The 144,179-nt window shown below is 38.4% G+C and overlaps 2 protein-coding genes and 2 pseudogenes across 2 annotated transcripts; 2 read left to right on the forward strand and 2 right to left on the reverse strand.

Annotated features, from left to right (window-relative positions):
- Positions 1-1,216: 1,216 nt before the first annotated feature.
- LOC144251901 (cytochrome P450 3A9-like) lies at positions 1,217-33,066 on the forward strand. The gene is made up of 13 exons (XM_077794556.1): positions 1,217-1,287; positions 10,074-10,167; positions 12,914-12,966; positions 14,567-14,666; positions 18,710-18,823; positions 19,265-19,353; positions 20,716-20,864; positions 25,745-25,872; positions 27,010-27,076; positions 29,836-29,996; positions 30,222-30,448; positions 32,486-32,648; positions 32,977-33,066. The coding sequence occupies exons 1-13, from the start codon at positions 1,217-1,219 to the stop codon at positions 33,064-33,066; spliced, it is 1,506 nt and encodes a 501-aa protein (XP_077650682.1).
- Positions 33,067-33,846: 780 nt separating this feature from the next.
- LOC113177270 (olfactory receptor 2AE1-like) lies at positions 33,847-34,785 on the reverse strand. Its single transcript, XM_077794558.1, has one exon. The coding sequence runs from the start codon at positions 34,783-34,785 to the stop codon at positions 33,847-33,849; it is 939 nt and encodes a 312-aa protein (XP_077650684.1).
- Positions 34,786-56,020: 21,235 nt separating this feature from the next.
- On the reverse strand, positions 56,021-85,412 carry LOC113177274 (cytochrome P450 3A9-like; annotated as a pseudogene).
- A 43,043-nt stretch (positions 85,413-128,455) lies between these two features.
- On the forward strand, positions 128,456-129,393 carry LOC113177271 (olfactory receptor 2AE1-like; annotated as a pseudogene).
- The last annotated feature ends 14,786 nt before the right edge of the window (positions 129,394-144,179 follow it).

The raw sequence follows: 144,179 nt of genomic DNA on the forward strand, positions 1-144,179 counted from the left end.
ATCTCTTAATGGTGGCACAGGAAGTAGCTTGGATTGACATTACTCAGAGCATCCATCAGTGTCATCTTGTTCATCCCCGTATTTTTAGGGGACTTCTGGCCATCAGGGTACTGGCACACAGCCTGAATGTGCTGGGAAGGTGGCTGTGGCCCAAACAAGCCAAATCATCTTTCTGTATTAATAAACCAGAAAGATGAAGTGGTCAGCAAAGACACACAGGGAAAGAACCTGCAGAGGCCCAGCAATCTCACCTGACTCAATGACCAAACGTCCCAGATACCAGCTCTTTGTAAAGAACTCTGCTAGGGACTAGGGGCATAATAGTGGATAGTACAGAGATCCCGCTCCAGAGAATTTCACATTCTGGAAAGTTAAACAAAGGTGGAATCCAACAATGTTGTAGGACATAAAGAGAACAACAAAAAGAGAAATGTGTTCCAGGGAAAATAGATGTTGTCCAGGGGAGGAAGTGGCTCCGTGTGAAGAGGTGGTGTTGAAGGCTTTACCAGATGAAGTTTTTTCTGAGCTGGGTTTTGAAGGATGATTAATAGTCTTCTGGGCTGGGGCTGTGACTCAGTGGTAGAGGGCTTGCCTAGGGTGTAAGGCCCTGGGTTTGATTCTCAGCACTGCATAGAAATAAATAAGGAAAGAAAGAAAGAAGGAAAAACGGTCCATCAACAACAACAAAAATATTTTAAAAAGTCTTCTCTGAGCAAGAGGGCATTGCAAGCAGAGGAAAGTGCACGAGTAGTTATTTAGATATAACTTTTTTTTTGGTGGAATTCAAGGATTTTGTAATGAGAAAACCCAAGGAGACAAAAACTGATTAGAGGACATTTAATTCCAATGTTTCACTTGAGTTTCTGATAAGAAGCAATAACCTTTGGGCGTAATGATAACTCTGATCCAATTTTTTATTAATAATTTTTACAAACCTGAGCTCAAAGATAAAAATGGACATGTCTCATGACTCACTGCCAATTGCCAAGGTGGAGGAGGCATCTGGCTTCTGCAATAGGGGGTGGGGCACAGGTGGTTTTTTCTACTGGCTGTACACCCAGCTCCACTTCCTTTCCAAGCATACAAATATGCCAGACTGACTTCATTGACTCACAGCTGCTCACAGAAGGCAAGCTTGGCACCTTCGCCAGTGAAAAGATAGCTCACATAGCTGGAAGTCAAACTCAGAGGAGAAAATTTTGGAAGGAAAGTAGTGATGGGTCTGATCCCAAACTTTTCCATGGAAACCTGGGCTCTCCTGGGAATCAGCCTGGTGCTCCTCTACCTGTGAGTAACTGTCCCAGTTCCTCTCCTCTTGAAACTTCCCATTTCTGTGACTAGGAGTTTTAGTGATATCATTTGATTTGGAGGATGAACTTCTGATTGAGTCTCAGTTTGTACCTAGATTAATCAGCCGGAGTTCTGTAGAGGCAGATTACAAACAACTGGCCACCTTCTGAAAAGTGATGCACCCTTTGCAAACTTTCAGAATTCTGGGAGTAAAGAGGAGTCTTCATAAGTTTCTGTGTCATTGTTTATCTTTTGTGTTCTATGTGCAGTACAAGAGATGTGTAGAAGGCTTGTATCCTGTGGAACAGGTGGTTCCTGCTTCTCCTCCCACGTCCCAGCACCATTTGTAAAATGCACCAAATGCACCCCAGGTGCTACCACAGGCTCAGACGAGTTCTTCCCTCTGTTCTCTTCCCTTTCACAGGAACAGCCCTCCCTCCAAAAACTCAATTCCTTAGCCCTGAAATATGCATCTACTGATGAATGATGAAACTACTGAGCAAAGACTTGGGACAAATTTTGAACTTTTTTCTTTAGGTTATCATCAGTGTAGAGATTTGTTTCTTTCTTGATTTGAAATCTAATGGCAGCTTGAAGAGACAGAAGTTAACAAGCCAATTTTGTATTTTAAACATTTTCCCACGATATTCCAGTACAGGAGCATGAATAAAATAATGTAGTAGAAGAATTCCTTTAAATAGTGGGATTCCTGGGCTGGGGTTGTGGCTCAGTGGGAGAGAGCTCATCTGGCATGTGTGAGGCACTGGGTTTGATCTTCAGCACCACATAAAAATAAATAAATAAAATAAAGGTATTGTGTCTGCCAACAACTAAAAAAAATATTAAAAAATTAGTGGGATTCCTGTTTTCATGGATCAGGTAAAAAGAGCAGTTATTTCTGACTGAGGGTAGAAGACATTGCCCCAAGGAGACCTTTGAGTTCTACCTTAAATCCACTTTTATGAGAGTTGGCATTCATAATGATGTGAAAATAGGAAATATAAACCTGGTTGTAACAATTGAAGTAAAGGGTGGTATTCAGGCTTTTGTTGCATCTATTTTCCCTCCAGTGGCATTTTAAAATTAATGGAAATGTTTTAATTTCATTCTGTTCAATAGTACAATTTTTTTTGAGGTAAGTTCCTCACGTTCCTTCTGAAGGTCAAAATAGGACTCTAGGATTTTGTATTTGTAAAAACCAATCTGTTTAAAAATGACCCATCTTTTTTGAACAATTGAAGGAATATTAATCTAATACATACATCCATGACGTAGATTGCACATGTCTTTAAATATACCTTCCCAGCTGGTTATTCTTATTCAACAGTTTCCCCATATGCCAGTGTTCTTAATCTCTTACAGCAGATGAGTAAAAGAGAATATGGATGAGGGATGCAATAAAAGGCATCCAGATAGGAGTTATGAAAAAGTGGGAGAATATTCCTCTCTGCTGAGGGAAGAAGGCCCAGAGTGGGGACAGCCCCCACTGGAGGCCACTAGAGAGGCCAACATGATGGTAACAAGTCATCTTCCTGAACTGACACCAGTGAGTGAAATGACCTAGAAGAAATTTAGGCTGAATTGCTCAGGAATTTTTAAGTTCATGTTTGGGGACTTATATCAGATATTCACTGTAGCATTCGGAGCCTAATGATGGAATTAGCTGCTCTGAGCTAAGTATTGTGATTTTGGAGTCTCTCAGGGAATGTGAGAGAGGAGATGATGAGCAGATGTGATTAGGGCCATTGGAGTTTTTGTTGTTATTTAGGGAGGGCCTACCTGTTACCTGCCTGGCTTCATGGCTCCCATTCTTGATCAGTGATCATGAGCCACTATATACACACAGTCACAATCGCTTGATCTGGATTTCTCTTCCACTTTATAGATATGGGACATATTCACATGGATATTTTAAGAAGCTGGGAATTCCTGGGCCAACACCTCTGCCTTTTTTGGGAACTATTCTTTTTTTTAAATTGGTTGTTCAAAACATTGCAAAGCTCTTGACATATCATGTTTCATACATTAGATTCAAGTTGGTTATGAACTCCCATTTTTACCCCAAATACAGATTGCAGAATCACATCTGTTACACGTCCACATTTTTACACAATGCCCTATTAGTAACTGTTGTATTCTGCTACATTTCCTATCCTCTACTATCCCCCCTCCCCTCCCCTCCCATCTTCTCTCTCTACCCCATCTACTGTATTTCATTTCTCTCCTTGTTTATTTTCCCGTTCCCCTCACAACCTCTTATGTGTAATTTTGTATTACAATGAGGGTCTCCCTCCATTACCATGCAATTTTCCTTTTCTCTCCCTTTCCCTCCCACCTAGTGTATCTGTTTAATGTTGATCTTTTCTTCCTGCTCTTCCTCCCTGCTCTGTTCTTAGTTGTTCTCATTATATCAAAGAAGACATTTGGCATTTGTTTTTTAGGGATTGGCTAGCTTCACTAAGCATAATCTGCTCTAGTGCCATCCATTTCCCTGCAAATTCCATGATTTTGTCATTTTTTAGTGCTGCATAATATTCCATGGTGTATAGATGCCACATTTTTTTTTATCCATTCATCTATTGAAGGGCATCTGGGTTGGTTCCACAGTCTAGCAATTGTGAATTGTGCTGCTATGAACATCGATGTGGCAGTATCCCTGTAGTAAGCTCTTTTAAGGTCTTCAGGGAATAGTCCTAGAAGGGCAATAGCTGGGTCAAATGGTGGTTCCATTCCCAGCTTTCCCAGGAATCTCCATACTGCTTTCCAAATTGGCCTCACCAGTTTGCAGTCCCACCAGCAATGTACAAGAGTACCCTTTTCCCCACATCCTCACCAGCACTTGTTGTTGTTTGACTTCATAATGGCTGCCAGTCTTACTGGAGTGAGATGGTATCTTAGGGTGGTTTTGATTTGCATTTCTCTGACTGCTAGAGATGGTGAGCATTTTTTCATGTACTTGTTGATTGATTGTATGTCCTCCTGTGAGAAGTGTCTGTTCAGGTCTTTGGCCCATTTGTTGATTGGGTTATTTGTTTTCTTATTGTTTAATTTTTTGAGTTCTTTGTATACTCTGGATATTAGGGCTCTATCTGAAGTGTGAGGAGTAAAAATTTGTTCCCATGATGTAGGCTCCCTATTTACCTCTCTTATTGTTTCTCTTGCTGAGAAAAAACTTTTCAGTTTAAGTAAGTCCCATTTATTGATTCTTGTTATTAACTCTTGTGCTATGGGTGTCCTATTAAGGAATTTGGAACCCGACACCACAATATGTAGATCGGAGCCAACTTTTTCTTCTATCAGACGCAGACTCTCTGATTTGATATCTAGCTCCTTGATCCACTTTGAGTTAACTTTTGTGCATGGCGAGAGGAGGGGATTCAGTTTCATTTTGTTGCAAATGGATTTCCAGTTTTCCCAGCACCATTTGTTGAAGATGCTATCCTTCCTCCATTGCATGCTTTTAGCCCCTTTATCAAATATAAGATAGTTGTAGCTTTGTGGATTAGTCTCTGTGTCCTCTATTCTGTACCATTGGTCCACCCACCTGTTTTGGTACCAGTACCATGCTGTCTTTGTTACTATTGCTCTGTAATATAGTTTGAAATTTGGTATCGCTATACCGCCTGATTCACGCTTCCTGCTTAGAATTGCTTTTGCTATTCTGGGTCTTTTATTTTTCCACATGAATTTCATGATTTCTTTATCTATTTCTATAAGAAATGCCATTGGGATTTTGATTGGGATTGCATTAAACTTATAGAGAACTTTTGGTAATATCGCCATTTTGATGATGTTAGTTCTGCCTATCCATGAACAGTTTATATTTTTCCATCTTCTAAGATCTTCTTCTACTTCTCTTTTTAGGGTTTTGTAGTTTTCATTGTATAAATCTTTCACCTCTTTTGTTAGGTTGATTCCCAAGTATTTTATTTTTTTTTGAGGATATTGTGAATGGAGTGGTTTTCCTCATTTCCATTTCAGAAGTTTTGTTGCTGATATACAGAAATGCCTTTGATTTATGCGTGTTGATTTTATATCCTGCCACTTTGCTGAATTCATTTATTAGTTCTAGTAGTTTCTTTGTAGACCCTTTTGGGTCTTCTGGGTATAGAATCATGTCATATGCAAATAGTGATAATTTAAGTTCTTCTTTTCCTATTTTTATGCCTTTAATTTCTTTTGTCTGTCTAATTGCTCTGGCCAGTGTTTCGAGAACTATATTGAACAGAAGTGGTGATAGAGGGCATCCCTGTCTTGTTCCAGATTTTAGGGGGAATGCCTTCAATTTTTCTCCATTGAGAATGATGCTAGCCTGAGGCTTGGCATAAATAACTTTTATAATGTCGAGGTAAGTTCCTGTTATCCCTAGTTTTTCTAGTGTTTTGAACATAAAGGAATGCTGTACTTTGTCGAATGCTTTTTCTGTGTCTATCGAGATGATCATATGGTTCTTATCTTTAAGTCTATTGATGTGGTGAATAACATTTATTGATTTCCATATATTGAACCATCCTTGCATCCCAGGGATGAATCCTACTTGATCATGGTGTACAATTTTTTTGATGTGCCTTTGTATCCGATTCGCCAGAATTTTATTGAGGATTTTTGCATCTAGGTTCATCAGAATATTGGTCTGTAGTTTTCTTTCTTTGAGGTGTCTTTGTCTGATTTCGGAATCAGGGTGATGTTGGCCTCATAGAATGAATTTGGCTGAGCTCCCTCTTTTTCTATTTCCTGAAATAACTTGAAAAGTATTGGTATTAATTCTTCTTTAAAGGTTTTGTAAAACTCCGCTGTATACCCATCCGGTCCTGGGCTTTTCTTGGTTGGAAGTCTTTTGATTGCTTTTTCTATTTCATCTATTGATATTGGTCTGTTTAAGTTGTGGGTATCCTCCTGACTCAGTCTGGGCAAATCATATGACTTAAGGAATTTATCGATGTCTTCACTATCCTCTATTTTATTGGAATATAGGTTTTCAAAATAATTTCTAATTGTCTTCTGTATTTCTGTAGTGTCTGTTGTAATATTGCCTTTTTCATCCCATATGTTAGTAATTTGAGTTCTCTCTCTTCTTCTCTTCGTTAGCATGGCTAGGGGTCTGTCGATCTTATTTATTTTTTAAAGAACCAACTTTTAGTTTTGTTAATTTTTTCAATAGTTTCTTTTGTTTCAATTTCTTTGATTTCCGCTGATTTTAATTATTTCTTGCCTTCTGCTACATTTGCTGTTGTTTTGCTCTTCCTTTTCTAGGTCTTTGAGATGGAGTGTGAGCTCATTTATTTGTTGGTTTTTCCTTTTATTGAGGTATGACCTCCAGGCAATGAATTTCCCTCTTAAAACTGCTTTCATTTTGTCCCATAGATTCCGATATGTTTTGTCTGTATTTTCATTTATCTCTAGGAATTTTTTGATTTCCTCCTTTATGTCTTCTGTAACCCATTGATCATTCAGTAACATATTGTTCATTTTCCATGTGATGTAGGATTTTTCCTTCCTTCTTTTATCATTGATTTCCATTTTCATTGCATTATGATCAGATAAAATGCATGGTATTATCTCCACCCCTGTATATTTACTGAGGGATGCCCTATGGCATAATATATGGTCTATTTTTGAGAAGGATCCATGTGCTGTTGAAAAAAAAGTATAGCCACTTGATGTTGGATGATATATTCTATATATGTCAGTTAAGTCTAGGTTGTTGATTGTGATATTGAGTTCTATAGTTTCTTTATTCAACTTTTGTTTGGAAGATCTGTCCAATGGTGAGAGAGGTGTGTTGAAGTCACCCATAATTATTGTGTTGTGGTCTATTTGATTCTTGAACTTGAGGAGAATTTGTTTCATGAATGTCGCAGCACCATTATTTGGTGCATAAATATTGATAATTGTTATGTCTTGTTGGTGAATGGTTCCTTTTAACAGTATATAATGTCCTTCCTTATCCCTTTTGATTAATTTAGTCTTGAAATCGATTTTATTCGATATGAGGATGGCCACTCCTGCCTGCTTACGAGGACCGTGTGCTTGGTATATTTTTTCCCAACCTTTTACCTTCAGCCTGTGTATGTCTTTTCCAATCAGATGTGTCTCCTGGAGGCAGCATATTGTTGGGTTTGTTTTCTTAATCCATGTTTCCAGCCTATGTCGCTTTATTGGAGAGTTTAAGCCATTAACGTTTAGAGTTACTATTGATGTATGGTTTGTACTTCCAGCCATGTTTGATTATTTATCTTCTTTTAGTTTGTTTCTCCAAGATTAGCTTTCCCCCCGCCCTCTGACTTTATAGAGGCACTTCCCACTGATGGTTTTGGTCATTGTTTTTCATTTCTTCCTCATGTAATGTTTTGCTCAAGATGCTTTGCAATGCTGGTTTTCTGGCTACGGATTCTTTTAGCTTTTGTTTATCCTGGAAGATTTTTATTTTGCTGTCATACCTGAAGCTTAATTTTGCTGGATACAAAATTCTTGGTTGGCATCCATTGTCTTTCAGTGTTTGAAATACATTGTTCCAGGATCTTCTCGCTTTCTGCATCTGTGATAAAAAATCCGTTGTTAACCTTATTGGTTTACCCCTAAATGTAATCTGCCTCTTTTCTCTTGTAGCTTTTAATATTTTCTCTTTGTTCTGTATGTTGGATATCTTCATAACAATGTGTCTTGGCGTTGGTCTACTGTGATTTTGTGTGCTCGGTGTCCTGTATGCATCTACAATTTGTATATCTGTTTCCTTTTTTATTTCTGGAAAGTTTTCTGTAAGTATTTCATTCAGCAGGTTACTCATTCCCTTGGTATGAATCTCTGTGCCTTCTTCTATCCCGATGACTTGTAAGTTTGGGTTTTTTATGTTATCCCAAATCTCTTGGATGTTTTTCTCGTGATTTTTTACCAGCCTGAGTTGGCTAGACTCCTTTCAAGATGATATATTTTGTCTTCATTATCTGACATTCTGGCTTCTACTTGCTCCACTCTGTTGGTGATACTCTCGATTGAGTTTTTAATTTGGTTTATCATTTCCTTCATTTCTAGAATTATTGTTTGATTTTTTAAAATAATCTCTATCTCCTGATAAAGATGCTTAACTTCTTCTTTTATCTGTTTATGTAATTCATTTTCAATGTGATCTTTAGGGTTCTTTTCCATCTGTCTAAGGTGTTCCTTGAGTTCTTTATATGGCCATTTTTCTGATGACTCTAGGTCCTCCTGAATATTTAGGCTGTCCTTCATTGTTTGTACTCCTTTTCTTCCTTGCTTTTTTTTGCTCATGTTACTTCTTGTTCTGTTTGACTGTTGAGTTACTGTTTACTCTTATAGATTTATTTGATGCTTGGGAGGAGAGATATTAGAAGGGAAGGGAAGAAGTCACTAAAGAGAATGAGTGTAGGCAGGTAGAATTCAGGAAAGTGGAAGTAAGAAAATTGAAAAGAAATGAAAAGACAGAAGAAAAAAAGTGAAAAGAAAGACAGAAAAAACGAAAAAATAAAAATTTAAAACAAAAAACAACAACAACAAAAAATTATAGTGATAATAAAAAATGGAAGTTAAAGTTTAAAAAATAATAGTAACCATAATAGAATAAAAAGAATTAAAAAATTGAAACCATTAATAAGAAAGTTAAAGAACAACAACTACGTCAACAACACAAAGTAAAAATAAAATAAAAAAGTACTAATAATGATCATTAAAAAAATAATAATAAATGCAGTCATAGAGCTCGATTAACTTCTCTTCCAGTAGGTGGAGCTATGCCCACTCTGCCAGGCTTCTCTTCTTAATAGGTGGGAACCAATCACTGTGTCTCAGCTCTTCTTTCCAGACTGTGCAGGTCTCCAATCCTGAGTGCCTAGGGCCTTCTCTTGTGGTTCCTCAATCCAGGCCCCGCTCACCTGTGACGCTTACCACAATACTGGCTACATGCTGGGTCTGCTGCTCCTGGGAGCTCTGTTTTCATGGATGCCTGGCCACACCCTTTCTGTTTGTCTCCCTCAGACCATAAGTTTGTATGGCTTGGGGCTGAGGGCCCCCAGTGAACTTGTTTGCCCTCAGGTAGCAACTCCCCTGGTAGCTGGTGCAAGCAATAGCCAGGAGTTCTGCGCTGCAGGTCCCACCTCCCTCCTGATTCCCTGGGTCCGGCTATGGTGCTCAGTTGGCTTTTACCTCTGTGAGTTCAGGTGGGCCGACTAGTTATTTCAGTGGGATTGTTAGTGCTGAGACATGAGAAGCATGCGAACCAGAGAGAATATTAAAAAAAAAAAAGAGGGGGTGTACTGAGCTTTCTTTGTCTCAGGTACTTACAATCCGCTGCTGATTACGCATTCAGCTTCTCTGCTGGGAGCGAAGTGAAAGAGGCAGCAGATGGGCGCAAAGCACCCACGGCTCTGAGCAGAAAAGCGTCTTTCTTTCAATCTCTTTGTTTTTTCTGCTGCTTGGCAAGGTGGTCCGCTACAGATTAAAGGTGATAGGAGCTCTAACAAGCTGCGTGAAATCTCAATTAAAGCCGCTGCTCAGAGCCCCACACTCAGCACTTCAGCAACCCCCGTACGCAGCGGCCATCTTCTACCAGACTCAAGTTTTTTACCTAATCATTGTGCCTCTTGTGGCAGGAAGTTATCTCTAAGTGGTGTTGGAAAACAGAATGTGCCATTGGAGTTTTTGTTGTTATGTAACACCTACATGTTACCTCCCTCATTGCCTGGTCCAGTTTCTGAGTCAGAGACTGGTCAGGCCCTTATCTATAGAATGACAATCAGGGTGCCCTGGCTTTCTATTTCACTTTATAGATATGGAACCTATTCTCATGGGCTATTTAAGAAGCTGGGAATACCTGGGCCAACACCTCTGCCTTTATTTGGAACTCTTCTGCACTACCGCAAGGTGAGTGTGCTTGAGCTCCCTCTATTTTTTCTCCTGAGTACAAATGCCAGTTTAGTGCCATCAGTAAAAATGTCCATCTTCAGGAGAAATTTAGTAGTTTTTATCCTTTGAGAAACAATGTTCAGGCCCCTCCTGGAGCATGGCCAGGTTTTCCCTGGAGCTCTGATGTCAGCTCTTCAAGAGCCTCAGTGGAACAGCTCGTATCTCTGGTACATCTGCATTTGATCTTCACGATGTTGTTCAGACTTTGAATTCATCATAAAAAAGATGTTTAACTTGCTGGGTGCACATTTCCAGGACGATTAGTATTTGAGCAAAAAGTCTGTGAAAGAGGGCATGGTAAACACCTTCAAACACTCCTATTCTTTGCAAGATCTCATGAGTCCCTTTGTAAATAAAAAATCCTCATTAATGTCATTGAAACTACAGTTTCTGAAGTAACCCAAGCATTCATAAGTCAATAATTTGCACATACTTAATTTCTGAATGTGCAAATACCCTGTGGTTATTTCCATGGCTTCACCCAAGTTTTACTTCCTGTGACATATTTGGAGGATTTACCAGATGAAATGACAGCATTCTGCATTTCTTCTTATCATTCAAAGATAGCACCCTAGCAGTGAGTCTTAGCAATGAATAAGTATGAATGGGATGAGGTAGCCCTTGTCTATGGATTTCACATAATTAAACACAAGCTGTGTATTGTTTTTCAACAAAGGCAGTATCACATATAAAATGAGCAGTAATCACATGATTTACAAAAATTAAAATTTAAGTTAACTGAATGGAATGTAACATGTTCCACAAGAAATGTGAATTTTCATCAAGCCTTTGTCATTAACCCATTTAGATATCTGACTCAGGGCCTGACTACTGACAGAAATTCATGAGCTCAAAACCAGAGGCCAGAAAAATAGGCTACACTCTGCTCAGATTATCTCTTCCAAACACTGAGGCTTATTTATCACACTCTAATTCTATAATTCTGAGCAGAATTATAGACCCCCCTGACAATTATAGACCCCCTGACCCCCTGAGAATTCCATTCTGCTATTCCTGCTGAAAAGGCATTATTTCCTATTCACGCTTTCCAGATCAACAGTATACTAGACAGGCTGTAAGATCCACATAATTGGGGGTCTCCCTGTGCATCATGAAAACATCATCCCTGAAACATAGCAATAGGAAGATTTCTTTTTAAGTGTTAGAAGAAAAAACTTAGAGCAAGTCCTTAATTTGTTGACTCCCATGGGTAGGAGTGGCATCTCTCCATCTTTTCCACGTTGAGCTGGAAAAACGGAAGGTGACTCCATTTTGACAATCCTTACTTATTCTTTCTCACTCCACAACATGCATGAGAATCACTGTTATGGTGGTGGTATCCCTCAGAAGCTCATGTGTGAGGCAATGTAAAAAAGTTCAGAAATAAAGTGATTGAATTGTGAAAGCCTTAATCTACTCTACACTATTTCCTCAGTAAGGATTAACTGGGGGCAACTGTAAGCAGGTAGGGTGTTGATGGAAGAGGTGGGTCACTGAGGGCCTGGCTTCAGGGCATACATTTTGTCCCTGGTTAGTGGAGTTTCTGTCTGCTTCCTGGTGCCACGTCCTGAGCTGCTTTATTCCTTCACACTCTTCTGCCATGTTATTCTGCCTCACCACAGACCACAGCAACAGAGGAAGCGATGTATGAACTGAGACCTCTGAAAATGTGAGCCCAGTAAATCTTAGTTTTCTACATGGTTCTTGTCAGGGTCACAGTAGTGAAATAACCAGCTAAACTACTCACATCAATAAGGTCAACTTAGAGGTGACTGGTGCCTTGAACTTCCTCATTTCCCCAGTATTCTAGGGAGATTCATGAGAGAAATGAAAAAAGATCTGGGGAAAAATGAGTGAAGTGGCCTTGAGAATGTCCCTGGGAAACTCACTCACTTTCTCTCAGCTTTGATTTTTTTCACATTCAGGTGGAGGGAATGATTCAAAGTTGGCAGGATTTCAAAACAGTCCATGCACATGAGAAAATGATACAGAAAACTAGACTTGCTTCATATTCATACTCAAGGATAACTAGTGAAACTGTGGCACACAGCTGTAGTCCCAACCACTCTGGAGGCTGAGGCAGGAGAATCACAAATTCAAGGTCATTGTAGGAAACATGGCAATACCTTGTCTAAAAAAAAAAAAAAAAGAGGATAATTTCTTCAATATGTACAATGCTTCAAGAAAATTCAAGATGGACTCTAAATTCCCCTTTCTAATATGCCGCAGTCTGGCTGGGCACAAATTAACCGAGCCGCCACAAAGTCTTGTAGGTTCAAACAGCAACTCTTTATGCCAGAACTCTCACCCGCACTCTACACACACTTCCTGGAAACACACTCCCTCCACTGGCCTGAACTCCAAAGAAGTGAGTGCCTAAAGCAACAGGATCCGCCCTAATCCCAGCAGGATCCGCCCTAATCCTGGAGCCACCCTAATCCCAGAGCAGGGTCACCTTTCAACCATTCCCTCTAGCAAAATGCCAGGCCTCATTCCGACTAAACTGTGGCTCTGAACACTAATATCCCATTTATTTTCTCTTCTTTGCCTTTGGATGTCTTAGAATAAGAGCTTCCCTCTAACTGCCAGTGATGGACCATATTCCAGTCTGATTTCAAGGGATTGGAATCATTGGTTCCTGAATTAGAAGCAGGGTTCAATATTTTCAAAATAACAATATAAATTCTCTTGTTTCTCCACCCAGGGTTTTTGGCAGTATGATGTCCAATGTCATGAAAAGTATGGGAAAATGTGGGGGTGAGTATTTTGGAAACTTCCCTTTGGTCGACTTGTTGGATGAGGCACTCCAGGGCAAGAGGACAATGCCTGTCTAGAGCTATTACTGGGAATTAATTATCATAAAGCTTTTAGAGGCTCCTCCTCCTGCCAAGGGTCCCATATTTCACCAGGTGTCAAGGTTCAAAGCCAAGAATGTCATACTTCTGACTTTTCTCAGTCTCTGATGACCCAAAAACTCTTGGCCTCACCTTCTCTCCAGTGCCCAGCCTCTACCCCCTTTTCCATTTTTTTCTTCATTAGGAGCCTTTAATACTGCATAGGAGGCATTAAGTCAGACCTTCCTAAAATGTTCACCATGCATGGCTTAATCTCCTTTCAAGATTGCCACATTGAATAAAAGTGACCTTTATATAAATTTTGGGGTTATTATGTACTTTTGAAAGAAAAGCTGAGAGAGAGTTGAATAGATTGGGAAATGATTTGACCTCTGCTTTCTTTTATTTTAACTTTCTCTGCAAGTGTAAAGTCTTGGGGATTTCATTTGTTTTTCCCTGTCAATTAGGAGTTTTCAATAGAAGTGTACACAGGGATTTCTCTGCCTACCTCATTTTACTGACTTTGAAGAATGGATGGTCAGTACATTTTAAACCACTGTGTTTCCATGACCTTGTGTACTTCATAATCTGCTAGGGTAACATCAGCTAATTTCAGCAGCCATTTTCTTAATAATGCTTGGTGAAGGCAGCTCCAGAGGTATTATTGTAGTTCTTGTGTTCTATAAGCAAGTGGGAGATGGCTTTGCCTCTTCCTCCCTCTTCATCTTCTCTCATCAAGTCCTAAAAACTGAAGAGCTGGCCCTATAATCCTGCCTAACTGGCATGGCTCATAAAAGCCATTTTTTGAGTGGAAAGAGCATACAGGACTGAGTCCCACTGATACAACCCCAGCTGTCTCTTGCATCTTAAGCACTTGTAAGAACTTAATAATTTACTTGTCTACTTTTCTCTAATTTAATATCCTTTCACATCAGAAGAAACAATTAAAGCATAAAAAGAGAACCTTCAGAAGTGGATAAAATCTTTGCCTCCTGCACTTAATTTATGGTGTTAATATTCACAATATACAAACAACCCAATAAGCTTAACACCAAAAAATCAAATAACCCAATCAATAAATGGGCAAAAGAACTGAGCAGACCCTTCTCAAAAGAAGAAATACAAACGATCAATTAATATATAAAAAACGTTCAACATATCTAGCAATTAGAGAAGTGCAGATTAAAACTGCACTGATTATGAAATATTTTTAAATACAAAAATTATTGGAGAATGAGATAGAAAACATGTACGCACCATTTAGACATCTCCGACCAGGCTCTTCTTATAAAGATTTTTTTTCATCTTTAAATATCTCTTCCCTGCTTCAGTTACATGACCTTTATTTTATATGGCCAGAATCTTGTTGTGTGTCATCACCTACCTTGAACTTGTATCTAGTGTCACTGTGCATTCTAGAGTCAGGCATATGGATTATGGAATATCAGTTTGGATTCCTGGGTGTTGCTCCAACTGAAAAATATGGCTTAGTAGGTTTAATGAGCTCTTCTTTCCCACCACAGATTGTATGATGGTCCACAGCCTGTGTTGGTTATTACGGATCCAGAGATGATCAAAACAGTTCTGGTGAAAGAACATTATTCTGTTTTTACAAATCATCCGGTAAGCATTTTTTTAAATTTCTTTCTCTTTTTTTTAATTGATTTTTTAAAAAATAAATGACAGCAGAATGCATTACAATTCTTATTACACATATGTAACACAATTTTTCATATCTATGGTTGTATATGGTTGTATGTTGACACCAATTCATGTCTTCATACATGTACTTTGGATAATGATGTGTATCACATTGCATCATTTTTGCTAACCCCTCCCCTTTCCTTTCCCTGCAACCCCTCTGCCCTATCTAGAGTTCATCCATTCCTCCCATGCTCCCCTTCCCCAACCCACTATGAATCAGCTTCCTTATATCAGAGAAAACATTCGAGCATTTGTTTTTTTTTTTTTTTTTTTTTTTTTTTTTGGGATTGGTTAACTTCACTTAGCATTATCTTCTCCAGTGCTATCCATTTACCTACAAATGCCATGATTTCATTCTCTTTTATTGTGGAGTAAAATTCCATTGTGTATATATTCCCACCCTTTTTTTTATCCTTTCATCCACTGAAGAGCATCTAGGTTGGTTCTACAGTTTAGCTATTGTGAATTGTGCTGCTATAAACACTGATGTGGCTGTGTCCTGTAGTATGCTGATTTTAAGTCCTTTGGGTATAGACCAAGGAGAGGGATAGCTGGGTCAAATGGTGGTTCCATTTCAAGATTTCCAAGGAATCTCCATACTACTTTCCATATTGGCTGCACCAATTTGCAATCCCACCAACAATGTATGACTGTGCCTTTTTCTCCCAACATTCATTGTTGTTTATCTTCATAATAATTGCCATTCTGACTGGAGTGACATGATAGTGGTTTTGATTTGCATTTCTCTGATTACTAGAGATGAATAGTTTTTCATATATTTGTTGATTGAGTGTATGTCATTTTCTGTGAAGTGTATGCTCAGGTCATTTTAAAAAATACAAATATATATTGATTAAATTTGTGTCTTGGAGTAATCACAGCTTCACAGAAATTTGCTCCAAAACTGTTCAGGTAGGTTTCATATAACTTTTCTTCTGTTTTTTCCAATTGACATGCTTTGAATATCATATTACTTATCTCTGAATGTAGTCTATTCCTGTTACTAGAGTAACCAGAAATTGACATTGATACAATCCACAGAACTTATTTAGATTTCATCAGTTTTATGTGCCTGTGTATGTGTGTGCCTATGTACAATTGGGCAAAATTGCTGCTGTGGATAAATCCATATAATCATCAGCTTTCTTGGGATATAGTGATCCCCAAGGCTCCCTCTTGCTAGTCTTTTAAAGTCCTGATGGTCACTTGTCTTTTCCTCTTAACAGGGTCTCCATAAGAACAAGTATTGTCTTTTATGGGGGAGGCTAATACATGAAAAGCTTTGCCTCTGACTTCTATGTTGTTCTTGTTTCTCTCCTAAAAGTTATAGACTTTACAATTTACATAAAAACCTATGATCTATGTCATGCTCATTGTAAAACACGGTGAGGGTTCATTTGTTGTTGTTGTCTTGTTTTGTTGGCCTGTGACAGTCCAGTTGTTTCAGTACCATCTTTAGAAAGACTGTCCTCCCTCTGATCATTCTGTTTTCACCATTGTCAAGCATCCATTTGGGCTGATAGGGTGTGTCTATTTCTCACTCTGTTTTATTTTAGTTGTGCCTGTGCTCTTCTCTCCATTGTGTTTTTTCTTGCAATGAGTCTCATTACCATTTTAAGTACCTACCTTGGGGGATGGTGACTATGTTAATAAAGCAAAGGAAAAAATATGTTATCATCCTGGGGCCAGGGTTGTGTGGCTCAGTGGTAAAGTGCTTGCCTAACATGTGTAAAGTGCTGGGTTCAGTCCCCTGCACCACATAAAAAAAAAAAAACAAATAAAATAAAGATATTGTGTCCGTCTACAACTATATATATTTTAACCAAGAAGTTACCATCTTAACTTTTCTTTTTTTCCATTTTTAAAATTTACTTTTTTAAATTTTTTAAAATTTTTTTTATTGTTGGTTGTTCAAAACATTACATAGTTATTGACATATCATATTTCACACTTTGATTCAAGTGGGTTATGAACTCCCATTTTTACCCTGTATACAGATTGCAGAATCACATCAGTTACACTTCCATGCATGCATTTGCCCCTTAGTTCAAAACGATGTGACACCTCATCTGGGGGAGTCCCTAGTATTATTATCAGAACAGGGCAGACTAGTGGCCTCTCTCAGTGGGTTTTATTGTAATGACCTGGTCTTTGCCTCTGGCTTATTGGTTTTTCTGATGACTTCATAGCCTCAGAATGCTGAGCTGACTTCTCAAACTCCTGTCTCCTGGTGTGTTAAGTTAGCATTAGAGACTATCATACTGTTTAACTCCTAATTTTCTCTTATGTTTGTTAACCTGCTAAGACTGACTCAATTTGTCTGTTTCACTCCCACTTTATTTATTTATTCTATTTATTTATTTATTTATTTATTTATTTATTTATTTAGAGAGAGTTTTTTTTAATATTCGGCAGACACAACATCTTTGTTTGTATGTGGTGCTGAGGATTGAACCTAGGCCGTACGCATGCAAGGCGAGCGCGCTATCGCTTGAGCCACATCCCCAGCCCTCCCACTTTATTTATGTTGGTCCTTTAATTTTTCATACAAGTTCAGAATAAGCTTGTCTGCAAAAACCCACTTGGTGAGATTTTGATAAGAATTCAATCAAATCTATAGAATAATTTGGAGAATATCTGTATCATTTCTGGATTGAATCTTTCAATCCATGTTATGCTTCTCCATTTCTTGAGATTTTCTTTAATATCTTTGATCAACATTTTATAGTTTTCAACATAGCAATCCTGTACTTTTTTTTATATCTGTTCCTAATGTGTTTCATTTTCTTTGGAGTGACAGTGAATAGTATTGTATTTTTAATGTTTTTTTTCACATTTCCCTTGTTGTTATATAGAAATGTAGCTTGTTTTTGCATGTTAATACTGTATCTTACACCTTGGTGAACCTATTTAATACTTCTAGAAGTTTTAAAATATTCTTTGAGATTTTCCACATTGGTAATTTTGTCCCCTGAAGACAGGGTCACTTCAGGTTCTTTCATTTCCAATTTACATGCCTTTTAAAAAACATTGTCCCATTGCTCCAGTAAGGATTTACAGTATGGTAATATTGGATAAGAATGATAAAAGTAGAAAACATTAAATTGTTACTGATCTTAGGAGAATAGATTCACCATTTCACCAGTAAATGTTATGTTAGCTGAAGGTCTTTGTTGTTGGTGTTGGGTTTTTTAGTATATAGAGTCTCTTTCAGATTGAAGAAGTTTTTTTTTTCTTCCTAGTGTTTTGAGCTTTCATCATGAATGAGCACTGGATGTATACCTTTATAAATAAAACACAGTGTTGGAAGCTGAATGACAGCTTCGAGCAGGTTGGATTGACAGGCCAGTCTCAAGCTGGGAAACATAATTATCTTTCCTTTTCCTTCTGTCCCTCCATGTGTGTGTAGTGGGGGATGATTCAAAAAAAGTACTTCCATATAATTGCATTATTTTTTCAGAATTGAGAAGAAGTTCCTAATCTTTTAAGTTATTAGCTACTATTTTTAAGTGGCTATATCCTGGCATCCCTTGCAAGATATTCATGCTGTACATATATGGAAAAGCATAACTGGTCTGGGCAACCTAGTTTTCCAAGGTTATCTGGATGACTGTCATCAATCAGTTTTTTCCTGTGCTGCCTGTATAGGATGCCCTAGGTCATAATGCTCTCTGTCCCCTGGGAGAACAGTTTACCTACCATGAGGGGCCTTTGTATTTACACAGCAGCTGTAATATAAATACTGAACACACATCTGGTGGCTGGGTACCCCCTCTACCCTCACAAGAGAAGAGGAATTTGGGATAAAAGTTTATGGAGCATCTAGCACAGGGCCTGCCCCCTAGTAGACACTCAGTAAATAACTGATTAAAAAAACTGATGCCTATTTAACAAGTTCTCTACAATGTGGAGACTTCCAAAACATACCTCATACAAAATGTCTTTTTCTTTGTGAACTTCAGGTAGTTTTGCCATTGGGATTTGTGCAAAAAGCTCTCTTTGCAGCAAGGGATGAAGAGTGGAAGAGACTTCGAGTCTTGCTGTCGCCAGTGTTCTCCAGTGGGAAACTCAAGGAGGTAATAAACTAAGAGGACTTTAGTTAGAATCTTAAATAAGGATTTGGGGATGGGACATACGTGAGAATATCATCGTTTTCCAAAGAATATTCCACTAAGTTTGAAATTCCTAATTAAAAAAAAACTAAAAGTAAATATCAGAAAGATCAATAGAGTAGAAGGAAGGGATCAGAGGGAAGGAAGAGAGGAGAGAAAGGGGAAGTATTGGGAGTTAGAACAAATTATTTTTCCATGCTTTTATAATTATTTCAAAAGGAAACATTGTTATGTATAAATAAAAAGAACTAATTAAAAATTTCAAATCACCTTTTGTCTTTATGTCCTAGAAGAGATATTATTTGATTCATTATAAACATCTCATACTTTATAATCCTGGGAAAACCAGAGCCTCGGGGACTCGATTCTCCTCTAACTGTGGGTGGAGTTGTGTTTTGTGCTTAGATGATCCCCATCATTAACCAAAATGGAGACGCATTGGTGAAGTACCTGAGCCAGGAAGTGAAGAAAGGCGAGCCTGTCACTGTGAAAGAGTAAGTAGCAGGCAGCTCTGGGGTTCTGAGCTGTTTTAAGACCTTCCAGCAGCCTGCCAGGGAACTGAAATTACCACTGTTGAGCTACTCCCCTGACCAGACAAAAGTAAGTGTGTGCTGTCACAACCACAATGGGCCACCCAAGGAGGAGAGGCTCCTAGGATGAGGCAGGGTGCTGGGACATCTGTGTACAAAAACAGAATTAGTTTATCTGCTTGATCATCAATGTGGATATTATGTAAGTCAAAACACATGTTTTACAATGAAGAACATGATCACTCAGAAGTTGAGGGTAGAGCCTAGGGAATGTTGGATGGGGGGAAGTTTCTGGTACCTATTGAGCAGGGATAGAAAGATATAACACAGGGCTAGGGTTGTAGCTCAGTGGCAGAACACTTGCCTAGCATGTGTAAGGCACTGAGTTTGATCCTCAGCACCACATAAAAATAAACTGATAAAATAAAGGCATGCTGTCCTCTACAACTAAAACAAATTATTTTAAAAAATTTTAAAAAGAAAGATACAATGCAGGTTATGGAACAACAAATCTCTTCATGGTTGCACTGAGAATATCAGCAAAATACAAAATATGAAATATTCTCACCACTTCTTTCTCCAGTCTCAACAGAGATAAGGTCCTGAAAGGATATGGATTACAACTACCATATCATTTGTTGTATAAAATGGGTTATTTTGACCCATGAACAACCACTGATACTGTCTTGGGAAATCTGAGAGAATATGTTCCCCAAGTTGTGAGCTCATCCAAGTACATTTTGAGGAAATTTTCAATGTTTTAAATGAGGATATTCTTACTCATTCCCTTTTGCGAGATTCTGCCCTTGGGGCCACTTTGGGTCTTGGAGTGCAGGACCTCTCAGGAGCTGTAGCAGTGGGTGCAGAGAAGGGGGGACAATGTTTCTGCCTCTCAGAACAGGGTGTTGCTGTTATGTGATGTGCTAGAGAGGAATCAGCTCTGGGTACAGACTGTGCTAGGCAGGACCTAGGTCAAGGTCACCTATCTTGGATCCCCTACCAGGAGTCAATTATAACGCCCTGGTCCTGCTGAAGCTCCATATGTAATCATCTTTTATCATCTACACTCCACTCACTGATGTAATTTATCTGATTATGGGTGTCTGTCTCTCTGTGACTGAACTCCTTGAGCTCACTACCCTAGTGTCCCTAACTCCCTGGCACAGGGGCAGCTGCCTCATGCCATTTGATAGGAGCATGGACTAGTCATTTGATCAACAGATATTTCTGACAGTGTGTGAATGTGCTCATATCACTTCTTCCAGCATGTGTAGTAGGAGAGTACAGCAGTTCAGATTAAAATTTTACATTTCTTTCTCTACTCAGAATTTTGGGGAGCTACAACATGGACGTGATCATTAGCACATCTTTTGGAGTTAATGTCAATTCCCTCAACAATCCACAAGATCCATTTGTGAATAAAGCCAAGAAGGTCCTTGGTTCAGATGTCTTCCGTCCAATTTTTCTTATAATTAGTATGTGGATCACTGTTTCTTTTTTTCTTTTAAAATAACAACTTCATTAAGATATTATTTACATACTATATGATTCCTTAAAATGTAAAATTCCATAATTTTTAGCATGATAAATGATATGTGCAGCCCTCACCATTGTTAAAACTCAGAAAACTCATTATCTTTTAACCGTCAGCTTTCAAAGTCATTTACCCTAAACAAACACTACTGTATTTTCTATTTCTTTAGCTTTGCATATGATGTATACATTATAAAAATGGTGACATGGAATATGTGGTCTTTTGTGATGTAAGGTGATATCATTTAGCATTTTGTTTCCAAGTGAAATATATATCAGTACTGCATGTTTATGGCCAAATAATATTCCATTGTATAGATATACTACAATTTAGTTATCCTTTCATCAGTTGATAGACATTTATGTTATTTTGACCTTTTGGCTATTATGAATGGTGCCGTTATGAACATTAGTGTGAAACTTGTTTGTGAACTCTAGTTTTCAATTTCATCTGAGTGTATACTCAGGAGTGAAATTGCTGCCTTACAAAGTACTTCTGTCAGCGTTTTCCATAATAGCTGTACCATTTAATATTCTTACCCAAAGTGTATGAGGGTTCCAATTACTTCACTTATTTTCTAACACTTCCTGTTTCCATCTCTTCTTTTAGACATTGTAGTGTATGTGAGATGGCAAGTTATGTGGTTTTGATTTGCATTTTCCTGTTGGTTACTGATAACAAGCAATGTTAATCACTTTTTATTTGTTCTTTTTAGATATGCATGACATATTTATAAAAACATAAAGTATACCTTATTCTAATTAGGATGCCAGGCTTGTGGAGGTACATGATGTGGAAATTCACTATGAGGTGTTCATCTATGTACATAGGAAAGATAATTCAGATTCATTATTTTAAAGAATGTGTATCCATATCTTTTGCCCACAATTACCTGAAGTATTTGTCTTTTTGTTTTGAGGCTTAAGAATTTTACTGGTGTGAGTCTGTACCATGTACAACCAGAGGAAGGAAATCTTGTGCTCCATTTGTGTACAATGTGTCAAAATGTATTCTACTGTCATGTATAACTAATTGGAACAAATTAAAAATAAAAGAAAAAAGAATTTTTAAATAATTTAATTGAAAAAATATGTCTTCATATATTCCTTACACAGTTTCTTATCAGATTATGATTTGCAACATGTTTTTCCTATTCTATAGATATCTTTTTACTTTCTTGATAGTGTCCTTTGAAGCACCAAGTTTTTAGTTTTTTGCAGTTTATTCCTATCATGGGAGGTATTACATATCCCAACCATTAAAATGAATGAGCTGGATTTCAAAATCTTCAAATGTATTAATCTCAAAGCTGTAGTGTTCACAAAAGAAAAGCAATTGACAGTAGATGCATGCAATTTGATGCCATTTATATAAATGTTAGAAACTCAACAGGTCTTGGAAACTTAACATTTAAATGATATATGATTTATGTCATTTCCTTTTATTGTTTGTGCTTCAATTATCAAATATAAGAATTGATTGAAACCGTATGGACTTACATACTTTTTTGTTTACTACTAAAAATTGTAGTTTAGCTCTGATATTAAGGTTGCCCAACCATTTTAATTTAAGTTTTACATTCAGGGCCAGGTGAGGACAACAGGTTATTCTATTGCATGTGGCTATGTAGTTGTTCCAGCACCATTTTTTGAAGAGTGTCTGCCCCGTTCAATGGCCAGGGCACCTTTCTCAAAATTCCATGGGCCATAGACATGTGGGTTAATTTCTGGACTCTAAATCCTATTCCATTTATCTATATGTTTACCCATCTTGTAGGACCACATTTTATTTTTGCTTTGGAGTAGGTTTTGAAATCAAGAAATGTGAGTCCTACAACTTTAATCTCATTTTTCAACATCATTTTAGCTATTCTGTGTCCCTTTGAATTCTATGTGAATTTTAAATCAACTTGCCAATTCCTCAGAAGAAGCCAGCTAAGATTCTGTTACAAAGTTCGTTAGGATCTGCAAATCAATTTCAATACTATTGCCATTTGGACAATATTAAGTTTTCTGATCCACAAACCTGAGATGTTTTTCCTAGTCATGTAGATCCTCTTTCTTTTATTTCAACACTATTTTGTAGTTATTATTGTGCTTGTCTTGCACCTTTGTTAAATTGATTCCTATGTATTTTATTCTTTTTAATGTCATTGAATATAGAATTATTTTTTAATTTCTTAGTTTTTCTTTTGGTTGCTTATCACAGTGTAGAGAAATGCAGTTTATTTTTGTGTACTGATCTTATATCATGAAATGCTGGTGAACATGTTATTACTTACAGTACTCCAAGAGAAGTGGTGAGAGAGGGATGCTGGTCATGTTCTTGATTTGGGGTGAAACTATTAAATTATTAAGCTACAAGTTTTCATAGATATCCTTTATCAGGTTTACAAAATTTCATCCTAGTCCTAATTTGCTGAGGGTTTTATCACAAAAGAATGATTTTGAGGATTATTTTTCCAGGGGGAAGGTTGGTTTTGATTTTTATCAAATGTTTTTTTCTGCATCAATTGAAACAATCCTCTGTGTTGACTTTTTATTTCATGGATTTGGTGTATTACACAACCATTTCCTGTGTTGTCTTTGCTTGGTGTTAGTATTAGGGTAATTTTGGCCTTTTAGAGTATATTCAGAAATGCTCTTTTAATTTTGGAAGTGTTTGTGAATAATTGGTATTAGTTCTTTATTTTCTAGAATCTACTATTAAAACAATCCAGATCTAGGCTTGCATTTGTGAATAATTTTCTATTACTAATGCAATCATGTTACATTTTACAAGTTTATTCAGGTTGTATATTTACTTCTCAATCAATTTCTGAAGTTTGTGTCTTTTAGGATTTTCTGCACAAATATATGTGAATAATCAGATTGTTAGAATTCTTTCATAATCCCTCTCCAATGTTAGTAATAAATTCTCCTTTCATTTCTCTTGCTATTCATTTCTGTTTAATATTTATTTTATTTTTAATTAACATGTATGAGTTATGCAAATAAATGGGGTTCCGTGTGATGTCTCAATATATATACACAGCATACACAAATGAAATAGAGCCTTTCTTTATCCACCTTCTGCCATAGCCCTTTCCAACCTTTAATAATCACTATTATACATTCAGGTCAAATAATTTTACCTTCCACATATGAGAAAGAACATGTGGTACTTGTACTGATGTGTCTAGTTCATAAGCTGAATGTCCTCTAATTCCATCCACTTTTAGCTACAAAATTCAGGATTTCATTCTTCTTTATGGATGAATGTTCCATTGGGCATATATGTATGTGTGGGTATATATATTTTTTATTATAATATATATTATAAATACATAAATTTTATATTATAATATATAATAAATATATATCACTTTCTTTATCCATGCATTGATGGATACCTAGATTTAATGCACATCTCAGGTATTCAGAATAATATAGAAATAAATCTGGATGTACAGATGTTCCAATCATTTAGATAAAAAATAGATTAATATAAAATATGTTTTTTATATCTATAGAGTATTACATTTATAAATGATATATATTTCCATAATATAACAAATTTTATAAAACATAATGACCAAACACCCAAGTAATCCAGTTTAAAAATAGGAAAATGCTCCAAATAGTTATTTCTCAAAAAAAAAAAAATACAAATGACTTAAAAATACATGAAAAAACTATTCAATATCACTTGGTGTCAGGGAAATGCAAATCAATACTACAATAAGACATCATCTCACCCTGGTTAGAATGACCATTATCAAAAAAGAAAGAATGAATGAAAAAATAACAAATGCTGGTTAGATGTGGAGAAAAAGTTCTCTTACATATTGTAGGTAGAAATGTACACCACTCTGGAAAAGAGTGTGAAGGACCCCCAAATAAATAAAAGTAGATATACCTTCTGATCCAGATGCCCACTTCTAGTACATATTGAGAGGAAATATCATCATATGAAACTGTTATCCCTTTGTATTTCTTGGTCAATCTGGCTAATGGTTTGGCGATTTTTATGATATTTTCAAAGGGGTAAGGTGACTTATAGACACCTTTTGTTTTTGTCAATTTTATTTCTTTTCTATTTCATTTGTTTCAACTTGGGTTTTTATGATTTTCTTTCTTATGCTTGCCTTTTGTTTAATTTCCTCTTTTCACCATTTTATGATTTAACTTAGACTATTGACTTGAGAACTCTCTTTTATAAAACCTATACATCTGTAGCTGTATGTTTATGAGCGCTGCTTTTGCTACTTCTCCTAAGTGTGATATAACATGTCTTCACCTTAATTCACCTAAAAACAACTTCTAGTTGCCTTTGGATACCATCTTTCATGCTTGACAGTTGTATCTGGAAGTTTTATGGTTAATTTGCTTTTTTGTCTGAGTTTCCTGATTTTCCATCTGTTATGGATTTCTGGTTTCATTTCTTGACAGCTGAGGAACATAGGCCAAATTGTACCTATCCTGCCTACTTTTCCTTGAATGCATAATTAATTATAGCACAGACTATGAACTGGTTTACCCAGAGACCCTATTCCAATACACAAAAGGGTAAGGGGCCAGGGAATTTAATCCTCTTCCTTTGCTCAGTCCAGTGGCATTGATGGGGCCACTGATCTCCTGCTATGGTGACTGAAACCCATGTATGAAGTGCCCTTGCTCAGCCATGAACCAGACACCAGGTACTGGCCACAGAGGGAATGGCTTCTGGTTGAGAAAACTGATGATTTTTCTCTTCTGTATTTTTTAGAAAATAATCAATGCTCCTGGGATGTTGCCTTTTCATCAAGGTTTCTCTTTATTTTTTCTTTCACTTTCTTTCTAGTGATATTTCCATTCCTTAGACCAGTGTTTCAAGCATTAAATGTCTACAGGTTTTCAAAAAGTGCTCTGGATTTTTTTAAAAATGCTGTAATGAGGATGAAACAAAAACGCCTAGAAAATAAAGAAAAGGTAAAACCTGGTGGTGGTGACATGACAATGTTCGCTTTCTGATCATTTATTTGCTGTGTACATCTGACTTGTGCATATACAAATGTACATGTAATTTTGTAAGTGGTGCTGGGGATTGAATCCAAGGTCTCATATATGCTAGGCAAATACTGAATCACTGAGCTTCATTCCCCAGAACCTCTCTGTACATTTTTTAAAGTTGATGGAATACATTACGATTTGCACTGGAGAATTTTTACATTTTGGTTAGAATGAAGATCAAATTTAAAAAAGGCAAACTGATAATGAGTAAGATTGACAATGTTTGATACAATAATAGACATGATGTTATGTCTTGAAAGAAATATCATTCAAATAAAAACCTTATCATTTCCCTCCCATTCAGTCAACTGTCAAAATAAAAATCCTATTTCAAAATGATTTTACTGTTAAAAAGTATTCCCCAAATCTTAGACTGGTGAACAATCATTACAATTCCAAGCCCTTTACATCTTAGTTGGCACATTCTTCAAAGGAAGGTCCTATTGGGCACCTGGTGAAGTATGTGTATGTTAAATCTGAGTCTTTTCCTGTCCACAATCAGGCCGTGCTCTTCAGTGACCATCAAGGTGATATGCTAACCCAGCTTTGCCTTCTGCTTTGCCTGGAGGTCAGCACAAGAATGTCTCCAGGTCAGGGAGGCAGGACAGCCATTCCCAAGTGTGACTGAAGATTGAATCATGTACCTAATGGGTGGAGAATTTGATGATATACAAACAAAAGCTAGTAATCATCTTTGAAACTACCAAGTGTATTCAGTGTGGCCATTGAATAAGAATTAAGGCAAAATAAAAGAATTTAAGTCCAGGACCACTTTCTGGGCAAGCAGGTGTGACAGGAGAAGGAGACAAACCCAGCATTAGGGAGAGAAAAGACCAACAGATATTGGACACCATAGCTGGATTTCTCTCAGGAAAATATCCTGTTTTCCATGGTTTATACATGCATGTTTTGTTCACTTGTGGGTTGTGCAACACTACCCAGACTTCTGGACTTAAAGGAGCCATATTCTAAGAAGGGAGGTGAAATGCTACATTCCAGATTTACTTCTGACTTTATGACTGATTTAGTCATTTCCATTTCCATTTCTGCTTCCAGCACCGCATTGATTTTCTCCAGTTAATGATTGATTCCCAGAATTCCCAAGACAAGGAGCCCTACCAAGGTAACCAAGAATGTTTCATGGTCCATTGACAGGGAAATTCAAATAAGCAAATTATCCTGAAAATATACACGTTTTCTAGAGAAAATAGATTTCCACCAAATTGCAGGAAGATACACATTTGGATATTGCAAATGGTGCCCACATGTACTGTCTAGAATCATACAGGTGTAACAAGGCTCAAAAATTGAAGGGAAACTAGGAGATAGCATTTCAGTCATGAAGTTAGTCTGTTATCTTTTTACCATTGACATCAGAACAAATGCTGATTCGCAGCCTCATTCAGATGCACTGAATCAGAACCTCTACCTGGATATTTGCATTTGTACATCCAATCAGGAGGTTCACTGTCCCAGTAGTGGTGAGGGTCAATGGTAGTACTGGGTGAAAATGTGTTCACTAGCTTCATCTGATATTAAGATTAACTTTTCCCATGTAATTCATAAGAATGTTGTGGGGGAAACCTCCTATACTGTGTAAACATCCTATTCCTCAGCATACTTTCACCAACTAGTTTTATCATACATGGATGATTTTTGATAGAAAGCATTTGAATTATGATGTTTACAAACTGCTGTCTTTATCATTCTATCATCTACCGTACATTTATGAGTTGGTATTAGATTGTAAGAGAGTTCCATTCTTATTTATGTCAGTATGATGTTATATACTATGTATTTATTCTCTTGCTATCATTTTTTATTTTGATGGTCAAATTCTCTTGGCCTTAAGTCTTTTAACAACTTCTCCCTTCTCCTTCTGTTCCTCCTCCCTCTCCTCTTCCTCATCTTATATTTTGATTGTTAAAATTGAATATATTTTATAGCAGTTTTAGTTTCATAACAAAACTGAGAAGAAGGCATAGAGATTGCCCATATCCATTTTTTTCTCTAAATTCATATGTTTCCCCCATTACAAACGTCCCTCACCAAAATGATATATTTGCCATAATCAATGAACCATCACAGATAAGTCACCTTACCCCTAAGTTCATAGGTGAACATAAGGGTTCTTGAGTTTGTACATTCTATCAGTTTTGATACCTATATAAGGATATATATCCACATTGTAGAAACATACACAGTATTGCATGTTTTCTCAGATTGTTTTGGGAGAACATTCTTGCTTTCTGGTGCAAGAAACTCTAGGTTCCTTGTCTATTTTCTCTGATCAGGCCTGGAATCACCCATTTTTTCTAGAAGCCCTGGCTCCTTTAAGTGAGAGACGGTATTAGAACCCAAAATCTGCAAGTGTAATGTGACCATTACTACTGTAGTTTCTTCTAGAACTTTTCTCTGAACAGAGATATGAAAATAAAATATATTAGTGAAGACTGAGCAATATAAATATTTCTATGTGAGTCCATATACATAGTTGAAACAGTAATACTCTCCCTGATTCCACTACAACTTTCCGTGGTGAATGAAGTACTAAATATACATATTGTTCATACAGTAAGCACTGGACACGTGGCCACGGAGCTTTTGGCATGTAGGTAATGTTACTGAAGAAGTGTACTTTCTATTGTTATTTAGATTTAATTCATTAAAATTTAAATTTAGATAGACGCATATGGTTAATGGCTACCAGATTGTACTGAACAGTTGTAACTTAAGTTTATAATCCAATTTCATTTCATTATCATTGGGTTTATGCCAGTAGTGGGGAAAACTCGATTTGATTTTTCCCACAATAGCATCATAGAAAGCTTCTGTAAGCTAGAATTCCATGTAGATGTTTCTCACACTCATTTTGCATTATTTTTTGTTATGAATTACATGGTTGGAATGTATACCATGTTTCTTTCAGGTATTCGAGTATCAGCAAATCCTAATCATTTCTCCAATCAATGAGATGAATACTTGAATGTGACTTTTCAGGAGAAAAGTCAAGAGAAACAACACTTTCTATCACAAAGGCTGTTTGATGATTATGAAGTTCAGCAAATAGAGGGGATGTGTACTAGGAAAGATGACATTCAGCCCAAGATTGATAAGCAATGTTAATTCCACTCACTGAACCCCATCTTCCTATGGCTTCTGCCTAATGCCCTGTATCAACACATTCTTTCATGTGTGATTTTAATACCACTCATTAGACTCTGGTTAATCACTACTCTTCTGGGGTTATTTTCTCTGTATACTTTCTACACACCCTGAGATCATTCATTTTGAAGACTGGTGCCCCAGGTCTTCTATTACCTGATGATTCTTAGGCTAGTTTGTGAACAGAGTTGACCACATCTCATGAAAGTTCAGATTTCAATTTGGTAGCTCTAGAGCGAAACTTGAAACTCTGTGTTTCTAATAAGCTCCTTGAAGCTGTTGATGCTGCTGGTCCATGGACCACAGTTTGTGTAGAAAAATTTCTCTGTGGCTTAGTATAGTGTGTCAATCATGGCCTTTATTTTCCCTGCAAAGATGCCAGTATTGCAAATGCTTTCAAGGTTCTTCAACCTACATTTTAGATATAGTAAGTTTATTTTTTTCCCAGGGGAAGAGTGCTACCCACTATTTATAGCTAAACAACTTTCATGTTATGCAAGGCACATTTGAAAAATACTGTTTGTTTGACATCCATACTGTCCCTTGAAATCACCCAGTTGTGTTCATGGTGAGGGGGTGGCAGAATGAGGAACATTATGAATTGCTCTTCCAGTTTTTCCTCATGGGATTTTGGATCATCATTCTGATTTATGTTCATGTAAACGGTAACGTGTGCATGGACCTGCTTAGACTAAATTGTCTTTCCTCTCCTTTTAGGTCTATCTGATCTGGAGATTGCAGCCCAGTCTATTATCTTTATCTTGGCTGGCTATGAAACCACTAGCAGCACTCTTTCATTTATAATGTATCTACTGGCCACCCACCCTGATGTCCAGAAGAAGCTTCAGCAGGAGATTGATGAGACTTTGCCCAATAAGGTGAGTGAATGGCACCTGGAGGGGAGAGGAGAGGTAAAATCTCTGGGCATCTCAGTGTGCCATTGGGCAGTTCTAAAATTATGATGGTTATTAAATGCTTTGTAAATGCTATGGTATTTTACCAATATGAGTTATTTGAGGAGCTCTGAAAACATCAGTGTACTGTGTCAACAGAGTTTTAAGTCATTTCCAAATCTTAATTTACAAAAATTTCTTTCTTGCCAGGCACCTGTTACATACGATGTACTATTTGAGATGAAGTATCTGGACATGGTGGTGAAGGAAACTCTCAGATTATATCCAATTATTGAGAGAATTGAGAGAGTCTGTAAAAAAGATGTTGAACTCAATCGGGTGCTCATTCCCAAAGGAACAAACGTGGCTATACCAATATATTGTCTTCATCAAAACTCCACGTACTGGCCAGAACCTGAAAAGTTCTACCCTGAAAGGTACAGGGCTCCTCAGAAAGGAAATCCACCCTTAAGAGGCTGTTTCACACATATTCTGAGGTCTTTTAGTGCAGATGGCATACATGTGATTTTAAAATTTTCTTGTTTTAAGAAAATTTTAAGAAGTCTTTTACAAAGTGGTAATTGTTTTAGAAAACAAACATTAGAAAAAATAAATGACTATAGCCATTTAAGGCCCTAGAATATCAAGATAAGACCTATCTATTATTAATGTGATAAATGTCAGTATGGACATTTTTATATAAATGTGTAGTTTTTAAGGACTGAAATGTTATCACATTTCATTTGATGTTGAACTGTTTTTTTATTTTATTTAACAGTAATCTGTGAACCTTTCTGCCACTTGAGCACTCTCTTATTTTAGGTGCTTATCTTTTTTAATCGTTTTAGGGTTTCTGTCCTGTTCACTTTAGCTCCTTGAATTTTCTACCAGCTTTAGGAAGCACTTCTATCTTCCACTTGATTAAACATTGCTTCCTGGTTCCTCCAGCACAATTGTTAAATACAAGTTAAGGCCTGAGAATTCCCCATCCCCAGATGGTTCAAGCAGCCTCACTGAGGATGGAGAGAGCTCAGATCCTCTGAGTCTTGTCTCTGGAGTGTTCTGGGCCAGCTTCTCATACTCTCCACAGTTGATGACTCTTTCAAAGCCAAGTAACCTGCCCCCAAGACACCTGAGATATTCATCCTTAAATAAGTCTTGTCCTTGGTCTTCTGAAAATTTGGATCCAACCTCACAGTTTGCACTCTGGAAAGAGTTACTGTTTTCCTGTTGTTGTGCTGAAGACCAAAATAGAGAAAGTTTTCAGGGTAGTGTCTGGGGGGTCAGGTGGCATGGGAACAAGACTTCTCTTGGCCCCTAACTTTACACTTCTTGATTAGAGTGACCTTGTCTTGTTGGTAATGAGTTCCTCAGTGCCAGTTTCCTCCAATTTCAGCACTTCCAACTTTTGAACTTCACAGATACAAAATCAGAGATCACACGTCTCTTTGATTCACTGAGGCCTGATAAGATACTAAGTGCTTAAGGTGCATCAGGGACTAGACCAGGATGAGGAAAATTACAAAGATGTATGGTATGGAGGACTCTTGACATACACACAAGCATAATCTACAGACAGTAGTTTGGAAAACGCTTTCAATGCTTCTGCATCTGCTCATCATCTGCCCAAACAACTATCAACCAACCTCATCAGACCCTCCACACACCACACACCCTCCAATAGATTCCATGTTACTTTGAATCACAATCACCTATAAATTTGCCAAAATGTTCTCAAATATATAAGAATACATTAAAAAACCATCACAATGTCATTATCACTTTCTCCAAATCAACACTTTCTCCTTAAAGTAATCAAATAACTAGGGCTCAATTTGAATAAAACCTGGGTTCAACATTCCAGGAATTATTTGTAACCTGATGAGACAGACTCAGAAGACAATGATAATATTCTATGGGGAGAGAGGCAGAGACAGAAGGAGAAGGAGAAAAAAAGATGAATGAGAAGGAGGTAGAGGAAGAGAGGAATTGGGGAAAAGAAGGGAGAGAGGAAGGAAGGGAGACAAGAAGATCCAGAAAAAAAGGAGTATAGAGAAGAGAGTTAATTATAGTGGGAGCATTTTCTCCTCCTTCATCAATAAAAATATGAAATGCAGGAGTGGGAGTTAAGGCAGGAACACACTTTTCTTCATTTATATGCTCATTTTCTAATTTTTTCAGAGTGTGTATGGATCACAATCCTGAATATAATTTCAGTACTTAAAGACATATTTTCTTTTAAATAGCATTCATCACATCTTAACAAGACAGAGAGCTCCTCTAGTGTAAGGAGAATGAAAAAGTTCTGTAGGTTTCAATTCTTATAAGCATAGTCACAGCAGGATTTCAGTGATCATTCCACAAAAGAATCCTGTGTTTTGCTGCTTGTGAATGTTTGGGAGACAACCCCAATTATGTAGGTTTCATAGATTTATGTCTCAATAACTTGTTTTCATCTACTATTGTGGAATCAGGTTCAGTAAGAAGAACAAGGACAGCATCAATCCTTACGTATACATGCCCTTTGGAAATGGACCCAGAAACTGCATTGGCATGAGGTTTGCTCTCATGAGCATGAAACTTGCTCTCATCAGATTACTGCAGAACTTCTCCTTCCATCCTTGCAAGGAAACACAGGTCAGGACACTTTATGAAAAAGTAAGGTCTTGTGGGTAGTTACATTTAGTTGAGGAACCTATTTAAAGAAAAGTATCTGCTCATCCAAAGACTCTCTTTTGAGACACTTGTGCGATGTTAGGCTTCTTCAGTTTTGGAGCTCTATATCTCTGGCTTTATAAAAACAAGAGATTAAAGATCAGGTAGGTAAGGAATCCAAGACACAAGAGGCTGAAAGTAGTTTTTACATGTTTGTATAGCTTTATTGTCTGAAATGTACCTTTTCCAATTCTTTCTGTTGTTCGGGTTTCATTTACTACATCTAAATATACTTGCTTAATGTTTGCAGATTCCTCTGAAATTAAGGAAGACACCATTTCTTCAACCAGAAAAACCCATTGTTCTAAAGGTTGTGTCAAGAGATGAGCCTGGAAAGTAGAGTCTAAATCTCCCTGAAAATCTCTGCTCTGTTCTTCAAAGAAGATGTACATCAGAACAAAAGACATATTGATTTTCTCTGTGAATAAAAATTGATATTGAAGTTGGATTTATGGGTGGATGATGCTCTTGAGTTACTAAGGAGGCTGGACCTTTGCTGGGCTTGTTCAGTGTCTGTGCACAGTATTATGTGTTGTGTGATGGAAAGGAGGTGACCATCTGTGTGCCAGATATGAAGACTCAGCCTCTCTGGTTTTTTGGGGATTCTATCCACCCACCTCTGCACCCTCACCTCTTCATATCTGCCCTTATAGATTCTTAAACACTGATTCAGTAACTCAAAAGATCTGACTACAAATATTTTATCATCAACTTTTTCTTTCAAAACATGCTTTATTTCACAGGTTTCTAACATTAATCAACAAATTCTAATTTTATACTCCCTAAATAGTCTTTGCTGTCATGATTTACATATGTATTATCAATAAAAATAATGATAGAAAAGGTCTTTATATATTTATCTTAATATTTTTAGAGTATCACTGAATTTCATATGTCTACTTTAAATGGGATTTGTAAAGGTTTTTCCATAATGCTCTGAAGGATTATAGACACATACACAATGCTACTTGAATTCCTGCATCTCAGTTAAAATAGTGAAGGTATACGTAAACCACTTTATTCTTGGGATAGTCAAAGTACATCATGGATCTGGATTCTTGAAAATTCTTAGAGGTTTACCCATAATAACACTCTATACTTGGGCCAACTACAGGTGTAGTCATTGGGTGATAATACCTCTCCTCAACACTCTCCTCAGAGCCTTAGCTACATCCTTATTCCAGAGAGTATAAATCAGAGGATTCAGTGTGGGAGTAATGATGCTATAGAACACAGAACCAACTTTGTCTTGCAGTGGAGTGCGCTGGGACCTGGGCCTCATGTATGAGAAGATGCAGGCACCAAACCAGAGAGAGACCACAATGAAGTAAGAGCTACAAGTGGCAAAAGCATTTCTTTTACTCCCAGCTGAACGCATCTCTATGACACTGTGCAGGATGAAGCCATAGGATGTAGAAACCAGGATGATGGGGAGGAGGAGAAGCACGATGCTACAGATATACACTGTGGTCTCATAGACGGTGACATCACCACATACCAACTTCACAACAGCTGGATACTCACAGTAGAAGTGGTACATTTTCCGAGATCCACAGAAGGGAAAGTGCATCAAGATGACTGTGTGAATTAGGGAGTTCAGAGATGCCCCCAACCATGAGGTGAGGGCCATCATCAGTGCCACCTTCCTGCTCATGAGCACAGTGTAATGCAGAGGATGACAGATGGCAACATACCTGTCACAGGACATGAGAGCTAGCAGAAGACACTCAGCACCACCCAGAGACAAATAGAGGAAGTGCTGGGTGGCACAGCCCAGGAAGGAGATGGACTTGCTGCCAGACAGGTAGTTGGTAGCCATCTTGGAGATGGTTGTGCAGATGTGCATCAGGTCCATGAGGGAGAGCTGGCTGAGCAGGAAGTACATGGGGGTGTGAAGCCCACGATCCACACAGATGAGGAGGATGGTGAGGGTGTTGCCACTCAGCGCAACAAGGTAGACCACCATGGTCAGGCAGAAAAGGAAAAGGTGGGTTGGGGAGTCATTGAAGAGCCCTTCAAGGATGAAGTCTGCCAGAGACGTCTGATTCCTCAGCCACATGGTCCCTTCAAAGTCCCTGGGGAAACAGGGAGTGGAGACAAAGTGTGGTGCCAGAAATATGGGATCCTGTGTACAGGGTGATAAGCTCTCTTGATCCCAGAAAACATTAGTGAAGAGTTTTTTCTCTATTTGTAAGTATCCAGAAACTGAAATTATTGAAATTCATTTTTTTTCAAAACAAGACAAACCTAAAATTTGTCATCACGATCATGGTCATTTGAAATTCCAAGACTCTATTAAGGGCCAGAATTTATGACTATTCTTACTAAATATAGGCCTATGTGTGTGTAATCATGTGTATGATTTGTGTTAGTGTGTGTCTGTGTTTGTATGGTTGTTGGATGATGTTTCCTATTTTACCAGGCAGGTTCTAACAAGAGCAGCTGAACCACTAAGATGTTTCTAGTTATGCATGTAATTGTTATTGGTTGTGTTCCAGAACTTTGGCCTTATTTCTTTGTGGAAGCTGGTTAAGGAGTTGGTATACTGCTGTCATGTTTAAGTCTGATGTGGAAACTTAAAGTCTACAGGACAAACAGTAGAAAGGGAAGACAGTACAAAGCAGGGCAGACAAGAGACAGACGAAATCCCAAAGCATGAGCTGTGACCTCACAAGAGAAAACAAAAAGAGTCAGTCTGTTTGCCTATAGAATTAGGCACTAAGGTTCTTCTTTTTGTATTGGCTCTTTTGAATTCTACAAAATATTAGGGTTTCTTTTGACATAATTAAAAAGCATAAAATAGGCCTCAATTCAGTCCCCATACTTCCCCTTTCCCTCTCCTCCCTTCCTCTGATCCCTTCCCTCTGCTCTTCTGATCTGCTATTTATTTATGTTTTTTTTTAATAGTTACTTGGTTATACATAAAGATGAGATCCATATGGTATGTTCATACAGGCACATTGGAAATTTAGGTCAGATTTCTAATGAAGCTGAATGCACACCCCTAGCCCAGAATTCCAAGAGCCTAAAGGAGAATCCTGGGAAAGATAGAGCAACTGCAGGCCCAGCCACTGCTCCCTACCAGTGAGGTGTGAGCCAGCAGACCAGCAAAAATGTATTAGTACTACAGGATGGCTGCTTCCCTTCTGCCCTCTAATCTCCCAGGAAGCTCCTCTTGAGACCCACCTTAAACAGAAACGATGGATTAGAGGGAATTTGGTGAGATGTAGTTCATCCTAGAAAACGTCACACATCGCAAAGTCACTGCAGTCCATCTTCTGCCCTTTTGGTACACATGAACACCTCCATCAGTCAGGTTAACCTCCAAATACAAAAATGATACCTGTGTAACTAAATAGAATACATCCAGCATGAAGGCAAACACGATAACCCTTTCTCCAGAAGAAAATCCAAAGTTCTTTATTTTGCCTAGGGGAGACATTCATTCCTCTGATACATGCGTTCCCTTTAATATCCTGGAACTTCAAAATTTTCTGGATAATATATATGAAAAATATTCTTATGGAAACCACCCATGGGATAGAGATTCTTATTCAAAAAAGGGTTAACCAGTAGTTTGGATATCAGCGCCTGTTTCCTCACTCAGTCCTGGCATCTGCCCAATATATCCATGAACAAACTGGACATGGCATCAGGGGCAAAGTTTATCCCTGGATTCATCATGATAAACTTACACTCACCGAGGCCAATCTGTCTGAAGCCACTGCTGAATACCCATGGCTAACAGCAAAGACCATCGTGAGTTCCCAACATCGCACCATTCCCTGAGGTGATCAGCCAGCCACTGCATAGCACATTGATGACATTGGACCACATTCAACATGAATGGGACATTCCTTTTTTTTTCTGGACTGGACACTCACCCTTGGTATGGATTTTCCTTCTCTCCTGAAATGCTTCTGCCAGAACTACCATCTCTGGACTCACAGAATGCTTTATTCACCATAAGGGTATTCCATGCAGCATTGCTTCCAGACAAGGAGCTCGATTCACAGCAAACAAGTGTGTAATGTGGCCTGTGTTCATGGGATTTGTTATACTTAACATAGGTCCTCCATCTTCCTGAAACACAGAACCTGATAGAATGGTAAAATACCCTTGGAAGACTCTGCCTCAAGCAACACCTAGGTGGCAACACCTCTCATTGCTGGAGCAATGTCCTCCAGGATGTGATACATGCTCAAGGTCTGCATCTAATTTATGGTACTGCTTCTCCCACAGCAAGAATTCATAGGATCAGACCACCAAGAATTCAATGGATAGAAATGAGAGTGTGTTCTCTCCCTATAAGATTGATGCCTATGAACCACTATCATTTCTGTTGTGCTGCTTTAGAAAACTCTTAGCCACAAAGGGAGAGATTCTTCCACCCAGACACAAAGTGATTCCATTTTCTTATGGAAACAAGAAAGAAAAACTCATTACTACCACCCACTGAATAGAGATTCTTATGCAAAAAAGGGTTAACCTGAACTTTGGATATCAGCCCCTGTTTCCTCACTCAGTCCTGGCATCTGCCCAATAGATCCGTGAACAAACGGGACATGGCATCAAGGGTAAAATTTATCCCTGAGAGTTGAGGGAGCTACTTAAGGATGCTCATTATAGCTGAATCAACAGGTGAAGAAGAAGGTCACTCTGTGGCATGGAGTGATTGATTCTGACTAGGAAGGGAAACTGAGTTGCTACTACATAATACAGAGAGGAAGAGCAAGTGTGACATAGGACATTTTCTCGGTGCCTCTTCAAACTCCCAGGTCCTGTGATGGAGGGCAATAGGAAACTAAAGCCCAAGTCAGGTCACACTGATAAGGGCTCAGATACTTCAGAGATGAAGGTTTGGGTCACCCAACTGACCAGGAACAATGACCAGCTGTGAACCAAGGCAGTATGGACTGTGGAGTGAAATAGGATAGTTATAAACACCAATAATGACCATGTGGACAACTCTCAGGAACACACACTGCCATTTTTTTGCATTTCTTCTTAATGCTGATAAGAATTTGTATATTTATATTACACAAATTAACTGTTTATTTCATTGTCGTCCTCCTATCAAACATGAGGTGTGGATAATACCTAAAATCATATCTCAGTGTTTAAATAACTGGATATAAATGAAGGAGTATGACTCAGTAGAAACAGAATATATTTCACACAAAATGCAAAATAAAGGATTTTTCTCCCTTAATGAGGAAAGGGTTGCTTATTTTATATAATCTACTTTGGAAAAGATGATGATCTCTTAGGTTATACATAGAATAGTCATATCAGATTAGGTAGAAGGATATTTTATGTTTTCTTTATTTGAATAATGAGCAAAATTTTTAAAAAATGCCTGAGTGCTGTGTTGACACACAAAAAAGCAACCATACCTATATCCTGCGTAGATTTGTGAGTCAAAAGGCCAAAAAATGCTGACAAAACTAGGTTTTTCACATTGATTCAGCCACACTTGCCAATCTGCCCTCTCTCCAGTTCTCCCACAAACACTAATCAGAATGAGAAGTTGATCTCCATGGGGAAATTAGACTCAAAAAAGTCATAAACTAAGTAGAGCCTTCTATGACTTCTTGTGTCTTACCTCCTAAATATCTTCCTATGCTTCACATATTCTTAATCACTGATGTACATTAACAGGAAAGAACCACCACCATTGAAGGAAGGTGATCATGACAATTATAGGAGTGAATACCAGTAATTACAAATAATTATGTGAGTATAAAAAATAAACTTCAAAAATAAAAGCAAAAAACACAGAACTTAATGCATTCTGATCAAATTTCAACTCCGCCAGTAAAAACGAGCTCACATTTATGTTTCTTCTGTCCTAGGGTCGCTCTAGGATTATAATGACAGTCATGTCACACTGTTACTTCCTGATCAGCTTCTGTGGACTAAGAGAACAATTTCAACCCTGATGCCCCTGATTACTCCAACCCAGTCAACATGATCTGCATACTTCTTTTCTACCTAATTATAGATACACATCTCTTTCTCTTTCTTCATTAGTTTCTGAATATCTCTATGAACCTCCTTGGTATAAGTTTTCCATGATCTGGCTCTATTCTCTCTTCCTTCCTTAGGCAACCCATTCTTACTTATACCCCTTAAATTATGTTTTTCTCTATCTTCTCAGGAAGCATCCTCCTGTGCTGATGAAATGTCACCATTGATTAAAGGATAATCTCACAATGCCCTAGTTTCTGATAAAGGCTTCTGAACACCTCAAGCCCCAACACTATCTTACCTGCAATTTTCTCTGCAGAGATTTGTGCACAGAAGTGAAATGGATTGAGAAGAACAGTCCTCCCAGCCACACATTGGCTATTGGTCTTCCACAAAAGTACTTGCTGAAGTACTCCTCAGACTCCTCCTCTAACCCTGGAAGCTGCATCTTCTAGCAGAATATCAAGAGAATATTTGTCCAGCTCACTCATCATGGTTTGCACTAATTACCCTAGGATGGAGCATCACACAAACAATAGAACATGGTGTTCTGGGAGCCTCTCAAAATCTGTGTTCATTATTTTGAGCCCTGTCAGACAGATTAAGTAAAACTGAACACATTTAGCCCCTACTAGTTGGGACTTGGTGTGGTGCATATGTTTCCTCTTGACTCTGAACTTATATTTGAACTTCCTTCCATTACCAGATCGGGAGCCTGGGAAATAGAAATGGCCATTCATGTTACCTGAGTAAGGTACTAAACATAATATCAGGTTAATCCTCAATGCTCCCAGAGTCCAACAAAAAACCTCTTTACAGTCTCTGTGGTTTTGATCACTATAGCACCCTCGTCATAGATTTACCCTCATTCCCTAGTAGTAACATACAAGTATGTGTATGTTATGCAGTTACTAAGCTCCTTCCATACCACAGAGATGTTTCCTCAACAGTAATCAAAAGGGGTCAGAAGAGGCCAGATTGGCCTGACCTGAGCCAGTCATGAGGAAAGAGGAGCATACTCCATGAGGGATGAAACATCCCCCTGGTCCTCAGGACCTCTGATGTCAGCAGAGGTGAATAGAAATCTGAAGACCTGATGGCATCAGGGATTCCCACTCAGAAGACACACCAGATGTCTTCTGGGCACCATTACCCAAGATACCAATTAGTCTGTGCAGTGTGCACTGAAGTGAGTATCCCATGGTGCTGTACTTGAAGTTTGTTTGCAGGGGTGGGGGAACTGGGTAATTGGGGAATCTGGTTCTGAAGATAACATGGGAATACTCTCTCTAGGGTCTAGTTAATAAGATAGAGTAACTGTTCCTACAGTCCCTGATTTGTTCTGTTTATTACAGAACCCAGGTCTCTGTAGCCCCTTTCCATGCTACTCTTTTGAGAAGACAGTCTGAGTGTCTTCTTGCCCAGTGGCCACCTTTCTGTTTTTCTCACATGTGTCATATTATAGAAATGGCAGCAGGTAATTTCCACATTCAGTCTTGTTGGTGCTTCAATTCTAAGGACCACACAAAATAGCTTGTCAGGAGAGATAGAAAGAACAGTGCATTTCCCTACATTTCATTTACTCCCATGTTTTATTAACTCACTGCCCTCCTCTCATCATGAGCATATTTGAGCTATTCTTGTTTCTCTTTTCTCAACTCAGATATTAAAATGCCTTGCTTCACTGAGTTTATCTTAACTCTATATCATGGCTTGTTGTTTAAGTAGAGGAAATGTATTATCACTTGCTTCAAAACCTACAGGCTATTACTTGTATCTTGTACTTTCCTTATGACAGAATATAGTTTTAATTTAGGCAGTCTTGGCATTTATATGATTTATTCATTGTTTGAGAAATATTTTATGAGTGCCTGGTGGGTTCCAAGAACTGTACTGATTATATAGTGATTAACAAGCATGAGGGGTCTTTTTCCTCCTTAGAATTACAGACACAACTATGTCAACTTGGGTTAAGGATTTGTAATACAAGTGACATATGACAGAAGGTGTTGAATCTTTTTTTTTTCTTTTTAGTTATGTCTAACATTAGGATTCATTTTGACATAATTACAAAGCATGGATATAATTTGTCCCAATTCAGTCCGTAGTATTTCCCTTTCCCTTCCTTCCTCCCTCTCCCTTTTATTTCTTCTACTCTACTGATCTTTCTGCTATTTACTTTCAGGGTTTTTAAATAGAAACATGTGGATATACATTATGGTGAGATTCCTTGTGGAATATCCATGTATGTGGTATTTTACATATATTCCTATATGTGAAACTTAGTTCAGATTCACTCTGCTGTTCTTCCCTTATCATGTACAATCTCCCCCTTCTCATTCCACCTTATCTAGTCCACTTATCTTACTTCTATTTTGATAGAATCCCCCAGTTTCCTTTAATCTTTTTCTCTCTCTTCTTTTTTTTATGTTGGACTAAAGACAAAGAAAGAAAGAAAGAGAAAGAGAATGAGAGGGAGAATGAAAGAGAGCAAAAGTGAGATAAGAAAGAGAGAACAAGAGAGGGGGACCTGGCAAGAGAGACATTTTGTAGCCAAACCTAATGGGCTCTCTGGGTCTACAAGCTGCCTTGTTGGCATACAGTGATTGTATCACTGTAGTTGCTAAGGGTGTCATCTTCTGCCTTCAGGCAGATCAGGCAGGGGCCAGATGTGGGTTTCCATTATAACAGATGGGTGAAAGTCGAGTGTTCAACCTTGAGTGGGGTTGAGTGTTCAGACTTGAGGCAAACAAGTGAAGCTAACATTTGTTCAGCCTTCTCCGCAACTAACAATAACTGATGCCTGTTACTGTTTTACAGAGGTAATACTTCATGAACACACAACCTAAGTTAATTTGAGATATTAAGCCATCATCTGTAGACAGATAATAATTAAAAGGGATTAAACTAACGGTAAAGGGGCTAAAGTTATGGCTCAGCAGTAGAGTGCTAGCCTTGCATGTGTGAGTCACTGGGTTCAATCCTCAACATTAAATAAGTTAATAAGTGAAATAAAAATATTGTATTATGTAAAAATAACTTTAAGTTATAAACATTAAAGTTAAAACAGAGTATTCTCAGTTTAAGACTGATATAACTGACGTGCTAGATGCTTAGGGTCAAACTTAAAAATTAAGGTTAAAATAAAGGGGACAAGAAAACCAATATTTGGCTCTTGCCCTCTGAGTCAGCCTGAACCCAGGATAGGAGGAAGAGCTTTGCAACTCTGGGCCACATAACATCCTGATAAGGGAGATTAATGAGTACTGGAGAACAGAAAGCCAATGAGTATACATGCTGCAAATGAGGAGGGTCATTAAAAAGGGGAGACATGCCTGATGCTTCCAAGGGAAGCCACATGGTCAGCAAGACCTTGACCCATCCTAATGCAGATGGCACTAACAGAGCTGAAATGTGGCTCACAATTTCCCCAAGAGTGTCCTCCAAGAAAACTCAGCTGACTCTTACCAAGAGGTAGGAAAAAGTTCTGTTTGACCAGCTTGGTCTTAAACACCTAGCAAAAACAGTTAAAAACCAAAGCACAGCCATTCCTGGGCATTTAAAATAAACAACAGTTATTTTAATGTAACTTAAAATGTACACTTGTGTATTCACCCCCCAAAAAAAATAAGTAAGACTGGAGGCAACAAAAGAAAAAAATTTAGGTAAGAATGCCTGATAATAAAAATTGCCAGAGCCAGAAGTTTTTAGTCAGATTAAGGCCTACATATTTCCCTAACCTCATACACAAGTAGACATAATCAGTGTTCGATAGTATAATTATCTACCCCTAAGTAACAAAGAAATCTCTACTGAATGTAGAGGTCATGCCAATAAAGATATTTTACAAAAATCAGATGACATTAACTAACTTAACTAAATGTTGTGTCTACATTCCTGATAATTCTGACAATGTTAAAGATTTATGTCCAGAAAAAGGGCCTTATTAGGCTTTGTTAGGCCTTGTTATGGGGACAATTTCTCAGGTCTTCTACCTCCTAGTAAGCAATAATTAATTTCTGTCATTTTCATAATATTCATGAAAAGATTTCAGATGCTACACCTGCTATTTTGCATTAATCTTATTTCAGTACTCATGTCTTTTTGTTTCTCTCCGAGAAGTACCCACCCCCAGGTGAATTTACAATCTGTTCTTCCTGAACCAGATTTTTACCATGGACTCCTTGACCCTCTCAGTTTCCACAAAGGGACTCCAAACTGCTTGGTCACTCTGCATTGCCCCCTCTCAGCTCGAAGCAGCAAGAATGGTCATCGCCCTTTTCCCTTACAGCAGTAGTAAGTCCCCAATATTAGAGAAAAAATTATGATCAGTATAGATGTTCGCCAATATGTCTAGTTCAGGAAGATGTACCTGGGGAACTACCCCCAAGATCACCCTGGGTGATCTCCCAGAAAGAGACACTTGCTTCCACAACCCAAATTATATGTGGGACAACTCCCTGTTCACCAAAAATTGTGCTTCCCGGCTTCCACTTCAAACTCCTTGTCTAAATCTCAAAACTGTCAATACTCTGAAGTATGTAACCTACTATTTTCAGGGAGAAAAAGGAAAAGAAACTGGGCTTATTAAAAGGCCAGGGCCCACTGATTTATCAACATAGACAGGCTGCCCCCATTTTAGTTCCCCTCCTGGCTGGTATGGAAATAGCTGGATCAGTATACTGCTTTGGGAACTGCAGCTCTTATCACAGGCTCTAAAAATTTTAAGTCCCTCAGCCATCAAATAGATAGAGATTTAGGAGAACTAAAAATGTCAATCTCCAAACGAGAGTTTTCACTAGACTCTCTGACAGAAATAGTATTACAAACAGATGGGGTCTAGATCCTCTCTTTCTAAAACACGTAGGACTTTGTATGGCCCTAGGAAAAAAGTGTTGTTTTTATGCAACCATTCTGGGGAAATAAAAAACAGTTTGGTGCTAGTGAGAAAGAAAAAAAAAATACATAAGAAGCTTCAGGCAATTAGTTCCAAAACCTATTATCATGGTCTCCTTGGCTGACTACCATCATCTCAGACATAGTTGGGCCCCTAGTCCTTCTCCTGATTGGGACTACTATTGGGCCCTGCCTCTTAAACTAGTGTGTAGCTGAGGTCCGAATTTTGGTCTTGTGAGCCTAGTATGGTCCCTTAGACACAGAAGGATGAAAAAGAAACTGAGTTCTAATGATGTGCAAGATTGATATCAAATCTACTAAAACCAGTGGGGAATGTGATAGCAAAAACTAATGTGACTCCATTTTGTTTTGTGACTCCATTCTGTAAAACAACCATGCCAAGTAGAAGGGTCATGACTGGGTCAAGATGTTCTTTTCCTTTTGCTATTGAAACCTTTAAGAATATGGAAGTACCTAATGGGACATTGTTTCTGTATCTAGGGTAACGGGGCTCTGATTCTGTAACTGGGGTGACTGGGATCACTGTGATCGGTTAGGCTTCCCTACACTTGACTGCACTCTCCTGCTTCTGTAACCTGGCTTGCTTGCATTTGCTAGACTCCTGAATATACCTTTTGAGATTTTCAGGCTTATAAGGAGTACCCTTGCAATTGTTCAGGGCTGATCGGGGGAACAGCTTTATGTTCTCATCTGTGGCCACTAGTGTGCTTCAATAAAGGGTTGATGCAATTATATGCGAGTGGTATGGAAGTCAATTTATGAAGCCCTGGGACGAAGCTTTAACTATAACAATATAATCAAATTAAATTACATCACTTCTAGATGGTATAGATTCGTTCTTTCATGCTGGAGTGTAGAGTGAAATAAAAAAGAAAAGCCCAATTGGGTTAGGGGTATTTGTCACCCCAAATATAGATTTCATATTGGGGGTAAATAAGTCTCTTTACTGATGCTAATCTCCCAGAGGGAGGAAAGATCATACAAATGAAAAGAATCAAACCTTCTTAAAATTTCTGTCAGGTATTTTCTGTTCTAGACACTCACCATTTAGACATTTCTGTGAATTTCAGGGTGGGAGAATGGAATTTTAGGAGGGAAGGATGTGCTAGGAGAGGTTCACAGAAAAGAGGGAATTGTTCAGTCAGCCTCTCAGGGAGTCTGAGGGGCTATGGTGCATTGTACAAATGGTTCTACAGCCAGGAGGTCATAGGAATCACTATATGAACGGGTACAGTTCTCCAGAATGTCTTTTTGCAGAAAACCCAGAAGATGGAGAGATAAAACCCAAGGAACCTGGTTTGCCCCAGAATTCCCAAAGCTTGAAAGGGTGAGATTCCCACTACATGTGATAAGAACTTATGCATGAGCTATATATGGTGAATTCTGGTTCATCGCTCTACGTGCAAACTCTGATCCAATCAGATTACCCCTGGGGACACACCTCCTCATGAATCCCCAAACCCATAGTAAAATAGATTTCAGGACAGGGAGAAGCTCAAGCAGTCTGCCTAAAATCAATAGAAAATTCTTAAGTGTTTATAGCAATTTCAATTCCATCATCTATTTTGATCTTCCAAATAGTTAAGGAAAACAGGAACCTGATTAGGCCACCAACTCCAGGCTCCTGGAGGAGAAAAGGCTGGACAGTGACTCACAGATAGAAAAGCATAAGGCTGATATCCAGGAGGACCCGGGTCTCTATGGAAGAATTTGGGGTCAGATTCTTCACCACTTTACTTCATCAGTTTTGAATTCTGTATCTTTCAGCAATATGGGCTGCCCTTTGCAGAACTGTGCCTGCAGAGTGCCCCTTCAAAAGCTACGATTCAGTGAGGCCAGTTTGTGCTGGGGAAGGAGGTGAGGCCAGAAATGAATTCAGTGGAAAGGCCACCTTTGCATCTCCTGGAATTGGAGGGGTCAAGTGTCCTCTTTGCAGTTGGCAAAGAATCATGCACTCTCCTACTTTGACCTTTGTTTGAAAACAGGGACTTACAGATACTTCCTTGGGTAAAGACAATGACTCTGGGGCCTGCAGCTGTACAATGAGTAACTAAAAGCAGGATAAAGGTTGGCATTCTGCCTTCATTTAATATCCTTTACTAACTTAATATTTGTGACTTCTCAGCTCTGCACATAGACATGTTAATAATTTAAGGAGTGCTCATATAAAAACTAGCAATAGATTACAAATTTATCTAACCTATCTTATCCCCCTTGAAGATTGAGGCAAGATTGAAGGGACATTCAACTATCAGCTTTTATAAAAATTTTCTTTTTAGTTGTACATGAACAAAACACCTTTGTTTAATTCATTTTTTTTATGCAGTGCTGAGAGTCAGACCCAGTGCCTCACACATGCCAGTCAAGTGATCAACCATTGAGCCAGAACCCCAGCTCCTCTAGTGTCAGCTTTTACAGTATCTTGTTTCAGAACTCCAGGGTGGTTCTAAGTAGTCTTCAGTCATTGTTCATTTACTTCCAGTTAAGTTAGACCCTTGTAGACAGATAAACACAGGAGTTTATTCCTTCAACATGAGCAATCATCCATTGGGACCTACACTGCTCCTTTTAGGATTCCAGGTCTGGTAGATAAACATCTAGAACAATAAATAAAATTTATTCCTTTCAAGTGATAAGGAGTTCTCAGGAGCCACCTAACAGTGCTAGAAGTGAGATAGTGATCCTTCAGACCTCAGTTTGGACAAGACTGCTTCACAATGCATACCTCTTCCCCACTGTTCCAATTCTGCTTCTATTTAAACCTTCAGGTCATTCCAGCACCCAGAAGATATGACTTAAAACATGGATTCCCTTGTCTTTCTGGTGTGGCCACACTGACTAAAGTTCTTTTCTTGATTTTTGCAATTACTCTTTGGATTTTCTGAGGAGTGTGTGATGTGTGGACAGACCTGTATTTTGTACCTGGCATGGAACTCCTGTAATTCTTTCAATTCTTATTTTGTGGAAAATCAAGAAATCACTGCATAATCAATAATGCCAAAGGTTATGTTATATTATGAGAAACTCACATGAAGCCACTGGCATTAAATATCCTTATATGTTCCTGGATCCTAGCTGCTTGTCTTTTTGTTGTTGTTGTTGTTGTTGTTATAAGTGGACACAACATCATTATTTAACTTTTCTGTGATGCTGAGGATCAATCCCAGTGTCTCATGCATGGTAGTTAAGCGTTCTACCTCTGAGCACAACCCCAGTCATGAGACCTTTGTCAACACAAGCTCCATCTATATATCTTTGCCCACACAGGTTCCTCTGCCTAGAATATTTTTGTGCCTCATAAAAGACCCCTGCTGAGCCTCCAAAAGCCAGCTCTTATAGCACCTATTTTGGTAGAGTCTTTCCTTACTAATCTCAAAGAGTAGGACAACTTATTCCTTGTCTCTTTTCCTCAGGACTCTAGATTTATGCAGGAAAATCAAGAGTTCAAAATCAGCTTCAGAAATGCAGTGATCCTCTAAGCATCATATATATATAAATATATGAATGGTTGTAGAAAGAACTGGTCATTACCCTATGTGCATATATGGTTACATGACTGGTGTATGTCTCCATCATATACAACCAGAATAATAAGAAGTTATACTCCATTTTTGTATAATGTCTCAAAATGCATTCTACTGTCATGTACAAATAATTAGAACAAATAGTGAAGTGTTGGTTATATGGCTCAGTGATTAAGCACCCCTGGATTCAATCCCCAGTACCAAAATAAATAAACAAATAAATAAAAAATAAATGAATAAAGGCTGCACCTCAGTGGAGAGACTCCTCTGGGTTCAATTCCCAATTCAAAACAAAACAAAAACAATCCTCACAAACCAAGAAATGAACAAACCACCACCATCACCACCATCAACAGCATTTATTCCTCAGAAGCAACTTCTGTGATCTGCACTCACTTCCATTGTTGTCCTCTCTACTCTTCTAGCACATTGCTTGTTTCCACCAGTGTTTTTCTGAACCAGATGTTAAGTTTCTCAAGGACCAAGACTGGGTATTATCCACCATTGTAGCCAGATCTCTAGCAGAAGGTTTTACCACTGGCATCAAGAAAAGTTGGCTGAGTTGAATTGGGTGAGATTGTTGTGGTTGTGCATGATCCTTTCTCGGGAATCTTTGGTGACCACTCCATCTTCCTGCTTTGTTAATATACCAAGAAGAGTTGGCTCTGTGTCAGTCACCTTCACTATACTTTCAGGCCATTCTGTATTAATTCTGTTGGGAACATAGCCTCTCAAGGAGAGATGGGACACAGACAAGATGGAGCTGATGGTCCCACCAGTGTGTATTCATGTTGCTGTGCAGTTCCTGAGGGAATATTGCAGTATACAGCAAGTTACCCAAATTTTTGACAAAAAAAGAGATTCATGCTTTCTGGAAAGTCTGCATGTCCCAAACCAATGGATGTTAAAGAGGGGAAAATAAAAACAGCGGCCTGCATGGACACATAGACCTCCAAACCCCTTGGTGCAATGCCAGAGCAGATACAAGGTCTAGGAACACCAAAATATGATTTGAGCTTTTCCTTTGTGATAAGTCAGAATATATGGCCTCATGATTTTTGTGAATAGATGATTAATTAAATGGGTAGACGTTGAGTCTGGACAGCTAAGAGAGGAACAGCTCTGTAACAGGTGTCATTACTGCCTGTGAGCCCCCATCACTTTAGTGATGAAAGACATCCCCTGTTTGCTTGGAAATAACACGAGTTCATTATCTAATGTCACCATATGATGGACTATCTATCTAATTGGAACATTATTTAATATTCTGTGTCTACTTGGTCTAAGGAATAAAGAATTAGGTGATAAATCTTCAAAATGATTTCTTAAAAATCAACAGAAAGATTAGAAATTTAAGCAGCACAAGCAGGTCATTCTTCTTTTATCTGTTCTTAGTGTTAACCTTCTGTATAAACTTATAACCACCCCAGACAACTCTTCCCATCCCTCTGGTCTGTAAATCCCCAGGGATTCCTGACACTGGCCTGAAAATGTGGGCTTCTCACTGGCAAAATATGATAAGATTTGAATGCATGTAAAACAACATTCATTCAACAAGGAAAGTTTGGCGTATTATTTCATGACTATAAACAATTTAATTAGTCCACTCAAACCCCAAAACTTTTTATTTTCTTTTGGAAACACATTTCTATGGAAACTATATGTTTCAATGTTATAAAAGCATGTGCTTTTCTGAGATGATGTTATGACTAAATCCAAGATGACTTTCCACCTGCTCTGCTTACATGAGGAACAGCTCACACATGTTAAAATGGACATAATGGAGTTTTACTCAGCCATAAAGAATAATGAAATTATGTCATCTGATAGGAAATGCATGGAACCACAGAACATCAGGATAAGGGAAATAAACCAGATTCAGACAGACAAGTGTTGAATGTTTTCTGTCATATGCAGAAGCTATACCAAACTAAGAAATAAAAAGGGGAGTGGAATCCCATGAAAGTGAAAGGGAGAACAGTGGGGCAGAGAAAGGGGATTGAGGGGAAGGGAGGAGCAATGGGAAAAAGGGAGAAAAAATAAAATAAAATTGGCCAAATTATGCTATGTCCATAAATGCATGTATTACATACATTGAATTTCACCTTTATGTACATCTACAAACACTAATTTAAAAAGCTATAAATAAATAGAACACCAATAGATTAAATGAAGTGGAACAAGAGAAAGGGGAGAGTAGGGATAGTTGATGCACTGGGGACAAAAGTGAAGCAATTTATATTTTATTTTTGTATGTTTACATCAAAACAAACTCCACTATTATATATAAAACACACAAATAGAATAATTAAAAACTGACTTCAATATCAATAGGCTAATCTGTGCTTAGGACTAAAATATATTATGTTCCAGGTCTTAACCAATGCATTGGCTCATTCATTGATTGGATTATTTGTTTTTTGTTTTTAAGGTTTTTTGTGTTCTTTATATATCCTAGATATTAATGCTCTATCAATGTGTATGTGGTTATAAATTTGCTCCCATTCTATAGGCTCTCCATTCACCTCATTGATAAGAAGCTTTTCAGTTTGAATCCATCCCATTTATTCATTCTTGATTTTATTTCTTGGACTATAGGAGTCTTATTAAGGAATCCAGGGCCTAATCCAACACGATGAAGATTTGAACCTACTTTTGTCTATTAGGTGCAGTGTCTCTAGTTTAATTCTTAGGTCCTTGATCCACTTTGATTTGAGTTTTGTGCATTGTGAGAGACAGGGGTTTAATTTCATTTTGTTCCATGTTGATTTCCAGTTACCCTTGCCCCATTTTTTAAAAAGGCTATCTTTTTTCCAATATAATTTTTGGCTCCTTCGTCTAGTATGAGATAACTACATCTATATGGGTTTGTCTCTGTGTCCTCTTTTCTGTACCATTGGTGCCAATAGCATGCTGTTTTGGTTACTATTGCTCTATAGTTTAGTTTACGTTCTGGTATAATGATGCCACCTGCCTCACTCTTCTTGGTATAGTTTGCTTTATGTATTCTTGGTCTCTTATTTTTCCAGATGAGTTTCATGATTGCTTTTTTATTTTTATGAGGAATGTCATTGGAATTTTGATTGGGATTGCATGAAGTATGTATAGTGCTTTTGGCAGTATAATCATTTTTAAAATATTAATTCTGCCTGTCCAGGAGCATGGGTGCATCTTCCATCTTCTGAGGTTTTCTTTAATTTCTTTAGTGTTCTGTAGTTTTATTTTAGAGGTCTTTCACCTCTTTCATTAAGTCGATTCCCAAGTATTTTATTTATTTATTTATTTTGAGGATATTGTAAAAGGGGTGATTTTCCTTGTTTCTTTTTTAGATGATTTGTCACTGATATAAAGAAATGTCTTTGATTTATGGGTATTGATTTTACATCCTGATACTTTGCTGAATTCATTCATTAGTTCTAGAATTTTTCTGGTGGAATTTTTTGGATCTTCTAGGCATACAATCATGTTGTTGGAAAACAGTGATAGTTTGAGTTTTTCTGTTCTTATCCATATCCATTTAATTTCTTTCATCTATCTAATTTCTTTGGCTAGATTTTCAAAAACTATGTTAAATAGAAGTGGCAAAAGAAGGCATCCCTGTCTTCTTACAGCTTTTAGAGGGAATGCATTCAATTTTTCTCCATTTAGAATGATGTTAGCCTGTGGCTTAGCATAGATAACTTTTACAGTATTGAAAATATTCCTGTTATCCCTAGTTTTTCTAGTGTTTCTAACATAAAGGCGTGATGTATTTTGTATTTTCTGCATCTATTGAGATGATCATATGATATTGATGTAATAAATTACATTTTATAATGAATAAAGTCTATTGATGTGATTAGTATGACCTTCATAGTGTCCCAGAGATTTCGATATGTTGCGTCACTCTACTCATTTACCTCTAAGAATTTAAAAAATTATTTTAGATTTTTTGAGTAGTTGTACATGGACATCATGTCTATTTTACTTATTTTCATAAGCAGTTCTAAGAATCAAACCCAGAGCCTTACATATGCTAGGTAAGCACTCTGCCACTGAGCCACAACCTCTAATAATTTTTAATCTCCTCTTTGATGTCTTTCACAACCCATTGTTCATTCAATAGCATAATATTTACTCTCCAGGTTTTGGAGTATCTTTTATTTTTTATTTTATCATTGATTTCTAATTTTATTCCATTATAATCTGATAGAATGCAGGGTAGTATCTCTACTTCTTTGTATTTGCTAAGAGTTGCTTTGTGGCATAATACATGGTCTATTTCAGAGAGGAATCTATGTGCTGGTGAGAAGAAAGTGTATTCACTCATTGGTGGATGAAATATTCTCTATATGTCTGTTAAGTCTAAGTTATTGATAGTATTATTGAGTTCTATAATTTCTTTGTTTAGCTTTTGTTTGGAAGATCTATCCAGTGGTGAAATAGGCATGTTAAAGTCATCCAGAAATATATACTTTACTGTGGTCTATTTGACTCTTGAAGTTGAGAAGAGTGTGATTGATGAGCATAGATGCTCTATTGCTTGGGGCATACATATTTATAATTTTATGTCTTATTGATGTATGGTTTCCTTAAGTAGTATGAAAAGCTCTTCTTTTTCCCTTTTGATTAACTTTGGCTTGAAGTCTATTTGATATGAGGGTGGAAACCCTTACTTGTTTCCATAGTCCATGTGCGTGTGTTTTTTCCCAACCTTTCACCTTTGGTCTGTGGATGCTTTTTTCCTATGAGATGAGCCTCTTGAATGCAGCATATTGTTGGTTTTTTAAAAAATTAAACCTGCCAGTCTATGTCTTTTATTTGGTGAGTTCAGGACATTAATATTGAGGGTTACTATTCAGACATGATTTGTATTCCCAGTCATTTTTGTTTATTTTTGATATTTATATTGACTTGGTTTCTCTTTTGGCTGATTTTTCCTTTAGTGTAATCACTCCCTTAGCTGATTTTCATTGTTGTTTTTCATTTTCTTCTCATTGTCTATTTTCCCAAGATGTTCCGTACTGCAGTCCTTCTAGTTGTAAATTCTTTTATCTTAAGTTTGTCATGGAAGGTTTTTTATTTCATCATCAAATCTAAAGCTTTTTTTTCTGAATATGATTTTTGGTTGGCATACATTTTCTTTCATAGCTTGGTACATATTTTTTCAGGATATTCTAGCTTTGAGGTTCTGGATTGAAAAATCTGCAGAGATCCTAATTTTTTTCATATATGTGATCTCATTCCTTTCTCTGTGGCTTTTAAATTTTTATCCTTACTCTGTATGCTAGACCTTTTCATTATAATGTAACTTGGTGTAGATTTGTTTTAATTTTATACATTTGGTTTCCTATAGGCCTCTTGTATTTGATTTTGCAATTTATTCTTCATGCGTGGGAAATTTTGTTATATTATTTCATTGAAGAGATTGTGCATTCCTTTGGTTTGAATCTTTGTGCCTTCCTCTAACCCAATAAATCTTATATTTGGTCTTTTGATGTTATCCCATAATTATTTGGTGTTCTGTTTATGCTTTCTTAACATCTTCACTGTGTGCTGAAGTTAATTTCAAGATTGTATATTTTGTCTTTATTTTCTGACATTTTTCTTCCAAGTGATCTAATCTGCGCTTTATGCTTTCTGTTGGGTTTTTGTTTGTTTGTTTTCTTGTTGATTGTTTCCTTGATTTCTGATTTTATTTTCAAAATCTCTCTTTCTTGAAGTACTCTTTAGCTATCTGTATTTGCCCCCTTATCTCTTTGTTGGTGTAATCAATGGTTGCCTGTGTTTTCTCATTTAGGTCATTCTTTACTTTGTAGGTCATTTTAATTATGTATATTCTTAATTCCTTCTCTGACATTTCATCAACTGCACTTTCCATGAATTCTATTATTGTAGTATCTTGGTGTGTTTTTTCATGTCGTCTATGTGTCTTACTTTATTGCAGTGCAAATCTGAGTTATTACAGTTTCTACCCTATAATCTTATAGTGACCCTGAAGATTACTTGTACCTCACCTTGGTTTTGGACTTCTAGCCCCCAGTCAATGCCCCATGATAAATGCTACTGCAAATAAATGAGGTGGTGGCAATAGTGGAGATAACTCAAGATAGCTGTGAAGTTGTGTCAAAATGGATGCAACTACTTTCAGAGATGGGGCTAAAAAAGTGGGCCTTACAGTGACTTTGGGCTGCCGGTTCTGAGATGCAGCTGCCTCCAATCCCTACCTATTGTCCCAAGGTGGAGGCTATTGCATGGGGAGGGCCATGGAGATGCTTACAGGGGCCCAAGATGGAGGTGGGATAGGCCTGGGTACACCTGGGACACCTTCCTCCCTTTTTTGAATGTGTTCTTGCATTTTGCACAAAAAGGTGTTAAAGGTTCAGTTTGGACTTTCCCAATTTTTAACCTGGAATCAGTCTTTTATCTAACTAACCCTGTTTCCTATAGTGAAATATGGTATTTTAATTCAAGGATCTGATCACCAAGACTGATCCATTGGTCCTTGCTATTAAAATGTCACTTTTACCCAGTCCCATTAGTGCAGACAAGTATGAATTTAAATTTCTGCAAACACCCAAACACACACACACACACACACACACACACACACACACACTAGTTTATTTTTCTATCTAGAAAAGCATGAATTCACAGTGATACATTCCATTTCAGTCCTCCTTCACAGGTCTAATTCCAGTTTTCTTTCCTGAACCAGAGAGTCACTTTACCAACATTTCCTATGAAAACTGGATTTCATTGTCCTTGATGTATTTACTTCTTTAAACAATCTCTCTTTATACAGCTAAATTCCATTCATCCTATTCTAAAACCACATGCCCTCCTTAGCTCACCGAGGTGTTTTTTACCCTATTCTGTCAACGAGTGTTTATGACAGGCTACCTCTGTCTGTGGAGCCCATCTTAGGTTGCTTGGGCTCCCATACTCAGGCAGGCTGTCCATTCTGAGGACTCCTTCCCAATTGTATCTCATATCTGACTTGAAGCCACCATTTATTCCCCCTTTACCACAAAGTGTGCCCTCACATTGCTGGACTGCATCTAATGGCATTAGGAGTGAATTATTCAGGAAGGGAAAGAGAAGTAAAGGGAAGGAAGATATGGGGCAGGAATAAGATGAAAAAAATCCTGTGTAGCTTTTGATACCAGTTGAATCTGAGGAGTCCTGCTATAAAAATGATTGACTATCAGCCATTTTCTAATTCAATGCTTATTGTGCTTGTTATCACGTTGGGAATTGAAGATGGACTACAAATATGATTTTTGCTTTCCAGAATCAATAAGGGAGATAGGATGGGAATATGAAATCTAAACTAGAGATACAGTAATAACTACCTCAGTAGAGTGTTACAAATTATGTGCTTCAAAAATTGCAGAAGGACACTATAAATATACTTTTCCAGCAATGCAAAAATTCACAGTTGGTTAACTCTATCTTACTATTTAATTTGAATTTCTGAAAAAGCTCCATGTATTCAGTGATTATGAGGATCAAAAGATTGAGTTTTGACTTTCACTGATTCAGTACTATATATCCCCTTAAATGGGCATAGAGGCTTCAGATAAATTTTATAAGGATATTTTTATTGACTTTCTCATTATAAAACTTATCGTAACATATTTCAAAGAACACATCATATATCAATGTCACTAAAAAAGCCACCACAACCACCCTCATTTTCATTAAAAGTTGTTGACAAATTTGGTGATAATTGTTGATTCTCTGATCAGAGATCAGGAGGAGTTGCCAGTAGTAACTGGCAGTGAGAGAAGAGAGACCATTAGACCCAGAATGGGTGAGTGGCACTGAGATTGGCACATACTTTCCATCACAAATTAGATAATATTCCTCTGCACAGACCCTGAGAAAGGTCAGCAAAGGTCCAGCATCTCTTATCATTCATCAATTGAGGAATATAGAGTCTATCTTCATTTTGAGTTTTTTTCATAAAATAAATTTTTGTTCTCTGATGTTCTGGTTCCCAGGCTCTGAGGACAACAATGCACAAATCCTTAGGGAAATTCAGGCTCCACTTATTGGCCCATCTCTGCACACAGCCTTCAGTACAGTCATGCTTTACAAACATGAAAACTACTTTTAGTATCATGTATCTTGAACTCCTCCTACTCCTTCTCTAACGTGTCATGATGGGATAGTAAAATTATTAATTTATGTGGAAAATTATTTCATGAATATCTCTTATACGAGGCCTGAGACAAAATGAGATTGACTTATTCACTTTATTGATAAAATTGTAAATAAAGGACTGGAGTTGTGGCTTAGTGGTAGAGCATTTCCCTAGCATGTGAGGCACTGGGTTCTATTCTCAGCACCACATATAAATACATAAGGTCCATAAACTAAACAAAAAGTGATTTTAAGAAAATTGTAAATTAAAAAAAGTTTCAAAAATTTAAAATAGATTCCTACACATTAAGGCAAACTTTTAGAGAACTGCATAAAGTTAATTTTGTGCCTGCTGAAACTTAACAAAGAACCCTGAGGAGGTTTTATTCACTTCAATGTCATAAGCAGTCTTCAACTTCCAAAGGGTCTGTTCACTTATTCCAGTTGAACTCAATCTGTAGAATGATGGAAGTGGTCTTAATTCCTTAAGACCATTATGCTTTGCTTTGCTCTTTGGGAATCTCCTCTTGGCTTCTAAGCCCAGTGGAAATGGGGGAACTTCTGAGCCCTTCAGTGTTTTGACTAAATCCTCATGCCATTTCCAGAATCACTCCACAGGGCTGGGGGGATCTCCAACAGAGTACTCTTTTGCTCTCAGTAAGAAGCAAATTATTGTTTAGATTGAGAAGACCAGCCTGGAGAAGACAGAGCTTGCAGAAAGTATCTGCCCCATTCCTGGTGTGTCAGAGAACTCGTTTATATCAGCCAATTGGCCCTGAAACCATCTCTACCCTCCTCTCTCATGTAGATGGCACACTGAGAAGGAAAAGTTGCATATTAAACCCACAAGTCCTGGAAGTGAACCACTATCAATAGGGAGGTTGTGTAAGTTCCAGTGAGGAGAGCTTCACTCAAACATCATAATCCTGAGGTAACCACACCTTATGACTGTGCACAGGGTGCCTCCAGGAGACTTAAAGCTGAATTTACTCTATGCTCAAGTTCACAGTCCACACATACACATGTCACACTAATCTGCATTGAGCCCATATGTTTTTTATACTTGGGTCTTCATAAAGCCATAGACTTAGAGCCCCCACAGTGAAGAACTCTAAAATCTCAAAGATGATGCAAAAGAGACTCATTGGACTATAGATCTAAGAATTAAGTTATGAATGAGCATATGTTTTTCTGTGACTAGGTCCCTCTGTTTGGAAAAACATCTTCAAGTAAAACATTTACATGAAAATCTACTGACCTGTGTTTCCTTACAAGGTTGAAAGGAGAAGTTCTGCATTAATCTGACAAGAGCAAGTTTCATGTTCATGAGAGCAAACCTCATGCCAATGCAATTTCGGGGGCCATTTCCAAAGGGCATGTACACATAAGGATCGATGCTGTCCTGGTTCTTCTTACTGAACCTGTTTCCACAATAGATGACAAGTCAACAAAACATTAAAACCACAACAGTTACTTGTTTTACAATGTCCCTTAGACACTCCCAAGCAATGGTGTAAAGGATGCCTTTCTGGGCTGATTTTTATTGAAATCCAGCTGTGGTTTTGCTATGAGAATTATTAAGCTACGGAATTTTTCCACCTACCCTCCTCCCTTAACCTATAGGATCTTTCAGTCATTTTGAGATGAGATTAATGCTGTTTAAAAGGAATCATGGTAAAATTGAGATAGTAAAGGAAACAACACAAACAAAAAATATAAGACATATAAAACATAAACACATAAAATGAAATGATATAGCAGTTATGTCAGTTTTGGCACATTCCATAAAATTTGAAAGCACACACACACACACACACACACACACATACACACACACACACACACACACACACACACACATGCATACACACAAACACAGTCATGGTGCCATATCTGAGGAGGATTAGTTTCAGCATCAGGCCACGACAAAATCTTGGGTGATGATGTCTCTTATAAAAATAATGAGGAAATATTTGTATACCCTAAGCACATACTGAAATATATTTTAAATCATCTCTGGATTGCATATAATAACTAATAAAATGTACATACTCTATAAACACTTATTGTATTAGACAGTTTATAGGGAAACAAGAAAAATGTTTATATTTAGTTGAAATCATAGATGCAAAACCTGTACATACAGAGTGTCATCAAGTGATAATGGAGAATTTACCATTTATTGTTAAACATTTGTTCAAAATAAAATAAATATCATACAATCTAGTTTTGCAAAAAGTCTATATTTATACAGAAATATGTTTCTGAGAACATAATCACATTATTAACTTGTGATTATTTAAAGAATTTGAGATACTGGATGGATATAGCATCCTTTTTATTCCTTGTCACAAATTTATAGCATTTTGCAAGAAAATGTCATGTTTGTAACATGAAAACAGCTTAAAATAAAAAGACATACATGAAAATGATTGCACAGTTACCTGTATGTCACCTATGCTAATAGATACAATGATATGCTTGAATCAGCCTAGCCCAGTTTGTTCCCTTTCCCGGGGTCCCTGTACCTTTCAGGGCGGAACTCCTCAGGCTCTGGCTAATACTTTGGGTCTTGATGAAGAACAAAGATTGGTATCATCACCAGTGTCCCCTTACTAATAAATACTCCATTGATTTCAATATCTTTCTTACAGATTCTGTCAATTCTGACACCAATTGGGTACAACCTGAGAGTTTCATTTACTACCATGTCCAGGTACTCCATCTGCATCAGGGTATCATAGATAACAGGTGCCTGAAGGGAAAAAATGCAATTTTGGGGAATTAAGGTTTGAAACTAACTTTAAACTCAGTCCATGCTGTATTATTAAAGTGTTAGAAGATCCCAAAATATACTCAGAATGGTGAAGGAGAGTAGTGCTTACAATTGACTAAGCATTGTAATAACAATCATGCCCATTTGACAACCATGTCCATGGCCCATTGAGAAGTGCAGAGCAGTTATGTACATAAGAGACCTTTGGGACAATCCCAAATTCAGTGTGTAATATTCTCAGCAGCATCATGTACTACTTTTTCTCATGTGAGGAAAAGTGACTAATAGCACCAAAAAGAGAATATGACAATTACACTCAGGCAAAATATGTGAAAGACACTGTCACCTTTCACTAGAAAACTCATGTATGTATTTCAAATAAATAGAACATAGAAAAAAGGAAATAACCATTCTACATCAGGTTTAGTTGAATAATCCTGCTTTGGTTATATATATATATATATATATATATATATATATATATATATATATATATATAATAGAGATAACACTACATCATGTAAAAATGTGGGAGAAACTGGTAACTTCCACCCTAATATCATCAAAAGAAGGCTAAGTTTGGATGGCACCATGTCACACAATTTCAGTTCCAGAGAACATTCTAAGGAGGACAAGAAGCCACTCTCAGCCCCACCCTCTCTTGCTGGACCATTCTCCTTGTTGTTCTTCATGGCTTCATTGTGAGCTCTGAAGAAGAGGCTTTGTGCCCACTTCTCTGCCAAACCAGGCATGCCAGCCCCAGAGACCAGGTTTCTTCATATCCAATAGACTCTGTTTAGGAAGAGGTGTGAGGACAGCAGGCACAACATGTAGCTAATGCCTGTGTGTCACTGGAGAGGACACAAGGTAGAAGTAAAGAGTTTGTCTCAGGAGACAGAAAACCTGACTCATCCCGTGACTTCTTCTCTCTAATACATGACTAGAGTGTGAATATGTGTGGAGCAGAGCAGAGTTGGCCTGCCCACCAAGCCCAGGATCACTCAGCAGACAGCAGGGCAGGAGCTCATGCCACAGCTCAGCAGAGACAATGATCTGGACACTTGAGTGACACATGCTTACACTTCCTAGGTATCATCATGGTAACTGGTAATGGGTACAATTGAAATTTCATTCTTTTCAAAATTCCTTGTAGTTTTGTGAATAACATTTTCCCCAAAATGCTGTTTTCTTCTTCATTTGTTTCTTCAGAGCCTTTCCAAATAGAGCTGGTAAAAAGAATCAGTGACTATATTTTGGGTAAAGCCTCCTAGGAAGTGATGAGGAGGCAGTCTTGTTGAGGCTCTGCCTCTCTCCTCCCTCTCCAGGTACCATCTTCTCACCTTATTGGGCAAAGCCGCATCAATCTCCTGCTGCAGTTTGGTCTGGGCATCAGGATGGGTGGCCAGTTCATACAAAATGAAGGAATGAGCACTGCTAGTGGTCTCATAGCCAGCAAAAATGAAGATAATTGATTGGGCCACAAGCTCCAGATCAGACAGGGCTAATGGAAGAAGAAACACAATTTAGGTAAATCCAGAAAATCACAACATCAGGGTATAGGGCTGGGGATGTGGCTCAAGTGGTAGCGCGCTTGCCTGGCATGCATGCGGCCCGGGTTCGATCCTCAGCACCACATACAAACAAAGATGTTGTGTCTGCCAAAAAGCTGAAAAATAAATATTAAAAAATTCTCTCTCTCTCTCTCTCTTTAAAAAAAAACATCAGGGTATAGATGAAGAGAAATCCCATTAAAACCCACAGATCACCAGGCAGGACCATGGAAAAGCAGTTCAGGGTCATTCTCAGAGTGGTTTTCAGTCTAGTGTCTATCTGAAAGGGAGACAATGGAAAACTTTTTTTAATCCAGTTTTCTGAGGTCTACACCACACTTGGACTTGGCTACTAACTGTGCCATTCTCAGCACCACCAAAGATAGGTAATTTCAAGAGATACCATTTCTATCTAAGATACACAGTATGATCAATATGTCCCTTAGATTATCATGAATCTACTTTGTGTAAGTACAAAAGTGGATGATATTCTTGTGGAGGACAATTTTAATTATTCTAGGTAACATATAGCCTGAAATACTAATTTGATTGTTTCTAATACTAAGGTTTCAGTGTGTGGGAAATTGAAAAATCTTTAATCTAAGCATGTTGGAGGAAATGTACGGAAATATTGGGCAGTAAAAGGACTGTTGCTACTGAAAGCCTGGTTCATAGACAAGCAGCATCAATAGCATTTGGGAAATTATTAGAAACACAGAATCTCAAACCCATCCTAAAACTACCAAGTCAAAATATGAACTTACATTTTATGAACTTCCATAAAATGTGATGATTCTATTCTATTGAAAACTGTCAATAGAGCGGCAGTGGGCATCACATGTGGCGAAAAAGTGGGTCAGTTTTAGTAAAACACAACACTTATTCAGGCACGACTGAATTTCACCTTCCTTAGTACATTCTCTCTTTCTGCTCTACATCATGCACACCAAACAAATCTTCTCATAGAAGCTTACCTCTATGTTGATTTTTCTCTTGACAGAAGCTAAACACAATCATGAAATTAACTCATGTATCTTGGAATGCATCAGGACATTTAGATACCTGGGGCCCTGAAATTACATGGTCCCTATGCCAAACATGCAATTCAAGATAAAAACAGAATACACAAAACAAGTGTTTGAAAGGTATACAGAGTTCAGATTTACTGATTTTTTTTTCTATGATGTTTTTCTATGATGATGTCATGAGAGCATCTAATTATGAAATCTTTTATCCCAGTGAGTTTGAACCCCATGAAGTAGTACTATAAAGTCAATGTTTGGGCCAGGTGCTGTGGCACACACCTGTAATCCCAGTGGGAGGCTGAGGCAAGATATTCACGAGTCCTCAGCAACAACAAGGTGCTATATAACTCAATGAGACTCTGTCTCTAAATAAAATACAAAGTAGGGCTGAAGATGTGGCTCAGTGGTTGAGTACCCCTGAGTTCAATCCCTGGTACCCCACTCCCCAACGCAAAAAAAAAAAAAATTCAAGGTTTGAAGTTGGATGTTTGCATTTGTAGCTACCAACCATATGTGAATGTTTAAATTTTAATTAACTAAAGTCAATACACTTCAGTTCCTCAGTGGCACTAGCCACATGTCAAATGGTCAGTAGGCACATGTGTTTGATGGTTATTATATTGAAACAGTTAAAATATAGACTGTTTCCATCATCACAGAAAGCTGAATAGAACTAGGTAGATACATATAGGATAGATGAATGGATGGATGGATGGATGGATGGATGGATGGATGGATGGATGGATGGATATACACATGTGAACACAAAAATATGTACACTGGAGGGGCTGGAGTTATGGCTCAGTGGTAGAGTGCTCACCTCGCATGTGCAAGGCCCTGGGTTTGATTCTCAGCATCACATAAAAATAAATAAATAAAAAGAACATAATGTGTCCGTCTAAAACCCAAAAATGAATATTAAAAAAATTATGTACACTGGGGCTAGATTTGTGGCTCAGTGGTAAAGCACTCACCTAGCACACGTGAGGCACTGGGTTTGATCCTCAGCACCACATAAAAATAAAATAAAATATTGTGTACACCTACTACTAAAAAATAAAGATATTTAAAAAAATATGTACACTGGCAGGCTGTAGTAAGCCCAGCCCTCATCTCTAGAATTAATTGTTCAACATTCAGTAATTGTTTCATATGATTGTCAAGACAATGGGTACCAAAAATTAGAAGTGAAATGGGATCCATTGAAAAATCACCGATTCCAAAGCTGTCAGGAGAAACAGAGCAGAAACCTGGAATATCTTAAATCATAAAGCAAGAAAATACTTGGAAAATAAATGAAAAGGGCACAGAATATTCTGTATGTTCCTATAATGTAAATACATGTCAGAGAATGTACAAGACCAAGAGCAAACTCTAAGGAAATTTGTGGACTTTGAATGATAGAAGTGTGTCAATACAGGTTCCTGAACTGTGACAAATATAACTCTCTTGTGGTGGATATTAAGAGTGAAGCAGTGTATTCAAGACTACATGGAGAACCTCTATGTTTTCAGTTCAATATTGTTATGGATGTATAATTTCTCAGAATAAACAGAGGCTACTTTTTAAACAATCACAAGGAAAGGTGACAGAATAATAGAGAACTCAAGAGCCTACATGAAAGGGATTCCAGTGGACAAATAAGGGAGAAATTGAGCATCAAATAAAAATATTAAGAAAATAAGTTGAATAAAAATACCATGTGAGTGAAAGAAATACTATTTATATCAGCTTCAACATTGAATATGGCTCTAGGTGTCTTTCCAGAAAGTTCCTCAGGCTACTGTACATAATATCCAAGCATGGCCTTTCTGCAACTTGGTAGAAATGCTCTTCTTCCTGGGAAACCTGCTGAACATTTCAAGAACAACTCTTCCCACTGAGTTTCCCCATCAGTAGACAAGGTAGCAACCTTGGTTACCTTTATGAGACTCCACATCTTTGGAATTCTGAGAATTTATCATAAGCTGAAGAAAATCCACCCAATGCTAGAAACAGAGTGATTTCAAAGATAGAAGGTTAAGTATGAAGTCAGAAATAAATTAAGAGTGCAGAACTTATCTACCCTTCTGGGACTATGACTTCTTTAAGTACAGAAGTCCAGCTGGAGTTTCCTAAGCCATCAGTGAAGAAAAGTATCCATCTACAAACTTTGGAGATTAGGACGTTTCCCTGAGTGAAAACTGGCTGTGGTGTCCAACAGCTACTGGTCTTTGCTCTCCCTGCTTGTGAGCTCTGTGGATTCTGAACACAGCCTCCTGGCCAGAGAGTGGTTGGCTTTGTCTCCTGTTACATTTGTTTTCTCAGGGAGAAGTCCTTGACTGCAATATTTTGTTTTACTGCCTTAATTCTTCACCAAAGATGCCACAGATTAATCTCCTGCCATTTATAGAGCTTATCATTAGATTTTGGGCAAGCTTCTTGAAAGATCCCACCATGCTTGAAGCTATGAACTTGTACTGACACCTGGAGGGTCCATCCTGGCTCCCTGGCCTGCACACATCCTTGTGCTGGCCTTCATACATGAAACAAACCTTCACCTAAAGAACCCATGCCTGCTCCATTAGGGGCCAGACAGTACCTGCTACGCTGAGGATGCCTTCTGTGGAGAATTTGTAAAGTGAGAGGTTTGGAAATGCAATGATTCTTTGTCAATATAAAATCTGATAAAATTAAAGCACCAGGAAAAAATATTATGTTGAAATTTTATCTATTGAAGAGAAGGGATAAAATAAAATTTTTTTCCTCTAATTAAAAAATCATTTCAACTGATATATAAAAACATTAAGCTATACACATATTAACAAGGTACCTGATTACTTTGATATATATGCTGTTTGATGTTTATGTCAGTTTAGACACATCTTTAATTGCATTTATCATTTTCTGATAATGGATATTTCCAAAATCTATTTGGCTCAATTAATAGGAACAATTTTAAAATAGTGCAGCAATAAACATGGGAATACATATCTCTCTTTGACATACTGATTTCACTTTTTGTGGCTAGATAACCAGTAGTGAGATTGCTGGATCATATGATGGGCCTGTATTTGATTTCTGAGGGCCCTCCAGACAATTTTCCATAAAGGCTGTTCTAATTTACATTCCACTCAACAATGTACAAGGACTCATTTTTAGAGTATTTGGGACTTTTTCTATCAGCAATATTTTTGCCTTGACAAACTAAATTCCATGCCCATCATTTAATTGTAAATGTTTTCTCTTTGGTTCACTATTTTTCCAATATTTAAAATATATGATTTTATTTATTTTAATCTTTTTATTAGTTCTTTTTAGTTATGTATGAGAGTAGAGTCCATTTTGATGTTATTATAAAAGCTTGGAATACATCTTACTCTAAGTTCCCTCTCTGATTCATTCTTGTAACTCAATTACCAGATGCTAAATTCTTTATTCTCCCCAAATGAAAACCATCTACTATTCTCAACTAAGAGTTCTTCATCTACCTTTTAAAAATATGCAAAGAAGTATGGAAGTCAAACACCCACAGGCAAATAAGTTATCAAAAATTAACCTCCTCTGTAACCACCACCGGATTTTACCTGTTGTTTCTCTTGAAGGCGACTTTCTTTCATTCTGTTTATAGCTTTCTTTAAAACATTTGTGACATCCTTTGGAAATAGAGATATTCATTGCCTCATAAATCAGAGTAAGGAATGGAAAGATTGCTGAAGGGGAAAGAAAAAACAAAGGACACTTCAGTGAAAAATGTAAAATTTACCTGGAGCAATTACATCTTTTCTACCAATCAGAAAAGTGGAAGTCATAAGGGTTCCTAAAGAGGAACTGTTCCTGTTAGGACCACTGATTGGGCTCCAGGCCCCTGGCTGAGCAAGAGGAGGTCATATATAGGGCCAGCATCATAGCAGTGATATCAGTGGCCCCTTGTGCCTGTGTGGAGTGACCAAAGGAGCAAGATGAAAACCCTGACCCCTTTCCTCTTCATGTACTTGAATAGAGTGTCTTTGGATAATACTAGGCTTTAGTCTGGGACTGTGGTTAATCATGCTCTTCAAGAAAGAGCAGTCAGGATGGGATAAAGAGAATCCACCAGAGGAGGAATCCAGAAGGCATTATTAGAAAAAAAATTGGGAAACTCAATGTATGGGAAAATTGATCAATATTCACCTAAATAAACAGTGGATGAAAAAAGAAATATAAAGTGATATAGATAAAGTACAGAATGGAAAAAAGAAGGAATAATATATTAAACTTATGGACAGAAGAAAAAGCCATTATTGTGTAGCAGAAAATTGTTATGTATTAAATAAAAACAAAGATCGCAAATGAACAAACTTCACACAATAAATCATGAAAAAAAAGAGAACAAATTAAACGTAAAGAAAACAGAAGGAAGAAAATATTAAGGACCAAAGTGAAAGCTAATCAAAGAGAAAATAATGTCAATAGAAGAAATGAATAAAAACAAAAGCAATTATTTGAAAAATATCAGCAATGTTGCCACAGTAATAGCTAGACTGAGCCAGAAGTAAAGACTACAGTTACTAGTATTCAAAATGAAAAATAGGAAATACTGACATTATAAACATAGAAAGAAGTATAAAGATATTTTAACAATCAGATTATCACAACAACTATACAAATTACATAACTTAAATGAAATGGACAAATTCCTAGAAAAACACAAACAACAGAATCTGACAGAAAAAATAATAGACGATATACATAGACATACAACACATGATGAGATTAAAATAGAAATTAAGAACTTTTCTACAAAGAGCAGCTCAGGTCCAGATGTTCCATGGACAATTCCACCAAATATTCAAAGAACTAATACCAATTCTTTACTTCTTCACAAAATTTCATAGAAATATCTAGTATTTTCTAATATAGAATACAGTGAACACTTGTAAAAGATCCTAAAATGCCCATGTTAACCTAATCATAAGACTTAACCAAAGATAACACAGGACAACTACACACTGACATATCTTATAATTATGGATGCAAAATCTCAACTAGTATTAGCAAATTAAAACCAGTATCATATAAAAAGAATTATATACAACAAAAAAATCAGATTTGGAGGTCAGAAAAAATGGTGTATCAGCAGAACTCACAATAACCCAGCAGTCCCTGGAGACTGAATTAAAACAACAGTTCTGTGGGGAGATGGGAAGACTGTGGGGAAATGATAGCAAGCAACTCAGAAAACTAGCAATCAGGCAAAATCCAAAAATATCAACTTTTAGAATACAAAGAGAATTAATTCATGGGATAGATGGCAGCAGTTCTGGGTGTGCATTGGTTCCATGGGGGAGAGGAAGCTCCTCCCCAATGGGCCCAAATTACTCCCACCCAGTTTAAGATGAATGGTGCTGCTGTCCAACAAAATCATCATCTGAGAAGAAAATAAGCTCATCAGAGCTAGCTCAACAGAGAGACCAGGCACTCTCCAGCAGAGAGTAAAAGTGGGGAAGTGGCATCAGCTAAAGACATTCTCTGTTAGTACTTCCTGGGAGGGAGACTAGGAATCCCTGCCATTTACCCTTGCTTTTCATGTTTCACTCATTTTTCACTTTTTGCTCCTTTTTGTATTGTTTCTGGTATATTTTCTTTTTGAATACCAAGAAAAATGGCCACCTAATCCTTATCTTTTACTGTATTGGCGGGTGTCCAGATCATGCATCAATCTGGACACAGGAGTGGGACTACAACACAGAAAAGGAGAAGCTTTGTGGGGAAAGCTGCAGCTGTCTGACAGTCTGCAGAGTAAAATGTAAAGGGCACTTTGATTTGAAATTGGCAGTCTGACCATGGCTGCAGGAGATGGAAATAGGACAGATCAGGGTCAGGTTGAAAACCCTGGGCCTGTGATAGCATCCCACAGCACCTGTGCCACCTCCCCAAGCTCCAGAGGGTCTGAGGGATGGAGGGAAACATTTCACACACACAACCCAGCACAGGGACTCAGGCTTTCTGAAGGAGGGGTGTGAGACACCCACATCCTGTGCTGATTCTCTTTGTTTTCTAGAAGTTGACCAACAACCCTACCACACTCACATTCCTACCCCAGTCATAAGAACAAAGCCATTTTTAAACTGAAGTCTGCTCTGAATCATACAATACTCCCACAGCAGATGCTGCCAGGCAGAGGGGTCAGAGCTCAGCACACAGACTCCTCCATCAAGTTTGGCCAGCTTGGGCCAGAGCTGAAAAAAGACAAACAGCATGACATTGGTGTCACATAAAACCCTTTATAACTGGGAGATTCTAAAATCAAAACCCCACAAACCAATGTCTGCAAATTTAAAGCTTCAACAGGAATAAAACTGAAGCTCTATGAGTGGTCTTGCATTCACTATTGGAGATAAACTCCCAGTGTCTTCTCATTATGTATTTTTAGAATTCATATAATTTTATTTATTTTTTGAATGAAATGGATCCCATGTCAATTCTGCTTCTCTTTCACCTCCACTCCATTCTCCTGTGCTTCATTGTTTTTTCTCTCCTCCCTCTCCCAATTTTTCTTTATTTTTCTTTTTATTTTCTTTATGCTTTATCCTTCTAATACAGTTTGCCATACTATATTGCTAATGCTTAAGCTTTTCCACCTACTCTATGCTACTCCTCACTTACTTTTCTCTTTGGTTAATAGAGTTGCAGAGCTCATTACTAATAAATGCTATAGTATATGTTGATACATGATTTGCTATTAAGTTATTACTGTTACTGACACTGATTTTCTGAAAGTGGTACTTGTTCTTGAGCCCAAGACTGATTACATTGATTAGATGTGTTAAAGTTAAGATATATCTTCATATCGGGGCTTAAAATGATGAAATAAATATTCATTAAACTTCCCCACATACATGAGCAAAAGGAATCCATCTCAACATATACACAAATACAGAACCTCAGCAAACAGGCTGTCATCCTGTCTCCAAAAGCTTATTATCCTCCAATAGTAAATTCACAGATATTGCAGTTGATGAAATCCCAAGCAAATAATTTTAAAAGTTGATTGTTAACATTATCAATAAACTAAGACATGATCTAAGGAATGAACTCTGGGTGAGAACACAGGATGTGAAAGATATTCTGAAAAGACCAAACAAATTTGAGAAATAAAAATCTCAATAAATCAAATAAAAATTTAGCTGAATTCTTGCAAATATATTAGGTCACCTGGAAGATAAAACTTCACACTTGAAACATATAAACCTCAGTCAGCATTAAGGGAAACAAGAGGAAACCATGATCAGAATATCCATGAGCTCTGGGGTGACATAAAGGGGGCACATAATTCACCACAGTGAATTTCATCTTTTTTTTTATTTTTTTTATTTTATTTTTTTTATTGTTGGTCATTCAAAACATTACATAGTTCTTAATACATCATATTTCACAGTTTGATTCAAGTGGGTTATGAACTCCCAATTTTACCCCGTATACAGATTGCTGTATCACATCAGTAACCCTTCCATTGATTGATATATTGCCTTTCTAGTGTCTGATGTATTCTGCTGTCTGTCCTATTCTCTACTATCCCCCCTCCCCTCCCCTCCCCTCCCCTTTTCTCTCTCTACCCCTTCTACTGTAAATCATTTCTTCCATTTGTATTATCTTGTCTTACCCCTCCTTTCCTCTTATATGTCATTTTGTATAACCCTGAGGATCGCCTTCCATTACCATGCGATTTCCCTTCTCACTTCCTTTCCCTCCCACCTCTCAACCCTGTTAATGTAAATCTTCGTCACAAGCTCTTCGTCCCTACCCTGTCCTTGTTTCCTCCCCTTATATCAAAGGAGTCATTTGGTATTTGTTTTTTAAAGATTGACTAGCTTCACTTAGCATAATCTGCTCTAATGCCATCCATTTCCCTCCAAATTCTATGATTTTGTCATTTTTTAATGCAGAGTAATACTCCATTGTGTATAAATGCCACATTTTTTTTATCCATTCATCTATTGAAGGGCATCTAGGCTGATTCCACAATCTTGCTATCCTGAATTGTGCTGCTATGAACATCGATGTAGCAGTGTCCCTGTAGCATGCTCTTATTAGGTCTTTGGGGAATAGACCGAGAAGGGGAATAGCTGGGTCAAATGGTGGTTCCATTCCCAGCTTTCCAAGAAATCTCCATACTGCTTTCCAAATTGGCTGCACCAATTTGCAGTCCCACCAGCAATGAACAAGAGTGCCCTTTTCCCCGCATCCTCTCCAGCACTTATTGTTGTTTGACTTCCTAATGGCTGCCAATCTTACTGGAGTGAGATGGTATCTTAGGGTGGTTTTGATTTGCATTTCTCTGACTGCTAGCGATGGTGAGCATTTTTTCATGTACTTATTGATTGATTGTATGTCCTCATCTGAGAAGTGTCTGTTCAGGTCCTTGGCCCATTTATTGATTGGGTTATTTGTTATCTTATTGTCTAATTTTTTGAGTTCTTTATATATTCTGGTTATTAGGGCTCTATCTGAAGTGTGTGGAGTAAAGATTTGTTCCCAGGATGTAGGCTCCCTGTTTATATCTCTTATTGTTTCTTTTGCTGAGAAAAAACTTTTTAGTTTGAGTAAGTCCCATTTGTTGATTCTAGTTGTTAACTCTTGCGCTATGGGTGTCCTATTGAGGAATTTGGAGCCTGATCCCACAGTATGTAGATCATAGCCAACTTTTTCTTCTATCAGATGCCGTGTCTCTGATTTAATATCAAGCTCCTTGATCCATTTTGAGTTAACTTTTGTGCACGGCGAGAGATAGGGATTCAGATTCATTTTGATGCAGATGGATTTCCAGTTTTCCCAGCACCATTTGTTGAAGATGCTATCCTTCCTCCATTGCATGCTTTTAGCACTTTATCAAATATAAGATAGTTGTAGTTTTGTGGATTGGTTACTGTGTCCTCTATTCTGTACCATTGGTCCACCCGCCTGTTTTGGTACCAGTACCATGCTGTTTTTGTTACTATTGCTCTGTAGTATAGTTTGAAGTCTGGTATCGCTATACCGCCTGATTCACACTTCCTGCTTAGTATTGTTTTTGCTATTCTGGGTCTTTTATTGTTCCATATGAATTTCATGATTCTTTTATCTATTTCTACAAGAAATGCTGTTGGGATTTTGATTGGCATTGCATTGAACTTATAGAGAACTTTTGGTAATATCACCATTTTGATGATGTTAGTTCTGCCTATCCATGAGCAGGGTATATTTTTCCATCTTCTAAGGTCTTCTTCTATATCTTTCTTTAAGGTTCTGTAATTTTCATTGTATAAATCTTTCACCTCTTTTGTTAGGTTGATTCCCAAGTATTTTATTTTTTGGGGGGATATTGTGAATGGAGTAGTTGTCCTCATTTCCGTTTCAGAGGGTTTGTCGCTGATATACAGGAATGCCTTTGATTTATGCGTGTTGATCTTATATCCTGCCACTTTGCTGAATTCATTTATTGGCTCTAATAGCTTCTTTGTAGACCCTTTTGGGTCTGCTAGGTATAGAATCATATCATCTGCAAATAGTGATAATTTAAGTTCTTCTTTTCCTATTTTTATGCCTTTAATTTCTTTCGTCTGTCTAATTGCTCTGGCCAGTGTTTCAAGGACTATGTTGAACAGAAGTGGTGAGAGAGGGCATCTCTGTCTTGTACCAGATCTTAGAGGGAATGCCTTCAATTTTTCTCCATTCAGAATGATGCTGGCCTGTGGCTTATCATAGATTGCTTTTACAATGTTGAGGTATGATCCAGTTATCCCTAATTTTTCTAGAGTTTTGAACATAAAGGGATGCTGTACTTTGTCGAATGCTTTTTCTGCATCTATCGAGATGATCATATGGTTCTTATTTTTAAGTCTATTGATGTGGTGAATAACATTAATTGATTTCCGTATATTGAACCAGCCTTGCATCCCATGGATGAATCCTACTTGATCATGGTGTATAATTTTTTTGATATGTATCTGAATCCGATTCGCCAGAATTTTATTGAGGATTTTTGCGTCAAGGTTCATTAGAGATATTGGTCTGTAGTTTTCTTTCTTTGAAGTGTCTTTGTCTGGTTTCGGAATCAGGGTGATGTTGGCTTCGTAGAATGAATTTGGAAGTTTTCCCTCTTTTTCTATTTCCTGAAATAGCTTGAAAAGTATTGGTGTTAGTTCCTCTTTAAAGGTTTTGTAAAACTCTGCTGTATACCCATCCGGTCCTGGGCTTTTCTTAGTTGGTAATCTTTTGATGGTTTCTTCTATTTCCTCTATTGTTATTGGTCTGTTTAGGTTGTCTATATCCTCCTGACTCAATCTGGGCAGATCATAAGACTTAAGGAATTTATCTATGCCTTCACTATCTTCTATTTTATTGGAGTATAAGGATTCAAAATAATTTCTAATTATCTTCTGTATTTCTGAAGTGTCTGTTGTGATATTGCCTTTTTCATCCCGTATGCTAGTAATTTGGGTTCTCTCTCTTCTTCTCTTCGTTAGCATGGCTAAGGGTCTGTCAATTTTATTTATTTTTTCAAAGAACCAACTTTTAGTTTTGTCAATTTTTTCAATTGTTTCTTTTGTTTCCATTTCATTAATTTCAGCTCTGATTTTAATTATTTCTTGCCTTCTACTTCTTTTGCTATTGTTTTGCTCTTCTTTTTCTAGGATTTTGAGATGAAGTATGAGATCATTTATTTGTTGGTTTTTTCTTTTTTTGAGGAATGAACTCCAAGCAATGAATTTTCCTCTTAGAACTGCTTTCAATGTGTCCCATAGATTCCGATATGTTGTGTCTGTGTTTTCATTTGACTCTAGGAAGTTTTTAATTTCCTCCTTGATGTCTTCTAAAACCCATTGATCATTCAGCAACCTATTGTTCATTCTCCAAGTGATGCTTGATTTTTCCTTCCTTCTTTTATCATTGATTTTCAGTTTCATTCCATTATGATCAGATAAGATGCATGGTATTATCTCTACCCCTTTATATTGTCTAAGAGTTGCCCTGTGACATAATATATGGTCTATTTTTGAGAAGGTTCCATGTGCTGCTGAGAAAAAAGTGTAACTACTTGATGTTGGGTGGTATAGTCTATATATGTCAATTAAGTCTAGGTTGTTGATTGTGTTGTTGAGTTCTATAGTTTCCTTATTTAACTTTTGTTTGGTAGATCTGTGGAGTGGTGAGAGAGGTGAGTTGAAGTCTCCCATGATTATTGTATGGTGGTCTATTAGAGTCTTGAACTTGAGAAGAATTTGCTTGATGAACACAGCTGCACCATTATTTGGGGCATATATATTTATGATTGTTATGTCTTGTTGGTGTATGGTTCCCTTGAGCAGTATGAAGTGTCCTTCTTTATCCCTTTTGATTAACTTTGGCTTGAAATCTATTTTATTGGATATGAGTATGGACACTCCTGCTTGTTTCCGCAGTCCATATGAGTGGTATGTTTTTTCCCAACCTTTCACCTTCAGTCTATGAATATCTTTTCCTATCAGATGCGTCTCCTGTAGGCAGCATATTGTTGGGTCTTGTTTTGTGATCCATTCTACTAGCCTGTGTCTCTTAATTGGTGAGTTTAAGCCATTAACATTTAGGGTTATTATTGAGATATGGTTTGTTCTTCCAGCCATATTTGTTTATTAATGCTATTAAACCTGATTTGTTTTCCCCCCTTTACTGTCCTACCTCCCACTGTTGGTTTTCATTATTGTTTTCCATTTCCTCTTCCTGTAGTGTTTTGCCAAGGATTTTTTGAAGAGATGGTTTTCTAGCTGCAAATTCTTTTAACTTTTGTTTATCATGGAATGTTTTAATTTCATCGTCCATCCTGAAGCTTAATTTCGCCGGATACACGATTCTTGGTTGGAACCCAATTTCTTTTAGCGTTTGAAATATGTTATTCCAGGATCTTCTAGCTTTTAGAGTCTGTGTTGAGAGATCAGCTGTTATTCTGATTGGTTTACCCCTAAATGTAATCTGCTTCCTTTCTCTTGTAGCTTTTAAAATTCTCTCCTTATTCTGTATGTTTGACATCTTCATTATAATGTGTCTAGGTGTGGATCTCTTATGATTTTGCACATTCGGCGTCCTGTAGGCTTCTAAGATTTGGGATTCTGTCTCATTCTTCAAGTCTGGGAAGTTTTCACTGAACTTATTATTTCACTGAACAGATTGTTTATTCCTTTGGTTTGGAGCTCTGTGCCTTCCTGTATCCCAATGACTCTTAAGTTTGGTCTTTTGATATTATCCCATAGTTCTTGGATGTTCTGCTCATGGTTTCTTAGCAGACTTGCTGAGCTGTCTATGTTCTTTTCCAGTTGAAATACTTTGTCTTCATTGTCTGATGTTCTCTCTTCTAGGTGATCTACTCTGCTGGTAGTATTCTCAATTGAGTTTTTAAGTTGGTTTATTGTTTCCTGCATTTCTAGGATTTCTATTTGTTTGTTTTTTATTACCTCTATCTCCCTGTGAAATTGATCTTTTACTTCCTGGATTTGTTTGTCAATGTGGTCTTTCATTATCTGATTTTGCTGTCTCATGTCTTCCTTGAGACTCCAGATCATCTGAAGCATGTATATCCTGACCTCTCTATCTGACATTCCATCTGTTGCACCTATTACCTCTTCTAAAGTTGAGTTGACCTGCATTGCCTGTGGTCCTTTCTTTCCTTGTCTTTTCATACTGCTGGCGTTTCTTTCTGCTTGGTGAAACTGTTGTGTTTTTGAAATTTTCCCTCTATTTATTTATATTGCTCTTGTATGGTTGAAAGATCACCTTGCAGGGCAGGTAGTGGCTGTGATCCTCCTCCAATTTGTGTGATACGTCTGTTACACTGGCAGGCCCTAGGTCTGCTCTTCTGGTCGGTCAAAGGTCCGCTTACCCAGCAGGCACGAGGGGCACCTCTGTCACTCCGCAGGTTGCTGGGCCTGACCTCCCGATGGGTCGAAGGTTCGCTTAGCTTGCAGGCACTGGGGGAGGGGCCGGTTCCACCCCTCAGCAGGCCGCTCGGCCCGATCTGCCAGTGGTCACAGCCCCGCCTACCTTGTAGACACTGGGGGAGGGGACGGGCCTGCCCTTCAGCAAGCCGCCGGCCCTGTCCTACTTGTGGGTCCTGACTGCGTTCCCTGCAGGCGTGCGTAGCTGTTCTCTCACTTGGCAGGTTGCTGGACCTGACCCTCCCGTGGGTTGCAGGTTCGCCTAGCTTTCAGGCATTGAATTTCATCTTTTTGCATATCCATAATGCATTGATTAAAAAGAATGATAAATAAATAGAATAAAGACCAGTAGACTAAAGGAAAGGGAACAGGTTAGAGGGAGAGGAGAGGGACAGGGGAAGTACTAGAGACTGAATTAAAGCAAATTATATTCCATTCTTGTATAATCATGTCAGAATGAAGCTCAATATTATGTGTAATTATAATGCACTGGTCAAAAATTAAAACCACTGAAGTAGCAAAGAATAGGAGGAAATTTCTTCAACATCATTAATGTCATCTATGAAAATCCCAAACAGCATATGGTCAAGAAAAAACTAAAAGCATTTTCTTTAAAATAAGGAATAAGACAAAGTTGTCCACTGTCACCACTCTTAGTCAATATATCAACTGAAATCTTTGAGCAATGAGGTCAAAGAATGAAATAAAACGAATAGGAAAAAGAGAAGTCAAGTTGTTATTCTTTATAAAAGATGTGATCTTAAAATTCAAAGACAAAAAAACTGACAGAAGAATTGTAGTGTTGATAAGAAATAATCCCATGTGTCTATGGTTCAAAGAATTTTGAGAAAGGTGCCATGACAGTGAAAAATGGAAAAACCACTCTTTTCAATAAATGCTTTTGGTTCATTTGGACAGAGACATGCAAAAGATTAAAGTTGGGCCCTGAATTAATACTGTAAAAAACATCCAACTAAAAATGGACTGAAGATGTAAATATAAAATTAAACCAACTCTTAGGAAAAAAGCAAGAAATTAAACCTTTACAATTTTAGATCTGGAGTCTAAGATTGTGAAGCCAAAAGAAGGGAATAAAAACACAAAAATTTGGGCTGAGGATATGGCTCAAGCAGTAGCGCGCTTGCCTGGCGTGCATGTGGACTGGGTTCGATCCTCATCACCACATACAAACAAAGATGTTGTGTCCGCCAAAAACTAAAAAATATATATTAAAAAATTCTCTCTCTCTCTCTCTATAAAAAATTATATGTTATAAATATAAAAAGATGGTACTTCCAAATATACAATCAAAAAGTCAAACCAGACCTGTAGATGAGGAGAAAAAAATTGCAAAACACATCACATCAGGAGTCTGTATCCAGAATAAAGAAATCTTACAACTCGCCTACAAACAGAAATACAATTGTGACTTGAAAAGACCTTTATAGAAAGAAGACATAAAAATAGCTCAACTTGTTCAACATATTAGTTTATAAAAATTAAAATGAAACCCACAATGAGATGCCACAATACACCCAGGAGGATAGCTAGAAACAAAACAATGGGAAAAAGTAAGTGTTGGAAAGGATAGAGAGAAACAGCAGCACTTGTGCATTCCAGGTGGGAACTTGAGATGGGTATGGCTTTTGTGGAAAACATACTGACAGTTACTTTATTAGGTAAACATTAAATTGCTATACAGGGCAGCACTCCCTAGTAAATACATATACCCCCAAACAATGGAACATCTACATTCATCAAACTCTTCTCAATTTCAAGAGTAAAATAGACCACAACACAATGATACTGGATGACTTTAACCAGTATAGATATAATAGCTCTTCCAAACAAAGGCTAAACAAAGAAACTATAGAACTCAATAATGCAACCAATAACTTGGACTTAATAGACAAATAGAGAATATTTCACCCATTAAGGAGTAAATACACTTTCTTCTCAAGTGCACATGGATTCTTCTCTAAAATATACCATATATTATGCCACAAAGCAAATCTTAGCAAATACAAACAAACAGAGATAGTAATCTGCATTCTATCAGATAATGGAATTAAATTAGAAATCAATGATAAAATGAAAAATAGAAGGTACTCCAACACCTGGAAACTAAAAAATAATGCTATTGAATGAGCAAGAGATAGAAGAAGATATCAGAGAGGAGATTTAAAAATTCTTAAAGGTAAAGGAGAACACTGATACAACATATAGAAATCTCTGAGACACTATGAAGGCAGTACTAAGAAGAAAGTTCATTGCATGGAGTTCATTCCTTAAAAGAAGAAAAGTCACCAAATAAATGACCTAACATTACATCTCAAAGCCCCCCCAGAACAAGAACAAATCAAAACCCAAAGTAGTAGAAGACAGGAAATAATTAAAATTGGAGCTGAAATCAATGAAATTGAAACAAAAGAAACAACTGAAAAAATTGAGAAAACAAAAAGTTGGTTCTTTGAAAAAAAAATTTATAAATGCTTAGCCACACTAACAAAGAGAAAGAGAGAGAGAGAGAAATCTTAAATTACTAAAATCTGTGATGAAAAAGGAAATATCATGATGGACACTTCTGAAATACAGAAGATAATTAGAAGCTATTTTGAAAATTTATACTCCAATTAAATAGAAAATATCACAGACATCAATAAATTTCTAGAGTCATGATCTACCCAAACTGAATCAGGATCACATTCACAGGTTAAAAAGATCAATTTCAAGCAAGGAAACAAAAGACACCATCAAAAGGCTACATACAAAGAAGACCCCCGACCAGACAGATTCTCACAAGTCCTTCAAAAAAGACCTAATACCAATATTCCTCAAATTATTCCATGAAATAGTAAAAGAGGGAACACTTCCAAACTCATTCTATGAGGCCATTATCACCCTGATTCCCAAAATAGCCAAAGACACATCAACAAAAGAAAATTTCAGACCATTATCTCTAATGAACATAGATATAAGCATTCTCAATTAAATTCTGGCAAATCCCATACTACCAGAAGTGTTTTACACACTTAATGCAATCCCTATTAAAATCTCAGTGACATTCTTCATAGAAATAGAAAAAGCCATGGTAAAATGGGTTTCGAAAAATAAGAGACCCAGAATATCTAAAGCAATCCTTAGCAAGAAAAGTGAAGCAGGAGGCATCACAATACCAGAACTTAAACTATACTACAGAGCTATAGTAATAAAAAGGCATGGTATCTGCACCAAAATAAACTTGTTGACCAATGGTACAGAATAGAGGACACAGAGACAAACCGACATGAATATGTTTATATCATACCAGATAAAGGTGACACAAGCATTCACTGGAGAAAAGAGCCTATTCAATAAATGGTGCTGGCAAAATTGGAAATCCATATTGGCACCAAAACAGATTCGTAGATCAATGGTACAGAACAAAAGATATAGAGACAAACCTACAAGAATACAGTTATTTCATACTAGACAAAGGTGCCAAAAACATTCATTGGAAAAAAAAAGATGGTTGTTTCAACAAATGATGCAGGGAAAACTGGAAATCCATATGTAGGAAAATGAAATTAAGCCGCTCTCTCTCATCATGCACAAAACTTAATTCATTATGAATGAAGCACCTAGGAATTAGGCCAGAGACCTTGCACTTAATAGAAGAAAAAGTAGGCCAAAATTTTGATTATCTTGGATTAAATTCTGACTTCCTTAACAAGACTCCTAAAGTGAAAGAAATAAAATCAAGAATCAATAAATGGGATAGATTCAAACTAAAAAGCTTCTCAACAAAAGAAACGATAAGGTGAAGAGAGAGCCTAAAGAATGGGAGCAATTTTTTACAGCATACACATCATATAGAGCACTAATCTCCAGGATATATAAAGAACTGAAAAAATTAACACCAAGGAAACAAATAACCCAATCAATAAATAGCATATGTAACTGAACAGACACTTCTCAGAAGAAGCTATACAATTGGTCAACAAATATATGAAGAAAGGTTTAACTTCTCTAGTAAATACAGAAATGCAAATCAAAACTCCTCTCAAGATTTCATCTCACTTCTCTCAGAATGGCAGTTTTGAAGAATATAAGCAAAAATGTATATTGGTGAGTATGTGGGAGAAAAGGCATACTCTTACATTGCTGGTGGGAATGCAAATTGATGCAACCAATATGGAAAGCAGTATGGAGATTCCTCAGAAAAGTTGGAATGGAACCACCATTTGACCCAGCTATCCCACTCTTCAATTTATATCCAAAGGACTTAAAATCAGCATACCACAGGGACACAGCCACATCAATGTTTATAGAAGCTGAATTCACAATAGCTAAACTGTGTAACCAACTTGGATGCCCTTCAGTAGATGAATGAATAAAGAAACTATGGTGCATATACACAATGACATATTATTCAGCATTAAAAAAGAATAAAATAATGAAATTTTCAGATAAATGGATGGATTTGGAGAATACAATGCTCAGTGAAGTAACCCAATCCCCCAAAAATCTAAGGCCAAATATTTTCTCCCATAATTGGTTGCTGATCCGTAATGGGGTGGTCATTGGAGGAATGGAGGAACTTCGGAGAGGGCAAAGGAAAGAAAAGGGAAGGGAAGGGTTATGGGTATAGGAATGATGGTGTAATAATATGGACATCATTACCCTAGGTACATGTATGATGACACAAATGGTGTGAATCTACTTTATGTAAAAGTACAGAAATGGAAACTTGCACTCCATTTGTGTATTATGTAGTGAAATGCATTCTGCTGTCATGCATAACTAATTAGAACAAATAAATAAATAATTTCTTTTAAAAAAGGAATGAAGTACTGACACATGCTTCAGGATGGAAGAATTTGAAAACATAATGATAAATGAAAGAAGTAAGACATGACTTTTAGGATTCCATTAATAGAAAATTCACAGTATCAGCAAATCTATAGAGTCAGAAAATAGATTCATGGTTGCTTAGGCTTGGGGAATAAGAGTTAATATGAATGATAGCCTTCTTCTGAGTTGATAAATGGTCACTAGTGATGGCTGCATATATCTTTGTACTGAAAACCATTTAATTGTATAAGTTAAGTAGGGTAATCCAAAGGTATATTAATTATGTATCAATAATACTCTTATTTAAAAAGAGAATGAATGAATAACATGGTAGTTCACATACTTATTGAGAAGAGCAAAGTGTCAAAGAAATCAAGTCATAAGAGTCTCTTGACTTTCTCCACAAAGGGATCTTGTGGGTTGTTGAGCGAATCACTCCAAATGATGTAGCAGTGATCACATCCATGCTGTAGGCCCCAAAGATGCTGAATAGAGAAAGATTTAGAAAGTTAAAACAGTGCCTCTTCCCAATCCTTCCACTACACATGCAGCAAGGAGTAGGAGTAAGTTCATGTGCCCAAGCAAGACAAGCAGAGAGCCACACACTGTCAACAGTTATCTGCTGGACCATCAGATGAGTCTATGATCCCTTCACACTGACCAAGAGGTCTTTATGAGTTTCAAATGTGGTACTGCCCTTGTGCTAGGAGTCATGGGGACGTGAGGTGACTTAGACTCACCTCTGAACTCAAGAAGTTCACCCACACAGGGATAAGATCCATAATCAGACAAACTACAGTAGCACAAATAGAATGCAGATGATGACAGTTGTATACAAACTGAGCTTCAGCAGGACAAGGGTGGAATAACTGAGTCTTCTTAGAGGGCTCAAAAAGGTGACTGTGACCTTGACAGTATTTTGTCTTCTAGTATATCCAAAGTCATAAATAGCAGCCAAACAAACCTTGGTTGATACAGGAAAGGTCCTTTCTCCCCCAGATGCCCTGTCTCCTCCTGGGAATAGCCCTTTCTTAGTTTGGAGTTTTGACTCCAAACTTGCTTTTGTCTGCTCATTGTACAAGCTCAACATTTGGAATTCGGTTCTGTGGCAGGCAGTTGGAGGGGCTCCTGGTGGAGCTTGGAATGCCCGAGCTGCCCTGCTACTTACTCTTTCAAGTTGATCAACTTGCCCTTCTCTGATTCCAGTCTCATGTTTTTCACCAGCACATCTCCATACTGGTTAATGATGGGGAACATCTACGCACAAAACACAAAATCACCCATAGTTAAGTGAGAGACTCAGTCCCCAAGGTTATGGTTTTCCCAGGATAAAGAAGTATGAGACATTTATAATGAATCTTACTATATCTCTTCTAAAACATAAAGACAAAAGAACATGTTTAGGAAGTTCAAATTCAGAGAACTATCCCTTTAAAGGGACTACTATCTATCTCATTTTCTACCTATCCCCAGGTTTATTCTCTAAGTTTTCAATGAAGAGCCCTCCTTACCTCCTTGAGTTTTCCACTGGTGAAGGTTGGAGATAGCAGTGTTCTTATTTTCTTCCACTCTTTATCCTCAGACAAGGAGATGGCTTTTTTCATAAATCCCATTGGACCAAGATTCTAGCACCCAAAGGAAAAGAGATTTTATCCTACATAAATGTTGAGGTCTCCACAGTTGCAAAAGTTGTTAATTAAGTATCATTTATTAAAAAAATATTTAGTGACTGCCTACTAGGTAGCTGGCCCTATGTCAGACACTCAATAATATTTATTCCAAGTGACATAACCTCCTGAGGGTTTGAAAGAGATACCCAGGTACCTCACACCGCTTTTAGACTTTATATTCCAACCTTTGTTTAGATGCAAAATTTCCACTTGGTTGGAAACTTTTTCCAGGGGAATAGACAGGAAGAAGATCTAAGAAGACATAGTACAAACTCCAGGGCTATGCAGAGCAGAAATGGGTTGGTGACAGATACCAGATGTTCTTGGTCAACTGTATGTTACCTAAGATCAGTTCTGTCTTTACATGCATTTACAGCATAAGTGTCTTGATAAAAGGGTGCCTAGGTATGATAATTTTAAAAATAATAATATTTGAAACTTAAAGGATTTCGAATATAAGTGTAATACAGGAAAAAAACACAAGTTTTTAATGGAAGTTGTTTCAGTATTTTCTAAAAGGGCAGAGGAGAAAAGGAAGATAATTCTATTTTTCACCTGGGTGCTAGACTTCCAAAGTAAAACCCTTGAAATTTAGTTCTGTCACCTAAAATATATTTTTGTGTTAAAATGTATGTTTCCATCCAGGCACAGTGGTGCATGCCTGAAATCCCAGCAGCTCAGGAATCTGAGACAGGAGGATCACAAGTTCAAAGCCAGCCTCAGCAGTGTTGAGGTGCTAAGCAACTCAGTGAGACCCTGTCTCTAAATAAAGTACAACATAGGACCAGGAATTTGGCTCAGTGGTCTAGTGTCCCTGAGTTCAATCCCCAGTACCCCACTACTACCAAAAAATGTATGCTTCAAGCACTCATTCAATGTAAACATTTAGGGGATTAGGAGCAGAGGGAAGCTTCTTCAATTTGACAGAGATTATATAAAAAACAATTTTCAGCTAACAATGTACATACTGGTGGCAAACTGAATGCTTTCTCCCAAGCATCAGGAAATAATTCAACAATGTCTTCTCAGTCATACACAGAAACACAAGTAAGAACGTTCATCTGAGTGTAGATTAGTGATATATACATGTTGGGAAGGGGTATGTAAAGGCAAGTAAGTAGAGGCTGGATTTGAGTAATGTGCAATATATGCATGTATTGAAGATCGCAGCAAATCCAATTATCATGCACAATTATCATATATTAATCAAAGTTTTTAAATTTTGGTTTGAACCCCAGGTCTTGTGCCTGAAAGGCAAGCATTCTACCAACTGAGCTATATCCCTAGCCCTCAAAGTTTTTAAAAAGTGAAGATAGAGATTGTATGGGAATCCACACACACACAGCCTCATCTAAAATTGGGGTGAACTTTGGAAGATTAAAGTCTATATCCTTCAAAAGAAATGTTCACTCTCATAGCTGTTATTCCACCTCACACTGGAACTCCCAGCTGATGTCAGAGGAAAAGAAAAACAAATAAATAAAAGAAATACAGATAGGATTTTCCCTATTTATAGGTGCAATTTTTGTCCAATGTGGTCAACACACAAGAAATCAGGTACATTTCTAAGGTTAATGAAAATTGGTGAAAACACATTAAAAACACAATCTAAATCTACACAAATTTAGGCATGTGATACATTTGGACAGAGCTGCACACTCATTCATATAGGCACACAAAATGGAAAAATGAAAATAAAAAGCCTAGATTGTATTAATTTCCTGTTAATATAGGAACAAGAACTTAATAAATTTATAGTCATGTAAGAAATTATCATTGGGTAAAACAGAATAAATTATACATGAAACTGCCTGGTAATTGTTTTTGGCAAGGAATGCCCTCTGAATTTGTAAATATCTCAGGATAAAAATTGAGTTAATAAATTAAATAAATAAATAAATAAATAAATAAAAAATGTTACTTTGGATTAGACAAAGGGGAACAAAGGGAAGGGTGAGGGGATCGGAATAGGAAAGACTGTAGAATTAATCAGACACAACTTTCCTATGTTCATATGTGAATACACAACTAGTGAAAATCCACATTATGCACAAACACAAGGATGGATGTTGTACTTCATGTATGTATAATATGTCAAAATACATTCTAGAGTCATGTATAACTAAAAAGAACAAATAAAAACTTAAAAATATAAATAAATGTTATAATGTTGAAAAGTGAGTGCTTACCCGTCGGTTGGTGAAGACAGAATAACATTCTTTGATGAGCACTGTTTTGATAATGCTGGGCTCTGCAGTAGCCAAAACAGGTTGTGAACCATGAAACAGGCTGTGTTGGGAAAGCAAAGCTAATTAAATCGAACAGGCCAGATTCTGCAGCAGGAATCCAGACTTTGATCCTGATGTTACCTATTCTACCTGCCTACTCCTACAATACATAGCAACATAAAGTTCTAGTTGGGGATTCTTAATAGCATAAAGGGTAATGTAGGTAAAGTAGGTATGAAGAGAAACTTAGAGACAAAATACACCTTCTAAGAGATCATAATTAGAAATAGCATTGGAACACTGGTTAAATCTAGATGGTGAATACAATAGTTATGCCTATGGTACTTTCCATAACTTATTTATTTGTTTATTTATTTACTTGTTTAGTTATTTTTTTAATTACAGGTGGACAGAAGCCTTTATTTGTCTATTTTTATGTGGTGATAAGGGATAAAACCCAGTGCCTCATTGTTCTATGCAAGCGCTCTGCCACTGAGCTACAGCCTCAGCCCATAGTCTCCACAACTTTTTACATGGAAAAATATAGGTTTGTGAAAAATTGAAGGCAGATAATTGACTAACATCTCACAAGTACTAAGTTTTGCAAGTGGTAGCTGAAACGGGGCCTTTGGAGATCCAGTGGGGCATGTTGTGTCCTTGGATCACATGGTATCTATGGGCCATGTCAACTGAGCAGAACACTCTGGCCAGCCCTGTGGCTTTCTGGGGATTGATGAGAGAAGATGGAGATGAAAAGTCAAAGTCTTCTACCACTATTTTTAGTGTAGAGCAAAATGATTATACCTCATCTATGGCTCCCACCAAACCCCCACCAGCTCTGAAAGGGAATAGTTGCTATAGTTAACTGAGGCCACCCTCCAATATAAACCCTATCAATCCACCAGGGAACTCACTGGTGGAACTACATCCTATGTCTGGTCTTAACATCAAATGGATGAAGGAGAGGAAGAAATGCTTCATTGAATAGTCAACACTGAAAACTTAAAAAATGGCATATGAGCAACAATAATTATGACAATTAAAAAGAAGAAAGTAAAGGAAATGAAAAAAAGCTTAGCAGAAATGGTTTCCCATCTGCTTTAGAGTACCTCCCAGCCTTTTGTTCAAAAGCATACATTGAATCTGAAATTTAAATAAGGGAATTTTGTCTTTAAATTAAAAGGAAATCAGTGGACAAAAGAGATGATGGCATAGATTTATAAGTCCATGATTTTTTCTTAAAAAAAGTTCTCAAATAATACATTTTATTCATCTAAAGGATTAAAAAAGAAAGAAAAATGGGGAAGATAGGAATAGCCAGACATTGGACACAAAGTAAGGCTGGAGACTCTAGGTCATCAAAAGTAGGAGAAAAGCCAAAACATGCAACATTCTCAACCTAAGTCAGACTGTAGACCCAGACTCCTGGTGACATGCAGGATCACTGGCAGGCAATCCTCCAAGAACTTTGCAGCACAGAGGGTTGCATCCCAAAAGTTCTGGGCTGAGGTTGTCCTCATGCATTGGGGTGCCACATCATAACAAGTCTACCAAAGAGAAATTTCCAGAATACTCACCCCCATGTTTTTCCATACTTTTTATAACATTCTCTGTCAAAATTAGACACAACCTAGGAAGAAGAACAAAATGAAATTACATTATTGTTGCAAATGTACTGACATTGCATCAAATGACCCAAATCCCATGAATTCGGGCTTGATGTTCCTAACAGGTGGTTAGAGAGAAGCTCTTATTCAGAAGCTTCTGAGGAGAAAAGAGAAAATATGCAATATTTGAAATAAAACATGTAAAGTCACTTGAATTTTCTCTAAGTATTATACATAATCTACCAATTACCCTTATCAATGAATACAACATGCTTCTCTTCTGCATTATTTCTTTGTCTGCTTGTGTTGTCTTAGAAATACTGGGACCTTCTGAATTATCACCTCCATAGGCATGTGAGGAATCCCAGGGTGAGGGAAAATGAGTGCATCCCAGGACCATGCATGATCTTTTCTCTCCTCATCAAGTATGATTTTAATTTATCTCATGTTTTCTGGTAGAATTCTGGTAGAATTAGGGAGTAAAGATGCCAGCAAACTCTTTTAGCCTAGGAGATTTATGTTGTCACAATCATGTTGTTGAGTAAGTAAGTGACATAGTGAGCAAATAAAAGTGAATTTGCCTTCCTGTTTTGGGGCTTAACTTGGAAGAGGGGAGATGCTACCTCTCTGCACATAGTACACAGATAGTTAGACACTGGCTGTGAGTTTTCATCATAGAAACTAAGCAATTAATCTTCCTCATGCTAAGTTTCATGTGTAATATTTTAACTGTGCAAATAAAGCATCCCAGAGGTATGAGTGTATCTTCCTAGAATCTGCCCTGAGGAAAAAAAGAAAACACTGTGAGGATGCTCATAGTCTGAACAGAAAGTCCACAGCTTACACTGTTGATGTGCCAGAGTCCTGAGCTCATTAACAGAAGTGAACCTGACACTATGAGGAGTTGTAAACAGAGCCCCAGGGTAAACCTGACTGAACTTTGGATGGTCCCTCACACAGTTTCTGAAGCTTGAAATCTCAAAACTTCTTTCATGGAGCTAAATTTCTACTGATGAAACTAAGCAGGTATTTGCAACCAAAAGAGGCAAAACAGGGAGCTCAAATGACACTCACCTGGCGATAATTAAGAAGAGTTCTTAAAAAAGGCAGAGGTTTTGGCCCTGGAATTCCCAGCTTCTTAAAATATCCATGTGAATACGTCCCATATCTATAAAGTGGAAGAGAAATCCAGGTCAAGGGATTGTGACTGTGTGTACATAGTGGCTCATGAGTCACTGATTCAAGAATGGGAACAGTGAAGCCAGGCAGGTAACATGTAGGCCCTAAATAACAACAAAAACTCCAATGGCCCTAATTACATCTGCTCATCATCTCCTCTCTCACATTCCCTGAGAGAACACAAGTCATAATAATTAGCTCAAAGCAGCTGATTATTGTTAAGTTCCATATTTAGGCTCCAAATGCTACAGTTAATATTTGATATAAGTCCCCAAACATGAGTTTGAAAACTCCTGAGTCATTCAGATTAGATTTCTTCCAGGTCACTTCACTCACTGGTGTCAGTTTAGGAAGTTGACTTGATGCCATCATGTTGGCCCTCTAGTGGCCTCCAGTGGGGGCCATCCCCATTCTGGGACTTCTTAACTGAGCAGACAGGAGTATTCTCCCACTTTTTCATAACTCCCATCTGGATGCCTTTTATTGCATCTCTGGTCCACATTTTCCTTACTCATCTGCTGTAAGAGATTAAGAACACTGGCATATGGGGAAACTGTTGAGTAAGAATAACCAGCTGGGAAGGTATATTTAAAGACACGTGCAATCTACATCATGGATGTATGTATTAGATTAATATTCCTTCAATTTTTCAAAAAAGATGAAGTCATGTTTAAACAGGTTGGTTTTCACAAATACAGAATCCAAGGGTCCTATTTTGACCTTCAGAAGAAATGTGAGGAACTTACCTCAAAGAAATTGTATTATTGAGCAGAATAAAATTAAAACATTTTCATTAATTTTAAAATGCCACTGGAGGGAAAATAGATGCAACAAAAGCCTGAATACTACCCTTTACTTTAATTGTTACAACCAGGTTTATATTTTCTATTTTCACATCATTATGAATACCTAGTCTTGTAAAAGTGGATTTAAGATAGAAGTCAAAGGTCTCCTTGGGGCAATGTCTTCTACCTCAGTCAGAAATAACTGTTCTCTTCCCCTGCTCCTTGAAACCAGGAATCCCACAATTTTAAAAAATATTTTTATAGTTGTAGGCGGACACAATACATTTTATTTATTTATTTATTTTTTTGTGGTGCTGAGGATTGAACCCAGTGCCTCACATATGCCAGATGAGCTCTCTACCAGTGAGCCACAACCCCAAACCAGGATTCCAACTATTTAAAGGAATTCTTCTACTAGATGGTTTTATTCATGCTCCTGTACTGGAATTTCATAAGCAAATATTTAAAATACAAAATGAGCTTGGAAACTTCTGTCTCTTGAAGCTGTCATTAGATTTCAATTCAAGGGAGAAACAAATCTCTACACTGATGCTAACTTAAGGCATAAAACTTCCAAATTTCTCCCAGGTCTTTGCTCAATAGTTTTATTATTCAGAAGTACTTGCATATTGCAGAGTGGAGGATTTGATTTTTTAGAGGGAGGGCTGTTCCAGTGAAAGGGAAGAGAACAGAGGGAAGAACTGAATCTGAGCCTGTGGTAGCACCTGGGATGCACTTGGTGTATTTTACAAATGGTGCTGGGACATGGGAAAAAGGAGCAGGAACCACCTGTTCCACAGGAGAGAAGCTCCTACACATCGCTTGTAGTGCACATAGAACACAAAAGATAAACAATGACACAGAAACTTGTGAAGACCCCTCTATACCCCCAGAATTCTGAAAGTTTGCAAAGTGTGCATCACTTTCTTTCCAGATATGTGATCTAGAAATGCCAAGCTTGCCTTCTGTGAGCAGGTGTGATTCAATGAAGTCATACTGGCATATTTATATGCTGGAAAAGGAGGTGGGGCTGAGTGTTCAACCAATAGAAAAAACTATTGGTGCTCTAGCCACTATTGAAGAAGCCAGGTGCCCTCTCCACCTTGGCAGTTGGCAGTGAGACATGGGGACATGCCTATTTTGATCTTTGAGTTCAGATTTTATAACAAATTATCTATAAAAACTTCAATGGTGCTGGGGTTGTGGCTCAGTGGTAGAGTGCTCATGAGGCACTGGGTTCAAACTTCAGCACCATATAAAAATGAAATAAAGATATTATGCCTACCTACAATTAAAAAATAAATATTTTTTTTTAAAAAAACTTTGATCAGTGTTATCATTATGCCCAAAGGTTATTGCTTCTTATCATAAACTCAAGTGAAACATTAGAATTAAATGTCCTCTACTCCATTTTTTTTTTCTGCGTGGATGTTCTCATTACAAAATCCTTGAATTCTACCCAAAAAGGTTATATCTAAATAACTGCTCATGCACTTTCCTCTGCTTACAATGCCCTCATGCCCCATAAAAGACTTTTTAAAAAATATTTTTTAGTTGTTGCTGAAAATTTTATTTATTTATTTATTTATTTATTTATATGCAGTGCTGAGAATCAAACCCAGGCCCTCACACATGCTAGGCAAGCCCTCTACCACTGAGTCACAGCCCAAGCCCAGAAGACTATTAATCATCCTTCAAAACCCAGCTCAGTCAAAACTTCATCTGGTAGAGGCTTTCAACACCACCTCTTCACATGGAGCCACTTCCTCCCCTGGACAACTTCTAGTATCCCTGGAACACATTTCTCTTGTTGTTGTTCTCTTAACTGACCTACAACATTGTTGGATTCCACCTTTGTTTAACTTTCCAGAATGTGAACTTCTCTGGATCAGGATCTCTGTACTATCCACTATTATGCCCCTAGTCCCTAGCAGAGCTCTTTACAAAGAGCTGGTATCTGGGACGTTTGGTCATTGAGTCAGGTGAGACTGCTGAGTCTCTGCAAGTTCTTTCCCTGTGTGTCTTTGCTGACCACTTCATCTTCCTTGTTTATTAATACAGAAAGATGATTTGTCTTGTTTGGGCCACAGCCACCTTCCCAGCACATTAGGCTACTTTCTGTGTAGCCAGTAAGTGATCCCTGCAGTAGCCAGTAAGTATATTTTATAGAAAAAATAGCCTCTGTCTCTGAAAATAATGCATGTCCATGATCAATGGGTGTGAAAGGAAGAAGAGAACAGCATCCTGCATGGCCAGGTGAACCACAAATATCTACCCACCCATATCATGGCAGATATCACCACAGAGAGCACATCCAGCACCAGAACTCCAAAAAGATGATCCTAGATTTCTCATTAACCAAGAGGTGTCTGAGCAGGTGGCTTCCTGCTTTTTGGTCAATAGGTGGTTGTGGGTGGAGAGCAGACCTTGGGAGCTGGTTTAGGAGAAGTCTTGTAAGAACAATTGTCACTTGTGAGACTCTCAATAGATTCCAGATGTGAGTGATGCCAGGTATGAGCGTTTGAAAATTATATCAGCTCATTATCTCAACTCTGATTCAAATTTTTTTTCTGATTAGCTTGAGAAGTGGAGGATTAGGTAACAAAGTCTCCAAGTTCTCAAACATAACAGAATAATAAGACATTCAACTCTTGTGTGCTTCCTTCTCTTTTTCTTCTTACTCTGCACCAACTGGTACTCATCCTTCACCAACTCTTCCCACATCTCTGACATGCATTCAAAGAAGGAGAGATTACAGTGTCATTTGATAACTATTGACAATTAACAGCCTTGAAACAGACTGAATTTGGAGGCACCCCACTGAAATTGGGAATGACTTCCTCATGCTAAGAGTTGAAGCTGGAGGACCTTGGGGCTTCCACCTCCCACCCTGACAGGCACCAAAGAAAATGGAAATGGGGATTTCCTTCCTTCTGGGACAACACAGACTAACTAAATCTGCATCTGTGCATTTATTGCCTTTTTTTCCAGATTGCTTCTTCTTCAGATCAACCAAATATACACATGTCTATCACATGGCTTTTGTTTCTGTAAATTATAATTGTGTCTGTGGGATAGGTAAGGAGAAGCAATCTAACCGCTTTCTCCTGAGTTGATGGAACTGCATCAAGTTCAATACTCATTTTACCATCTTTTGTCTATTTATTATGTGGATAGGCAGCCAAATCCAGCCAGCTAGGATCAAGGTAGCTCCCAGGGTTAGGCTGTCAGTAATAATCTTACCATAACCCCAAATCTTTTTTATATTTTCTGTATATAAAACCTCTATGGAACTAATATAATTTCATCTTCCTTCAAGTAATGTATTTGGCTCTTATGATGAAATAACTAGGGCTATTATGATTTTCCCCCTGTCTTTCATAGCTCTGATCCTTGTTGGACTGGTTGGGATTTGTGCCAACAAGGATGAGTTAGTCATTCCTTGAGATGAAAAACACATCCAGTGCTGGGGCCCAACCTATGCAAAAGTTCTTGTTCTGCAAAGGGCAATCAAAGAAGCCATGCTCTAGCCAGGCAGGGTGGCAAACATCTGTAGTCCCAGCTTTTCAAGAGGATGAGGCAGGAGGATACCTTGAGCCCAGGAATTCAAGGAAGGTCAGGCAACACAGGGAAAAGTCATGACACACACACACACACACACACACACACACACACACAGAAGAAAGAGAGAGGGAGAGAGAGAGAGGCATGTTCCTCATGAACTTAATTCCATAGAAGGTAATATCATCAAACACAAAGATATTTACATGCTAAATTTTTGCTGTGCATGTGCAGGAAAACATTATGTGCCAGAAGACTGCCCTCATGACTGTCCTTTGTTGAACTCTCCAGTGCCCTTTGTTGAACTCCCCAGCAGTGTTTGACATAGGTGACCTGTATTGTCAGGTTTTGGTTGATGTGACAAGAGATGAGAAATTAAACCAATATATGACCCAGATATATCATCCCTCATATTTATCCATCAGAATTAATTAGCATACTATAGCAACATATGCATATCCATATTTACGGTAGCATACTTCACAATTACTAAGTTATAGAACCAACCTAGGTGTCCATCAACTGGATAAATAAAATATGGTATATGTAATCAGTGGAGTTTTGCTCAGCCATAAACACAAATAGAGTTATGCCATTTGCAAGAAAATTAACAGAAACGGAGAATGATTTAGTCAGTTCTTTTTTCTTCTGTGACTAAAGGTCCCAGCTAGTAGAATTGTATGGGGAGGAAAAGTTTATCTAAGGGCTCATGGTTTCAGATGTCTTAGTTTATAGAAGGCCAGCTGTATTCCTTGGGGCTCAAGGTGAGGCAGAACATCATGGTGGAAATTTGTGGCAGAGGGAACCAGCTCTTATGATGATCAGAAAGGAGAGAGAGAGAGAGAGAGAGAGAGAGAGAGAGAGAGAGAGAGAGAGAGAGAGAAAGTATTCACTTGCCAGATACTAATATATACCCCAAAGCCATACCCCCAATGAATCACTTCCTCCAGCCCCACTCCACTTGCCTACAGTCCCCATTCAATTAATCCAATCAGGGACTAATTCACTGATTAGGTTAAGACTATGCTATATAACCCAAACATTTCTCCTCCATACCTTCTTGCATTGTCTCACACCTCAACCTTTGGGGAACACTACACACCCAAACCATAACAGAGAACATTATACTAAGTAAGATAAGCCAGATTCAGAAAGTCAAGGATTATATGTTTTTTTATAATATGTGGAAACTAGAGAGAAAAAAGGAAAGAAAGGGAACCCAGGTAAACAGAAGAGGGACCAGTAGAGAAATGGAATTTGTGGATAGAAAAGGGGGAGCAAAGGGAGGGATATGAGAATGAAATCGACAATGTATGCTATGTGCATATATGAATATAACACAATAAAAATCACTCATCTATCTAATTATAATGCACAAATAAAAATTTAAAAACCATAAGAGAAAAAAAAACTGTGAAATGTTAAATAAAGAAGAAAAGATATATTTGGACTCATAGTTTAAGAGATTTCAGTCCATAGTCACTTGGATCCATTGATTCTGGGCTGTGGTGAGGCAAATTGCCATGGCAGAAGTGCACCATGGAGCAAAGTTGCTCCCCTCATGGTGACTGGGAAGCATAAGGAGGGAAAGGTAGGGGCAAAGGATTTGATTAGCTTTTCCAGGATCTGCACCTGGTGACCTAACTCCAACTAGGCCCTAGGCCCTGTCCTCTCTACCACCTTCTGATAATGCCATACAATTGTGAATCCATCTATGGATCATTCACAGATGAGATTAGGGAAGCTCATGATCATACCACCTTCCCAAAATCTCCATCTCTGCACATGGATGCATTGGGAACCAAGCTGTTAACCCTTGAGCCTTTGGGAACATTCCAGTGCCAAACCATATCATGTGATTCTGCAATCTGTATTTGGAGTAAAAATGGGAGTTCATAACTCTCTTGAAACTAATGTCTGAAATATGATATGTCAAGAGCCGTGTAAGGTTTTGAACAACCAATAAAAAAAAATAAAAAATAAAAAAAATAAAAAAAAATTAAAAAAAAACCATATCATGATATTTCCTTTATCCCTTAACTCCCTCCTACTTTGTAAGTTATGAAAGCAGTATCCACAGGACTTGTGGGGTTGGTTGTGTGAGAACTTGAGTATGCTTAGCTCTAATTCCTCATCTGACTGTAGAAGGGGGTCAGTAAATGCCCTTCAAATCACAGGACCCCAAGGATCACCTGCCTCTCTCTACCTCTATGATTCTCTTGTCTTTTCAAAAACATGCCAACTCCACATTATCCTCTTTATCTTGCATATCACTGAGAGTCCCCCAGACCCTCAATTCCAGCCAGCAACCAAGAACTCCTGAGGGTAGGATGAAGCACAAAGACAGCAGAATAGACTGGGCCTTGAAGAAGACATCTGCCAAGGATGTCCTAGCTTTAAAATTCTAAAGTGGTTTCTCAACTAGGGGTACAGAGTAAAGGGCATCATACACATGCACCCAAACACATATTTGCCCAGAAACACAAATGCATTAACACACACACACACACACACACACACACACACACACACACCATTTTTTTTAGTAGTAGTGATTGAGCCTAAGGTTGCTTAAACATCCAGTCACATCCCCAGCACATTTTATTTTTTTAAATTTTGAGGCAAGCTCTCACTATGTTGCTTACAGCCTTGCTAAGAATCTGCCTTCAAACCTTCAAACACATGATACTCCTGCCTTATCCTCCAGAGCCCCTGGGATTACAGATGTGCATCACTGTGCCCACACACAGAATGTACCTCAAGCAACAATAGTGTTACTGAAAGCTCAGTCTTGTCCCTGATGTCAATTCAATAAAAGGAATGGTTTTGAGAAAAGAAGAAAGTTTTATTGTTCTACTGGGGAAGGAGAAGAATAGGGGACTCCTGTCCCAGAGGCTGTGATTCTGCCCATCAGGGAGAACAAAGGGTTTGGGTTGTTTTTTGTTTGTTTACTTTTTTTTTGTAGTGGTAGATGGACAGAATGCCTCTATTTTATGTTTATTTTTATGTGGTGCTAAGAACTGAAAGCAGTGCCTCATATATGCTAGGCAAGTGCTCTGACTCAACCAATAACAGAGGGTTTTTAAAGACATAATCCATTCCAGGTGTTCCCTGTGAGAGGTTCAGTTCACCTGTTAATTTGGGAGATAGCCATTCTTAAGGCACAAGTCCTGAAATCTGAATTACTTTGTTCCTGTGGTGGGTGTATGCTCAAAGACAGATGGATTACTCAGCCTAGGATGGGAAAAGATTATTTTGTTCCCCACCCCCAGGTTATGAAGACAGAGAGGTTGAAGAGGAAAATAAAATCCTGTCCATTTTAAGATAAGCCTCAGTAGCAAAGCAGCCAAAGACTATATTCAAAGCATGAAATGGATGACTGATACAATAGGTCAAATTTTTGTCTAAAAAAATTTAACTTTTTTTCTATTTCCTGAAATAACTTGAAGAGTATTTCTTCTAAAGAAGAACTAATACAGTTCTTCTTTAAAGGTCTTGTAGAACTGTGTATCCATCTGGTCCTGGGCATTTCTTGGTTGGTAAGCTTCTGATGGCGTCTTCTATTTCATCACTTGATATTGGTCTGTTTAAATTGTGTATATCTTCCTGATTCAATTGGGCAAATCGTATTACTTAAGAAATTTATTGGGGCTGGGGTTGTAGCTCAGTGGTAGACTGCTTGCCTAGCATACCTGAAGCACAGGGTTCGATTCTCAGCACCACATACAAATAAATAAAAAGATCCATTGACAACTAAAAACAATTTTTAAAAAAGAAATTTATCAATGCCTTCAATGTCTTCTATTTTAATGGAGTATAAGTTTTCAAAATAATTTCTAATTATCCTCTGTATTTCTGTAGTGTTTGTTGTGATATTACCTTTTTCATCACGAATGCTGGTAATTTGAGTTTTCTCTCTATTTCTCTTCATTAGCATAACTAAGGGCCTGTCGATTTTATTTATTTTTTCAAAGAAACAACTTTTTGTTTTGTCAATTTTTTCAATTGTTTCGTTTTGATTTCATTGATTTCAGCTCTAATTTTAATTATTTCTTGCCTTCTACTGCTTTTGCTGCTGATTTGTTCCTGTTTTTCTAGGGAATTGAGATGTAATGTGAGGTCATTTATTTGTTTGCTTTTTTTTTTTTTTCTTTTAAGGAATGAACTCTATGCAATGAACCTTCCTCTTAGTACTGCTTTCATAGTGTCCTGGATTTTGGTATGTTTTGTCTATGTTCTCATTTACCTCTTAGAATTTTTTTTATCTCCTCCTTGTTGTCTTCTGCAACCCATTGTTCGTTCCGTAGCGTATTGTTTAGTCACAAGGTGATGGAAAAATATTTATTTTTTATTTTGTTGTTGATTTCCAATTTCATTTCATTACGATCTGATAAGATGCATGATTGTATCTCTACTTTTTTGTATTTTCTAAGAGTTGCTTTGTGGTATATTATAGGGTCTATTTTGGAGAAGGATGCATGTGTTGCCGAGAAGAAAGTGTATCTGTTTGATGCAGATTGAAATATTCTATATATGTCAGTTAAGTCTAAGTTATTGATTGTATTATTGAGTTCTAGAGTTTACTTATTCAATATTTGTTTGGAAGATATATCCAGTGCTGAGAGAGGTGTGATAAAGTCACCCAAAATTATTGTGTTGTGTTCAATTTGAACTTGAGAAGAGTTTGTTTGATGAACATAGCTGCACCATTGTTTGGGGCATATATGTTTATGATTGTTATGTCTTGTTGTTGTATGGTTCCCTTCAGCAGAAGGTAATGTCCATCTTTTTCCCTTTTGATTAACTTTGGCTTGAAGTCTACTTTATTTAACATGAGAATTGACACCCCTGCTTGGTTCTGCAGCCCATGTGAGTGGAATGATTTTCCCCAACCTTTCACCTTCAGTCTGTGTATGTCTTTTTCTATCAGATGAGTTTCCTGTAGGCAACATATTGTTCTTTTTTTTCAATACAGTGTGCTAGCCTATGTCTTTAGATTGGTGAGTTCAAGCCATTAAAATTCAGGGTTATTATTGAGACATGGTATTCCCAGCCATGTTTGTTTATTTTGGTTATTTAACTTGACTTGATTTTCTTCTTTGATTAGTTTTTCCTTTAGGGTACTACCTCCCTCTACTGATTTTCATTGTTGTTTTTCATTTCCTCTTCATGGAATATTTTTCCAAGGATGTTTTGTAGAGCCAATTTTCTAGCTAAAAATTCTTTTAACTTTTGTTTATCATGGAAGGTTTTTATTTCATCTTCAAATCTAAAGGTTAATTTTGCTGGATACAAGATTCTTGATTGGCACCCATTTTTTTCAGAACTTGATATATGTTGTTCCAAGATCTTCTCTCTGTATTTGTGGCATTGGGGTCTCAGGTGGCCTAGAACTACAGCCAATATCTCTCTGGGGCCTCCAAATTTTAAGGCACTATTCTAAATCCCAAATAAAACTCTGTGTCTTTTTGAAGTAAAGGCAAAGGATTTATTCTGGCCAGGGCCAAGGGAGCACAAAGCTGCCAGTTCTTCAGTCCAAGATATTAAGTGCTGGTTGGGAGCAGGTTAAAAACATACAAAAAAAGCACAAAGTAGGGAGGCAGGAGAGGCAAGTACAATCATAAGTACATTCATTTTATAAAGTGGAAAGCACCAGGTTCTCAGAATTGGCACCTTTTTGTGCATAGTCAGGAAGCAAGCTTGCATTAGTTCTACAGTTAAGGACATTGTTGTAAGGGAGCAAGTTGGTAAGGGTGGCAATTTCAGATTCTGTGTGAATGGGCTCATGCAGAAATGGGGGCCAATTCGGCTCAGGGTGAATTGTCTGAGCAAAATTGGGTCAGACTGACAGAATTTTCAAATCATCCCATAAAAAATCCATTTATAGTTTTTTTTAAATTAACATCCTGTGGAAACATGTGATGCTGCTACCCACTGTGCCACACCCATGCATGCATGTTCCATGTTCAGTGAGATTCATTCCACTCTTCTTCCCTTTTTATGTCCCTTCTTCTTCCTCCTCAACTCCTCCATCTACTCTCCTGAACTTTCCTCTATTTTTTTTTAGTTGTTCAAAACATTACAAAGCTCTTGACATATTATATTTCATACATTTGATTCAAGCAGATTATGCACTCCCATTTTTTGATGAAATTACCTCTCCCTTCTTTTGTTCCCTCTCTCTTTTTCTTCTTCTTTTTTTTTTTTAATCTCCATCTTACTTGCCTTATTTTGGATTACCTTCCCCCTAGGAGAGAGAACCTTTGAACTTTAATGTTTTGGGACTGGATTATTTCACTTAACATGACTTATCTTTATTTTACCCTTTAGCTTTGATAACCTATAACAGAAAGGAGCAAAGACATACTAACAAAAATAACTATTTTATAGAATATTTTTAGTGTTGTTCATATATTTATTTTTATTTTTCATTTATTTTTTTTTTCAAATTTTATTTTATTTAATTTTTTTCTTTTTTTTATTGTTGGTTGTTCAAAACATTACATAGTTATATATTTTATTTTTGGTTGTTCAAAATATTACATAGTTCTTTATATATCATATTTCAAACTTTGATTCAAGTGGGTTATGAACTCCCATTTTTACCCTGTATACAGATTGCAGAATCACATCAGTTACACTTCCATTGATTTACATATTGCCATACTCATGTCTGTTGTATTCTGCTGCCTTTCCTATCCTCTACTATCCCCCCTCCCCTCCCCTCCCCTCTTCTCTCTCTACCCCCTCTACTGTAATTCATTTCTCCCCCTTGTATTATTTTTCCCTTTTCCCTCACTTCCTCTTGTATGTAATTTTGTATAACTCTGAGGGTCTCCTTCCATTTCCATGCAATTTTCCTTCTCTCTCCCTTTCCCTCCCACCTCTCATCCCTGTTTAATGTTAGTCTTCTTCTCATGCTCTTCTTCCCTACTCTGTTCTTAGTTACTCTCCTTAAATCAAAGAAGACATTTGGCATTTGTTTTTTAGGGATTGGCTAGCTTCATTTAGCATAATCTGCTCTAATAGCATCCATTTCCCTCCAAATTCTATGATTTTGTCATTTTTAATGCAGAGTAATACTGCATTGTGTATAAATGCCACATTTTTTTAATCCATTCGTCTATTGAAGTGCATCAAGGTTGCTTCCACAGTCTTGCTATTGTGAATTGTGCTGCTATGAACATCGATGTAGCAGTGTCCCTGTAGCATGCTCTTTTTAGGTCTTTAGGGAATAGACCCAGAAGAGGAATAGCTGGGTCAAATGGTGGTTCCATTCCCAGCTTTCCAAGAAATCTCCATACTGCTTTCCAAATTGGCTGCACCAATTTGCAGTCCCACCAACAATGTACAAGTGTACCCTTTTCTCCACATCCTCACCAGCACTTGTTGTTGTTTGACTTCATAATGGCTGCCAATCTTACTGGAGTGAGATGGTATCTTAGGGTGGATTTGATTTGCATTTCTCTGACTGCTAGAGATGGTGAGCATTTTTCCATGTACTTGGTGATTGATTGTATGTCCTCCTCTGAGAAGGGTCTGTTCAGGTCCTTGGCCCATTTGTTGATTGGGTTATTTGTTATCTTATTGTCTAATTTTTTGAGTTCTTTGTATACTCTGGATATTAGGGTTGTATCTGAAGTGTGAGGAGTAAAGATTTGTTCCCAGGATGTAGGCTCCCTATTTACCTCTATTATTGTTTCTCTTGCTGAGAAAAAACTTTTTAGTTTGAGAAAGTCCCATTTGTTGATTCTAGATAGTAACTCTTGTGCTATGGGTGTCCTATTTAGGAATTTGGAGCCCGACCCCACAGTATGTAGGTCGTAGCCAACTTTTTCTTCCATCAGACGCAGAGTCTCTGATTTGATATCAAGCTCCTTGATCCATTTTGAGTTAACTTTTGTGCACGGCGAGAGGAGGGGATTCAGTTTCATTTTGTTGCATATGGATTTCCAGTTTTCCCAGGACCATTTGTTGAAGATGCTATCCTTCCTCCATTGCATGCTTTTAGCTCCTTTATCAAATATAAGATAGTTGTAACTTTGTGGATTAGTCTCCGTGTCCTCTATTCTGTACCATTGGTCCACCCGCCTGTTTTGGTACCAGTACCATGCTGTTTTTGTTACTATTGCTCTGTAATATAGTTTGAAATCTGGTGTCACTATATCGCCTGATTCACACTTCCTGCTTAGAATTGCTTTTGCTATTCTGGGTCTTTTATTTTTCCATAAGAATTTCATGTTTGCTTTATGTATTTCTACAAGAAATGCCATTGGGATTTTGATTGGCATTGCATTAAACCTATAGAAAACTTTTGGTAATAATAGAAAACTTTTGATCTTAGTTCTGCCTAGCCATTAACAGGGTATATTTTTCCATCTTCTAAGATCTTCTTCTACTTCTCTCTTTAGGATTCTGTAGTTTTCATTGTATAAATCTTTCACCTCTTTTGTTAGGTTGATTCCCAAGTATTTTACTTGTTTTGAGGATATTGTGAATGGAGTGTTTTTTCTCATTTCTGTTTCAGAAGTTTTGTCACTGATATACAGAAATGCCTTTGATTAATGCGTGTTGATTGTATATCCTGCCACATTGCTGAATTCATTTATTAGTTCTAGTAGTTTTTTTGTTGACCCTTTTGGGTCTTCTAAGTATAGAATCATGTCATCTGCAAATAGTGATAATTTAAGTTCTTCTTTTCCTATTTTTATGCCTTTAATTTCTTTTTTTTTTTTATTGGACGTTCATAACATTACATAGTTCTTAATACATCATATTACACGGTTGATTCACGTGGATTATGAACTCCCGCTCTTACCCCGTATACAAATTGCTGTATCACATCAGTTTCCCTTCCATTGATTGACATATTGCCTTTCTAGTTTCTGATGTATTCTGCTGTCTGTCCAATTCTCTACTATCCCCCCTCCCTTCCCCTCCCCTCCCCTCCCCTCCCCTTTTCTCTCTCTACCCCTTCTACTGTAAATCATTTCTTCCATTTGTATTATCTTGTCTTGCCCCTCCTTTCCTCTTATATGACATTTTGTATAACCCTGAGGATCGCCTTCCATTTCCATGCAATTTCCCTTCTCACTCCCTTTCCCTCCCACCTCTCATCCCTATTTAATGTAAATCTTATTCTCAAGCTCTTCGTCCCTGCCCTGTCCTTGTTTACTCCCCTTATATCAAAGGAGTCATTTGGTATTTGTTTTTTAAAGATTGACTAGCTTCACTTAGCATAATCTGCTCTAATGCCATCCATTTCCCTCCAAATTCTATGATTTTGTCGTTTCTTAATGCAGAGTAATACTCCATAGTATATAAATGCCACATTTTTTTTATCCATTCATCTATTGAAGGGCATCTAGGCTGGTTCCACAGTCTTGCTATCGTGAATTGAGCTGCTATGAACATCGATGTAGCAGTGTCCCTGTAGCATGCTCTTGTTAGGGCTTTAGGGAATAGACCGAGAAGGGGAATAGCTGGGTCAAATGGTGGTTCCATTCCCAGCTTTCCAAGAAATCTCCATACTGTTTTCCAAATTGGCTGCACCAATTTGCAGTCCCACCAGCAATGAACAAGAGTGCCCTTTTCCCCGCATCCTCTCCAGCACTTATTGTTGTTTGACTTCCTAATGGCTGCCAGTCTTACTGGAGTGAGATGGTATCTTAGGGTAGTTTTGATTTGCATTTCTCTGACTGCTAGCGATGGTGAGCATTTTTTCATGTACTTATTGATTGATTGTATGTCCTCCTCTGAGAAGTGTCTGTTCAGGTCCTTTGCCCATTTATTGATTGGGTTATTTGTTATCTTATTGTCTAATTTTTTGAGTTCTTTGTATATTCTGGTTATTAGGGCTCTATCTGAAGTGTGTGGAGTAAAGATTTGTTCCCAGGATGTAGGCTCCCTGTTTATCTCTCTTATTGTTTCTTTTGCTGAGAAAAAACTTTTTAGTTTGAGTAAGTCCCATATGTTGATTCTATTTGTTAACTCTAGCGCTATGGGTGTCCTATTGAGGAATTTGGAGCCCGATCCCACAGCGTGTAGATCATAACCAACTTTTTCTTCTATCAGATGCCGTGTCTCTGATTTAATATCAAGCTCCTTGATCCATTTTGAGTTAACTTTTGTGCACGGCGAGAGATAGGGATTCAGATTCATTTTGGTGCAAATGGATTTCCAGTTTTCCCAGCACCATTTGTTGAAGATGCTATCCTTCCTCCATTGCATGCTTTTAGCCCCTTTATCAAAAATAAGATAGTTGTAGTTTTGTGGATTGGTTATTGTGTCCTCTATTCTGTACCATTGGTCCACCCGCCTGTTTTGGTACCAGTACCATGCTGTTTTTGTTACTATTGCTCTGTAGTATAGTTTGAAGTCTGGTATCTCTATACCGCCTGATTCACACTTCCTGCTTAGTATTGTTTTTGCTATTCTGGGTCTTTTATTATTCCATATGAATTTCATGATTCTTTTATCGATTTCTACAAGATATGCTGTTGGGATTTTGATTGGCATTGCATTGAACTTATATAGGACTTTTGGTAATATCGCCATTTTGATGATGTTGGTTCTGCCTATCCATGAGCAGGGTATATTTTTCCATCTTCTAAGGTCTTCTTCTATGTCTTTCTTTAGGGTTCTGTAATTTTCATTGTATAAATCTTTCACCTCTTTTGTTAGGTTGATTCCCAAGTATTTTACTTGTTTTGAGGATATTGTGAATGGAGTGTTTTTTCTCATTTCTGTTTCAGAAGTTTTGTCACTGATATACAGGAATGCCTTTGATTTATGCGTGTTGATCTTATATCCTGCCACTTTGCTGAATTCATTTATTAGCTCTAATAGCTTCTTTGTAGACCCTTTTGGTTCTGCTAGGTATAGAATCATATCATCTGCAAATAGTGATAATTTAAGTTCTTCTTTTCCTATTTTTATGCCTTTAATTTCTTTCATCTGTCTAATTGCTCTGGCCAGTGTTTCGAGAAGTATATTGAATAAAAGTGGTGACAGAGGGCATCCCTGTCTTGTTCCAGATTTTAGAGGGAATGCCTTCAATTTTTCTCCATTCAGAATGATGCTAGCATAGATAGCTTTTACAATGTTGAGGTAAGTTCCTGTTATCTCTAGTTTTTCTAATGTCTGGAACATAAAGGGATGCTGTACTTTGTCGAATGCTTTTTCTGCATCTATCGAGATGATCATATGGTTCTTATTTGTGAGTCTATTGTTGTGGTGAATAACATTTATTGATTTCTGTATATTGAACCATCCTTGCATCCCAGGGATGAATCCCACTTGATCATGGTGCACAATTTTTTGATGTGCCTTTGTATCCAATTCACCAGAATTTTATTGAGGATTTTTGCATCTATGTTCATCAGAAATATTGGTCCGTAGTTTTTTTTTTTTTTTTTTTTTGAGGTGTCTTTGTCTGGTTTCGGAATCAGGCTGATGTTGGCCTCATAGAATGAATTTGGAAGAGCTCCCTCTTTTTCTATTTCCTGAAATAACTTGAAAAGTATTGGTATTAATTCTTCTTTAAAGGTTTTGTAAAACTCTGCTCTATACCCATCCAGTCCTGGGCTTTTCTTGGTTGGAAGTCTTTTGATTGCTTCTTCTATTTCATCCATTGATATTGGTCTGTTCAAATTGTGTGTATCCTCCTGATTCAGTCTGGGCAAATCATACGACTTAAGAAATTTATCGATGTCTTCACTATCTTCTATTTTATTGGAATATAGGTTTTCAAAATAATTTCTAATTGTCTTCTGTATTTTTGTAGCATCTGTTGTGATATTGCCTTTTTCATCTCGTATTTTAGTAATTTGAGTTCTCTCTCTTCTTCTCTTCATTAGCATGGCAAAGGGTCTGTCAATCTTATTTATTTTTTTGAAGAACCAACTTTTAGTTTTGTTAATTTTTTCAATAGTTTCTTTTGTTTCAATTTCGTTGATTTCCGCTCTGATTTTAATCATTTCTTGCCTTCTGCTACATTTGCTGTTGTTTTGCTCTTCCTTTTCTAGGGCTTTGAGATGAAGTATGAGCTCATTTATTTGTTGGTTTTTCCTCTTTTTGAGGAATGACCTCCAGGCAATTAATTTCTCTCTTAAAACTGCTTTCATTGTGTCCCATAGATTCCAATATGTTGTGTCTGTATTTTCGTTTATCTCTAAGAATTTTTTGATTTCCTCCTTTATGTCTTCTGTAACCCATTGATCAGTCAGTAACATATTGTTCATTTTCAATGTGATGTAGGATTTTTCCTTTCTTCTTTTATCATTGATTTCCAGTTTCAACAAGATGAAAATGAAAATGAAAAAAAACCCCAAATTAAAAAAAAATCATAAATGGAGTCTTAGAGTTTGATTAACTTCTCTTCCAGTAGGTGGAGCTGTGCCCACTGGGCCAAGCTTGTCCTCTCAATTGGGGGGAACCAATCACTGTGCAGCAGCTCTTCCTCCCAGACTGCGCAGGTCTCGAATCCTGGGTGCCTAGGGCCTTCTCTTGTGTCTAGACACTTCCCTTCTTATCCTCAAGCCAGGCCCAGGTCACTGGTGATGCTCACCACAATATTGGCTACTCGCCAGGTCTGCTGCTCCCGGGAGCTCTGTTTTCATGAACGCATGGGCACACTCTCCCTGTTTGTCATTCCCTTGGACCCTAAGTTTGTAGAGCTTGGGGCTGAGAACCCCCAGCGAATTTGCTTGCCCTCCGGTAGCCACGCCCCCTGTAGCTGGTGCAAGGGACCTCAGTTGTCAGCACTGGTGGGAGCGGTAGCTGGGAGTTCCATGCTGTGAGTCTCGCGCCACTCCTGATTCCCTCGTTCTGGCTATAACGCTCACGGGAGAGCTGGGAGGGGGGAGGGGCCCTTAAGGTTTCCCTGCTGTGTGGAGAGGGATGGCTAGGGGATTACACACCAGTTTCCGCTGGTTTCAATGAAGTTTTCTCCTCTGCCACATTTTGGTGATGTCAGTTCTCCGCCATGGTGGTATCCCATGCAAATGGTGACAGTTCGTTCCCTTTCACGGGTGACCAATGCAAAGGATGGGTCCTGACTGTCTCTCCCAGCCCCGTTTCAATCCTGTAGCCACTGCCTATGAAGGCTTGGTTGGCATTTACTTCCGTAGGATCAGAAGGGCTGACCAGTTGATTTGGCTAGATCATTAGTGCTGAGTCATTGCGGTTTGGCTGGGAGAAGTAGGCGAACGAGAGCTTGAATGCAGCGGATCCCGGCTCAGATCCACCTGAACTTACAGGGATAAAGGATGAGGCATAGGTGATACATTCTGTTAGGTAGGTAGAGTGGATGCCAAGGTCTTACAAGGGAAGACATGCAGGTGCCCAGGCATCACACTCAATTCAACTCTACCAAAGTTTCTGGATGCCAACTCTGTATCAAGTATTCTGCTAGGGACTAGGGACATAACAGTAAATGATACCCAATAATATAATATAAATGGAGGTGGGGGAGACAGGTAGAAATTACCCAGAGGAAGACACAATTTTATTTGTTGGAGGCTACTGCTGTGGAAACTTTCTACTAGAATGATTTTGTGCCTGAGTTGTGTTTTGAAGTGTGATTAGGAGCCTTCTATGGGGCACAGAGTCAATTTAGGCTGAGGAAACTACTTGGGTAATGATCTGTAGATGTGACTTGTTGGATTGAATTCAAGTATTTTGGAACGAAGGGAGCAATAGAGAAAAGAGCAAGTCAGGAAATTTAATGTCAGTGGGCTCACTTAAATATCTAATATGAGTAAAAGATATTTGGCATTTGGACAACACTAAGAGAATTGCATATTGATTTTACCCAGAACATGCACTCAGAGGAGGTCAGAGTAGGGGTGTTTATGACCCTTTTCCAACTGCCAGGGTGCAGAGAGCATTCAACCCCTCCAACTTCAGGTGGGGCACAGGTGGCCCTACTCCTGGCCAACATACTATCTCCATCTCCTCTTCTGTAATGTAAAAATGCAGGTTGCCCTCACCAAATACATCTGGGCACAGAAGGGAAGCTCCGCAGGGACAGCTGTGCATAGGGCAGCCCTAAAGGTTTTCATCTTTAGCTGACAGGAAAACTCAGCATAGAGAATTGCCTGTGGGAAGCTGTGATAGACCTGATCCCCCACTTCTCCATGGAGACCTGGATCCTCTTCACAATCAGCCTGGTGTTCCTCTGTCTGTGAGTAGCTGTCCAGGCCCTTCTCCTCTGTAACCCTGGAATTGGGGTGGTTATCAGGGCCTTATTTTTTTAATGTGTTTGGACAGTCAAAAGAGATAATGCTTGAAATGCATAAGCTCCTGTTAATATTAACCAGATCCTTAATATCTGCTTGAGTTTCTATCCCTTCCCCCAACTTTCTATTTCTGTGTCTACAGGGGTTATTGAAAAAAAATAGTTCCTGGGATGATCTGATTAACTGAATTTTAGGCCCAGAACAATGATCCAGAATACAATGGAGGCAAATTATATATATATATATCCTGACTGCCATGTGCAGTAGGAACCTCACCCCTTTCTCTATTCCCTTTGGGAATTCTGGGTTATTTGGAGATTTGTCTTATTATCTTTACCTTCTTCATTATGTCTGCTGGAATAGATGTGTGGCTGCCTTGTGGATATTGGTGTTTCCTGTTCTCCTCCCTCCTAATCCCCATCATCATTTATAAAAAGCTCCACAGTGCACCGCATACCTAGTGGGAGCGTCACATTCCACCTTCCCTCTTTTCTGTGATCTTCACCTGGGACCTCCATTCCCTCCTAGAACTCAATTTCTACACCGTGCAATATGCAGAACTATTTACCTCTCAATGTTGAACTTTTAGAGCAGAGACAGCTGTTGGAAATATGAAGGGGGAATCCCAGAGCCCAGCTGGGCCTTGCTGAGGAATGCCTGTGGGTCCTTCAAATACAAGTCTTTTCCTGAAATAAATTTTATGATATTTTACAAGAGTTCCTGGATTTTTACAGAATATTTGACACACTGTCTGCTTTAAAAGCTCATCTCTGGAGAAGAAGATGTTAATTTAACCATCTGAAACACATCAAGGTTTCTCGTTTGGTATTGCACAGTGCATCTCTTGCTATGAACAGGAAGAAACGAACTTCAAAGGGCACCTCTATTGTAACTGAAAGTTCTCTTGGAGAACATTCCTTTCATACACATAGAACTTTTCATACTTTCCCCATTTGTCACTCTGGGACCAACCTTCTGGGAATAACAGCTACAGGCTTCACCAGTTGCTGGCAGCCTCTTCCCTCTCTTTTCTTTCTTACTTTTGCCCCATGTCGGCCACATTGGAGTAAGAGGTTTGTGGGATCCAGAACCCACAGCTGTGGGTATCAGAACATGACATATCAAAGATGAGTTGCAGGCAGGCCTGCCCTAAGGAGCATCAGCCCTAATGGGTTTCATACAGAGGTAGTTGATGGACAGAGGCTGCAAATGAATGGTTTTGTAACTGACCCTCTTTATAAGTGTGAGCATGGCTGGCACTGTGCTGACCATGCAAGCATCATTGGTTGTAGATTTCATGAGGAGATGAATGGCCTCAACATTGGTTCCTTGGTAACCCATTTTTGTGCCCAGTGTCACTCAGGTGTAATTTGGAAAATCAGCCTTCCCTATAAATCAAATCATATGGACTGTCTGACGACAGCAATTTGAGTATCTCTAAAGGTGTTCAGATTTATCTGATGTCATGGGAAGCCTTGGACCCAGTTGTCATTCTATGCAAATAAGAGCACTGTGAGCAATCCCAGATCTTTCTGGGAAGACAGATCTAAGGGCAGACCCTAAAATAGGAGCATGCTTCAGAGAAAAGAAAAATTATAAAACCCTCAAGAACAAATTGTAAGATCGATGTTACCGCAGGTGTTTCATGACTTTGTGATGTTGAGAAGATGCAATTAAGCAAAATCTTATCATTTGAGGAAAAGAAAAAATCTACTTCAATTATTATTATATGAATGAGAATCATAACTTCATGGAATAATCTATTTCACCAATTGACATAGGCAAATCAAATGCCCCGGGAGAATTTTAGTCTGAACCTTTCAGGAACACTTTAGTTTGGGGATGCTTATCAACTATTTATTATAGGATGGGAACATAAAGAATTCAGGTTCTTTTAGGTAATCCTGAGTTCCAACAGGTCCCTCAGTGGAGGTGGAGGAGGAGAGTGTGAGTGAATGCAATTATTGCTTTGGGGATTTTGCTGTCATTTTATCACCTACATGTCACCTCCCTGGCTTGACTGCTCTGGTTCCTGAGTCTGTGACAGGCAAGCCCCACATACTTTCACAATTCCTGTGAATTGGCTTTCTCTTTTACAGTATAGCTATGGGACCTCCTCGTGTGGACTTTTAATGGAGATGGGGATTCTGGGACCTCTGTTGTTTGGGGAAACTATTCTGGCTTACTGCAAGGTAAGTTCCCGTTTTGCTTCTCCTTGTTGCAAAGATCCACTTAGTTCCATTTAGATGGTGCTCCTTGGGAAGAAGTGCTGAGGTTTCAGAAACTGTGTATTGGCTCCACAGAGTACACCCAGGATTTTCCTGGGGCTCTAACCTCATTTCTTTGGAGCCTAGTGTTTGCCTCAGGTTCACAGCCAAAATCTCTGGCACATTCAGAGGATTTTGTTTGTTCCAGTGAAGGACTCCATGCATTTTCTCTCTGAAAAAGCAACAATTTCCTCTCCATTTATCCCAAATGAACTTTTCAGTAGATGTGTCCCAAAATCCACATTTCTGCGACCTAGTTTTGTGTAGTTAAAATTCACAATTACCTTTTAACAATGGAAAGATTTATTCTTAACTTTCCGAAGTGAAAACTCAGGGCAAGTGTTGAACTTGCCCTGTCCTTGTGTAAAGGTGGCAGCTCTCCCTCTCTCCATGCTGAGTGGGAACTCGGGAGACAATTGTCTAGATATTAGTAAACCATTCTTTCAATTGTACACATTTATGGTTGTTTTGATCCATTTCCCCTTCTGCTTATGATTTTAGAGCTTATGATTTATGTGTATGGTTTTGAATCATAGTAACAGCCACTTAGGTTTAATGTAGTGACTTGTGGTTTTGAACTATAAGTGGTGTGCTCCAACCCTGGAGTGGGTCAAGTACTGAAGATTTCTCTTGGCCTTCTCTTGGCCCACCAGCTTGTGAATAAAAGTTACAATTCTTACATTGAGTGTGACTCAGTGATTTATTGTAATCTCATTATAAATACAAAGCATTAATTTTCAAAAAGTAGAAATAAATAGAAATAAGACTAGTAGAATAGAGAAAGGTAACAGAGGGAAGGACAATGGGAGGGACAGAGAAATTACTAGGGTCTGCAGTGGGTCAGATTATGATATCTGCATTTCTTAAGCCTCCCATGCACATCAATTTTAATGGAAATCCTGTGTTGATAGCAACTCAGAGTTTCTTTATAGGAAGTATGAGAGGGCAGAAGTGGACTCTTCACAAGCTCTCTGGTGAGTCAGTGGAAGGGGTTAGTTGGGGTAGATGATGCCCTGTGTGACTCCTGAAAGTTGGATAGAATTCACTTTTTGAAAAACACGTTGGGTCATTTCAAGAGAAGACTAGCCTGTACAGACAAAGGAAAACAAGAACATGTCACCTTTAGGGAGCTTGGGATGTGATAAATGATAACAATCCCTTAAAACATCTAATGGAAGTATAGAGTGAGACAGACTGAAGAGGCCTGTGTGTCCTGGTGAAGAAGAATCAGGTGTTGCTGAAGGCAATTTGGTTTTATTCTGTAGGTGTTGATAGCATTTTGAAAGATTTTAGCACAAGAGAAATGTTAGCTGGGCATTGTGGTACACTCCTGTAATCCAAGTGACTCAGGAGGCTGAGGCAAGAGGATCACAAGTCTAAAGCCAGCCTTAGCAACTTAGTGAGGTCCTAACCTATTTAGCAAGACCGGATTCAAAATAAAAAGTAAAAAGTCTGAGTACAAAAATCAATAAATAAATATTAAAAGACCCATTTTACAAGGATATGCCTGGTGTTGAGCAGGGTATTCCCTGGATAAGAGCAGCCTGCAGTCCCATCAAGCAAGTTAGAAGCTCACTGTCCCATGTGGAGGGGAGAGTGTGCAGGCTTTGCAGTCCTTTTCAACATGACCCCCCTGATGCTCATCTTCTCCTTACTCATTTTCTCTTTCATGAATTCTGATTTCTCTTTGATTTATTGGCTTTGTCCTCATTTGCTTCCTGCTTTCCTGACTATCAAAATGATTCAGATTATGAAATGACTGAACTATTTCTACCTCTGACTGTCTGCTGACTCCAGAAATTCAGTGAATTCACATTTAGTAATAAACTAAAGGCTGTCTGTGGATTTGTGTTCACAAGCAGTTCTGCACCATTTCGTAACTATGTTGGGAGTATTCTGGGAGGGGTGGAAAGAAATATATAACCTATGTGAGGCTGACATATCAACCAAGTTTTTGAGAGAATCCCTTACACCTTCAGAAGAATTTGGAATTACAAGTTCTGGCTCCAGGGCCCCACTTCAGGATTAAATTGCCTCAGCAATTTTCTTCTTCAGTGTTGGTTTCACAGCTATAACAGGGGAATTAAAACAACCCAACACTTGTTGTCTCACAGAGTAGAAATAGGATCCATCATTAAGAGACATGTAAATGAGCTTTCTAAACTATGAGGTACTCTGTTCTCTTATTGGTTATTTTCAAAAGAAGAAAGGCTCAGGGATGGAGTAGGAAGTGAGCAGCCATGATGAAGTCTTCTTACTCTTAACCTCAAAATCTTCAGAAGGTTTCCTCTTCCAGAGTGAGGAGGGGAGATAGGATGTCCCCCATGGAGCTAAAATGGTATCTTCAACTTGTGCCTTTGTAGGAGACAGAGCTCTGGGCACAACACTTTCAGAAGATCTGGGCCACATTCCATTCCCTTAACTCATCCTGTGTGGCAGAAGGTGAGGCTGAGCCCAAGTTGCAAGGTTAAGACCCTGGGCACTAGAGTTAGATGATTTAAATTATAACAGTGGCTCTGGTAGTAATTAGCTAGGTAACCATGGGTGGGTGAGTTAAACTTTGTGATACTTAGTTTACTCATTCATAAAATAATGACTATAATCACACAAATTTCATAGAGTTGTTGGATGGATTGTGCCAGTTAATGAAGCAGAAGTTATTAGAAAAAAAAACACACACTAGGAAAGACATTAGAACTAATTGAACATCACCTTCCTATGTTCATATATTAATACAAGACCAATGAAACTCCACATCATGTACAACCACAAGAATGTTATTCTAATTAAAAAGTTACACTCCATGTATGTGTAATGTCAAAACACACTCTACTGTCATGTATATCTAAAAAGACCAAATAAAAAATATAGATAAGTAAATAAATGGTAGCTATTCTTTCCTGAGTTATTGATTCCTGTATGTGGTTATTGCACCCCCAATTGAGATACCCTCTCTAGATTTTATAGCTCAGGACATCTGTGGCAGGTGTGTCAACTTTCAGTTCCAGATTATTTCACCTTTTATGCATCCTGATCATAGGATCTCTTGGTTTCTGCATGAACTGGAGAAATTTGGGGACTATAACATAGAAGATAATTAGAATAATGAGGAAGGTGTGTGTTTCATGCCAAGTATGAGATAGGCAGGCAATGCTGAGTGGGTCTTGTGATTGAGATAACAAGGCTTTTGGACCTCTTAGGTCAATTTCTCCCTTGTGAGGAAAGAGATCCAGGCACAACCAATGCCTCACACTTTCCATGCCTCTAGTCCCATTGATTCTGTTGTTTTTATATTTTTCAAAGGAGGAGTGATTTGAGGAAAAGAAAGGATGAATGAATCAAATCCTGCTGCAAGCTTCAGTAAAAAATTCTTCTACTTCACAGAATTTATCCCAATTTGTAATTCAAAATCTGTATTAGTGGAAATTTTGTTGTTGCTGTTTAGTGTCTATTTCCCCCAGGAAAAGTTAAACTTCATGAAGGCCAAGGTTGTGCCTGGCTTTTGTGTGATGCATGGCTTAGATCCTAAATCCTGATCTGAGCCATGCATTACAAGTGCAGGCATGCAGCCCAGTCACCCTGCAGTGACACTGAGGTGAGGTACATACTTTCTCCAGTGCCAAGAGGGAATGTCCCTAGACCTGACCCTCTCCTCACAACACAAACACAAAGGCCAGAGGATTTGGCCATTCCCTTTCCCAGCCACAAAGCTTAGATACTGCCTGCCCCCCAAAACTGGCAAGATGAATATAGTTCCTACTTTGAAGAAAGGGCATTTGAGAACTGAGTTACACAAATCATCTTTCTCCTTTCTTTCATTTCTTTCCTTTTTCTTTTTGCATATTTAAGATTATGACCTCTGATTTTTCAATGTAAAACATAAACCAAGACCATGAGCAATATACTTGTCAGTGAAAGTCAGAACAGGCTTCTCAAAGAGATGTCACTTGTGCTGACGAAAAACAAGGGAATGGATCATCCCGTGGCAAGAAAGAAGCTCCACCATTCAAGATTGGTAGGATGCTGTTTCTAATTCCACTATGATTACTTTATTTGGCATCCTGAAATTGCCTGTTTATGGGGTGTGCCTTTCTCAAATCATCATGATATCTGGGGCTGAGTTTCTACTTAACCAAGTACTTAGAGCAGAGATTTATAGCTAAACAGTGAACCAACTTGGTGCCCTTCAACAGATAAATGGATAAAGAAAATGTGTTATATATACACAACGGAATATTACTCAGCCTAAGGGAATGAAATTATGACATTTTTCAGTAAATGAATGGAGCTGGAAAATATTGTGCTAAGCCAATCCCAGAAAAACCAAAGGGTGAATGTTTTCTCTGATATGCGAATGCAAATACACAATAAAATTCTGATGTTAGGGAAGAATAGAATTACTTTGGATTAGGTAGAAAGGAGTGAAGGGAGGGGAGGGGATATGAGGTAATAAGGATAGTAGAATGAATCTACTGCTTGTACACTATGTAGAGATACGTGTGTTGTATAATCATTTGCATAGAGTAATAATGTGTGATTAATTCTATTACTCTTCTCTTTTTAATGTTTTATTTTGAGACAGGTTCTAGCTATATTGCGTAGGACCTCACTGAATTTCTGAGGCTAGTTTTGAATGTGCAATCCTCCATCCTCAGCCTCCAGAGTCTTGGGGAATACAGGCAAAATATAAATTGTTCTACTGTTTGAGATAAATAAGGAAAGACTCTATGTACCAAATAGATGCTATAGGAGATTTGTTTTGTAGGCTAAGCAGGAATCTTTTATGAGGCACAAAATCATACTAGGCAGACAAAACTGTGTGGGCTAAGATTTAAGAATGTTTGATGAAACATTTTGTTATGATAAAGTCTGTTTTTAACAACAGCAGCTATTTTGCAGACACAAAATAAGGAGATTTAATGCTAGTGGCTTTGCTTCGGTTTCTCATGATATCAAATAACCTATGACATTACCAATTACACAGTGATTAATGGATTTCCCAAAATATATGAACTAAAAGTATTACAGGAGTTCCAGGCCAGGTACAAAAACCAGGTCTGGCCACTCACCCCCGAAAACAAACCCAAACAGTAATTGTGAAAATCAAGAAAATAACTTTAATACCAGCCACAATGGGAATGCATGTTTTAGGCATATCTTCAGGGTGCTGACATGAACTGAAGGTTTATGTAGAAGAAGAATTGCAGAAGTGGGGAAGAAGTATGCATTTTTAAGTATTATTGGCCAAACTGTAGTCTGATGGATTATTATCTCAGTTCTCGCACTCTGAGAAGTCCTTATCTCTTGAAGTAGGTAAATTTAACTTAATGCACAGTATGTTCATGTACCAGACCTGAAATGCTAGAAGGGGCATTATAGGTCCCATGAAATGATTGCTCCTATTGAGGGAAGAGTCTCCTCATTGTGATCTGTCTATAATGCTCTGTCATTTCTGGAAGGAATTGAACAATGACTGAAAACTTCTAGGCACCACACCAGGTCTCTGAAACAAGGTACTGTAAAAGCTGATGATTAAATGTCCCCTCCATCTTGCCTCAGTTTTCAAGGGGGTATCAAATATAGCTAAATATAGGTAAATTTGGGTTAATAAATGTGGTATTTCCAGTTTTTAGATGAGCACTTCTTAAATGATTAACATATCTATGTGCAGAGCTGAGCAGTCAAAAATGTTAAGTTAGTAAATGATACCCAGTGAAGGCAGAACACCAAGCTTTATCCTGCTTTTAGTTACCCATTGAACAGCTGTGGACTTCAGAGTCACTGCATTTACCAAAGGTAGCTTCTTGAAGTTCCTATTATAAAAGGTCAAAGTAAGACAGTGCACGATTTTTTGCCAACTGCAAAGAGGGCACCTGACCCTCCAATTTCAGGAAATGGAGAGAGTGGCCTTTCCTCTGACTGAAACTCTTGCCCCACCTCATTTCCCAGCACATAAACTGGCCTTGCACAACTTGGCACAGAAGGCATGCTCTGCAGGCACAGTTCTCCAAACAGCATCCCCCAGAGCTGAAAGGAAAATTCAGAAGACAGAGTATTGAAGGAAAATGGTGATGGATCTGATCCCAAATTCTTCCATAGAGACCTGAGTCCTCCTAGCTATCAGCCTTGTGCTTCTCTACCTATGAGGAGCTACATTAGAAACACCAACCTGATTAGGCCCCCAACTCCAGGGTTCCAGAGGAGAGGAGGCTAGACAGCAATTAAGAGTGAAATTCAGACACAAGTCCATACAGGTTATATTGGACTTCTGTCTGAAGTTCACTCTTAATTGCTGTCTAGCCTCCTCTCCTCTGGAACCGTGGAGTTGGAGGCCTAATCAGGTTCCTGTTTCCCTTATGTTTGGAAGATCAAAGAGATGATGTCATTGAAATTGCTATAAACACTTAGGAAGTTCCTGTTCATCTTAGGCAGACTTCTGGAGCTCCTCCCTACCTCTAAATCCATATTCCTGTGGGTAGAGGGATTGGTGGTTTGTTCCTGGGGATGATCTGATTGGCTCTGAGTTTGCACCTAGTGTAATGAACCAGAATTAAACATATACAGCTAATGAATGAGTTATTACCATGCACAGTGGAAAATTCACCCTTTGGAGTTTTGGGAAATTCGGGGGCAACCAGTTTGCTTGGGTTTTGCCTTTATCCTCTGGGTTTTCTATCTTCTGCAAAACAAATGTAAAAGGAATAGCTCCTATGCATGTGGTGATTCCTTACTCCTCCTGCCCCCAGCACTATTTATAGAATGTACCAATTATACCTGAGACTCCCCAGGAGGCTAACTGCACAAATTCCTGTTTTCTGTGAACCACTCCTGGCGCTCCCTCCCTCCTACAACTCAATTCTTACACTAAGCAATACACAATACTGTTTCTTTCCAAATGATGAGTATTTAGAGCAGAGGATACTTGACAGAAATTTTAAGAAGTCTTATTCTTGCTTTATATTGATTAACATCAGTAAAGAGATGCATTTCCCCCTATATGAAATCTGCAAGAAGCCTGAAAAACACCCCAAAGACAATTTGATTTTATAGTTTTTTTCTCTATACTCCAGCATGAAAACATGAATAAATATCATCTCATAGGAAATGCTCTTAATAATGAGATCATGATATCTTGAAGTAGAGGGAGAGACATTACTTTGATGTGTGTGTAGGAGAGATTCCATGCCGGTTATATTGGACTTCTGTCTGAATTTCACTCGTAAGAGTAGAGAATCACAATAGCATGAAAAAGTTTCAATTCTCTGAAATTAAAGGTATTAATTCAGGGTGTTATGGTGACATAATCCTCTCTTCAATAACATTTTTTAATAAATTGATGTAGCTTAATTTTCTTGTATTTAGATACATGATTTGTACAGAAGTGTATGAAACCTATACTGCCTTCAACATTCTCCTCTAAAGATGTAGCATCAAGTTTTTATTGCAACTGTTTGGAATTCATCATGAGTTCTTATTTTATGTTGCATATTTTCTGCTGTGTCAACAGGACTGTACCTGACCTTTGGAAGGTTCTTCCATGTAGCTGAATGGAATTGCAGGGCTATTGAGCCATTTATACTTACCACACTCTCCTTCTCTGCCACTATGGGGCCACCTATACAGAACTAGATGTTTCATGATTAAAGCAGCTGGCAGAAATCTCTTCTTCACCTTTTCTTCTTTTCCTAGTCTCTCATCTTTGAGTAATGCTGTGGAAGGGCAGGGGTTTTAGGATCCAGAATACCCAGGAATGGGGCTATTCAACTTAACACATCTGAGTTGCTGACTATTCAGCCCAAGGGGCACCAGCCTTTGTAGATTTTCTTACAAAGAGAGTTAATGTATGGTATCCTCTGCTCTAAATACTCATGTATGGAGGCAATAAACAAATTGCTTCGTGATTGACCACTTTGGTGAACATGAGCATGTCTGGCTTTGTGAGCCATTTGACCATCTCCAGTTGAAGAAACACACTCAATAAGGAGAGGAGTGGTCTGGAGATGATTTTTCAGTCATTCATTCCTCAAAGTAGCACTTAAAGGATGTAAGGGAAATCAGCCTTCATTATGGCTCAAGTCAATCTTATTATCTGACAACAGACTTTGGTGTCACTCAACAGATTTCACATTTGTGTTAAGCCAATGGAGTCTCATTTTTTAAAATGATACATTTTTTTATTCAATAGAAATAAGAATACTATGACTGTTTCTAAGTGCCCATGTGAAGTCAGATTTAAAGTAGTGCTGGATGATGAACCAAGGACATGGCATAGTGAGAAGAAAAAAGATAAATGTTTTGTGAACAAATTGCAAGGAAAAAATGTCACCATATTCTCTCAGTGGATTCCCTGTAATTGAGTGAACTTGGTTACCCAAAATCTCATCATCAAAATCATGTCAAAACATCTGTTCTCCCCACCATTTTTTTTTACCTAGAGTAGGAATCTGCACATTAAGGAAGAGTCAAGAGACCAAAGAGACATAGCAAACAAAACGCCCTGGCAGAACACCAGTATGGACCTCTCAGGAGCACAGAAATTTTAACTTATGGGAATGTTTATCAAGTATGAACCCAAGAATTTGGGCCATGAAGACTAAACTTCTTTTAGCTAATTATTGTGCTTTTGGGGTTGGGAGGGGGTGTTCTCTAACTGGAGTTGGAAAGGACAGAATATGACGATGGAGTTTTCATTATTATGTGTCACCTACATGTTATCTCCCTCACTGCCTGGTCCAGCATAGATCCACACACTGTCAGAATTATCTGTTGACCAATGGCTAGTTCTTGTTCCCATCACATGCCATGAGGCAGCTGCCCTTGTGCCAGCGGAGTCAGAGACACTAGTGTGAGTGAGACTCATCTCTCAGATCAAAGAGAAGAGAAGAGAAGAGAGAGAGAGAGAGAGAGCGAGAGAGAGAGAGAGAGAGAGAGCCATAAGTGAACAAATTACAGCAACGAATGAAGTGTGGATGATTAAGAGGGGTTACAAGATGGCGGGCCAGAGGGAGGTAGAATTCTGCATTGCTCAGTAACCTGGGGTTCAAGTTGTGAGAATATGGCTTCTCTGCCAGCAATATTCCTGCCCCATGCAGGAAGCACCTTGCCTTTCCAGGGCTCCAGGCCTCAAGATCAGAGTAGGTCTCCCAAATACTAGCCCACACAAGACTACTGGATACCTGAGTGAGACCATCCATGGCAGTGGCAGCAGCACCCACAAAGAAGGTCTGGGACGTCTGAATAGTATATTACATTATGTTGTACATTCTTTTAATACTATTTTATTTTTTAAATTTTAAAAATCTGTTTTCTTTTTTCCTTAAGGTTCTTCTATTTTAACATTTTTTACTTTTCTTGATATATCTGTGTGTTTGTTTTATGTACTCTACTATCTTCCCACTTAATTATCTACCCAAAGGTACTTTCCATCCTTCTACTAATTTTCCTTTTTAGATTTCTCTTTCAGACTTTCTAAGGTATAACAACTCTATATCCTCACCTCCTACCTCCTCACCATATCATCCTATTCCTCACCCCAGGTTCCTTGCCTACCATCAGAATCTGTAAATCCTTTTATAAGCCTACTGAGTATATTATAGAAGTTAATTCACCATTTTTGTACATTGTGAACAAACTGTAGCAAACATTTGGGTTTTTAGGATATATATTTGTTTATATGGGATCTGATAACATTGTCCTTCATTTCAAAGAAGAGGTATTGGGTTCTTACAGGGGCACAATAAGCCTATACGGTAAAATAGGTACCACCTATATACACAGTGCTAGAAGGAAAGACACACAAGCAATATGAAAAGACAAAGGAAGAAAGTGTCTGAAACAAATAAAGACACTGCATTATTAGAATCCATGGCTAGCACAGCAGAAGATATTACAGAGAAGGGGTTCAGGATGTACATAATTAAAATGTTCTGTGAACTGAGAGATGATATAAGAGCAAATACAGGCAGCAAAAGATCATTTTTGAAAAAGAGCTACATCAACAAATAGAGGAAGCAAAAGATTACTTCAATGGGGATAGAGGCTTCAAAAAAAAAAACAGACAGAAATCTTGCAATGAAAGAAACAATAAACCAAATTAAAAGTTCAATTGAGAGCATCACCAATAGATTAGACCACTTGGAAGACAGGACCTCAGACAATGAAGACAAAATATATAATCTTGAATGAAGACCGCACAATGAAAATGGTAAGAAACCATGAGCAGAAGATAGAAGAAATATGGGATAGAATAAAAAAATTTAAGAGATATTGGGATAGAGGAAGGAATGGAGTTCCAAATTAAAGGTATGAGCAATCTGTTCAATGAAATAATATCAGAAAAATTTCCAAACATTAAGAATGAATTGGAAAACCAAATTCAAGAGGTTTACAAGGTGCCAAATGTACAAAATTATAACGGATCCACACCAAGGCACATTATAATGAAAATGCCTTATATACAGAATAAGGAGAGAATATTAAAGTCATGAGAGAAAGGAATCAGATTGCATATAGGTGGAAACCGATTAGAATATGTGCAGAGTTTTAACCCAGATCCTGAAAGTTATAAGGTCCTGTAACAACATATATCAAGCTCTGAAAGAAAATGGATGCCACAACCAAGAGTCTTATATCCAGAAAAACTAAGCTTTAGATTTGATGATGAAAGTAAAACCTTCCATGATAAACAGAAGTTAAAAGATTTTACAACTCAAAAGTCTCTACTACAGAACATCCTTGGCAAAATATTCTATGAAAAGGAATTGAAAAACAACAGTAAAATCAGAAAAGGGAGGCATTATACTAAAGGAAAAACTAATCAAAGGAGAAACCAAGACAAGTTAAATACCAAAAATAAACAAAAATGGCTAGAAATACAAATTATGTCTCAATAATTACCCTGAATGTTAATGGTCTAAACTCACCAATCAAAAGACATAGACTGGCAGATTGGATTTAAAAAAAACCGACTCAACAATATGCTGCCTCTAAGAGATTCATCTCATTGGAAAAGCCATTCATAGACTGAAGGGGGAAAGTTGGAAAAAATCATACCACTCACATGGACTCTGGGAGCAAGTAGAAGTTTCCATCCTCATATCAAATAAAGTAGACTTCAAGCCAAAGTTAATCAAAAGGGATAGAGATGGACATTACATACTGCTCAAGGGAACCATTCACCAAAAAACATAAAAATCATAAATATATATGCCCAAAACAATGGTGCAGCTATATTCATCAAACAAATTCTTCTCAAGTTCAAGAGTCAAATAGGCCACAACATAATAATTTTGGGTGACTTTAACACACTTCTTTCATCACTAGATAGATTTCCAAACAAAAGCTGAACAAACAAACTCTAGAACTCAATAGTACAATCAATTACTTAGACTTAACTGTCATATATAGAATATTTTAATCTTTTATTTTTGAATATTTTAATCTTTAACAAGAGAGTATACTTTCTTCTCAACAGCACGTGGATCCTTCTCTAAAATAGACCATATAATATTCCCAAAGCAACTCTTAGAAAACATAAAAAAGTGGAGATACTACCCTGAATTTATCAGATTAAAATGGAATGACATTAGAAATCAATGATAAAATAAGAAATAAAATCCACTCCAACACCTGAAAACTAAACAATATGCTATTGAATGAACAATGAGTTACAGAAGACATCGGGAGGAGATTAAAAAGTTTTTAGAGGTGAATGAGAACACAGATACTACATATCAAAATCTCTGGGACACTATGAAAGCAGTTCTAAGATGAAACCTCATTGCATGGAGTTTATTTCTTAAGAAAAGAAAAAGTCAACAAATAAGTGAATTAACACATCTCAAAGCCCTAGAACAGGAAGAACAAATCAACACCAAAAGCATCAGAAGACAGGATATAATTAAAATCAGAGCTGAAATAAATGAAATTGAAACAAAAGAAACAATTGAAAAAATTAACAGAAAAAAAGTTGGTTCTTTGAAAAACAAATAAATTTGACAGACACTTAGCCATTATAATGAAGAGAAGGAGAGAGAAAACTCAAATTAATAACATACTTGATGAAAAGGAAAATATCATAACAGATACTACAGAAATACAGAAGAAAATTAGAAAGTATTTTTAAAATATATACCCTAATAAAATAGAAAATATCAAAGGCACCAATAAATTTCTAGAGTCATATAATTTGTCCAAATTGAATCAGGATGATCTACAGAATTTAAACCAATCAATTTCAAGTGATAAAATAGCAGACACCACAAAATCTACCAACCAAGAAAAGCCCAGGAATGGATGGATACACATCCAAGTTTTACAAGACCTTTAAAGAAGAACTAATACCAATACTCTACAATTTATTTCAGGAAATAGAAAAGAGGCAACACTTCCAAACTCATTCTATGAAGCCAATATCACTCTGATTCCAAAACCAGGCAAAGACACATCAAAAAAAGAACACTTCAGACCAATATCTCTAATGAATATAGATACAAAAATTCTCAAAAAAAATTCTGGCATCGAATACAAAAACATATCAAAAAGATACTGTGCCACAATCAAGTGGGGTTCATCCCAGAGATGCAAGGTTGGTTCAACATACAGAAATCAATAAATGTATTTCATCACATCAATAGACTTAAAGATAAGAACCATATGATCGTCTCAACAGATGAAGAAGAAGCATTTGATAAAATACAGCATGGCTTCATGTTCAAAATCCTATAAACACTAGGGATAACAGGAACATATAATAACTTTGTAAAAGCTATCTATGCTAAGCCCCAGGCCAACATGATTCTAAATAGAGAAAAATTGAAAGAATTCCCTCTAAAAACTGGAACAAGACAGGGATGCCCGATTTCACCACTTCTATTTAACATAGTTCTTGAAACACTGAGCAGAGCAATTATACAGATGAAAGAGATTAAAGGGTTTAATTTCATTTTGTTGCATATGTATTTCCAGTTTTCCCAGCACCATCTGTTGAAGAGGCTATCTTTTCTCCAATGCATGTTTTTGGCACCTTTGTCTAATATAAGATAATTGTAATTTTGTGGGTTAGTCTCTGTGTCATCTATTCTGTACCATTGGTCTACCAGTCTGTTTTGGTGCCAATACCGTGCTGTTTTTGTTATTATTGCTCTGTAGTATAGTTTAAGGTCTGGTATAGAGATGTCATCTGATTCACTTTTCCTGCTAAGGATTGCTTTAGCTATTCTGGGTCTCTTATTTTTCCAGATGAATTTCATGATTGCTTTTTCTATTTCTTTGAGGAATACCATTGTGATTTTGATTGGAATTGCATTAAATCTGAATAGTGCTTTTGGTGGTATGGTCATTTTGATAATATTAATTCTGCCTATCCAAGAGCAAGGTAGATATTTCTATCTTCTAAGGTCGTCTGTGATTTTCTTTCTTCAGGGTTCTGTAGTTTTTATTTGTGTAGATTTTTTACCTCTTTAATTTGATTCCCAAGTATCTTATTTTTTTTGAAATTATTGTAAATGGGTAGCTTTCTTTCTCAGAGGATTTGTCACTGATATATAGAAATGCCTCTGATTTATGGGTGTTGATTTTATATCCTGCTACTTTGCTGAATTCATTTACTAGTTCTAGAAGCTTTCTGGTGGAGCTTTTTGGGTCTTCTGGGTATAGAATCATATCGTGAGCAGGCTGGGGATGTGGCTCAAGCGGTAGCGCGCTTGCCTGGCATGCGTGCGACCCGGGTTCGATCCTCAGCACCACATACCAACAAAGATGTTGTGTCCGCCGAGAACTAAAAAATAAATATTAAAAAATTCTCTCTCTCTCTCTCTCTCTCTCTCTCTCTCTCTCTCTCTCCCCTCTCTCACTCTCTCTTTAAAAAAAAAGAATCATATCGTGAGCAGATGGTGCTAATTAAGTTCTTCTTTTCCTATACATATCCCTTTAATTTCTTTTGACTCTCTAATTGCTGTGGCCAGTGTTTTAAGAACTATGTTGAATATAACTGGTGAAAGAGGACATCCCTGTCTTGTTCCAGTTTTTGGAGGGAATGCTGTTAATTTTTCTCCATTTAAGATGATGTTGGCCTGAGGCTTAGCATAGATAGCCTTTATGATGTTGAGATATGTTCTTGTTATCCCTAGTTTTTCTACTGTTTTGAACATGAAGCTATGCTGTATTTTGTCAAATGTTTTTTTTTCTGCACATATTGAAATGATCATATGATTTTAATCCTTGAGTCTATTGTTATGATGATTAAATTTATTTATTTCCATATGTTGAATGAACCTTGCATCCTGGGATGAATCCCACTTGATCATGGTGCACGATCTTTTTGATATGATTTTGTATTTGATTTGCCAGAATTTTATTGAGAATTTTTGCATCTATTTTCATTAGAGATATTGGTGTCTTTGCCTGGTTTTGGGATCAGGGTGATATTGGCCTCAGGAAATGAGTTTGGAAGTGCTGCAATGATAGTCTTTCTAAATATGGTGCTGGAACAACTGGACGGTCACAGGTCAACAAAACGAGACAACAAAACTGAACCTTATCTTGTTTAACAATGAACATGACATAGATCATAGATTTAAATGCAAAGCATAAAAGTACAATTTTTAGAAGAGAAAAAAGAAAAACAGAAGTCAGAAGTAAAGAATTTTCAGATATTATGCTTAAACCACAAAGAAATATTAATATATTAGTCTCCTCCAAATAAAACAATATTTGCTTTTATGAAGACCCTGTTAAAATAAGTCTGGATTCCTGGGGGTAGCTCTAACTGCAGAATCTGGCTTATTAGTTTTAATCAGCTCTTCTTTTCCATTACCGGTTGTGTGATGATCCACAGTCTGTGTTGGTTATTGCAGATCCAGAGATGATCAAAACAGTGATGCTTTGTTTTCACAAATCAGCTGTAAGCATCATTTTTTTAAATGATTTTTTTAAAATTAAATTTGCATCTTAAAATGAATATACCTTCACAGAGAATTGCTCGAAAAAATGTACAGGAATGTTTCATATACAATTTCTCCTGCATTCCAGCAATTATTAGCACATTGCTTATCTATGGATACATTCTATTCCTCTTATTATAGTAACTAGAAATTGACATTGATACAATTTGCAGAACGTATTTAGATTTCACCAGTTTTTTTTTTATGTGCCTCCTGCATGTGTATCTATGTATGTCTGCAAATTTGCTACTGTGGATAGATTCATGAAACTGTCATCTTAGTCCAGACAAAGTGTTCCCCAAGGCTCTGTCTTACTAGTCTTTTAGAGTCCTTATGTGCATATTTGTCTTTTATTGTTTGGCATGTAGCTATTCAGTTGTGCCAGTTTCATTTTTGAAGAGTGTCTGCCCCATTCAGTGGCAATTGCACCTTTCTCAAAATTCCACAGGTCATACACAGGTGGGTTTCTTTATGAACTCCAAATCATATTGCATTTATCTACATGTTACCCATCTGCCAGGACCAATAATTCTGTGTTTCACTTAATAAAGAACCACCAAAACTCTTTTCTCTAATAGTTCTACCATTTTGCTTTATCACTAAAAATGTATTTTTGCTTTGCATTAAGTTTTTAAATCAAGAAATGTGAATCCTTCACTTTATTCTTGATTTACTTGGACTGCACTGAAATGAGTATCCCATGGTGTGTACTTGAAGCTTGTTTGCAGGGGAGGAGGAACTGAGTAATTTGGGGAATCTAGTTTTGAAGATAACATGGGAATACTCTATCTAGGGGCTAGTTAATAATACAGAGTTAATTCTTACAGTCCCTGATTTGTTCATTACAGAATCCAGATCTCTGTAGCCCCTTTCTGTGCAACTCTTTTGAGAAGACAGTCTTAGTGTCTTCTTTCCCAGTGGCCACTTTTCTGTTTTTTTTTCCCATGTGTTGTATTATAGAAATGATAGCAGGTAATTTCCACACTCAGTCTTGTTGGTGTTTCAATTCTATGAACCACACAAAATAGCGTGTCAGGAGATTTTATATGGACCAATATAAAGAACCATGAATTTTCCTGCATTTCATTTACTCCCATGTTTTATTCACTCACTGCCCTCCTCTCATCACGATCATATTTGAGCTATTCTTGTTTCTCTTTTTTCAACTCAGATATTAAGATGCCTTGCTTCACTGCACTTACCTTGACTCTATATCGAGGCTTGTTGTTTAAGTAGAGGAAACATTTTATCACTTGCTTCAAAACCTACAGGCTATTACTGGTGCCTTCCTTCTATCAAAATTGAAATGAGGTAGGTGGACTAGATAAAGGGTAATGAGAAGCGGGAGATGGTACATGATAAGGGAAGAACAGCAGAGTGAATCTGAACTAACTTTCACATATATGAATATATGTAAAATACATATATGATTATACCACATACATGGATATTCCACAAGGAACCTCACCATAATGTATATCCACAAGTTTCTATTTTAAAAAGCCTAAAAGTAAATAGTAGAAAGATCAGTACAGCAGAAGAAAGAAAAGAGAAAGGGAAGAAGGAAGGGAAAGGGAAATACTGTGGACTGAATTCGGACAAATTACATTCCATGCTTTGTAATTATGTCAAAATTAATCCTAATGTTAGACATAAATAAAAAGAAAAAAATGCAACACATTCTGTTTTATGTCACTTGCATTGAATATTGATTAATACAAATCCTAAACTTAAGTTGACATAGTTGTGTCTGTAACCCCTAAGGAGTAAAAGACCCCTCATGCTTGTTATCACTATGTAATCAGTACACTTCTTGGAATGCAGCAGGCTCTCATAAAATATTTCTCAAACAATGAATAAATCATATAAATGCCAAGACTGCCTAAATTAAAACTATATTCTGTCATAAAGGGAGGTACCAGATAAAAGTAATAGCCTATAGGTTTTCAAGAAAGTAATAACATGTTTCCTCTACTTAAACAACAAGCCATGATATAGAGTCAAGGTAAGCTCAGTGAAGCAAGGCATTTTAATATCTGAGTTGAGAAAAGAGAAACAGTCTGAATGTCTTCTTGGCTAGTTGCCACTTTCTGTTTTTTTCCCCATGTGTTGTATTATAGAAATGATAGCAGGTAATTCCCACACTCAGTCTTGTTTGTGCTTCAAAACAAGAAACAAGAATAGCTCAAATATGCTTATGATGAGAGGAGGGCAGTGAGTGAATAAAATATGGAAGTAAATGAAATACAGGGAATGCACTTTTCTTTCTATTGGTCCATATAAAATCTCCTAACATGCTATTTTGTGTGGTCCATAGAAATGAAGCACCAATAAGACTGAGAATGGGAATTACCTGCTGCCAATTCTATAATATAAGACATGAGAAAAACAGTAATGTGGCCACTGGGCAAAACGACACTCAGATTGTCTTCTCAAAAGAGTAGCACGGAAAGGGGCTACAGAGACCTGGATTCTGTAATGAACAAAACAAATCAGGGACTGTAGGATCCGTTACTCTGTATTATTAACTAGCCCCTAGAGAGAGTACTCCCATGTTATATTCAGAACCAGATTCCCCAATTACCCAGTTTCCCCACCCCTGCAAACAAACTTCAAGTACAGCACCATGGGATACTCACTTCAGTGCACATGGTACAGACTAATTGGTATCTTGGGTAATGGTGCCCAGAAGACATCCGGTGTGTCTTCTGAGTGGGAATCCCTGATGCCATCAGGTCTTCAGATTTCTATTCACCTCTGCTGACATCAGAGGTCCTGAGGACCTGGAGGATGTTTCATCCTCGTGGAGCATGAACCTCTTCCCTCATGACTGGCTCAGGTCAAGACAGTCTGGCCTCTTCTGACCCCTTTGATTACTGTTGAGGAAACATCTCTGTGGTATGGAAGAAGCTTAGTAACTGCATAACACATACATACTTGTATGTTACTACTAGGGAATGAGGGTAAATCTATGATGAGAGTGCTATAGTGATCCAAAACCACAGAGACTGCAAAGATGATTTTTGTTGGACTCTGGGAGCATTGAGGATTAACCTGTTATTATGTTTAGTCTCTTACTCAGGTAACATGGATGGCCATTTCTATTTCCCAGGCTCTCAATCTGGTAATGGAAGGAAGTTCAAATATAAGTTCAGAGTCAAGAGGAAACATATGCACCACCGGTTCCAATTAGTAGGGGCCAAATGTGTTCAGTTTTACTTAATCTGTCTGATAGGGCTCAAAATATAAACACAGATTTTCAGAGGGTCCTAGAACACCATGTCCTGTTGTTTGTGTGATGCTCCATCACTAGGATAATTAGTGGAAACCATGAAGAGTGAGCTGGACAAATATTCTCTCTGGTATTCTGCTAGAAGATGCAGCTTCCAGGGTAGAGGAGGAGTCTGAGGAGTACTTCAGCAAGTACTTTTGTGGAAGACCAATAGCCAATGTGTGGCTGGGAGGAGTGTTCTTCTCAATCCATCTCACTTCTGTGCACAAATCTCTGCAGAGAAAATTGCAGGTAAGATAGTGTTGGGGCTTGAGGTGTTCAGAAGCCTTTATTAGAAACTAGGGCATTGTGAGATTATCCTTTAGTCAATGGTGACATTTCATCAGTACATGAGGATGCTTCCTGAGAAGATAGAGAAAAACATAATTTAAGGGGTACAAGAATGGGTTGCCTAAGGAAGAAAGAGAGTAGAGGCATATCATGGAAAACTTATGCCAAGGGGGTTCATAGAGATAGTCAGAAACTATTGAAGAAAGAGAAAGAGATGTGTTTCAATAATTAGGTAGAAAAGATGTATGCAGATCATGTCAACTGAGTTGAAGTAATCAGGGGAACCAGGGTTGAAATTGTTCTCTTAGTCCATAGAAGCTGAGCAGGAAGTAACAGTGTGACACGACTGTCATTATAATCCTAGAGCGACCCTTGGACAGAAGAAAAATAAATGTGAACTCGTTTTTACTGGTAGAATTGAAATTTGATTAGAATGCATTAAGTCCTGTGTTTTTTGCTTTAATTTTTGAAGTTTATTTTTTATACTCACATAATTATTTTTAGTTACTGGTAGTTACTCTTATAATTGTCATGAGTACTTTTCTTCATTGGTGGTGGTTCTTTCCTGTTAATGAACATCAATGAATCAGAATATGTGAAAGTACAGGAATATATTTAGGAGGTAAGACACAAGAAGTGATAGAAGGCTCTACTTAGTTTATGACTTTTTTGAGTCTAATTTCCTCATGGAGATCAACTTCTTATTCTGATTAGTGTTTGTGGGAGAACTGGAGAGAGGGCAGATTGGCAAGGGTGGCTGAATCAACATGAAAAACCTAGTTTTGTTAGCATTTTTTTGTCATCTGTTGACTCACAAATCGACCCAGGACATAGGTATGGTTGCTTTGTTTTGTGTCAGCACAGCACTGATGCATTCTTTAAAAATTTTGCTCAATGTTCAAATAAAGACACATAAGATATCCTTCTACCTAATATAATATGAGTATTCTATGTATAATCTAAGATGTCATCAACTTTTCCCAAGTAGAGTATATAAAATATACAACCCTTTCCTCATTAAGGGAAAAAATCCTTTTTTTGTATGTTGTGTGATATTTATTCTATTTCTATGGATTCATACTCCTTCATTTATATCTAGTTATTTGAGATATGATTTTAGGTATTATTCACACCTCATGTTTGATAAGAGGATGACAATGAAATAAACGCTTAATTTGTGTAATATAAATATACAAATTCTTATCACCATTAAGAATAAATGCACAAAGTATGACAGTTTGTGTTCCTGGGGGTTGTCCACATGGTCATTACTGGTCTTTTAACTATCCTGTTTCACTCCACAGTCCATACTGCCTTGGTTCACAGCTGGTCACTGTTCCTGGTCAGTTGGATGACCCAAACCTTCATCTCTGAAGGATCTGAGCCCTTCTCAGTGTGACCTGACTTGGGCTTTAGTTTCCTATTGCCCTCCATCATAGGACTGGGGAGTTTGAAGAGACACCGAGAAAATGTCCTATGTCACACTTGCTCTTCCTCTCTGTATTGTGTAGTAGCAACTCAGTTTCCCTTCCTAGTCAGAATCAATCACTCCATGCCATAGAGTGACCTTCTTCACCTGTTGATTCAGCTATAATGAGCATCCTAAAGTGGCAGCAGGACAATCTCAACCTTCAGAAAATGGAATCACTTTGTGTCTGTGAAGTAGAATCCCTTCCTTTGTAGCTAAGAATTTTCTAAAGCAGGAGAACTGAAAAGTACAGGAAAAAATAATGTTGGTGGGTCATAGACATTAATCTTATAGGGAGAGAACGCACTCTCATTTCTATCCATCGAATTCTTGGGGTATGATCCTATGAATCCTTGCTGTGAGGGAAGGAGTACCATAAATTAGATGCAGGCGTGGAGCATGTACCACACCCTGGAGGACATTGCCCCAGCAATGAGTGGTGTTGCCACCTAGGTTTTGCTTGAAGCGGAGTCTTACCAGGGTATTTCACCATTCTATCAGGTTCTGTGTTTCAGGAAGATGGAGGACCTATGTTAAGTATAACAAATCCCATGAACACAGGCCATATTGCACAATTGTTTGCTGTGAATCAAGCTCCTTGATCAGGAGCAATGCTTCGTGGAATACTCTCATGGCGAATAAAGCATTCTGTGAGTCCAGAGATGGTAGTTCTGGCAGCAGCACTTCAAGTGACGAAGCAAAATCCATACCCAGAGTGAGTGTCCTGTCCAGGAAAAAAAGGAATGTCCCTTTCATGTTGAATGTGGTCCAATATCATCAATGTGCTGTGGAGAGGCTGGCTGATCACCCCAGGACTGGGGCGATGGGGGGAACTCATGATGGTCTATGCTGTTATCCATATTCAGCAGTGGCTTCAGACAGATTGGCCTTGGTGAGTGTAAGTCCATCATTCTGAATCCAGGGATTAATTTTACCCCGGATGCCATGTCCAGTTTGTTCATGGATCTATTGGGCAGATGCCAGGACTGAGTGAAGAAACAGGGGTTGATATCCAAAGTACATGCTAAGCCATTTTTGGATAAGAATCTCTATCCCGTGGGTGGTAGTAATGAGTATTTCTTTCTTATTTCCATTAGAATATTTTTCACATATATCATTCAGAAAATTTTGAAGTTCCAGGATATTAAAGGGGACACATGTATCGGAGGAATGAATGTCTCCCCTAGGGGAAATAAAGAACTTTGGATTTTCTCCTGGAGAAAGGGTTAACGTGTTTGCCTTCATGCTGGATATATTGTATTTAGTTACACAGGTATCATTTTTGTATTTGGAGGTTAACCTGACTGGTGGAGGTTGTGAATGTGTGCCAAAAGGGCAGAAGATGGACTGCAGTGACTTTGTGATGTGTGAGGTTGGCTAGGATGAACTACATTTCCCAAAAATCTCTCTAATTTCTCATTTCTAGTTAAGGTGGGTCTTAGAGGAGATCCCTGGGAGATTAGAGGTCAGAAGGGAAGCAGCCATCCTGTAGTATTAATAGTTTTTTTCTGGTCTGCTGGCTCACACCTCATTGGTATGGAGCAGTAGCTGGGCCTGCAGTTGCTCTACATTCCCCAGGATACTCCTTTAGGCTCTTGGAATTCTGGACTAGGGGTGTGCATTCAGCTTCATTAGAAATCTGACCTAAATTTCCCATGTGCCTATATGAACATACCATATGGATGTCATCTGTATGTATATCCACAAGTAACTAATAAAAAACTATAAATAAATAGCAGATCAGCAGAGTAGAGGGAAGGGATCAGAGGAAGAGAGGAGGAGAGGGAAAAGGGAAGTATGGAGACTGAATTGAGGCCTATTTTATGCTTTTTAATTATGTTAAAAGAAACTCAAATATTTTGTAGAATTCAAAAAAGCCAATACAAAACAAACAAACAAAAAAACAAACAAACAAAAAAACCCCAGTGCCTAATTCCATACGCAAGCAGAACTGACTCTTTTTTGTTTGTTTGTTTTCTCTTGTGGGGTCACAGCTCATGCTTTTGTATTTTGTCTCTTGTCTGCCTTGCTTTGTACTATCTTCCCTTTCTACTGCTTGTCCTGTAGGCTTAAAGTTTCCAAATCAGACTTAAACATGACAGCAGTACACCAACTCCTTAACCAGCTTCCACATAGAAATAAGGCCAAAGTTCTGTAATGCCACCCTTAACAATTACATGTATTAATAGAAATGTCTTAGTGGTTCAGATGCTCTTGATAGAACCTGCCTGGTAAAATAAGAAACACAATCCACCAACCATACAAACACAGACACACACTAACACAAATCACACATATGATCACACACACATATGCCTATATTTAGTAAGAAGAGTCATAAATTTTAGGCCTTAATAGAGTCTTGGAATTTCAAATGACCATGATTGAGATAACAAATTTTAGGTTTCTCTTGTTTTGAAAAAACTGAATTTAAATAATTTCAGCTGCAGGATAATTACAAATATAGAAAAATCTCTTCACAAATGTTTGATTGGATCAAAAGAGCTGATCACCATGTACACAGGATTCCATATGTCTGGCATCACACTTTGTCTCCACTTCCTGTTTCCCCAGGGACTTTGAAGGGACCATGTGGCTGAGGAATCAGACGTCTCTGGCAGACTTCATCCTTGAAGGGCTCTTCAATGACTCCCCAACCCACCTTTTCCTTTTCTGCCTGACCATGGTGGTCTACCTTGTTGCACTGAGTGGCAACACCCTCACCATCCTCCTCATTTGTGTGGATCATGGGCTTCACACCCCCATGTACTTCCTGCTCAGCCAGCTCTCCCTCATGAACCTGATGCACATCTGCACAACCATCTCCAAGATGGCCACCAACTACCTGTCTGGCAGCAAGTCCATCTCCTCCTGGGCTGTGCCACCCAGCACTTCCTCTGTTTGTCTCTGTGTGGCACTGAGTGTCTTCTGCTAGCTCTCATGTCCTATGACAGGTATGTTGCCATCTGTCATCCTCTGCGTTACACTGTGCTCATGAGCAGGAAGGTGGCACTGATGATGGCCCTCACCTCATGGTTGGGGGCATCTCTGAACTCCCTAATTCACACAGTCATCTTGATGCACTTTCCCTTCTGTGGATCTCAGAAAATGTACCACTTCTACTGTGAGTATCCAGCTGTTGTGAAGTTGGTATGTGGTGATGTCACCGTCTATGAGACCACAGTGTATATCTGTAGCATCGTGCTTCTCCTCCTCCCCATCATCCTGGTTTCTACATCCTATGGCTTCATCCTGCACAGTGTCATAGAGATGCGTTCAGCTGGGAGTAAAAGAAATGCTTTTGCCACTTGTAGCTCCCACTTCATTGTGGTCTCTCTCTGGTTTGGTGCCTGCATCTTCTCATACATGAGGCCCAGGTCCCAGCGCACTCCACTGCAAGACAAAGTTGGTTCTGTGTTCTATAGCATCATTACTCCCACACTGAATCCTCTGATTTATACTCTCTGGAATAAGGATGTAGCTAAGGCTCTGAGGAGAGTGTTGAGGAGAGGTATTATCACCCAATGACTACACCTGTAGTTGGCCCAAGTATAGAGTGTTATTATGGGTAAACCTCTAAGAATTTTCAAGAATCCAGATCCATGATGTACTTTGACTATCCCAAGAATAAAGTGGCATCCAAGCATCATGGGTCACATTTCACACCCCATAGAGAACTAGGGAAAAAGATTAAAAATCTCTCCAAAGAAGACTTGCAAAGTTCAGTGACACTCCAACAAATATTAAATAAAGATATAAGGGCTTTTCCCATTAATATTTTCATCCACAAAATAGATATAAATGATGCCACTCAAGAGTATTTACAAAATATAAAATGGGAAGATCTTGCTTAATATCAGAAGCATGGGACATGAAGTGAAGGGTTTCTTGAAAGGGAGGGTGAGAGATAAGTTATGTTGTTAGATTTGTAGTTTCCTGAATCAGTAAGTTTTTAGAAGGGAAGTATTATTACATACAAAGTAATAGTACCTGTACATACTTTTTGTATAATATGTATATATTTTAAAATTTGTTTTAATTAGTTCTACATTACAGTAAAATGTGTTTATGCACTTTGATATGTCATACATAGATGGGATATAATTTCTCATTTTTCTGAGTGTACCTGTTGCAGAATCATATTGGTCATGTAGTCACATATATACATACAGTAATAATGTCTGTTTTTTTCTACTGCCTTTTCTATCACTACATCCTCTTTCCTCCCCTCCCATCACTTCCCTCTACCTAATCTAAGGTAATGCTATTCTTTCTTAGTGTCTTCTGCCTAATTGTGAATTAGCATCTGAATATTAGAGAGAACATTTGGCCTTTGGTTTTGTGAGATTGGCTTATTTCACTTAGTATGATTTTCCCCAACTTCAACCATTTACTGATAAATGGCATAATTTCACGCTTCTTTAAAGCTGAGTAATATTACATTGAGTATATATATATACCACATTTTCTTAATCCATTCATCAATTGTGGGACACCTAGGTTGGTTCCACAGTTTAGCTATTGTGAATTGAGCTACTATAAATACTGATGTGGTTGCGTCACTATAGTATTCTGATTTTAAGTCCTTTGGGTATAAACCAAGGAGTGGAATAGCTGGGTGAAATGGTGGTAAAATACATATATTTGACAAATATTTACTGAGTAAACTTTTTACTGCTATGATCTAAGTACTGAGTCATATATTTGGAATTTGCATTTATGAAATTTTTCATTCTTTTTTTTTTTTTTTTTTTTTTTTTTTTTTTTATTTTATTTTTTTTTATTGGTCGTTCATAACACTACATGGTTCTTAATACATCATATTACACGGTTTGATTCAAGTGGATTATGAACTCCCGCTTTTACCCCATATACAGATTGCTGTATCACACCAGTTTCCCTTCCATTAATTGACATATTGCCTTTCTAGTGTCTGATGTATTCTGCTGTCTGTCCTATTCTCTACTGTCCCCCCTCCCCTCCCCTCCCCTCCCCTCCCCTCCCCTTTTCTCTCTCTACCCCTTCTACTGTACATCCTTTCTTCCATTTGTATTATCTTGTCTTACCCCTCCTTTCCTCTTATATGACATTTTGTATAACCCTGAGGATCGCCTTCCATTTCCATGCAATTTCCCTTCTCACTCCCTTTCCCTCCCACCTCTTATCCCTGTTTAATGTAAATCTTCTTCTCAAGCTCTTCGTCCCTACCCTGTCCTTGTTTACTCCCCTTATATCAAAGGAGTCATTTGGTATTTGTTTTTTAAAGATTGACTAGCTTCACTTAGCATAATCTGCTCTAATGCCATCCATTTCCCTCCAAACTCTATGATTTTGTCATTTTTTAATGCAGAATAATACTCCATAGTATATAAATGCCACATTTTTTTTATCCATTCATCTATTGAAGGGCATCTAGGCTGGTTCCACAGTCTTGCTATCGTGAATTGAGCTGCTATGAACATCGATGTAGCAGTGTCCCTGTAGCATGCTCTTGTTAGGGCTTTAGGGAATAGACCGAGAAGGGGAATAGCTGGGTCGAATGGCGGTTCCATTCCCAGCTTTCCGAGAAATCTCCATACTGCTTTCCAAATTGGCTGCACCAATTTGCAGTCCCACCAGCAATGAACAAGAGTGCCCTTTTCCCCGCATCCTCTCCAGCACTTACTGTTGTTTGACTTCCTAATGGCTGCCAGTCTTACTGGAGTGAGATGGTATCTTAGGGTAGTTTTGATTTGCATTTCTCTGACTGCTAGTGATGGTGAGCATTTTTTCATGTACTTGTTGATTGATTGTATGTCCTCCTCTGAGAAGTGTCTGTTCAGGTCCTTGGCCCATTTATTGATTGGGTTATTTGTTATCTTATTGTCTAATTTTTTGAGTTCTTTGTATATTCTGGTAATTAGGGCTCTATCTGAAGTGTGTGGAGTAAAGATTTGTTCCCAGGATGTAGGCTCCCTGTTTATCTCTCTTATTGTTTCTTTTGCTGAGAAAAAACTTTTTAGTTTGAGTAAGTCCCATTTGTTGATTCTGTTTGTTAACTCTAGCGCTATGGGTGTCCTATTGAGGAATTTGGAGCCCGATCCCACAGCGTGCAGATCATAACCAACTTTTTCTTCTATCAGATGCCATGTCTCTGGTTTAATATCAAGCTCCTTGATCCATTTTGAGTTAACTTTTGTGCATGGCGAGAGATAGGGATTCAGATTCATTTTGGTGCAAATGGATTTCCAGTTTTCCCAGCACCATTTGTTGAAGATGCTATCCTTCCTCCATTGCATGCTTTTAGCCCCTTTATCAAAAATAAGATAGTTGTAGTTTTGTGGATTGGTTACTGTGTCCTCTATTCTGTACCATTGGTCCACCCGCCTGTTTTGGTACCAGTACCATGCTGTTTTAGTTACTATTGCTCTGTAGTATAGTTTGAAGTCTGGTATCGCTATACCGCCTGATTCACACTTCCTGCTTAGTATTGTTTTTGCTATTCTGGGTCTTTTATTATTCCATATGAATTTCCTGATTCTTTTATCGATTTCTACAAGATATGCTGTTGGGATTTTGATTGGCATTGCATTGAACTTATATAGGACTTTTGGTAATATCGCCATTTTGATGATGTTGGTTCTGCCTATCCATGAGCAGGGTATATTTTTCCATCTTCTAAGGTCTTCTTCTATGTCTTTCTTTAGGGTTCTGTAATTTTCATTGTATAAATCTTTTACCTCTTTTGTTAGGTTGATTCCCAAGTATTTTATTTTTTGGGGGGATATTGTGAATGGAGTAGTTGTCCTCATATCCGTTTCAGAGGATTTGTCGCTGATATACAGGAATGCCTTTGATTTATGCGTGTTGATCTTATATCCTGCCACTTTGCTGAATTCATTTATTAGCTCTAATAGCTTCTTTGTAGACCCTTTTGGGTCTGCTAGGTATAGAATCATATCATCTGCAAATAGTGATAATTTAAGTTCTTCTTTTCCTATTTTTATGCCTTTAATTTCTTTCGTCTGCCTAATTGCTCTGGCCAGTGTCTCGAGGACTATGTTGAACAGAAGTGGTGAGAGAGGGCATCCCTGTCTTGTACCAGATCTTAGAGGGAATGCCTTCAATTTTTCTCCATTCAGAATGATGCTGGCCTGTGGCTTATCATAGATTGCTTTTACAATGTTGAGGTATGATCCAGTTATCCCTAATTTTTCCAGAGTTTTGAACATAAAGGGATGTTGTACTTTGTCGAATGCTTTTTCTGCATCTATCGAGATGATCATATGGTTCTTAATTTTAAGTCTATTGATGTGGTGGATAACATTTATTGATTTCCGTATATTGAACCAACCTTGCATACCAGGGATGAATCCTACTTGATCATGGTGTATAATTTTTTTGATATGTATTTGAATCCGATTCGCCAGAATTTTATTGAGGATTTTTGCATCAAGGTTCATTAGAGATATTGGTCTGTAGTTTTCTTTCTTTGAAGTATCTTTGTCTGGTTTCGGAATCAGGGTGATGTTGGCCTCGTAGAATGAATTTGGAAGTTCTCCCTCTTTTTCTATTTCCTGAAATAGCTTGAAAAGTATTGGTGTTAGTTCCTCTTTAAAGGTTTTGTAAAACTCTGCTGTATACCCATCCGGTCCTGGGCTTTTCTTAGTTGGTAGTCTTTTGATGGTTTCTTCTATTTCCTCTATTGTTATTGGTCTGTTTAGGTTGTCTATATCCTCCTGGCTCAGTCTGGGAAGATCATAAGACTCAAGGAATTTATCTATGCCTTCACTATCTTCTATTTTATTGGAGTATAAGGATTCAAAGTAATTTCTGATTATCTTCTGTATTTCTGAAGTGTCTGTTGTGATATTGCCTTTTTCATCCCGTATGCTAGTAATTTGGGTTCTCTCTCTTCTTCTCTTCGTTAGTATGGCTAAGGGTCTGTCAATTTTATTTATTTTTTCAAAGAACCAGCTTTTAGTTTTGTCAATTTTTTCAATAGTTTCTTTTGTTTCAATTTCATTAATTTCAGCTCTGATTTTAATTATTTCTTGCCTTCTACTTCTTTTGCTGTTGTTTTGCTCTTCTTTTTCTAGGATTTTGAGATGAAGTATGAGATCATTTATTTGTTGGTTTTTTCTTTTTTTGAGGAATGAACTCCAAGCAATGAATTTTCCTCTTAGAACTGCTTTCAATGTGTCCCATAGATTCCGATATGTTGTGTCTGTGTTTTCATTTAACTCTAGGAATTTTTTAATTTCCTCCTTGATGTCTTCTAAAACCCATTGATCACTCAGCAACCTGTTGTTCATTCTCCAGGTGATGCTTGATTTTTCCTTTCTTCTTTTATCATTGATTTTCAGTTTCATTCCATTATGATCAGATAAGATGCATGGTATTATCTCTACCCCTTTGTATTGTCTAAGAGTTGCCCTGTGACATAGTATATGGTCTATTTTTGAGAAGGTTCCATGTGCTGCTGAGAAAAAAGTGTAGCTACTTGAAGTTGGGTGGTATAGTCTATATATGTCAATTAAGTCTAGGTTGTTAATTATGTTATTGAGTTCTATAGTTTCCTTATTTAACTTTTGTTTGGAAGATCTGTCCAGTGGTGAGAGAGGTGTGTTGAAGTCTCCCATGATTATTGTATGGTGGTCTATTAGACTCTTGAACTTGAGAAGAGTTTGCTTGATGAACACGGCTGCACCATTATTTGGGGCATATATATTTATGATTGTTATGTCTTGTTGGTGTATGGTTCCCTTGAGCAGTATGAAGTGTCCTTCTTTATCCCTTTTGATTGTCTTTGGCTTGAAATCTATTTTATTAGATATGAGTATGGACACTCCTGCTTGTTTCCGCGGTCCATATGAGTGATATGCTTTTTCCCAACCTTTCACCTTCAGTCTATGTATATCTTTTCCTATCAAATGCGTCTCCTGTAGACAGCATATTGTTGGGTCTTGTTTTGTGATCCATTCTACTAGCCTGTGTCTCTTAATTGGTGAGTTTAAGCCATTAACATTTAGGGTTATTATTGAGATGTGGTTTGTTCTTCTATCCATAATTGTTTATTGATGTTATTAAACCTGATTTGTTATCCTCTTTGACTACTTTCCCCCCTTTACTGTCCTACCTCCCATTGTTGGTTATCAATGTTAGTTTCCATTTCCTCTTCCTGTAATGTTTTGCCAAGGATTTTTTGAAGAGATGGTTTTCTAGCTGCGAATTCTTTTAACTTTTGTTTATCGTGGAAGGTTTTAATTTCATCTTCTAACCTGAAGCTTAATTTCGCCGGATACATGATTCTTGGTTGGAGCCCATTGTCTTTCAGTGTTTGAAATATGTTATTCCAGGATCTTCTAGCTTTCAGAGTCTGTGTTGAGAGATCAGCTGTTATCCTGATTGGTTTACCCCTAAATGTAATCTGCTTTCTTTCTCTTGCAGCTTTTAAAATTCTCTCCTTATTCTGTATGTTGGACATCTTCATTATAATGTGTCTAGGTGTGGATCTCTTATGATTTTGCACATTCGGCGTCCTGTAGGCTTCTAGGATTTGGGATTCTGTCTCAATCTTCAATTCTGGGAAGTTTTCTCGTATTATTTCACTGAATAGACTGTTTATTCCTTTGGCATGGAGCTCTGTGCCTTCCTGTATCCCAATGACTCTTAAATTTGGTCTTTTGATATTGTCCCATAATTCTTGGATGTTCTGCTCATGGTTTCTTAGCAGACTTGCTGAGCTGTCTATGTTCTTTTCCAGCTGAAATACTTTGTCTTCATTGTCTGATGTTCTCTCTTCTAAGTGATCTACTCTGCTGGTAGTATTCTCAATTGAGTTTTTAAGTTGGTTTATTGATTCCTGCATTTCTAGAATTTCTATTTGTTTGTTTTTTATTACTTCTATCTCCCTGTGAAATTGATCTTTTACTTCCTGGATTTGTTTGTCAATGTGATCTTTCATTGTCTGATTTTGCTGTCTCATGTCTTCCTTGAGACTCCAGATCATCTGAAGCATATATATCCTGAACTCTTTATCTGATATTCCATCTGTTGCAGCTATTACCTCTTCTAAAGTTGAGTTGACCTGCATTGCTTGTGGTCCTTTCTTTCCTTGTCTTTTCATACTGCTCGCGTTTCTTTCTGCTTGGTGCAACTGTTGTGTTTTTGAAATTTACCCCCTATTTATTTATGTTGCTCTTGTATAGTTGGAAAGTCTCCCTTGCAGGGTGGGTAGTGGCTGTGCTCCTCCTCTAATTATGGTGGTCTATCTATCACGCTGATCGGTCACAGGTCTGCCCCCCCTGCGGGCACAGGAGGCGGCTTTGCTCTGCCCCCACTCCAATTGTGGTAACGTAACTACCACGCCCTGGGGTCGTAGGTCCTGATCTGGATGTGGGTGGCGGCTCTGCTGGGTCCCCACTCCAATTGGTGTGACGAGTCTACCACGCTGGCATACTTCTAGGCCGGTGGGTCACAGTTCTGCACAGCCCCCACTCCCAATGGGAGTACCTGACTACCTCTCCAACGGGTCGCTGGGCCCCCTCCGGACCCGGGCGGCGACCCTGCTCCGCCCCCACTCCAACCAGTGTGACGCAACTGCCTCGGTGTTACGTGTCCACCACTCTGGCAAGCTACCTGGCCTGTCTTGCCAGTGGGCCGCAGGTCTGCCTGCACGCTCTGCACAGCCCCTACTCCAAATGAGGTTACTTGGCTACCGCTTCGCGGGGCCGCTGGTCCTATTCTAGGCGTGGGCGGCTACTCTCTTCAGACCCAGCTGCGTTTGGGGTGTCATGCTACCACGCCGGCGGGTCACTTGGCCTGCTCTGGGTGCAGGTGGAAGCTCCACTCTGCCCCCACAGCACCCAACAGGACCCTGACTGAGAAGCAGACACCGCTGGTTCCCTAGCCTTGGGTCAAAGCAGCTTCGGTAGCCAGAACCCACCTCTCCTATCTCGATACACTCTCCGCTGGGAGCTGGCTCCAGCGAGCGACCCCCACGGGTTCCCTATCCCCGGGCCAAAACTGTTCCGGGAGTCAGAACCCAGTCGCCCCTAGCTCAGCGCACGCTCCACTTGGAGCTGGCCTCCACCGGCAGTCTCCGCAGTTTCCTCAGACCTGGGCCAGGTTAGCCCCGGGAACCAGAATCCAGCTGCTCAGTGCCCGGTACACGCCTTGCCAGGCATGAGCCTCTAGGAGTATTCTCCACAAGATCCCCAGTCCCGAGCCTGAGCTAGAAATCTGTCTGCTAGACGCAGGCAACTACCAGCCTGAAATCACCTGTTCCGTCGCTGGATGAGCTGAGATCAATAGAACATGGGGATGATTACATCATCTCTCCGAAATGGCGGCTGCTGTCCTCCTCTGTGGTCCGACCGGTGTCTGGAACCCAACTGGACCGCTTCTCTCCTCTGTCTGATAGCTGGAACTCAGCACTAAGCGCTGCCAAAGTCCTAGCGCCAAACCGCTAGAGGCACTTCACAGACTCAGGCCTGCGGAGCCTGGTCTGGCCGCCTCCAAGCCGGCTGGGGGTGGGGTGGGGTGGTAGGAATGTGGATCCTATTGCTGGACCGCCGGAGGCCGTTCACAGACTCAAGCCTGTGGGGCCCAGTCTGGCCTCCGCCCGCGGCCGGCGGGGTTGTGTCCCTGGTCCGCTTGCTCCGAACTGGCTGGGGGTGGGGTGGGGTGTTAGGAGTGTGGATCCTAGCACCAAGCCGCTAGAGTCAGTTCAGGGACTCAGGCCTGCGGGGCCCAGTAGGTTCCTATGTTCGCTGCAGTTCAGCGGCGGCCGGCGGGATTGTGTCCCTGATCTGCGTTGCACCGAGCCGGCTGGGGGTGGGGTGGTAGGAATGTGGATCCTATCGCTGGACCGCCAGAGGCCGTTCACAGACTCAAGCCTGCGGGGCCCAGTCTGGCCGCTGCCCCTGGCCAGCCGGCGGGGTTGTGTCCCTGGTCCGCTTTGCTCCGAACTGGCTGGGGGTGGGGTGGGGTGTTAGGAGTGTGGATCCTAGCACCAAGCCGCTAGAGTCAGTTCACAGACTCAGGCCTGCGGGGCCCAGTAGGTTCCTATGTTCGCTGCAGTTCAGCGGCGGCCGGCGGGATTGTGTCCCTGATCTGCGTTGCACCGAGCCGGCTGGGGGTGGGGTGGTAGGAATGTGGATCCTATCGCTGGACCGCCAGAGGCCCTTCACAGACTCAATCCTGCGGGGCCCAGTCTGGCCGCCGCCCGTGGCCAGCCCGCGGGGTTGTGTCCCTGGTCCGCTTTGCTCCGAACTGGCTGGGGGTGGGGTGGGGTGTTAGGAGTGTGGATCCTAGCACCAAGCCGCTAGAGTCAGTTCACAGATTCAGGCCTGCGGGGCCCAGTAGGTTCCTATGTTCGCTGCAGTTCAGCGGCGGCCGGCGGGATTGTGTCCCTGATCTGCGATGCACCGAGCCGGCTGGGGGTGGGGTGGTAGGAATGTGGATCCTATCGCTGGACCGCCAGAGGCCCTTCACAGACTCAAGCCTGCGGGGCCCAGTCTGGCCGCCGCCCGTGGCCAGCCCGCGGGGTTGTGTCCCTGGTCCGCTTTGCTCCGAACTGGCTGGGGGTGGGGTGGGGTGTTAGGAGTGTGGATCCTAGCACCAAGCCGCTAGAGTCAGTTCACAGACTCAGGCCTGCGGGGCCCAGTAGGTTCCTATGTTCGCTGCAGTTCAGCGGCGGCCGGCGGGATTGTGTCCCTGATCTGGGATGCACCGAGCCGGCTGGGGGTGGGGTGGTAGGAATGTGGATCCTATCGCTGGACCGCCAGAGGCCGTTCACAGACTCAAGCCTGCGGGGCCCAGTCTGGCCGCCGCCCGTGGCCGGCCGGCGGGGTTGTGTCCCTGGTCCGCTTTGCTCCGAACTGGCTGGGGGTGGGGTGGGGTGTTAGGAGTGTGGATCCTAGCACCAAGCCGCTAGAGTCAGTTCAGGGACTCAGGCCTGCGGGGCCCAGTAGGTTCCTATGTTCGCTGCAGTTCAGCGGCGGCCGGCGGGATTGTGTCCCTGATCCGCGTTGCGGAGATTCACTCACCTGGGACCAACTGACCCCTCCCACAGACTTACTAGTTATCGGCAGGTCTCCTTTCAGTGGAAAATTGTTAGAAGTTCCTCGGCATGTCCCATGCAAGTGTATTTATGTGTCTCTCTGATCCCGTTACTGCGGAGGTATAGAAAATGCTGCCTGCTCGCCGGCCGCCATGTTGGATCTTCATTCTTTTTTAATATATATTTTTAGTTGTTGATGGACCTTTAATTTATTCATTTATTTATATGCAGTTCTGAGAATCAAACCCATTGCCTCACACATGCTAGGTAAATGCTCTACCACTGAGCCACATCACTATCTCCAAAAATTTAACATTCTTTAAACATAAATTCATGATTTATTTTGTCTGTATTGGTCCTGTCATATCAATTAGTGATATTATTGTTTTTTTTTAATTTCAAAGGTTGAAAATACTTTTCTGTTTTCTGAGAGTTTCTAGTCTCATTATTTGGAATCATAACTCTGTGGATTAGAGTCTGTCACTTGCTACCACTGTGATATATAATAAATTAGTCTCTCTAGTCACATTAGTCTCAGGACTTTATCTATAATACTTGTTTTATTTGAGATTATGTGTTGAGAATATTAGTTCTGCGCAGATATGGATTCCGGGTATTAGCAGGAAAAAACTGTGTTGAAGTGATGTTGGAATGATGAGAAAATAGTGGTAGAACCCATCTTGAAGTCTATGTCCCCATATTCACCTACTATAAATTGTGGGGAGCCACAATGAATGACCACACCTTTCAGTCATGATGCCTCAGATTCTGACCAACTACTGCATTCACTGTGGTTTGGGTGGGGTCTAGCTCAGAGCAAGGGTTCTTCTTTGTGGGATGTTCCCCTAGGGTTGAATTTCAATCACCTTTCCCATGTATTCTTGCTCCTTCTGAAGGTTTTTGGATAGAACTTTCTAAACAAGAGTTCCCCCAATGAAAGCTCACCTCTGAACCTGTTCCCTCTTTCTCCTCAGCCTCTCCTGACTTTCTTTTGCTCTCCCTTTTGGAGAGTCTGAGGCTGAGGCCTGGGGAATCCATCATGAAGATTGTCTAAAAGTAGATTGTGTCTATGTTTTATTTGGTGTCCTTGCAAATTCCCATCAGTGATCTTAAGTTCAGCTGCCCACACTGATGGGGGCGCCAGGTGGCGCCCGGAATCGGGGACTGCTCAGAGTGAATTTCCAAGTAGACTGAGTGAATGTACTTTCGAAATTCATTGAACTGTGTTTTGGGGTTGTAGAAGAAGAAAGCATTCTGAGAGTCAGAGATATTAAAGAAATAATGGGCAGTTTTCAGAAAGAAATAATGACATATGCCTGTGGCTTAGTGATGAAATTTCACCAGATTTGCGTACTTGGGAAGGGATAGGTAGAAAATTGTCTAAAGGCTGCCTCTCTGCCAAGCTATCTAAGAGTAAAATAGAAAATATTCAAAAGGTCTGAACTGCTTTAGGAACGCTTCATTTTGAACATCAAGAGGAGGAGTAGTGGTTTTCAGAAGACTTGTTAAAAAGGGCTCCAGAGACCCTCATTGCTATACAAAATTACATATAAGAGGTTGTGAGGGGAATGGGGAAAAAACAAGGAGAGAAATGAATTGTAGTAGATGGGGTAGAGAGAGAAGATGGCAGGGGAGGGGAGGGGGGATAATAGAGGATAGGAAAGGTAGCAGAATACAGAAGTCACTAATATGGCATCATGTAAAAATGTGGATGTGTAACCAATGTGATTTTGCAATCTGTAATTGGGGTAAAAATGGGAGTTCATAACCCACTTGAATCTAATGTATGAAATATGATATGTCAAGAGCTTTGTAATGTTTTGAACAACCAATAAAAAAAATCTCATAGAAAAAGGGCTCCAGAAAGCAATTAGAAGTTTGGAGTCAGAGAAGTGGCCCACAGCTGCTCCTAGGCAGTTTTCTCTATCTGTAGTGGGACTGAGGGCCGAGTCAATTCTCACCCAGTCTGTAACTCAAACCACAGACAGGTGACCTTAGGGCAAGACCTAAAACCAAACATTCAGTCACAGCTGAACCAGACAGAACCAGTGATTTAGAAGTGTGCCAACTAAACTGGATGATAGGGGCATTGCTAGAGAGGAAACTAGCCCTGATGGGGTCTCTGTGAGGCTGATTCAAGATGGAGGAGAAGAAAATGGACAGAAAGATACTGGTGAAGCTGAGCCACAATATGAGGAAACTCAGTCAGAGGGTGAGAATGATCTGGAGGAGGGTTTGGTAGATTATATCTGATTGTCCACACGCCAGCCATTTGGATCTGGCCATTTCCTCTAAGAGATCAAGATTTAATAGCTACTCTGAATTGGCAGTAGCCATGCTTACACCCCTCCAACATGGCCTTAGAACAGCACAGGAGGCAGGGGAGGACATTACAGGTTTTCAGCTTTTTCCAGTCTTTGAGCAGATTAACGAGCTAAATCACTGTGTCAGTATGCACGCTACAGTTTCTTTTAAGACTCTAAAGGAGCTAAAAAATGCCTTCTGTCCAAATTCACCTTTGTTCAAAGTTGGCTTAATCCCTTATGCAAAGAGCCTTTACCCCCACATGACTGGATTTCTATGGCCAAATTTTTTTTATGGGGGAGGAAGCAACTACCTCCATTGATGGTCTCACTGGACTGATTATTGCACTAAACAGGCTGAGAGAAACCGGAAACAAGGCTTTGATGCCCCTTTGAAGATGTTAACTGAAACTGGAGAATTTACAGATCTGGAAAGGCAATTAAATTATGATCTGGCCATATATGATCAAATTACTGCATGTGCCGAAAGGGCATGGAGAGAGCTACCTAATCAGGGTGAATCAACTTTGGATTTTAGTCATATCAAACAGGGATCAGAGGAGCCATTTTCAGATTTGGAGGAATATTTATACCAGGCAACAAAGAGATCAATAGGAGACTTGGATGCCTCTGAGTAACTAGTCAAGCAGCTAGAATTTGAGAATGCTAATAAAGTTTGTCAGGAAATCCTTCAACCCCATTGAAAAAGGGGGATGAGCTCCACGTTCATTCGCCTTTGTGCGGATGTGGGTCCCACACAGCTACAGGGCTTAATGCTCGCTGCGGCTTTGCAGCAAGTATTACAACCTCAGTCTCAGAGGTGCCATTCTCTCAGGAAGTGTATCAATTGTGGTAGAACTGGTATAGGGCTTGGGACAGTGGATTTCTGCACAAAAGGGCAGAGACCTCTCCCAGTTTGCATAGATGCACTACCAGGGAGATGACCCCATGGCATGGGAAGATTTGGATAGATATGGTGGCAGCGGTGATTCACAGGCAATTCTGCCTTCACCTCTGCCTTGTTTGGGGCCAGGAAACTGGGAGCTGGGCCTTTCCTGGGCCCTCCAAACAGTAGGGTCACAGCAATATACACTGGAAGAGGAGTCACAGGCTCTGACATCATCAGGATTGTCCATGCCTGTTAGCCACTTTACCAGCCAACTCCATCAAGACTGTACACTTATGGCCAACCTTGGGAATTACTTTAATGCCTGAAATGTGGCCAACTGAGTCCCTACTAGGGTTCATGGGCCATTACCCCAAATACCACAGGCTGATTTTGGGGGTGAAAAACTTATAAAAGGGAATTCAGGTGCTGCCAGGAGTGATTGATTCAAACTTTAGAGATAAAATTGAAATTATTATGCAGTCAGAGCCTGATACTCTTTAAGAGATGATTGGCACAGCTAATATTCCTGCCTTGTCACTCCATGGGAGGCCCAGAGTAGACCTCAACTTCTGGGTCCCCAGATCAAGTGTACTGGGCTCAATTAGTTCAGCAAGAATGCCCTCTACTGGATCTTAAAATTAATCATAAAAAATTCAGGTATCATAGATACTGGGGCTGATAGATCTGTTCTATGTAATAGATTATGGCCTAAGGGCTGGCCTTTACGTATTGCACCTGCCAACATGGAGGGGATAGGTCAGACCTCTCAGCCAGCACAAAGAGCTCAATATCTTCACTGGGGTGATAAAGATGGTAACTCTGGAATTTTCAAGGCTTATGTTTTAGACATCTTGCCAGTAAATTTGTGGGTCTGTGATATTCTAAGCAGCTTAGGTTTTTATTAGTAACTTCAAATTTTATCATGTTTTTTGAGAGACTTAATACAAAAATTTTGCTAGGAAAATTTACAAGGGTATTTACCTACAACTCAATCTTCCCAAGAGAGACTTATTAATGTATCCAGTCAAAACTTTTGATAGGCCCCCTAACTTGATCCTCAACCCAGAGAACAGCAGAAAATATTCGTTGGCTCATAGAAGAGTCAATCTGTGTTAGTCAGTAGCCCTTAACAGGGGAAGAACTTAAAATAGCCCACATGTTAGTTCAGGAACAATTTTAGGCTGGCCATTTACAACCTATGCTCAGTCCTTGGAACATCTTTGTAATTAAGAAAAAATCTGGCAACTGGAGATTATTACAAGATCTCAGGGCAATTAATTGTGTTATCAAGCCCACAGAGCCTTACAACCAGGGCTTCCTTCTCCTACAGCTATCCCTTTGGATTTCTTTTAATAGTAGTAGATTTTAAAGATTGTTCTTGTATTTTTTTTGTATACCATTATGCCCAGACGACTTATCTTTAGTGTCCCAGCAATAAATTTTAAAAACCAATTAAAAGATATTGCTGGAAAGTGTGGCCTCAGGGAATGTGTAGCAGTCCTACCCTTTGTCAAAATTTTGTGGCATACACCATCATGCCTGTGAGGGAGAAATTTCCTGATGCATATATTATTTACTATATGGATTATATACTTTGAGCTCATATTAATCCAGATGTACTCCTAAATTTCTTTACCCAATTATAGACCTCACTCACAGCAATGGGTTTGTGCATTGCACCTCAAAATGTACAGAGGATATCTCCTTTTCAATATCTAGGTCATATGATTGAAGGGCAGACATTCTGTCCTCAAAACATACAAATTAGAGTCAAGGAGTTTCACATTCTTAATGATTCTCAAAAACTATTAGGTGATATAAATTTGCTGAGGCCATCTTTAAAGCTAACTCCTTCTGATTTAAGTCCTTTATTCCAGATATTACAGGGAGAGCCTTCTCCAACCTCTCGTCAGCTCAGAGCAGAAGCAAGAATGGCTTTGAGGAAAGTTAAAATTGCTATTTAAAATGCTCACCTTATTAGAATTAACCCACAAGGGCCTATATATTTATTGATATTCACCACTACTTAATCTCCTACAGGGGCAATATAGCAATCATTAGGAGTTATTGAGTGGAT

This window comes from Urocitellus parryii, unplaced genomic scaffold (genome assembly GCF_045843805.1).
Source record: "Urocitellus parryii isolate mUroPar1 unplaced genomic scaffold, mUroPar1.hap1 Scaffold_264, whole genome shotgun sequence".
NCBI classification, from domain to species: domain Eukaryota; kingdom Metazoa; phylum Chordata; class Mammalia; order Rodentia; family Sciuridae; genus Urocitellus; species Urocitellus parryii.

Bases quoted from the DNA above. Each gene is read 5' to 3' on its own strand.
- LOC144251901 (XM_077794556.1), top strand. From the start codon at position 1,217: ATGGGTCTGATCCCAAACTTTTCCATGGAAACCTGGGCTCTCCTGGGA. The intron at 1,288-10,073 runs GTGAGTAACTGT...TTCACTTTATAG, and splicing joins AGCCTGGTGCTCCTCTACCT to ATATGGAACCTATTCTCATG. The intron at 30,449-32,485 runs GTACAGGGCTCC...TTGTGGAATCAG, and splicing joins GAAAAGTTCTACCCTGAAAG to GTTCAGTAAGAAGAACAAGG.
- LOC113177270 (XM_077794558.1), bottom strand. From the start codon at position 34,785: ATGTGGCTGAGGAATCAGACGTCTCTGGCAGACTTCATCCTTGAAGGG.